Source organism: Lygodium microphyllum, chromosome 21 (genome assembly GCF_053477565.2).
Source record: "Lygodium microphyllum isolate KBCC chromosome 21, Lygodium_microphyllum_v1.1.10, whole genome shotgun sequence".
Lineage (NCBI taxonomy): Eukaryota > Viridiplantae > Streptophyta > Polypodiopsida > Schizaeales > Lygodiaceae > Lygodium > Lygodium microphyllum.
In genome coordinates this window covers 135,310,803-135,454,981 of record NC_141155.1, presented here as the reverse complement: position 1 = coordinate 135,454,981, position 144,179 = coordinate 135,310,803, and the positions used below count along the sequence as shown (strand labels likewise).

Genomic DNA, 144,179 nt, shown 5'->3' with positions numbered 1-144,179 from the left:
CCATTCCCTTCTTGCACTTGGGTCTGAGTTCCATCATTTTTTCACTCTACATCGCTCCAATTCTCGTGAGAATGATGTAGTATTCTCAACAAGATAAAAAATCAGTCTTTCTCTCTCCTCTTTTTCTCTTGCCATAAACAGGGTTCATATGGACTGAGGAATGAGGGGGAATGAGTGCCGGTTCACAATGGAATGTGAGAGATAGATCAAATAAGTGCCAAGGAAGCATTAGAGATTATAAATGAGCATCAATAGCTTCCCATTTTTGAATTACAAAGCATGTGTATGCAATTTTATGAGTACATGGACTTCCTCTCAATTTTATGATGCATATTGGTTTTTTATGGTTGAAATTGGTTTCTAGTGTTTGAAAATGGTTCATTGTATTAGAAATATCAACGTGAATAGCAAGTCTTAATCGTTTATATGCTTTATTCAAAACATGCAAACGTGTGGTTGTATGTTAAATTGCCAATTTTATGAGTTTCATAATGGAAAATTGTATTCCCACATGGAGGAAAATGGGGAGTACTAACAAATCTTAGAATTCTTAAGTATTTCACATCAGAATATGCAGAAAAACTAGAATTTTAATTACAAATAATTATAAAAATAGAGAAAAAATGAGTTTTAATTGAGAAAATTTTAGTTTTTGCATGTAGAAAATTATGACAAAATTAGGGCTATGTTTGTGCAAGTATAATGGAGGTAGGGTATAAGGATTTGACTTAACTTACTCTCATTTGTATGTTTTAGTGCGTATTTATTGCTTACATTATGAAGAAACATACATGGAAACACCTCTTAATTTACCCATTGCAAGCAAATCCCTAAATAGTAGGAAGAGAGGGGTTTTATGTGTTGAATATGGTTCAAATTTTGATTTGTTTGCTACACTTTTAATATAGGTTTCAATCTTATTTTAAGTATTAAGAGGTACACTGAGTAGTTCAGCAGCACTGCCTTATCATCGCAGCAAAGTCATTAGTAAAGGAAAACCATGAAAAGAATATTTGAGCACATTCACAATGCTGATTTTGTTTAAGTAAAATGTTTGTACACTCAAAGTCATCCACTTCGCATTGCATTGCATTGATATGGTATAAAGAGAACTATCTCTTGGATACATAGCACTTGATTTCAAACTATTGATCCATGATGAGTGTGAGGCTCCCTATGCTATAGGTTTAGTATAATCATTTCCTCAGGGACTAATTTGGTGAGGAATATACTATCTCTTAGAATGAATATTGTGAAGAGTGGACTTTGTGCGTGCGTGTTATATGTTGAGATAGTGCATCCTAGGGCCAATCCCTGGGGTATAGGAGAGCCATAATGGGGCCATAGCAATAAGCTTAGGAGTGCTCCCTTTGTTTGTGTTATGAGGTGCTAGCCATCTATATGTTTAAGAACTCCCTTTTCTTGGAGTTAAAAAGGGCATCATGTTGGACTAAAACCGAGAGATTATATCTACAAACAAGTTCTTTTAATAAATTAGTTCATAGTGTCTGTACGCTCCTAGCCGTGAGGCTGTGGGGTTGTTCGAGTGAGTATAGAAGGTCCCTGGTTAGAGCCCTAGAGCCAGTGTGGGTCCATTTTTGGTTCTGATAGTGTCCAATTCTCTCTGAACTTCATTTTTATAAAGAGAGTGGAATATAGTATCTTGTTGGGCATGCCATGGATGAGGAATGCTCGAGTGGTTGAAGATTATGACAATGGACTAATATTCCTTGGAAATTTGATTGAAGCAATTCATGTAGAAATGGGCACATGGGAAACTTCATCAATTGACCTAAATGTCATTTTTGCATTGTTGTGAAAGGAGATTCACAAATGTGGCCTAGTTATGGAACACTCTAAATTTATATGTTGGCCAAAGGACGAGCACAAGTAGATGCATGTCGTTGCAACCATTGACATGTCTTCTCAGATGATAAGGAAGAATAAAAGAAGATGGTTAAGAAATCAAGTAATTCAAGCAAGGTTACAAATGTGAATCGAGCCTAAAAGGAACCATTGTCCACTATACTATCTACATGATAGTGGATAGTGTAGACAATGGAGTGACTTGTAGCATGAGCTAAGTACCAATCTACAAGCTAAAGCTAATTAAGGCTCTAGAGTTTCTTATAAGGGTCCTAGAAAAGAATCTTGTAGCAGTCAAACCCCTATAAGAACTCATGAAAACCCATAAATGGGGATGGAGGAAGGTGCATGACATAAGCCTAGGGTGCAACTATGCCCTTTTAAATAAAGACAAAGCGTTAGTTGATGAACAACAAATCAATAGAGAGTTAACCACAAATGGAGACTCTAATAATGAGCTTGATAATGACATAACCAAGGAATAAGACTCTATCAAAGTCCTATTGAATATTGATACCAATGCTAAAATGGATGAGGCTAGGATTGCTAACTTGGATGAACCTAGCACAACGATCACTAAGGGAGCAACCAATGCTAAATTGTATGACCCTAGCACAACATTCACTAAGAAAGCAAGCATAGAATTTGACCCTAAAAAAGAGAAAGCAATACCATATGTCTATCTTAGGATCAATATAATTGCAATGCAAGAATACACTGTTGATGTACTCAATGATGAGGATATGACATTCTAATGCATGATACTTGGATACAAATCAAACAACCTCACAATGATTCCACCTAATGTCAAACCTAACCCACCTAGGGAAACATGCAACTTATTGGGATAGAGTAAGGTAATTCTAGGAATCAAGACTAAAAGCTCCCTATGATTTTTCATGTGATGCAACATGTAATAAAAGTTGGAAAATGAAGCCTATTGGGCAGAAGCTTTAAGAAACAAACCAATATGCTACATTGACTATGACAATCAGTACATACAATAGCCCTTTCTAGCATGAAAATCATCACAACCTTCAATAAGGGCAACCTCACTATTGCCATACAGAGCAAGCCACTAGTGTCTTTAACAAAACATAGTGATGCCTCTAGGGAGGGGGTAATACCTTACTCCATGTTCAATAAGAGCAAAAGGAGGCCAAGTAGAAACTGCCAACAAGATAGTGAATCATAAAAGTGACATGAAGAAGTGGATCCCAAAAGTGAATAGTGTTAACAAAGAATTTGTTACATCAACTCCTCAACTCCTAGGATCTACTATCCATAAATCAAGATTGAGGCATAACTGATATAGGAGGAGAACCATCACAAAGCTACAATGGGTCTTCTCAAGGTCTTATTGCATGATTAAGTTTATTATGCTAAGAATGGATGGATCTCACTACCCAAGCTTCCACGACCATCTATTATGACACAAACTACTACCAATCACCCTACACAGAATGGCCCATCCGTCCCTACACCAACAAAAACTCACTTGTTTGCTAAGAAGACTCAAGTTACAATATCGATCAAGACAAAGAAACAATGAGAACCTATGATTGTTTATAAGAAGAAAGAAGTTGCAATGCCTCCAACCTCAATGCAAGAAGTTATTGCTTCAAGTTCTAAACAAAAGCAAGCAACACCATCACATGTGTCAATCACGAGGAAATTTGTGCCGTGTTGACCTCCAAAGGATGAGGAGGTACTAACTATGCAAAAGAAGGCACTCTAGCATCGGTAGATTGTTGCCATTGCACGAGTGCATGACACTAAGAACAAGGAGAAGAGTAAAATATATTCAGTGAAGATCACCCTTCCATGCTCTTCATCAAAGTAACAACAACTAAAAGCTACTCTACCAATATGAACTACTGATGACTACCAGCAACAATAATAAATAACTATAGTAGCTTTTGATAATGCAAAATTAGTTGTGAGTTCATCATTAGCATCAAAGCTATCAAATAGTTATAGTCACCACTAGATCACTTATCTACACTAGACCTAAACTACCTTCGAAAATATGCCCTTCATATGATTGAATTTTTATCTTAACTTTGGCTACTAACATTAGATAGTTGGATAACACATTCACTTTGTCTACTCATAGCCATGATCGATTGGATGTAAGTCTCCTAGATGATGAAACAACTGCAATAGTTAAATCCCTTCCATGTTCTTGGGAGGAGTATGAATTCATCTTCACCAAGCACACTACCATAACAAAGGATTGATAACAAATGAAATATCAAAAGAAAAGACACTATGTGATTGCCTGATCAGCTCCTTTAAAAAGAGTTACATGGAGAATATGTAAGAAGACTTGAATGAACTAGATCATTTAGCACAATTAAAATCATTATTCCAACAAAAGTGGTTTACTAAACGCATGCAATTGGAATGGATAGGCTATCAAATCATGATAGACACTGAATAAAAATGAGCCATGAAGACAAATGAGTATGATATAACTATGTTTCTCCTACATCCTTAGGGTGCTTGTAATGATTTGCTATAGACCTTTGGATGACCACATTATGTTGCACCTATATATGGATCAAGTCCTAAGTAAACAAACGCTCAGATGGATAGGTTTACATGACATCTTAATTGATGTCCTGCATACATAACCACGTTGGCATATGCCATATATATATATATATATGTATATATATATATATATATATATATATATATATATATATATATATATATATATATATATATATATATATATATGATCTTGTAGCACAAGGAAACATGACATTCAAATCCAAAGTTTGCATGCAATGCATTTTTTCAAACTTTATGTTGGAATTGAACGACATGATGCTTTCACATCATCACCAAGTGAATGCAAGTACAAAAAAGTCATTGAATGATATCATCACCCAAGCCACTAAGTGATGCCATCACTCTTGAAACCACTGGCTACAACACCAACAACTAAAGACCTTTGAGGAACAACTCACTAAAATGAGCCTTCAAAGATCACATTTGCAAAGATCGTCCTTCACATGCAAGTACACGTCAATAGGCATCTATATTAGCTACTCTCTCTTCCCATCAACAATTACCAATTCCATCAACAAGATAAGCTTTTATCAACAATGAAAATTTCCTTCATTAACCATTTCTCAATCTTCAAGATACCCTACCTCAAGTCCCAAAGCACTATCCTAGCACTACCTCTTTGACATCGTCTAGGTCATCCCTTCTGATGAGTCCCCCTTATGCCTTCTCAATCTTAAACTCTCATCCACTCATGGAGGTTAAATATCATCATGCACTACATTGCATATCAAAGAATAATAATGATGATAATAATAATAAAATAAAAAGATGTACCTTCAAAGACACCACACCACATTTAGGGGTCCTCATGTTAGTTTGATGGTGGCCTTGATTGTCGACTCCATCCCTAACTCCATAGCCTCACTTTTAATTTCCCCATGAAAACTTAGGGCACATCAAGGGCAGGACACACATAGGGAGTGTCGACTCACCTCTAGTTACACCTATCTCCCTTAGTCACTAGCATAATTCCCTTCATACTCCCTTGAATTCATCATTACCATGCATGTCCTTCAACTAATAACAGTTTCCATAATCAACCTATTATGGGCGCCTTCTCTTGAAAATCAAGCTCATCAATGGTATTGATACCAACTCTACTTAGTTTAGCTATAGCTACTTGTTATCAATCACGTGTGGCATAATAATGAGTTAGTTAGACTTATCTCAAGTTAGAGATGTTTGGTTAGCTAGCGACCTACTTGCATACATTGTATCTATGACTTAAGTTTAGAATATTTTGTGTGTTACATAATGAATGAATAATGGAAGAAGATAGAGTACACTACTCTCTATTCATGGCTGTAATGTACCCACCTTGGTTTCTAACAGAAAACGTTTTTATAGTCGCCTTCCACTCTGTACCTTAACCCGGATGATCGCGGCTAGTTAACCCTAGGTCTATCCCATAGGGGAAGTGTCCTTCCATTACCCACGGAGGACCGACCTGAAGGTTCCTAATTGACCTAACAGTCACCTATCAACAACTAGCTCACATTTGAAGGTGTCCTTCGAGCGGCTTCTTATCCGGAAGGAGTGATTGCCATTACCCTTGGTTCATGGAGTACCATGCTTTTTTCCAGTAGCAGGCTAAGGATTTATGAAATCCCTTGTAATGCTCCGGCATAGCCGCTATACCTTTCCCCTAGGATAATTAATAGTTTGGGTTCTATGACCAAACCCAACATAAATTAGCAAATCGACCCTTCCTAGAGTTTCTTCCTAGCATTTGTTTTTGGGGAAACCTCTTGGCCAACCGAGACCACCCTGCCATAAGACTGGATTCATCGGGAATCCATCCACTCGTCTCCCTCTATGGAAGTTCTTAGTTATCTGATTACCAACCACATTATGTGAAACATATAAAAATAGCTTTATTAATTTAAAATCCTTTTATGCACACTTGTTTGTTCGTGAAACAAATTCATTGATTATATTCCACAATGTGTGTTCTCCTGCCCATACATGAGAAAAATTACAATTTCATGTGATGCCTCATCCAACACATCTACACATCACCAAGATCAAATCCACCTATAGCTAGCATTTTTAGGTGTCCAAGTAGAGCTTGAGCCATACAGGGGACCAAGTAGTTTCTAGGTGCATAAAGGTTTTACTAGTCAAAGCCCCCCTAGCACCCTAACCACCTTCTACTTAATATGATCCCTGTTGGGAGACCTCTTGCCATCGGAGCCAGTCCATTCTTCCGCGGCGGTAAAAACATCCCCTCTGGGTATGAGGATTCAACAACTATCCTTGGGAGAGGTATAGGGATCCTCAATTTTTATATGTTCCAATACTTAATTCAATCACGATATAATCTAGAAAATCACAAACAAGATTGATGTCTTGAAGCAGTTATGACTTCAATCAATCATGGAGCTTTCAGGTGATGATTAATCTAGTAGCAATCAACGCTTAAATTACACATAGTGAACTCTTCCCCTTGGAATTTAACTAAGGGTATCTAGATTTTGGGATCTCTAACTTCCTAGTTTAAGGTTTATGATGACATTCTTGTAACCCAAGCTTCTTGGCCTTAAGTCAGTTTCTTTAACTTAGAGTTATTTTCGGTCTTTAAAAACTTCTATCAAAGCTTTTAGATTAAAACTGTATCCTTGGCTAGTTTCTTCAAGGTTTCATTCTTAATGAATTCGTCTTGAATTCACTAGTCTTTTTTAAAAATGGGATTATCATTAAAATTCCTCATGATTTATCTTGAGTTCTAGGTTTTCATAGTTCCCCTAATAGTTTCTAGCCTATAAGATATTCTAATAATTTACTAAGTGAATGCTCTAAGATCGCAATCTTTCTTAAGAGACTTATCTTATTTCTATTGAATTTGAAAAAACATGTGATATTGCAATCAGTAAAGGGTTGTTGTCCGCGCTCGTGACTCCGTTAGTGACTCTCATGCTCACAAATCCAATTGTTGCTTCCACATTAGTAGGGTCACCCGCAATTCTCGATTTTGAATTCCTTCTCTTCGAGACCATGAAGGAGATATGATTTGTAGAAGAAGAAGAACATGACAGTAATACTGGCTAGCAAAGGTGTAAGACTCTCGACGATGGTGATGGTTATTGCGGGATTCAATGATGTAGGCCTTGCGGATGGTTCTTCTTGCTTCATGGAGAGCAATACTTCTCTCTCTCACACCTTGCCAAGCAAGGATAAGAACAAGAGCAGCTCTTTCTCTAGTATAGAGCAAGAGCGAGAGAATAGGTATGATCTCTCTCTCTCTAGTCGGTGGTCTCCTAATCTTGGAATCATGGAATAGAGTCTTCTCCTTCTCGATCAACGTCTTGTCCTCATCAATGATTGCCTTTTTTTTTTCCTGGTTATCCCCATGCCCTCAATTTATAGTTTTGTAGGGAGGGTGCTGATCAAAGCACGTTAATTTTGCTTTCATGTATTTTATTTTTTTGGGGGGGGGGGGGGTTTATTATCCTTTCCAGCTCTTCTGCAATGTGATAGTGATGATTCTGATGTCCATGTTGATTCGGTTGATGAGGACATCATTGATTTAGGTTTGACGTTGTTGACAAGCTATTATATATAGCTTATAAGATATATAATTGGCCGAAAAAGTTAGTTAGTTATATATATATATATATATATATATATAGGTTAGTGGCTGCCGTTTTTGTTACGTTTTTACAAGTTATATATATATATATATATATATATATAATATAGTAGATCGTTCGTTTGTCTAAGCTTTTATATATAATATATATATGCTTCATTTTATTTTAAGTTATACTATAGTATTGTGATATATAACTCTAAGGTATATAATTAACACATTCATTTTTTTATTTTTTATTTGTAGGGGGAGAGGCGAATTGTGAATTGAGAAGATGATTTTTAATTTCTTGCGGATCAAAAACATTACATCCTCTTCCCCTTAGAGGAATCAAGATGTCTTCATCTCGAAAGAAGTTGGGGGTGTTGTTTACATAGTGTTTCTTCATCAATCCAAGTGGAATCCTCCTCAGGATAATCATCCTAGTGGATGAGATATTCTCTAAGGGTCCTATTCCTAAGGATTCTTTCTTTTACATCCAAAATTCTATCAGGTTGAAGTTCAAGTACACCTTGTCTCGGCATTACAACTTGTTGATCATCAAGAATATGATCAGGATTGGGTACATAGGGCTTCAAGAGACTTACATGGAATACATCATGAACTTTTAGGGTTTCAAGAAGTTGCAGCTTATAAGCATTAGGTCCAAGAGCCTTTATGACTTTATAAGGTCCACAATATCTTGGGTTTAGCTTCTTGAAATTTCCCAAGGATAAAGAACTCTTCTTTGGGTGTACATGGATAAAAACCATGTCCCCTTCTTGGAAGATTCGTTCTAGTCTATGTAGGTCAGCATAGGCTTTCTATCGATCCTTGGCAGCTCCTATATCTTGCTTGATGGTTTTGACTTGTTCGTCCATCTCTTCAAGTATCTTCTTAGAAGCTTCAACCTTCAAGGTAGGGTCGGAGAAGTTTAGCATAGTTAGACATTCTTGTCCATATAGAGCTTGAAATGGGGTCATCTGAATGCTTTGATGATAGGACACATTATAAGCAAATTCCACCAAAGGTATATTGTATCCATCGTCTAGGTTCTTTGCAACAATATGCCCTACGTATGTCTTCAATGACCTGATTTACACGCTCTGTTTGCCCATCAGTTTTAGGGTGATAAGCTGTACTAAAACAAAGCTGTGTACCAAGAGCTTCAAATAATCTCTTCCAAAAATGCAAAGTGAATAGAGAATCACGATAGTTGATAATTCTCTTTGGTAGTCCATGAAGTCTAAAGATTTCCTTGACAAATAACCTTGCAATATCTGATGCTTTGTAGTTGGTTTTGACCAGAATAAGGTGGGTAACCTTAGTCAACATGTCCACAATTACCATGATCGAGTTGTATGCCCCTTGAATTGAGGGTAATCCAACTACAAAATCCATACTGATAAGTTCCCATTTCATCTTAGGAATATCAAGTGGTTATAGTTTTCTCGGCAGCTTGACTCGTTTGGCTTTTACTCATTGGCAACTCAAGCATTTGGTTACATATTTAAGTACATCACCTTTGAACTTCTCCCAATGATAGCTTTTCCTAACTACATTGAGAGTTTTGGCATAGCCAGATGTCCTAAGAATGGGGAATCATGAGCTTCCCATAGTATCTTCTTCTTAAGTTCTTGACTTGAAGGAATATATAATCTTGTCCTAAAGTAGACAAGTCCTTCGTCAACAAAGAAGTTAAGATACTTTGTTTTAAGCTTAGGAATTTTCTATTTATTCCAAATTTCCTTCAACATTTGCTAATATTTGGGATCATTGTTTGCCTTCTCCTTAGCTAGCTCAATGACGGGATTGCTAGGCATTGATATCATTGTAGCTAGTGTTTGAGCTCTAAGAGGTTCTTTTGAGATAAATGCATTGGGAAATGATTTGTGGCTTAAAGCATCTACAATTACATTCTCTTTGTTCGGTCTATATTTGATCTTAAAATCATATGTTCCAATACTTAATTCAATCACAATCTAATCTAGAAAATCACAAACAAGATTGATGTCTTTAAGCAGTTATGACTTCAATCAATCATGCAACTTTTAGGTGATGATTATCCTAGTAAGAGGAAGGTTGTGGAGGCAAAGGCACATGTGCCTACACTATATTTACTACATACACCATGACTACACACTTGTACAATATTTGGGATATTTAATGCCTCCTCCTCCTCCTTCTCCTTAGTCATCATCATTCATCAGGTGGACTTCCCATTAGAGAGAGAGGAGCCATTGCAAGTGCCCACATAGCCAGTGACTCACTATTGTATACAACTATCTCATGTTTAGTATATAGATTCCATTTCTCAAGGACGTCTCTAAGTTCTCTTCCTTTGTAGTGTTCTTTTATTTTCTTTCTCTTCTATTTTATGTTCAACAGTCTATTTTAGCACTTGTCTATTCTTCCATCGCTCCATCACTACTACCATGGTATCAAATTGTAGGATTTAGGTTTTTACTGCTAGTTTTTCTACTACTTTCCGACTTTCATCTTCTTTGTTAATCAGGAGATGACCTATTGGCTTCCTGTTTTTTTTCATTTTTTGCATTTAATGTAGCGTCAACTAATATAACTCCCAACTAGACCTATGTTTTCAAGTTGTACTCTTGTTGCACCATCTAGCAACTCTTGTATTGCTATCGCCTCTACTATTTTTTACCTAGATTTTCTATGTTTTCAACATCTGTCTCTTGTCTACTACTACATGGCATCTTCTAACTATTTTCTAGAAAATTTTGGCACTAACAGCAATATGTTTATATGATCAACATGTGAATAGTGTGTGTGAACTCTTTTATTGTGATGTCTTTGTTGTTTGATTGGCTATCTTCTCTCTCTATATATCTTCTATCCTCTATCTTCTCTCCATATATATCTTTATATTATATATCTTCTCTTATTATCTTCTCCATATGGCTCCTCTGTGCACTTCAATAGATAATAAGTTACATGACCCTAACTATCTTACATGGAGTGCTGTGATGAAAGCTTGTTTGTGTAGAAGTGGATCTAGTACATTGTTTATGGAGCTATTATTCCCCATCCTCAGTGCCCTTTTTTACTTCCTAGAGATTTTAATGAGTAAAACCACGAGGAAGTTGTGCTTACATGGGATGTGAATAATGCACATCCTATTTTTCTCTTTCTTAATGTATTTCTAAAGAAGTTCTACTGGCAATTACCTCCTATAAGACATCTCCCAAAGTATGGTTGAAGCTTTAGATGTTGTACAAGGCACCTTCCACCATGCATGCAATGATCCTTTATGGAAAGCTTTAGTAGATGAAGTTTGAATCTATGGACACCATTCAATCATTTTTGCTTCATGTTATAGAGCTACAATACCAACTTCAATGCATGGAGTCTGCCCTTCCTAAGGCACATCTTATGGGAATGGTACTCTACAAGCTCCCCTAGAGTTTGATGGAGTGGTAAATGCTTTCAGAGCACAGACATCATCTACATCTCTAAGCTTCACACATATGTCCTTGATGCTACTTGAGCATGAGGCATCTTTGCATTTACACATGGGAGGCTTAATTATTATGGATGCTCCAATGAGGCCTTAGTAGCTTCAGAGAGGGGTGACAAGAAGAAGAAGTTGAAGACCCAGTGTTATCACTGTGGTAGGAAGGGATGCTTGTGAAAGGATTGTTAGTAGCCTCACATAAGAAGAAGGAGAAGCAGGATGCAGACTCCTCCGACGAGTCATTCTCTTCCTCAGACTTTGACTTCAATCCTCCAGACAAGGAGAAGTCTAAGGTGTGGAAGTGATCCTCTTCTTTAGTGAGGGAAGGGCTTGGTGGCCCCTTCCTTTTCTACTTTCTAGTCAAGGTGATGTAGACCTCACAACTCCTCAATGCCAGAGAGGGAATGTGAGAAGGTGATGAGATGGGGTTGGTGAACCTCATCTATACAGGTATATAGGTTCACAAGTTCATAGAGGGACGCCCTTAGGCTGGTTATTTGATAGAGATTAGGATTGGCTCCGAGTCTTGAGCTCACATGAGGTGACACTTTATGGTATGGAGAAAGGCAGTGGGGCCAAAGGCAGGGAATCCATGGTCATGCATGTTGTGGGGCATTTTTGAAAAGATTGTCTGCATGCTACTATCTATGATACATTATTTATGGACATAGAGACATGCTATGGCTCTTGTCTATTTTTAGGAGCTTGTATGATCATCATCGACATCAAGTTCTCTCCGAGGCACCTTAGTGGTGACCTCATGACCCACTGCTAGGATATCCATGGTTTTACTTTGGTGATTCTATGTTTTATGGATTGTAATGAGTTACTATCATTGTATCATTATATTGTATCTGATCACCCATGATCTGAGAGAGGATGCTAATAGGATCATCAGCACATGTGTGAGTCTATGTACGTCTACCAAGACATGGCACTTTATCATTATTTTGGGCACTGTTATAGTGATATATTTGTGGCATTTTATACCAATCAGCTAGCATTTCATGCTAGCTGAACACCTGTTGTATTTCGCATATTTAGTGCCTATTTATTGTGGGGCTCCTCCTCCTTTTTAGTCATCATTATTCATCAGGTGGACTTCCCATTGGAGAGAGAAGCCAATGTCAATTGCCCATACAACCATTGACTCACTGCTATATGCATCTGTCTCATGTTTGGTATATGTATTCCATTTCCCGAGCTCTCTTTGTTTATAGTGTTCTTTTATTTTCTTTCTCTTCTATCTTGTGTTCACAACAGTTTATTTCAACACTTGTCTATGCTTCCATTGCTACACCACTTCTGACATGTTACTGGATTCTAGGATCTAGGTTCCTACTATTGGTTTTTCTACTAATTTTAGGCATTTACCTTCTTTGTTGATTAGGAGATGACCTGTTTATTGCCTTCCTTTCTACCTTTGACACATTTACTAAAGTGTAAACTGATGTCAATCCTAACTAGACCTACATTTTCAAGTTGTGCTCTTGTTGCTCCATTTGGCAACTCCTATATTGCTATCACTTGTTGTTTTTCATCCAAATCTTTTGTTGTTTGCTTCATCACCCATTGCTTGGATATCGATGGTTCTACTCTGGGGGTTCTGTGTTGTATGGATGGTGATGAGTCATTATCATTGTGTCACTGTATTGTATCAGATCACCCATGATCTACGAGATGGTGTTAATAGGATTGTTAGCTCATGTGTGAGTCTATGGATGCCTATTAAAGCTAGGCACATTATCATTATTTTAGGTATTATTATAGTAATTTATTTGTGAAATTTGTGCCATTTTATGCCTTAAATGTTGGTCGGCTAGCTATTGTATTTGGCATATTTAGTATCTTTTTTTGTGGGGCTCCTCCTTCTCCCTAGTCACCATCATCCATCAAGTGGAATTTCCATTAGAGAGAGGAGCTTTGTCAATGTCCACACAACCAATGACTCCTTATTGTATGCGGTCATCTCGTGTTTGGTTGGTCTATGGATTCAATTTCCCAAGCACATCTCTAAGTTTTCTTCCTTTGTAGTGTTCTTCTATCTTATGTTCACCAATTTATTTTAGCACTTGTCTATACTTCCATTGCTACACTGCTTTTAACATGGTATCATATTGCAGGATCTAGGTTTGCGCTACTAGGTTTTATACTAAATTTACGCCTTCACCTTGACATCCTATTGATTGCTTGCCTTTTTTCCTTTGCTACATTTACTAATCCATCAACTAATGTCGAATCCCAACTGAACCTAGGTTTTCAAGTTGTGCTCTTATTGCTCCATCTAGTAGCTCCTATATTGATGTCACCTACTATTTTTACTTGAATTTAATGGATTCTGAATTCCTAGGTAACCAATTAAAAACATTTCAACATCTGATATTCTCCACTTTTGGCAATATCTTGTGAGTACTTTCTTGCAAATTTTGGTACTAGCAACATTGTGTTTTTATGATCAGCTTGTGAATACTGTGTGTGAACTCTTTTCTTATGCCGTCTTTATTGCTATTTGGTTGGTTGTCTTCTCTCTATATATACCTTTTATCATCTATCTTATCTTCTTATCCTTTCCATATGGCTCCTCTGTGCTTTTCTCCGTATGATATGTTACATGCCCCTTACTATCTTACATGGAGTGTTGTTATGAAAGCCTAGTATGTGCAAAAGTAGATCTTGTACATTGTCTATGGAGCTATTTCCATCCTCAATCCTTCTTGAAGATTGTGATGAGGACAACCATGAGGAAGCTCTGCTTACATGGGATGTAGATTATTCATGTGCCTATTTTGCTCTTCTTCATGTATTTCTAAAGAATTTCTACTAGTAGAATTACCCAGACATCTCCCGAAGTATGGTTGAAGCTTCAGATGTTGTATGAGGCACCTTCCACCATGCTGCAATGACCCTTTATGGACAACTTCAAGAATGAAGTTTGATTCTAAAAAGACATCGCATTATAGGGGTTCTCGTGAGGCCTTTACAAATTCAAAGAGGGGTGATAGGAAGATGAAGTCGAAGGCTCAATGTTATCACTGTGGTAAGAAGGGACACTTGCAAAAGGATTGCAAAGAGTTAGTCGCCTCACAAAAGAAGAAGGAGGAGAAGAAGAAGAAGGATCCAAACTCCTATGATGAGTCATCCTCTTCCTCAGACTCCTACTCTAATCCTTCGACCAAGTAGAAGTCCAAGGCATGGAAGAGATCCTCTTCTTCAAACTGAGCGAAGGGCTTGGTGGCCCATTCCTCTACTACTTTCTAGTCCAAGTGATGTGGCCATCCCTCACAACTCTCAAGAGTCAAAGAGGGAGTGTGAGAGGGTAGGGACATGGGGTCATTGAACCTCATCTATATAAGTATACCGGTGTGCAGGTTCCAAAGAGGAACATCCCTAATACATTGATGGAAGTCTAGTAGGTTCAAACCTTGGAGCTGGGATTGACATCCAAGTTCACGATGAACTAGTTATTTGATAGAGAGAAAGATTGGCTCCTAGTCTTGAGCTCCCATGATGAGGGGACACTTTGGTAGTATGGCCAAAGGTAGGGAATCCATAATCACATATCTTTAGAGGCATTTTTGGCAGGATAGTCTTGTACACTTCTACAAGACATTGATGATGGACATAGAGACATGCTCTGGTTCTTCTCTATTTTCAAGAGTTGGTATGATTGACATTGACATTAGGTTCTCTCCCAGGCACCTTGATGGTGGCTTGTTCACTCACTCCTTAGGTTTCCATAGTTCTACTATGGTGGCTCTATGTTGCATGGACTTTGATGTGTCATTATTATTGTATCACTGTATTGTATAAGATCACCCATGATTTGAGAGAGGCTATTAATAGGATTGAATGAGTGGCCATGTTTGCTCCCTTATGCTTTGTGGGCTGACATAACAACTCATAGTGTTGTTATAGGATATATGCCTACAGAATTGATGTATGGTCAAAAATCTATCATGCCAATAGAAGACATGACCGTCACATGGAGTGTGCTACCTTGGGAGGAGGAGTTGAATCAAGAGGAGTTATTGGCCTTACGCATTAGACAGTTGGAAAGAAAGTCAGAAGACATAGAGGCAGCAATTGCAAAGTTAAGGGCAGCAAGGATATAGAATAAGAAATGGCTTGATAAAAGACATAGACTGAGACCAAGAACCATACAAGATGGGGATTGGGTATTGGTTTATGATAGCAGTTTAGACAACCAGCATAGTGTCATATGTAAAGTTTCCAAAAGATGGTTTGGACCCTATGTGGTAAGACATGTATTTGATAATGCTACTTATGTATTAAATGAGCTGGATGGGATAGCCATAAAACTTTCGGTAGCAGGGAAAAGAATCAAATTATTCAAGAGGCAGGAATATACTGCCTATGAGTTGCCAAAATTGGAAGAAAATAGTGGTCATGATACAGGGGCTAGCCAGGAAGATATGGAAGATCAAGAAGCAAAGGATATGCTTGCAAAGGATGAGGAGGACTCAGAATCCGGTGAACACTAGGATTTTGGCACATACCGGAGGATGTGCAAATTCAGAGGGGGTGGATGTCGTGCAACTACACAGACACAGTGTGAAAAACTCTAAAATGCATCATCATTCGACTTTCTTATTCATCAAGAGAGTCAATGTGATCTGAGTCATTAGTACTAGTGTGAGTGGTATGGATTATCTAAAAATACTAGATTTTTGGATAGTTTTAGCCTATTTTTTATATTATTTATTATAAAAAATCTAAAAAAGTTAAAAAAGCTTCTAGATTAGGATGGCATGCAAAAAGCAAGTTGCTTTTTTAGCCAGTTATGGGATTTTCATAAAAAAGACATATTGGTGAAATCGCACATCTCGCAATTGCTATTGACAAGCTGAAAATTGCAGTTTGAACTGGAAGAGGAAGAAGAAGTGATCTAGGAGATCCGTAACCAAGTGTCCTGGGTTTTACCCCCCTTCCGGAGCCAACGAAGCCATCAGATTTGGGTTTCGAGTAGCAAAGAAGGAACTGTGATTTTTTATTCACGTTTTTGTTCTAAAAAGAAGCTCCATGAGATCTATTGCTTGGAGATTGCTTCTAAGTAGTGCAAGGATTCCAAGTTCTTTCAATACATATTGATTCAATTCATTGTGCTTTGTCTTTATCATGTTTACCTCTTGTCTATTCTTTCTCTTCCATCTCCTATTTCTACTTCCTTTCTACCTTTAATCCCCGGTGGATTCGACATTTCGACAAAAACCCCTCTGACAGCGTGCCTATTCTACTCTTCTTCAATATATTTATCAAGAAATTCTATCGACAATAATCTCCTATAGCACATCTCCCAAAGTATGGTCAAAGCTCAAGATGTTGTACAAGAAGGCGCCTTTCACCATGTGTGCAACGACCCTTTATGGAAAAATTTAGTAGATGAAGTTTGAGTCTAAGGACAACATTGAGTCATTTTTACTCAATGTTACATAGGTACAATACCAATTTTAATGCATGCATCTGCCCATCCTGAAACACAACTCATGGGAACGGATTTCTACCAGCTCCCTCCAGAGTTTGATGGAGTGGTGAATGTTTTGAGGCTGAAGACATCATCTATATGTGTGAGCTTCACACATATGTCCTCGATGCTACTTGAGCATGAGACATCTTTGTGTTTACAGGACAGGCTTCTATCTCATTATGGAGGTTCCAGTGAGGCCTTTACAACTTTAGAGACGAGTGAGATATCTTTGTGTTTACAAGACATGCTTCTATCTCATTATGGAGGTTCTAGTGAGGCCTTTAGAGCTTTAGGGATGAGTGACAGGAAGATGAAGTCAAATGCCCAGTGTTATCACTATGGCTAAGAAGGGACTCTTGTGAAAGGGCTGTAAGAAGTTAGTAGCCTCACAAAAGAAGAAGGAGAAGAAGAAGAAGCAAGATGCAAACTCCTCTAATGATTCATCCTCTTCCTCAGACTTCAACTCCAATCCTCTTCCTCAGACTTCGACTCCAATCCTCTAACCAAGGAGAAGTCCAAGGTGTGGAGGGATCCACTTCTCTAGATCAAGGGAAGGGCTTAGTGACCCCTTCCTATGCTGCTTTCTAGTCTAGGTGATGTAGTCATCCCTCATGACTCCCCAATGCCAAAGAGGGAGTGTGAGAGGGTGGTGAGATGGGATCGGTGAACCTCATCTATATAGGTATATTGGTGCACAAGTTCTAGAGAGGGATGTCCCCTAATGCATCGATTGAAGTCTAGTAGGTTCAAATCCTAGAGCTAGGATTAACATCCAAGTTCATGAGGAGTTGGTTAAGAGATAACAAGCCAGATTGGCTCCTAGTCTTGAGCTCACATGAGGGGATACTTTGGCAGTATGGCCAAAGGCAGAGGGAATCCATGGTCACATACTTTCAGATGCATTTCTTACAAGATTGTCTTATATGCTATTGTGAGACATTGATGATGGACATAGAGACATGCCATGGTTCCTCTCTATTTTCAAGAACTAATACGATCAACATCAACATCAGGTTCTCTTTGAGGTACCTTGGTGGTAGCTTTATAACCCAACTGCTTGGATATCCATGGTTCTACTTTGGTGGTTCTATGTTGTATGGACTCTGATGAGTCAGTATCATTGTTTCATTGTATCGTATCAAATCACCCATGATTTGAGAGAGGGAGTTAGCAGGATTGTCAGCTCATGTGTGAATCTATGCATGCCTATGTCACAAGATGGGCACATTATCATTATTGTAGTGACTTATATGTGGAATCTTATGCGAGTCAACTAGCATTTAATGCTGGCCAACCAGGTGTTGTATTTGGCATATTTAGTTCATGTTTATTGCGGGCCTCCTCCTTCTCCTTAGTCATCATCATTCATCATGTAGACTTTTCATTGGAGGGAGGAGCCAAAACCAATGCCCACACAGCCAATGACTCACTCGTATACACGATTGTCTCGTGTTTGGGATATGTATTCAATTTCCCAAGCACATCTCTGAGTTCTCATCCTTTACAGTGTTCCTCTATTTTCTTTCTCTTATATCTTTTGTTTGACAATTTATTTTGGCACTTGTCTATGCTTCCTTTGCTACACCACTTCTGACATGGTATCAGATTACATGATCTAGGTTCATATTACTAGTTTTTCTATTGATTCCAAGCCTTCCTCTTCTTTGCTAATCAGGAGATGACCTATTTGTTGCCTACCTTTCTTCATTTGTTGCATTCACTATAGAGTCTATTGATGCTAACCCCAATTGGGCATGTGTTTTCAAGCTGCACTCCTATTGCTCAATGTGGTGGCTCCTATATTACTATTGCCCGCAATGTTTTTAACCCAATTTTTTTTTGTTTTTCACCATTTGATTCTTCTCTATTGCTGGGTGACATTTTTTAATGCTTTCTTACATATTTTGGTACTAGCACTATTGTGTTTTTGTGACTAGCCACGAATAATGCATGTGAACTCTTTTATTGTGTCGTCTTTGGTGTTTGGTTGGCTACCTTCTCTCTCTGTATACCTTCTATCCTTTATCTTCTCTTCTTATCCTCTCCTTATGGCTCCTCTATGCATTTCTATAGATGATAAGTTATATGGCTCTAACTATTGCACATGGATTGTTGTGATGAAAGCCTAATTTGTGTAGAAGTAGATCTGGCACATTGTTTGTGGAGCTATTCCCTAGTCCTCAGTGTCCTTTTTCCCTTCCCAAAGATTTTGATGAGGACAACCATGAGGAAGTTGTACTTACATGGGATACACATGATGTACATCTCTATTCTACTATTTTTCAATGTACTTCTAAGGAAGTTCTACCGATAGTTATCTCCTGCACGACATCTCTTGAAGTATGGTTGAACCTTTAGATGTTGTACAAGACACCATCCACCATGTGTGGTGACGTTTTATGGATAGCTTTAGTAGATGAATTTTGAGTCTAAGGACACCATTTAGTCATTTCTATTCCATGTTAGATAGGCACCATAATAGCTTCAATGCATGGGAGCAATCCTTCTTAAGGCACATCTCATGGGAACGATGCTCTATAAGCTACCCTTGGAGTTTGATGGAGTGGAAGTTACTTTGAGGGTGTAGACATCATATGCACCTATGGGCTTCACATATATGTCCATGATATTTCTTGGGCATGAGGCATCTCCTCATTTATAGGGGAGGCCTCCATCTCATTATATGGAGGTTCCAGTGAGGCCCTTATAGCTTCAAAGTGGGTTGATGGGAAGAAGAAGTCAAAGGCCAATGGTATTACTATGGTAAGAAGGGATACTTGTGAAAAGACTCCAAGGAGCTAACAGCCTCATAGAAGAAGGAGAACAAGCAGGAGGCGGAGTCCTCGATGAGCCATCCTGTTTCTTAGACTCCTACTCCAATCCTCTGAGAAAGGAGAAGTCCAAGGCACAAAAGGGATCCACTTCTTCAAATCAAGGGAAGGGCTTGGTCTCCCCTTCCTCTACAACTTTCTAGTCCAGGTGATATAGTCATCCCTCACAACTCTCGAGTGCCAGAGAGGGAGTGTGAGAGGGTGATGAGATGGGGTTGGTGAACCTCATCTATACAGGTATATCAATGCACATGTTCCAGAGGGATGTACCTTACGTATCAACAAAGTATGGTAGGTTCAAATCATGGATCTAGGATTCACATTGAGGTTGATGATGAGCTGGTTATTTGATAGAGGGCAAGATTGGCTCCAATTCTTGAGCTCACAAGGTAGGACACTTTGGCCATATGGGGTGGGGAATCCATAGTCATGTATATTCAGAAGCATTTTTTATAGGATTGTCTTGTATGCTACTGTAAGACATTGATGATGGACATAGAGACATGCTATGATTCTTCTCATCAGGTTCTCTTTTAGGCACCTTGGTGGTGGATTTATCACCCACTACTTGGGTATCCACAGTTCTCCTCTATTGGTGCTATGTTGTATGGATTTTGATGAGTCATTATCATTATAACATTATTGTATTAGATCACCCATGATCTGAGAGAGGGTGTTTGCAAGATTGTCAGCTCATGTGTCAGTCTATGCATTCCTAACTAGGGCTAGGCACATTATCATTATTTTAGGTATCATTCTAGTGATTTATTTGTGGCATTTATGACATGTTATGCCAATCATCCAACCAATACTTAATGTTAGCCAGCTAGTTGTTGTATTTGGCATATTTAGTGTCTATTTATAATGGGGCTCATTCTTCTCATCCTTAGCCATCATCATAGTTGTGCTCTTGTTGCTTAATCTGATAACTCTTGTATTATTGTTGCCTACCATTTTATGTCCGGATTTTCTACATTTGCAACATCTGACTCTTCTCTACTACTAGGAAATATATTTTGAGTGTTTTCCTATAGATTTTGGTACTAACAACATTATGATTTTGCGATCAACCTCCTGTGAATACTACATCCGAACACTTTTCTTGTGCCAGCTTTGCTGTTTGATTGGTTATCTTTTCTCTCTCTATATTTTATATCATCTATCTTCTCTTCTTATCCTCTCCATATGGCTCCTCGATGCACTTCTATAGATGATAAGTTAAATGCCCCTGACTCTCTTACATGGAGTGATGTGATGAAAGCCTAGCTTGTGCAGAAGTGGATCTAATACATTGTTTGTGGAGCTAGAGTCCCTGTCCTCAACGTTCTTTTCCCCTTTCCTGAAGATTTTGATGAGGACAACCATGAAGAAGCTTTCCTTACATGAGATGCGGATGATGTGCATGCCTATTCTACTTTTCTTGGATACATTTCTCAATAAATTATACATGTGGTTACCTCCTATAGGACATCTCTCGAAGTATGGTTGAAGCTTTAGATGTTGTATGGAGCACCTTCCACCATGTGTGTAGTGACCCTTAATGGAAAAATTTAGCAGATGAAGTTTGAGTCAAAGGATAGTATTGAGTCATTTTTACTCTGTATTACACAGGTACAGGACCAACTTCAATGCATGTAGTCTACCCATCCTGAGGCACATTTCGAGGGAACAACTTTCTACCAACTTCCCCCCGAAGTTTAATGGAGTGGCAAATGCTTTGAGGGTGTAGACTTCATCTACACTTGTGAGCTTCACATATATATCCTCGATGCTACTTGAGCATGATGCATCTTTGCATTTACAAGGGAGGCCTCCATCTCATTATGGAGGTTCTAGTGAGACCTTTGTAGCTTCAGAGAGGGGTGACAGGAATATGAAGTTGAAGGCCCATTATTATCACTATGGTAAGAAGGGACACTTGCGAAAGTACTGCAAGGAGTTAGCAACCTCACCATAGAAGAAGAAGGAGAAGCGAGTTGCAGACACCTTTGATAAGTTATCGTCTTTCATAGATTGTGACCTCGATCCTCCAACAAAGGAGAAGTCCAAGGCACAGAATGGATCTCTTCTTCATATCGAGGAAAGGGCTTAGTGGCCCCTTCCTCTACTACTTTCTAGTCTAGGTGATGTGATCATCCCTCATGACTCTCCAGTGCCCGAGAGAGAGTGTGAGAGGGTGGTGAGATGGGGTCCATGAACCTAATCTACTCAGGTATATTGGTGCACAAGTTCTTGAGAGGGATGTCCCTCATGCATGGTTTGAACTCTAGCATTTTCAAACCCTCAAGCTGGGATTGACATCCAGGTTCATGATGAGCTAGTTATTTGATAGAGGATTGGCTCCTAGTCTTGAGCTCACATGAGGGGCAACTTTGTGGTGTGGCCAAAGGTGGGGAACCCATGGTCACGTATGTTCAAATGCATTTTTGAGAAGATTGTCTTGTATGTTGCTACGAGACATTGATGATGGACACATAGACATGTTACGGTCCTTCTCTATTTTCAGGAGCTAGTACAATCGACATCGACATTAGGTTCTCTTGGAGGCACCTTGGTGATGGCCCCCTCACCCACTGCTTGGGTATCTATGGTTCTACTCTGGTGGCTCTATGTTTTATGGACTGTGATGAGTCATTATCATTATATCATTGTATAATATCAAAGCACCCATGATTTGAGAGAGGATGTTCACACAATTGTTAACTCATGTGTGAGATTGTGCATACCTGGTCATGGCTAGGCACATTATCATTATTTTGGGCATTATTATATTGATTTATCTATGGTATTTGTAGCATTGTATGCTAATTGGCTAGCATTTAATGATGGTCAACCAGTTGCTATATTTGGCATATTTAGTGCATAATTATTATGGGCCTTGTCCTCCTCCTCATTAGTCATCATCATTCATCAAGTGGACTTCCCATTGGAGAGAGAAGCCAGTGTTAGTGCCCACACAGCTAGTGGCTCACTATTGTATGTAGCCGCCTCATGTTTAGTATGTGTATTCCATTTCTTGACCACATCTTCGAGTTCTCTTCCGTTGCAGTGTTCTTCTATTTTACGATCTTGTGTTCAAAAATTTATTTTAGCACTTGTCTATGCTTACATTACTACACCACTTCTAACATGTTATCATATTCCAAGATCTAGGTTCCTACTACTGTTGGTATTCCTACTCATTTTAGGCCTTCACCTTCTTTGTTGATCAAGAGACAACCTCTTTGCTACCTGCCTTTCTAGGTTTTCTACATTTACTGTAGTATCAATTGATGTCAACCCCAATTGGACGTGCGTTTTTAGGCCCTGCTACTACTGTTCCATCTAGTGGCTCCTATATTGTTGTCGCCTACTACTATTTTTCACCTTGATTTTTTACCTTTTTAGCATCTAACTCCTCTACTGCTGAGCAACATCTTCTTACCATTTTCTTGCAAATGGGGAGGCTTTTATCTCATTATGCAAATTCTAGTGAGGCCTTGGTTGACAAGAAAATGAAGTTGAAGGCCCAATGTTATCATTATGGTAAGAAGGGACACTTGTGAAAGGGCTGCAAGGAGTTAGCAAACTCATAGAAGAAGAATAAGAAGAAGAAGAAACAAGATGCAAACTCCTCTGACAAGTCATTCTCTTCCTTGACTCCAACTCTAGTCCTCCGACCAAGGAGAAGTCCAAGGTGGGAAAGGAATCTGCTTCTTTAGATTGAGAGAAGGGCTTGGTGGCCCCTTCCTCTATTGCTTTCTAATTCAGGTGATACGGTCATCCCTCACAACTCTCCAATGCTAGAGAGGGAGTATGAGAGGGAGGTGAGATGGGGTCACTAAAGCTCATCTATAGAGGTATACCAATGCTGACATTCTAAAGAGGGATGTCCCTGACACATCCACAGAAGTCTAGCAAGTTCAAACCTTGAAGCTATGATTGATATCCAAGTTCATGAAATGGAATGGTTATTTGATAGAGAGCAAGATTGGCTCCTAGCATTGAGCTCATATGAGGGGACATTTTGGTGGTATGGCCAAAGGTGGGGAATCCATGGCCATGTGTGTTCAAATGTATTTTTTATAAGATTGTCTTGTATGTTATTGCCAAACATACACAAAGGCATGCTATGGTTCTTCTCTATTTTTAGAAGTTGGTACAATCAACATTGACATCAATTCTCTCTAAGGCACCTTGGTGGTGGCTTGATTACCCACTGCTTGGGTATCCATAATTCTACTTTGGTGGTTCTATGTTGTATGTATTATGATGAGTCATTACCATTGTATCATTGTATTGTATCAAATCACCCATGATTTGAGAGAGGGTGTTAGTAGGGTTGTCAGCTTATGCATGAGTCTGTGCATGCTAATCAAGGCTAGCCACATTATCATTATTTTAGGCATTATTATAGTGATTCACTTGTGGGATTTTATGCTAGTCAACTAACATTTAATTCTAGCCAATCAGCTACTGTATTTGGCATATTTGGTGCCTATTTATTATGGGTCTCCTCCTCCTCCTCAATCATCATCATTCTTCAGGTGGACTTTCCATTGGAGACAGGAGACCGTGCGAGTGCCCATGCAACCAATGGCTCACTATTGTACATGAGTATCTTGTGTTTGGTAGTGGATTTGCATTTTTCGAGCACATCTCTAAATTCTCTTCCTTTGCAATGTTCTTATGTTTCCTTTCTCTTTTGTCTTGTGTTCAACAGTTTATTTCCAACACTTGTCTATGCTTCCATTGTTGCACTACTTCTAACACAGTTTTGGTGGGATGATCTTCTTGCATCCCTTACTCAACCTAGTTTGCATTAGAGCTCTCATTTAATCATGTGTAGTGTTGAGACTCCTTCAACGTAGTACTAGATAGACTATTTTGAATGAGTCTCCACTTAAATTCACCAATAAAAAATTTGAGGAGTATTGCAATTAGTGTGGTTTCAATTGATGTAGCTAGGGTTGCTAACAAGTAGGACTCCTATAACCACAAAGTAAAGGGCAAGATCTTGATTATAGCAAGGTTCGCATATGTCACCAATCTTTGCTACTGTTTGGCCAGAGGGTCCCAACAAGGTCACTCATCCTAAGGCGGCACTATTATGGAATGAAGTGATTATAGGTTAGCTCAAAAGTCACACCGATTGACTAGATCTTATGTGAGTAGGTTTGGGTTGTGTCAAGGCACAAGGTAGCTCAAAAGCAAAAAGTGAATAAATCAAGAAGGGAATAGTGAGTTCACCTTCTTATCTTCTCGAGATTTTGACGCAAAAGCTCAATGACTCCATGATCCATGCAGTGGCCCTCAATTTGCCTCCACTATGCCACAACTTCTAATCCGACATCTACAAGTGCTCGACCTAGAAGAGAAAACCCAAAGAAGAAGAGAAGCAACCAAACATCTCCTTCAATCTACTTCACATTGAATAGTTTTGGTGGGAGAATTGCATATGCCCACTAACCCTAAAACCAAGAGATAAGGATCAAAAATGTTTTGTACAATACCATTATTATAATCATTTTCAAGTTTGGGATTGACCAAAATATAAGTTAGGATCTTGTTGACCTAAGAAAAGAAACTATTCCAAGGACGTATTTCTTGTAGCTAATCATTTCTATTGCTTTTCACAATGTTGAAGAATGGTTATTTGGATTTTAAGATGCAACCAAACCTATTATGTACATAACTACATCATAGAAAAGCTCTCATGAATACCCCTTTTTGTACATTCTTTGCATTTCCATATATAAGATTTTCTCTTTTATATACACATTAAACTCTAGTTAGATCATGTACAACCATTTTAATGCTAGTATAAATTATGTATTAAAAATATCACTAACATTAATACCAAAAAGAACACCACCATGTGTGTAATGATGTATGTACTACAAACATGGATCAATACACACATATGGTACTGTGTAAAATGAATCACATTAATACATAATAGGTAATAGTAGCAATGTGCATAATGTTGTATTGTAGTGGTGGAAATTTGAAAAATGCAATGAAAAAGGGTTCTCATGAGGAAATAAAAATACCATCTAAAAGCTTTTAGGTGAAGAATGGTGACATCATACTTGGATAAACATATGCAAAACACCCTTTATAATCAAGTAAGCTTAAAATACTTTACTAAACATATGCAAAAGACCATTTATGTCATACATATGGAGTCAAAAGGTATAAAATCCCAGTAACATGCCTATTCCAACATCATTCTACCATATAAGCATCCCTCTTTTTGTAAAGACAAGTTTGCAATACAAAAGACTTTTCTTGCTCATATCTTCTTATGTTGATCACACATGCAGTATTGGTCACATTATACCTTGTAGATTGATAAAAGGACACTAATGTGTTTTGTGTTGTGGTGAACAGATAAGTAGATGGAGTTTAGTGGAATCGTTACTTTAGAGTGCACATTTTAATGTGGGGAATTTATGCACTTTACAATGTGAGAGAATATAATCAAAAGCATTATATTTTGTGTACGTATATGAGTGCAACGACTTTGCGTGCACACATGCGTAAAAGGATACTTTCAATGTATCTTGAACACAAAAGCTTATTTCAATATTAGAAATATGTGCATGGGGGAGGTGCTTACCCATGTGTAGGGGGAAATTGTACCAATCATGTGTCATGCATGCTTTCTCTATTTCTCTTCTCTTTTGTCTCTATTTTATTTCCTATTCAATTTATACTACTATTAATTTTTTGTTAATGATTTGTTATTGTATGGTGACGATTTTCAACATTGATATATCAAAGCAAGGTAATTGGTCCGTGGGTTAACATCAAATAGAATATATACATCCATCTTGAAGGCTTCCCCGGCATCCACATCAAGTTTCCTCCTATAAGGAGCAGTGTTCATGAAAAACATTTTTCGAAGCAGATACAAAAATCTCTAACTCAAATTTTTACATGGATTTTTTATTCAAATTACATGTATTTGCCATTTTAATAACTAAATTTTTTCAAAATATATGCATCCATCTTGAAGGCTTCCCCAGCATCCATCATAAAGTTTCCTCCTATGAGGAGCAGCATTCACGAAAAACATTTTCACGTAGCAGATACAAAAACCTCTAACTCAAATTTTTACATGGATTTTTGATTCAAATTACATGCATTTTGTCATTTTTATGACTAAAATTTTTCAAAAATTTGAGGTTTTAAACCTTCTTCTTTCAATTTTGAAGGAGTTTTTTTCTAATCTACAATTCACTTTACATTAAACCTCAATTTTTGTGAACACGGATGAGGAGTGGGGTAAAAGGATTGAACATTAATTTTTTTCTCAAAGACTCGGATCCACTATATCTGTGTCCTTTTCTTCGAATAAAAGCGTACGAAAGGGAGGTTGGGAAGGTTTAAAGACCACCTTCACTCCAATCAAAGCCTGTTGTCGTCGTTTTTCCATCGGACGACGGGTCACGGTCCTCGTTCTTCATCCGGCAACAAGCTTTTCCTATTAATGCTTAATTTAAGCCTTATTTTTTAAATCTGGACGGCCGCTTTTTTTTATTATTGAAGGGAAGATTGGGGTGTTTAATAACCCTTCTATCTTAGGTTATGTCTACTTTGTAAGCTTTAACCAATCAAAATATTTATTTAAAGGTTGGGCGTTCCCAATCCTTTATATAGTAGAGAGGAAATGACATATTGTCTACTTTGTAAGCTTTAACCAATCAAAATATTTATTTAAAGGTTGGGCGTCCCCAATCCTTTATATACTAGAGAGGAAATGACATATTGTTTACTTGCTAGACACGTGAACTCCCCTCGCCCACTTTTGGATGAGGAGTCTCCCCTGTCCACTTTGTAAAGTGATGAACAAATGTGCACGTTTTGCATTTGCAACCAAACAAAAAAAATTAAAAGTTTTTTATTATTATTATAAATTGTGTCCATTTGGTGTGTAAAGGTATAATGCCCATGCGCACTCGTAGGGGTTGGTTGTCCATCACTTGGTCTGTAACGAGCATTAGTACTACAACAGCCGGCCTATTTCAACCTAGCAAATGTGATTTTACATGACATTTTGTAATATCACTCGATCTGAAGTCAACTACCTTGGACTATATGTTAGTGCTGCCCAGACTCTTCCAAAATTTTCCACCATCATGCTTTAACAGATGTAAGGTGCAAATTCGCTTGCAAAAGGCAACACTAGTATACAATGCCAATTCTCCAAAAAGTCAACACTAACATGTGCTTGACCACCTTTATATATTTTTCTTGGAGTTACCTACTTGGGACGCAACCTTCTTTAAACACCAAGAAATGTTATGAAATTATATTTATTGATGTTTTATTGTAAATTTTGTTTATTTGCCATATAATTCATAACTTATCATTGGAATACATGCGCATGGTATTGACTATATTATGGCCGGTAAATGGATATTTTGTATCGTGGTGAGCAAATAGTTAGACCAAGTTAAACAAAAATATTATTATTTTGGAGTACACATTTACACTTTACAGTGTGAAAAATATTATTAAAATTTTATATTTTGTATACACCTATTAGCAGAAGGACTTTGTATATGCACATGCACAATAGATTTATTTTGGTGTATTTGTTAGATAATACAAAAATTTTAATTGCAAAGCTATTTAGAATAGTGTGTGTTTTGATTTACTTGCACAAAAGCAATTCATGTAAGGTGAGCAAAAGCAAGAACACAAAAAGGATGCTTTCAATGTGTCTTGAGTAAAGCTTAATTCAATATTATAAATGCATGTATGGTTGAGGTGCTCACCCATGCATAAGGGAATATTGTACCCAATCTTGGGTCATTTTTCTATTTCTCCTCTCTTATCTCTCTTTATTTCTTGTTCAAGTTATGCTACTATTATCTTTAGATGAATGGTTACTGCATGGTGAAGGTTTCCACCAAATAGAAATTATTTGCACCATATTGCTATGCAAACTTAATGCGAAACTTAAGCATATGGTTAGCAATACAACAAACTTCACAACACATGCCTTTATAAGAAACAATACATCAATCTTCACCATTGAGTACTAGTTGGCATTAGCTCAAAACTCTTTCTAGATACATCCCAAACCCCATCTGATTGCTTATCCTCCACCCATTTCTAATCTACAAAATCCACTTAAGGTTTTATAAACCCTTTTCTAATTATTTTGTTTGGGATGGATTAAAGTACGAGTAGCTATGCAATGTGGACGTTGGTCATAATTGCACCTGGAAGACATCAAAGAGTTTACATATGTATATGTAAATTGCTTTAATGGCTTGAAGCTCGTAGATTCCCAACTTCCAAGGTGCCCTCACTAGACTTGCACTCTTTAGAAAGAACAAGGAGCAATCATTACAAGAATGAAACAATCCTTGTGCATAAACTCCCCAACCCTCTTAATCTGTTCTCTCACATGCATTGACTTAGTAATATGTTGCTCCTAGGTATTTTAAGTTTCCAATTATTCTTTGTGAAAAAATACACAATGAAAGTACAAGATAAATGCCAAAGAGAATTAAATTAAAATTTTATTTATCATAAGCTCACAACTACTTAATGTGTGAGAAAAATAAAATATGGCACAATGGAAAACAACGGTGAACACAAGTATCAATGACAATAATGACAAGAATTAAAAAAATTTGTTGTGCCAAAGTCATTAACGATGGCTAAATGCTTTATCCCACCCATATGCCCCTATGAGCTTCACTCACAATCCCGATGATAATACTAGACTCAATAATTGTGATGCACAACAACATAGCATTGGTCGTCTGAACATAATGCTAATGACCAATCTTACACACACATGAAGACTTCATCTTAACCTTCTACCCATGCTATTCGACGGACCCCATGATCACTGCCCATGTATATGGCATTCAAATCCAATAAATATGCCATGATTTCTTTTCTATACCATGTCCCAATCAAGACAACTCTTGGACTCCATGGGGTTGGTGCACCTAATACCTCATTATCTGATGCAAAGTGTCCAATTCGAACTTCCATACCTTCATTAACCCTTCTCCACTTAACCCAACAATCTTTAAGTCTACACAAGTCATCTCATCACCATCTAATCTATAACATTAGACCCCTTCCAGTATCTAAATTGGGAACCCTACTAATGCCCAATGCCTGTGATGGTCCCTATAACATTCAACACTTGATTTGAATAAGGACTTGCTTTAAGCGCCACAAAAGAGGATAGGTAGCAACTCAAAGGTGGACATCCTATACTATCCTTGGGTCACATTCTTACTTGAGCTTAACTTTATGTAAAGAAATTTAACACATCACATCTCAAATTTTTTAACCATCCATATCGACATTTCTAGCCAAATAAAGATCCAGTCCATAGCAAGTTCAAGGTTATTGCTCTACTCTACCCTATCCTTGGATCACATTCTTTTTTAAACACGTCACATCTCAAATTTTTTAACCATCCATATCGACATTTCTAGCCAAATAAAGATCCAGTCCATAGCAAGTTCAAGGTTATTGCTCTACTCTACCCTATCCTTGGATCACATTCTTTTTTTAACAAGTCACATCTCAAATTTTTTAACCATCCACAGCAACATTTCTAGCCAAATAAAGATCCCGTCCATAGCAAGTTCAAGGTTATTGCTCTACTCTACCCTATCCTTGGATCACATTCTTACTTAAGCTTAACTTACTGTAACGTATCACATCTCAAATTATTTAACCATCCACATTGACATTTCTAGCCAAATAAAGGTCCCATTCGTAGCAAGTTCAAGGTCATTGCTCTACTCACCTTGTCACGATAGCATGTAGTGTTCTATCTTTCTATCAACCAATGCCTACTTTAGCATGTACTGGTCTATCTTTCTATTAACCAATGCCTACTTCAGCATTCTTGTTAAGAGGTTCATTCATCAAGGGGAAGTGGAGGAGGAAGTGTGAAATCGGTGGTGAAGAACAAGCTTTGTTATCTAATAGCTTGGGGAGACAAGGCGGTGAAGTGTGCAAATGAAACTAACAAGAGATGGCTCTTTGCCAAACGTTTGCATGTCTGAGAACTGAAGCAAAATAAGAGCCAAAGGGGCAGTCAATTGTAAAGAGAGCTTTTAGGCATCGAGGAGGAAGAAAGTGAAGCAGCTCAACTTTTTCTTCAAACTCCGACTAAAACCTTTCTCGCCCCTCTTAACAAGGCAGTTAAAATGGCACGGTCATCTTTTTAAGGTGTAGGCAAAGGAGCAATATTACTATTGTGAAACGCACAACAGCTAATCAATGTTTTTCCCAGTGCGCATGTGACTACTCCCGCATCAAAGTCTAGCATATCCTTTAGTTGGCGAAGCCCGTTAGACAACCAAGCATATCGATCCACCAAGCAATAGCAACTGCACAGCAGCTAGGACATCACTATCCTGGTAAGGATTCTGCATAAAGAAGATAGAAATAAGAGAGACCCAAATAGGGTTGCTTTCAGTACCAACACAACCTGGGCAAGCTCAGCCGCAGCATTGGCTCCACCCAATAAACGACCACGCAAGGTGACCATAGGGAGAGTTGTAGAGCTGCATAGTGATAGTCCTTCCCATCCACCTGGATATTTTCCAGGATGTAGAGCTAGAAACTCCTGTACTGGTAGCATTACTGTCTATTTTGTTTATTTATGAAGACAAACGACGTGTCACTTGTATTCATCTATCATTACACAATGCCCAAGAAAGGACAATGATATTTGCAGAGGGACAGCGATACATTACTTCATGTATATGCCAGAGAGACTGTCTACTCGGCTCTCTTTCATGCATGCACATACATGAAATCATAAACCACCAAAGTCGCTGTAATGAGTTTTGAAGTTACTTAAGAGGGCTTTCAAGCCCTGCAGGTTTGCTGGCTAAACAGTACAAAATGCCTTGACATTACAATACACAGACTGCGGAAAATGAGCAGGTGCTTATTTGAAACGCCATTACCAGTGTGTGTAAATTTGGAAGAGATTCCAACTTGGTGAATAGTGTGCCAAAACAAATAATGCTCGGGGGTAAACTGGTCCCCTGTTTTTATGTGCCTGGTATTCGCTGCTCGTGTTTACAAAGCGCTTAACAATCGAAACTCAAATTCTGTGGAGAAAGGTTTTAAGAGGAAGTAATGATGTAATGGAGCAAGCATCACATCTGGAACAGTTAGTAAAAGCTGTGGTGAAAATAGTAGTCTCTGAATTTGCAGCATGACTTTGAAATTCACTGTAGAGCCCAAATACCATCATACAGGGATACCATAATTGGCTATTTTTGTGATCTTCTTGCTCAGTGTTGTTCTATCTTGCTTGGCCTCTGCAACCATAGATGCAACCTGCAAGTCGAAAAAAAACAGAAAAAACAGAAACTTTTCATGATTTCTTCCAATGATGTGATTGCCATAAAAAATATTTAACTATCACAGAGGCCTCTATATGCCATTCCTCCTCTTCTAAACCTTCTCTTCTAAGCTCACACCCCTTGTTTAAGTAATTTCTAACAGATTCTCAATGTGTACAAGAATGAAGGTTTGTTGCAAATTGCAACTTATTAACTTTGATGCACTTCCAGAAACCCAAGATGTCCAAAAAAGCTTTGACACAACAAAATTGAATACTTGAGATTTCCGAACTGAATTCAGGACATAGAGACAGCACAGATAAAGGGATTACAGTTTCCAAAATATTAACTACAACTTAAATCTGCATCAAAAACCCTGAGCACATTAAGTCCACAAAGGTGTGGACGTATAGTGTCCACAAGTTCGTTCAAGACTCAAAGATAATAAGACCACCCAAAAAAAAACTTCTATATTAAAAAACGGCGGCTACATAATTGTAGTCTGACCTCTGCCCGAAACTTCAAGGCATCTCTGCCAGGCAGCTCTCTTAGGCCTTCCATTAAACCTGCAAGATCAATCACAAACAGGAGCTAAGAGATCACATATGAGGTAAAAAACATATCAACATAAGTTTTTTAGTGTTTCTAGCCTTACTTTGTGCACGACCCTCTGTTTTGCATATAGAAGTTACAAGATTCTGCAGCTGCCCTCCCACTTGCCTTCAGATGAATCACAGACATACAGTTCAGTAAAATTGCATTCATATTAGAAATATCCAGGCTGGAATGCACTGACATTTAATTGCATAGGCATATGCCATGGAAGTTGCATACTTCAGCTTTGTTTGTCCTCTTTGAAGCTCGTCTTCTGCCAGTTTGGCCCTTTGCTGTCATTAAAACTCAAAAGTAACATAATTAAGCTAGCATTAGATGAATAATGGAATATTTTGTTATTATAACATGACAAATCAGATGAACTCCAAGTTGGACTTGAACCTCAAGCTTTCTGCTTTCATTCTTTAACATGTCTACAGACTGTCGCATTTCCCTGACTTTGTTCTCATAGTTGGTCAATAGTGCCTGTTTATAACACAACACAAGTTGTCAGACATGCAGCAGGCTCTAAAGCAGCACTAATTATTCAGTCTTCTGAGAAGCTTCCCATTCAGACTTTGGTAAATAAATGCCAGAAAACATCCAAGCCAACAGTGCACCTTATCTCAGCAAGAAGAGAGTGCATATACGAACCTAATATGCCAGTGGCCTGCATCCATGCAGAGACTGATTAATAACATTTACAACTGCACAAAATAACCATGAGAAAACGGTGCTAGCTAGTAGCTTGGGATGCAGATTGGTCCTAAAAACTAAGCATTGAACGTGAGGATCCATCCTGAACAGTACACATTTTCATGCTTGATCCCTTTTTCCAACTGTACTAGGCAAAGCCCATTTCCTGGGATTAAGTCCAGTTGTTTCAAGAGTACAAATAAAGCTAAGGCCATCATTTCGCTGTCCACATATATGGCATTCTGCAATCAACTTCAACAGACAAGCTTGATAGTGTGGTAGATGAGAATGACCTTGCTTGTACTTTATGACACTTCATGACTGATTCAAATCATTGAAATGTACCACCAATTGATAAAATGCTTGTCATTGGTGAAAATGCCATTTTGTACTAGACTCGCAACATATTTCATGTGATGCTCTCAGTATACATGTTTATTAGTGAAACATCCTAATGTTTAGGACTTGGATGCATAACTATGCAGTCGTGGATTTAAGTTCTCTGCAACATGGATAGAGAAACCAATCCCTCCAGCATGGAGGTTTGCATGCCTCCAGTTTTTGAATTGCCAGATACATGTATCTGTCTTTCCATTGAAGGGGGAACCAATTCAGCCATGCCAGCCATTTCAGCCTTGCATTGTTTTGTCTTCGTGTTTGAACATTCCTCACACCCAGTGAGGCACACAATATGGAAGGACTGATCTTGTAAATAGGGTCTCCATTCATCTACTACAGATCTCACCTACTTCAATTATCCATCAGAATGCAGCAATGTAGAAGCGTGTGCACTGACAGGAGAGAAGAGAATGCTGAGAATGCCGAACACTGAAGGTGAATAAATCAGGGCAGAATATGTATAGAAGGCTGTGTGCGAATGCAATCAGCTGAAGACCTCACACACGCTGCGTATAAACTGACTGAAATGACTATGAGACAAGAAGCCTATAAATAGGCTGTCAAAATGCATTAACAGCCAGCCAAATGTTGTCTGACAAGCTGTACTGGTCCAACCTGCCACGTGTCAGGCTGACTGGTCTGCCTGACTGGACAGACCTGCCCGCTGCAGTGCTCCTGCCCTGCCCAACGTCCCAGCTGCCTACAATGATGCTGGACTGCCAATGCTGCCCAAAACAGGCACTGGCCCTGCCCACGCTGCCTGCCTGTCCAGGAGGTGTTCATCCTCTAACACCCCCTTTCGGATACTAGACATGGGATAAAGGTTAGGGATGTAGATCAACAAGTTGTCTACGATCTTGCAATGCTCCACCTCAATAGTACCATCCAAGATCTTGTCACAGATGTAGTGGTACTGAACCTCCAAGGGCTTCATCTATGTGTGAAAGACCAGGTGACGAGTAAGAGCTATGCCACTCTCATTGTCGCATAGGAGAGTGGTACCTTGGGTAGAAGATGGCAAGGTCCGAAGATCCCTTGAGGAAAAGGAAAATCCTCAAGGCACCTTGCTAGTGAGTTTTCTTGGGCTCACTCATAAATCCTGCAATCAAACCAACCAAAAAACAAAGACCAACCTGGTGTTAAGTAGCCAGATGTGAATGTGCAACGAAAGAACACGAATACAGAGAGAGAAGGGAAAAGAGAGACTAATATGAATGCAAGAAATAGAAGGAAAAGACTGCACTGATCTAAAATGGAATATTGAATTAAATGTGGAGTAATCAGTCCCTGGACTCCATGCAAACAGCCCAAAGCATTACTGAGGGCAGTGGATCAGGCTGAAGATGGAGAATGCACCAAATGACAGAAAGAGCGTTGAACCTGCTAAGAATGAATGCTGCCAAGTGTTGTGGGGATGCCTTAAATAGGGGAGGTAGCCCCAAACTGGCTGACCAGCAATAATGATGGCTAATTGATGCAGAAAACTAGCTGACTGCACAAAAGCGGCTGCATCCAGGTCGAAATCTGACCACAACATCCCACACGTGGACATAACTGAGCAATACTAAAATGGAAATGCACCGACCTAAATAAGAAGCAGCCAGTGTGAAAACACTCACAAACAGTCTAAATACTGCAATGCATGCTAATGAAAGGGTTGAGACCAGTTAAAGCTCCTCCATCTCCCTCAAACTCTAACAATCCATGCTAATGAAACGGTTGAAACCAGTTAAAGCTACTCCGTCTCCCTCAAACTCTAACAGAGCTCACAACTTGGAGATGACCAACATGGACTAAAACAAGCTTACACCCCCTCTCAGATCTTGGGAAGTGTTTGAAGACCTAACAACCTCATGATGAAGCATACAAGCTTGAGACAATAGCTTCATGAAGAGGTCTATTGCATTGTCCCGCATGCACAAGGAGTATGGCTCATCCCAAAATTTGATGAGCCACAAACCATTTTATCACAAGGCACCTTCCAAAGATACTTGTAGAGTGACCAAACTGAACATGCCACAGCTCAGTTTGTGACTAAGAAAGAAAAAATAAAAAGTGAGGGTTGCTAGCTCCGAAGCTCGTAGAGACCATTGTCCTCCTTCCTTTGATGTAGTTTGGGAATAAAGGACCACCGTGCCTTTCATACATGCTCAAGTATGAATGCACCCTTAGCACTTGTACGTTACATATATCTATCACAAAAACCTAAAAGAGATACAACTCATTGTACCCATACGTCGTGCATCTCACACTCTCTACTCTCTACTCTCTACTCTCTACTCTCTACTGCTGTTCATGTTTTTCTCTCTCTATGCCATTGCCATTGTTGGCCATCGCACCTCCACTACGCATCCGACACTTCAAACTGGTATCAGAGCCAAGGTTATCGCAAGCACGCTTCCCAGAGCCCGTTCGAGTTGTGCCAATAGCAATTCGTCCTCAATTTTGGTCGGAGGCAACCACACGATCAGGTCGTAGGTCACTAGGAGCAATCTATAGGTCGCAGTCTAGAATCAAACGCAGGTGGCAGGTTGAAATCAATCGCAAGTTGCAAGTCCCAACTCGCACACAAGCGCACGTGTCAAGTTGCAGTCAGTTGTAGTCAAGCGTAGGTCACAGCAATAGTCAAGTGACACCTTCCATGTCACTTCCAAGTCGATGCTGATCACGCACAGCAACTGTCAATAGTCCACATCAAGATGTCCACGTTTTTTTTTTTGACAATAAAACATGTTTTCAATCACCAAATAAGTCTTTGGGGAAAGAGTCCCTCAAGAAGTGTGGTCGAGCAAGCCATCTTCACATGCGCACTTGAGAGTGTTTGGTTGCGAGGCTTTTTGTGCACATACACAAGGAACGCTGCAGCAAATTGGAGCCAAAGTCCTGTAAATGCATTTTCCTGGGATATAGTGACGAGGGTGAAATGGGATATAGATTATGGGATCCCCAGAAAATGACAATTGTATGCAACAATGGCATTATCTTCCAAGAAGATCGCATGCATAAACAGCCCAAAAAGATTGAGGAAGTCACAAGAGTTGTATTCCAAGAAGAGATACTTGTAGGACAACAAAGAGTGCTCATTTTACAACAGCAAATACCTGCTGTAAATGACCCTATAAATGCAAGGAATGATGCTGAAATTGATCATAAGAAGTTGCCCATGATATACCACAATTTCAGCAAGAAAATATGCCATTAGAACAGCTGAAACAGGCAGGACAGCGTGCTGAACCATTTGAACAACAAGCTGTTAACGCAAATTTGCAAGCTGAACAACCGACAAACACTGATCGTTGGGTCTGTAGGTCGACCAAAAATACCAAACAACCAAATACATTTGTTCTTGGTGCAAATTCTGTTGTTGATTATGTCGTGTTGAGAGATTGTGGTAAACCATCATGCTTCAAGGAAGCAATGGATAGAGAGGACAAGAAGAAATGGCATAAAGCTATGTTGTCAAAGACGGAATCTCTAAAGAAAAATGGTACTTCGGATTTGGTGAATTTGGCCAAGGGGCAGAAAGTCCTACCATGCAAATGGATTTACAAGATGAAGGTCACTTCTGATTCCTCACCAAAGTACAAAGTACCACTTGTTGCAAAAGGATACAAGCAAGAACATGGGATTGACTTTGACGAGATCTTTTCTCCTGTAGTCAAGATGACTACTTTGCAAACCATATTGGGCTTGGTTGCATGTGAAGATATGGAACTCGTACAGATGGATGTAAAGATTGCTTTCTTACATGGTTATTTGCACGAGGAAATATATATGCAATAGCCAGAAGGCTTTGTGGCCAAGGCATAGGAAAAGATCGTATGTAAACTCAACAAAAGCTTATATGGGCTGAAACAAGTACCCCGTGAATGGTATCATAAGTTTGATACATTCATGCAATCTCAAGGATTCAAAAGAAGTGAAGTGGATCACTACTTATATACAAGAAGGCACCAGATGGCAGCCTTATTATGTTGGGTTTGTATGTGAATGACATGTTGATTGGTGATAGGCATGTTCATGCTATGGACACATTGAAGCAAAACCTGCATAGTCGTTTTTTACATGAAGGATCTTGGCGAGGTAAATCACATTCTTGGCATGCGTATACTCAGGGATAGATCAAAAGGTCTTCTTTATCTGTCACAGCACGAGTACCTATCCAAGATTTTGTAATATTTCAATATGGAGGGGGGAAAAGCAATTGGCGTATCGTTGCCTCCATATGTAAAACTCGCTGCAGAGGACAACCCTACATCTGATGATAAAAAGGCTGAAATGGCCAAAATTCCATATGCTTCAGCTGCGGGTAACTTGATGTATGCTATGGTTGCTACATGTCGTGACATAGCGTTCGAGGTGGGAGTGGTTACCAAGTACATGGCACATCCTCGTAGAAAGCATTGGGAAGCAATGGAAGGTATCATGAGATATCCTAAGGACACAAAGGATTTGTGCATCTGCTTTGGAAAGCAAAAGGCATTTGTCGTTGGCTTTACGGATGCAGACTATGCTTGTCATGCTGACTGTAGAAAATCTACTTCAAGGTATGCATGCACCTTCACAGGGGGAGCATTTTCTTGGATTGCCAAGCTACAGAAGTGTGTTGCATTGTCTACTATAAAGAGAGAGTATGTGGCTGCCACTGAGGCATGCAAGGAGGTGTTATGGCTTTCGCATCTAGTGGGAGAGCTTGGCATTACCGAGACCCCTGTACTCCATTGTGATAGTAGTCAAAGTGATATCATACTAGTGTGTGGAACCCCATCTTTCGTGCAAAGATGAAGCACATAAAGCATGAGATATCCTAAGGACACAAAGGATTTGTGCATCTGCTTTGGAAAGCAAAAGGCATATGTCGTTGGCTTTACGGATGCAGACTATGCTTGTCATGCTAACTGTAGAAAATCTACTTCAAGGTATGCATTCACCTTCACAGGGGGAGCATTTTCCTAGATTGCCAAGCTACAGAAGTGTGTTGCATTGTCTACTACAAAGGCAAAGTATGTGGCTGCCACTGAGGCATGCAAGGAGGTGTTATGGCTTTCGCATCTAGTGGGAGAGCTTGGCATTACCGAGACCCATGTACTCCATTGTGATAGTCAAAGTGATATCATACTAGGGTGTGGAACCCCGTCTTTCGTGCAAAGATGAAGCACATAAAGATGAAGTATCACTTTATCAGGGATATACTTGACAGCAAAAGCATTGAGCTTGTCACGGTACATACAAATGATAATCCTGTAGATCTTCTCACGAAGGGTCTTTCAACACAGCGGTTTGCTCATTGTCAACAAATGATGGGAGTTTGCTAATATATATATTGCAGCTTCATATATACTTAGACTTAGCTGATTCTTTTCTTCAACCTTAAGATACACTGTCTTTAGGTGGGAGGTTGATGGGAATAAAGGACCATCGTGCCTTTTATATGTGCTCGAGTATGAACACATCCTTAGAACTTGTACTTTATATATGTCTATCACAAAAACCTAAAAGAGATACAACTCGTTGTATCCATACATCGTGCATCTTACACTCTCTACTCTCTACTGCTACTCACATTTTTCTCTCTCTTTGGCATTGCCAAAGCTCACCATCACGTCTCCACTACCCATCCAATACTTCATCCAATTTGACCGTCGAGAATCTTGAAGGAGTCAACATCAAATTCCACAATAAAGCCTAATCCACATAGCTTGCTAATCAAGAGTAGATGGTAACCACAGCCTAGAATATATCAAACCACTAATGCTTCACCTTTTCTAATAGGAATAACTTGTATCTGATCAATGTCGTAAACGAGAACAAAAGAGCCATCTCCAATAAGAATATGCTCTTGCATCGAAAGCAAGCGAACAATGTCTTCCTTGCAAAGCCATGTGATGACCACTATCCACAATCCACTCTCAAGAGCCATCAGCATTGCTTCGAATGCCAAAGGTATCTCTATCACCCCAAATGAAGAGACATAGATAAGATGGTGCAACGACTGCTCCTAACGACTCGAACTCCTTGGTCTTTATTACAAGGACATGAAATTTTGATGCTTTGCTTAGCATTGTTAAGTGTTATCCAAATGTGCAGATGTAAGGTGCACATGTGATGTGCAAGTTAGTTATTTCACAATGATAGGCTAAGGACCCAAATAGGTCAATGAGAGCCAAAAGAAAAAGTTATGACAAGTTATCCTACGAACTAGGCATCAATGGTATCATTAGGAACTAGGCATCAATTAATTAATTAATGTTGATTAAAGGGCTAATAAATGCTCTAAAATACTTGGATGAAAATTTGTCCTAGTCAATTTAATTGTTCGCTAGCAAAAAGAATCAATCATTAAATCAATATTCTGAAAATTAATTTAATTGGGGTGAAATTTGCTGAAAAATGCATTTAGAAGGCTACCACTTCGCAAAGCTTGCCTATCCAAGTGAGGGAAAGACTAGGAGCCTTATTTCAACATTGTGGAGATTAGAAGAGAAGGAGAGAGAGAGTTGTTGTTGCAATTTTCCAACAATTGGTGATCAGCCCAGCCAATGGAGGCTATCAAAGAACTATCTCCAACTGATCAGGAGGCCATTGGAGATAGGTGATAGCCTTATAAGTTATCTACATGCAAGTGACAGCAATTGTACGGCCCACAAGGGCAAGCGCCTACATATGGGGCTTCTATTGATGGTGGGCTGCAGTTAATCAGCCATTCGCAGCAGGGCAGCATTAAATTTTAGCCAATTTTGGCAATGAAACTGTGAATTTCCCTCTTTCCAATTTCCTCTCTATTCTCTTAGCCAATTCACAGCTTTCCTCAAGAAATCTCAGTCAAATTCAGTCCCAAAAGGGTACAATTGGAGAGTTTCTATTGCTAAACCCTAATTTCTATTGCAATCCCAATGGAAACAATAGAAACAAGTTCCATGGTGATTTTCTTTCTGGACAAATGTGTTTCTTCCAATCTTGACAGTTTCTTCATGTTCAATGCTCCTCACTACTAGTGCTTACCCATAACATGAAAGGGCTGATTTTGTAGTTAGGCTCTTCATTCACCTACTACAGATTCCATCACCTTTCTCCTATTGTTTCTTTCCCATTGCTCTTGTTTCCATTGCAAAGTTGGCATCACATAATTGGCAAAACAAAATTCTTAACAATGGAAACAACAGAAAACAAGTCCCATGGTGATTTTCTTTCTGGAGAATGCATTTTTTGAGACCCTGGAAAGCAGATTAGAATACTCACTACAAGATCACTGCTCCAGGGCTGCATCTGCTACATCACTTTGAACAAGCAACAGGGGAGTGCCCAATTTACGACCTCTGCAACCAGTCTATACCTATCTCAGTTATGGCACCCCAGTACAGCTACATCAACTCTGAAGTTTGAGGCTTCTTTAACAACTGTAAATGGTCTAGAATCTAACAAAAGATGGTGGAGCACCCTCAACACTAGGTAAGATGCACAAAATTTCATTTAAACAGATCATCAAGTAAAAGCCCTGAAAAATTCAGAGTTAAACTCATGGTCAATTTTCTTGCAAGAGTTGAATTTTGAAAAAGACGTCTTGCATCAGTGAGTGCACAACCTCCAATGCAACTCAGCAAAATATTGTAACAAGAGGAGAAGTCCCAAAATCATGGAGATAGCTTGATACATGGTCAGACACAAAAGAGTGTCTCAGACCTTATCTTAGAAGCAGTACAATATGGCAATTATAATCTAAACAGGTGTCCTACTAAACTATCACTCCTCGTGCGACTTGGTGAGAAAATCCATGGCTGGTCATTTGAGACTTTTTGGATGTTTATGCACATCTACCCGAAATTTCGATTGATCAAAATAAAAACTGTTTATTCTCTCGTTAGTGAATATAGGCAAATCTTTAAGTGTTACAGGTGACACAATCCCATAACAGGTAATATTGCTGGGAGTAAGGTATGCCTTTAGCGAACCTTAAAGGTATGACACAAATTATGGCCTGGTGATCCATTTGTTATAGCTGTTCCAATGTGAGAAGATCAACTAAATGAGAAAGGATCTATGAACTAGCTCTGCAGCAACTCTAGACCAGCACAAACTTTCAAAGGCTGTACATGAAGAGAATCAGGAAATCTAACAAGAAGGAAGTTCTCAGATGGCTCCTAAATACTCTCAATGACAACGAGTTGGGCATACCATGTCTGCTTGGTCAAAACATCAATGATGTGGAATCTCAAACCTCAATCAAGCCATGAACAAGAACAAGTGAAAAGAAGCCATCCAAGACAAACATGATTTTATTATTAAGAACACCAACTTCAAAACTAGTTGAATTACTCCCAAAGATGAATGTCATCTGTGTGGACTAGATTTGTAATCACACAAACCTCACAATTAGATCAATCTTGGAGTGTAGATTAGATTTGTAATCACACAACCTCACCAAACAAACTAAATTTGTACCCTTTGAAAAACAGGCATACAACTTAAAAGGGCCATTTGGAAACAAGCAGATGTTCCATTGTGCATGGAACTGTACACTCCAAATGCTAGGATTGTTGTTGCTAGAACATGACACAGATTGCAGCTTGCAAAACATACATCATTGAAACAGCTGATGCAAGTAAACAATCTCTCTGAGCGTAGGCAGAACATCAAGTAAGAGATTATCTAGCCCACCTTTTTCATTCAAGACAAACAACACTCTTTGAAGAATTGTCAGAGCAAAGTTTTGAAGACTTTGGACACCAGTCAAAGGATGTAAGTTGAATGAAAGCCTTGACTTAAGTAAAATGGACACAGCAAACCAAGGAGGCAACCATCTCTCAATATTTACAATCAGAATCATCTCTGATGCTCCCCAACATTCATAACACAAATACCTCTTCATTTTGAAATCGTCCTATGGTATGCCGAAATAAAAACCTTCTTGGTCCTGCATACAGTGATAGGCATATATGGATCACTCAAAACAAACACAATTATTAAAAAGGGCTTACACATCCACATCTACTTACATTACTTTTGACACACATGCCAGACCAAAAAGGCAATCAAAAAGCATCTGATACTTACGCCTCATAGCAAGGAGTCCAAAACCAGCCAGTGCAGTGTATGAAATACCTGGATGCTCCCCAGCAACATGTAGTCCTTCTATTTCAAACAAAGGGGAATTGTCAACGCTGGCTAAACACAAAATTAAACTGACTTCTTGAACTTCTCAGTTTTGCTAAAACTATGCAACTGGAAAAGATAAACTGAATGTCAGATGCTTGAACAATGTGTACCAGAAAAGGCTCAGGACGCCCCAGAATCATCTTCCATGGAACACTCGTATTGCAATCAAAGTTATTAAAGGCAATCATTTAAAACAACCCAAACTCTAAAGCCATATCTGATCAATGCTTCACTAGTGCGTACAATGCAGGATGCACTTCTGAGAGCTGAGACATCGGAAACAAGAATGGCCTGACCTAAACAATGGCTCAAAACTAAGAATCTTATTTGACAAGCAATTCAGTGTTACAGAATCTAGGCGTGAGATAGATTGTCTGCAAAAGGCAAAGTGATCATGAAGGTGCAACTGGATTGCCAAGTAGATTTCAAGAACATCTAGTGTGGCACTATGCATTAGTCAAAACTAAGAATCTTATTTGACAAGCAATTCAGTGTTACAGAATCTAGGCGTGAGATAGATTGTCTGCAAAAGGCAAAGTGATCATGAAGGTGCAACTGGATTGCCAAGTAGATTTCAAGTACATCTAGTGTGGCACTATGCATTAGGGCACCCCTGAACAGCCGCTGCTAATAGTTAGGTGGACTGACACAATTCCTGTCTGAGACAACTGCATTTTGCTGCAGTTCCTGTTCATCCTTGTCTTCAAAAATGTAACACTGCTGTTGTGGTGCTGTTATCTCTGGCCAGTTTGACTGTGGTTCATGTGTTTCAACATTCTGTCTACCCCACTGTCTATCAGTGTGGGGTCCATTGTTTAATGCTACTCCACATTTTTCTCACCCACTGCTACTTGCATCACAATCATGGTGACCATGAAACATGTTTCAACAGGTATCAAACTGTGAAATAGGTTTCATGTTTCACTAATGAAATGCTTCACTGTGAAAGCCCACATTCAATTATGGTGAGTTGGAAAGTGAAAACTTGTCATTACTAACTCCATAAGCCTTTCTTTGATATTGGCTATTTGCCTGTGATTCCTAGTTTGATGAGACTTCATCCAATTGCCAAACCATGACTCCAAAGTCATATCACTATTTTTGAAAAACTTCACACAAAAAGGAATCGATAATATCCATGCCAATTTTAAATACCTCCCTACTAGAGGATATGTAGAGAGTTTGTGAAGGTGCTAATGGTACATGAGGATGTAAATAGACTCTTCACCAGCACATGCATATGTTCAAATTTACACTTGTGTACAAAGATGAACTATCAGATATAGCGAACCAATAACCACAAAAGAAATTTTAATTTAATCTAAAACCTTACTTTTAAATACTACACGTCGAGATCTGTTGTGGGGATAGATGTGCTTATTGTGGAGATGGGGTGATTGAGGTTGAAATGAATATAATGTCTGCACACTAAAGAAAGGCACATACACATCATCACATGACATCTATTACAATTGCAAGCCTTCCATTGATGAAGAGATGCCTATGGGACAGTTGGGGAAGGGCATTTAGCTATCAAGTACCACTTCATGATCTTGTGAATCTTGATTCAAGTCCATCACACTATGTTGATTTGGTGGCCTAAATGGTGGGGCTCTTGAAAGCACAATGGACAATCAAATGAACATATCACATTATTTTTGGACATCCCAAATTGAGTGTATTAAGGCACAATAAAACTATCAAAGTTAATTAGAAGAAGTAGCTCTAGTGAAATAAAGGCAATCAGAAGAAGTGCTTAGTGTGGGCACGTGAAGAGCAACAAACCAGCACACACACATGATTAAATGTGCCTATACACTTGCCTTTTACATAAGAAGACCCTTACTTTATAGATGATTGACTAGAGGATTTGTTGAAAGAAGATAACTCAACAAGAAGCAATTGCCATCATGGTACCTTTAATTTTTACAAAGAAAATGTCTTCATAATAGCCATATTCAGACTGTACATTCTTCAAGATGTTCTGCAATACAGTTCAAATAAATGTAATCTTTAAGCACTTGAGCTACTCACATTTTTCAAATCCAAACCAAAAGTCCAAAATCATCAAAGAAAGAATCATCAATAATATAATAACCATGCGCATGTTTGTCAAAAGCATTTGAGCTACCCATATTTTTCAGCTTCAAACCAAAATTCCAAAATCATCAAAGAAAGAATCATCTTAGCATTTCACTACTCACCTCTATGCTTGCAAATTTTGATCTCTTTTGCAAGGTTTTGTATTTCAGTGTAAGGCTAACATACATGCTTGAACCACTCCTTCCTCACTTGGAGACACAAGATGCACACCGTTCGTTTTATGGTTCCATCTACTTGGAGTTTTGCTCTTCTACCAGCATGGAAGCTTCCCCTCTTGCGGCGCATCATGCAGCATCTCTCTTGATGCTATTATGGCGGCGTCTTGCATCCTTCCTCTTCTAGTCAAGATACTTCATCATCTTCATCTACATGGTTCTCGGCACCACATGAGGACCAACATCATTAGGCTCCTCTTCCTTCTTCAACATCAACATCCAAGTTGAGATGGGATTCCTACTCTTCTTGGTATTCTACGGGTTTCAACACTTGTCTTCGACATTGGCCCTTGCCCCCAATTGCATCTTCCCCTATGCATTGCATGATTTCATCATCATTGTACTAGGGCCCCCAGGCAAGTCAACAATTTCCCCACGAGGTACATTGTCCAAGTGGCACCTGCCCCATGAGCATTGTTTAGCTTTACCGGAGATACTGTAACTGATGCAGGTATCTGGAGTTACGAGGTGTAGCTATCATACTACCTAGCTTGTTTCTTGTTGTTATCTGGCACTAGGTGCATTGGGACTTGGATCTGTTTCGCGATGGTCACACGCTTATGGGGCAAAAGAGGACTCCTTTTCCCGCCTATAGGTTCTTATGGCCCTTCGAACTTCAATAAAGGAACAAAGTTGTAGCTTTCTGATTCACCCCTAGCCACTTAAGTACTCCCGAATACTTGACGCTAACACTACAGCACTGCACGGGTCGATACGTGCAGCGCTTAGTATCCATTGTTTACAACTAGGACTACTAGGGTATCTAATCCTGTTCGCTCCCCTAGCTTTCGTCTCTCGGTGTCAGAAAAATAAGAAAATGAACGTTTAAAATAATATTGTTTTATTTCTCTTCCATCGAATCCCTTTCCTTGGTGCTTTACACTAGCACGTAATTATATTACACGATGTAAATAAATTGAATTCTCATAGCAATTAGCCATCAACTTCAGATTGTCACGGTTGCTACGTGTTTTTGCCCACCAAAAGAGATTCGAACTCTTAACCATCAGCAGGTGCTCTCCTTATTAAGCTATTGGTGTGGGTGGAAGGATCTCCTTGGCAATGGGAAGGGGTCCTCCCTTAAGCTACAGCATCGCTACAAATAAGGACTGTGGTAACAGTAGGCCATTCCATCTATGACTTCAATGGTTTCCCGGCACATGATAACGTACATTCTCACTAAGTTGTGGTTATTTGGTATAACCATTAGTGCAGTATTGAATCATTTAGTTTACACGTTAAATCTATAACGCAAAATTCTACGGTCCCTCTTTTAGTAGGGCTTAGATTTACTCTCCGCAATTTCATAGGTGTAAGCCTAGTTATGAGATAGAGTATTCTCGTATATAAAGAAAGATTTTGTTTTTGTGCCTCTACCCAATTATTAGAAATGATGGGGTCTAATAATTGAAACAAGGTAGACAACCCTATCCTCGAAAAAGAAATTATCAAATATTTCAGTTTCTCAAGGAATCATTATAGGACTTATATCAAAGGCTAAAGAAAATATGCTCAACCATATTTGGCATATACCGCCAATCTAGCATACTAATTGGAAACAAATCTATAGGTAATAGTTAGTTTCGTTATTTTATTGATGTAGCAATTCTTTGGCACACTACAGCCAGATCTTTTTATACTTCTTCACCTAATTGCTTTTACTCGTTGATAGTCTCAAGTATATGTGGTTCAATTCTTTCGGGGAGCTCTTTCTCATACTAAGCAATCTATGTCAAAGGAATCTAGTCCAAAAACCCATTGACCGCCGCAAAGATGACCATGATTTGTCATTCAATAGAAATCGGGAAATATTATGGTTATTTAAGCACCTCGGTAGGCCTAGCGCCACAATATGGCAAATACTGGATAGCAGGATCAACGTCTGACCCAAATTACGCAAAAGCAGCAACTTCATGATGTTGTGCCACCTCCAATTTCAGGGTTCCACAAAGTGCTTTCATCGCTTTCAGCTAAGCAGCAACAGACCCAACGCGACTAACAAATAATCCTACGTTAATGACAAGCCAAAACCCACAATAGAAGAGTTCAGTTTCCAAAAAAGTTTGTCCATCTATAGTAAAAATGACATTGGTAGGAATGTGAACAAAGACATCTCTAGCTTATGTTTCAATGACAAGTAAGGCAATTAAGCTACCTACACCAGTCTAGTCTAACCTTTTGGTGGCACTTTTCGATGAACTCAAATATGGATAAAAGACATCTCCAAGGAAAACCTCACGACCTGGTGGTCAGCGTGGCAATAATAACATTTATCAATATGCCACTAATTACTTAGTGAGATCATCATAAATGATTAATGCATACATTCCATGATCTCTAAAATATTCTCCCATAGCACAACCAGAATATAGTGCCAGAAATTACGGAGGAGCAGGGTCCAAAACAAAAATTGCCACAACAATAAGATATTCCAAAGCACTAGCTTCCGACAGAATCTTAACCAATTATGCCACGGTTGAACGTTTTTATCCAATCGCTATATACACACAAAACATTTTTTCACTATTGCAAGTGCTCTGTGTGTTGATTGCTTTTTAATTCAAGATGGTATCAATGGCTATAGCAATCTTTCCAATCTATCAGTCGCCGATTATCAATTCTCATTAACCACGACCTATAGGAACCAAGCTATCTACTGCTTTTAACCCGTTTACATAGGTTCATGGACGGATTTACATGCAATTATGCCAGAGGCTTTAACTTCCACACATCTTCATTCCACTGCACTCAAGGATAGAGTCAAGCTTCTGCCAAAAAAAGGGGTCGTAACCGTGCTCTTTAAACCATGCAAAATAGTTGCCTATTACATGGCTTTCTAACCTAGATTTATTGAAATTTTATTTTATCTACAAGCTGGCCGCAAAAGAAAACTCCTCTCGTCTGGCCTCTAGCCGGGAACTTACTTTGTGTTTTTTTAGAGTCCATCGTAAATCACTGGCAAGTATAGTCAGGCAAAACCCTTTGTTATTATTCTCCGTCGAAGAGCATAACAAATGCATAGGCTCCTTTCCTTATACCTGGCCTTTATCAAGTGCCTTTCTATTGCTAGATTTTCGACAGGTAATATGGACCCTCTGACCTCTATTCAAGGCTTTCCACCCCTTAAAGATCTTGCCATTGTTATCTATAGGTAGTTGGGATCCTGGTAATAAAGGGTTCAACTTCACCTCAAGATGCTATTCAGTTCCCTTTGCTCAATATGGTAATAAAGCATTCATTTTTTGCAGGCTCCAAAAGATGCCAATCTATTCCATCAAGTCTGCTACAAGCAAAAGACATATCTATGTTTATCTGGCAAGACATGGTCTCTCAGAAAAGACTCCAATTCGCTGGCTTTAGCCCTCATCTCGTAGCAAACTAGCAAGCTTGCATGATGATCTTTGTCCATCCCGCTTCAATCGTGCTGCTCTTGCGACATGCTATGGTTCCGATTTTCCTTGGTGGGTTTTGGTGAGTATTATGTTCGTATACAATGCCAGCTTCGCATTTATTAACTATAGATAACTTATAGGCCGCCCCACCTAAACCATCAATAAGTACTCCTAGCGCATCTACTACGCAACCTGGCATAGCCTTTCCTACAGGAACATCAACAATGGATCCGCACTTAACCGTATCTCCTTCTTTAATGGCAGTATCACTACCATATGTTCTTTTTCGCAGCGCTTGAAGTGCTAGCCAACAATGGAGTTTTTAAGTTTAACGTGAAAATATTTTTGTCATTTTAATTGATGACTCAGCTTGCCGATTGCATGAAATGCAAATTGAAAGGGGATATCAATGTCAAAACCTTATCACTTTCATTAAGAGAATTCAGCCTCATAGCGGTGATTTACGGTCATCAATGTGATGTGATCGCAGCGTTATGCGAAAACAATCTTGATTGTTCAACTACGTCTCCCGGTAATTTCCATTACATATGGCAAAAAAAGGCGTTTTTCACACATCGAGGTCAAAATGGCATCGGGTGTTTCACGTCTTATTAGAGTGCCGAAGATTTCTTAACTTACTTAAAAAACAAAAAAAAAAGGCAACTATACTAAAGCAAAGAGGTACTGGGGCCATGGTGAGTTCAATTGATGGGTTTAGAGTGAAATTTTTTTTTACAACAAAGATTGCTATGGCGCAACCCGTTTGGATTGGCCAAAAGAATAGGTTCTTATTAATCAATTCTTACTATACAAGAATTCTTGTATCGCTCAAACAGATCTTCCATCTATTGGAAACCAAAGGATTCATTGCTTTTCCTTTTTTGTCAAACTTGTATAAACACAACTCTATTTGCACCTATCAGTTAGGAACTTGCTATTGTTATGAAAGACAACCCCTAGGCTCAGTTACAGCAACGAGTATCGAGCCATCGTTCCCATGGCTACAGTACCAAGAGTTGCTGCTGAGCCAACCCATTCAAAATAGTACTTCTGTCTAGCAAAAACTATTAGCGACATCCCTAGAACAGTATTCATATCGTGAACCAATGGCCACTTTTCCGGTCGAAGGAAATGCCTAATAAATAGCCAAATACTGCACTCTTTAGCAACTGTACTCCGGAAACAAAGTGAGGGAAAGCCCTATACGTCAAGAACTGCACTGTTATGAATCAAAGACTGTCTGCTCGCCATTTCCGGCCAGGCGGGTTCAATGGCTTTATATGAATTAGCTGTTTTTGACCCATCTGATCCCTTATGCCAAATCGAAGTAAGAAAATTTAAATGAAGTGAACGACTCTTTCAGTTTAATTAGTATGAAAGACATTTGAAAAATTTTAATTCACACTTAGGTGGAATGGGCAACATCCACCTGTTAGGTAGGGGAAGGGCCTTCTCTAGCAATTAATTTTGTTCGAGTTGAGGCAAAAGCTGAATCAAAAGCAATTTCCAGCCAGCTTGGTACAAAACCCAAACTATCCAAGACTAGAGAGCTATCAGTAGATAAGGAAGAAGATCCTAAGGTATGTGATCCTCCTAACCTAAAGTGAAAGGTAAGAAGTAAGGATAAAGTGCCTTTGCATATGACGGTATTACTTATGCCTTTAAATGCGCAAAGATTACCTACGTTGCTATCAATCCTTTAAAAGGCTCTTTGGGAGCTGCTTGGCAACCTGTACTATTTTTGCTGCCTCTAGCAATTTGTTGCAACTAACTTCATATTTAGGAGAAAGCAAGACAATTATGCCAGGGATGTGGTAAAAAATGTAGAGTTTTCTAGCTAGAAAAAAGCTAATAAGAGGACTAACCATACGGCGAAAAAGCTAATAAAAGGGGACTAACTGTACTAGAAAAAGCTAATAAAAAAGGGACTAAGCGGGTAGGATAAAATGCCTTTGCATATGACGTTATTACCACTTTGTGAGATGTTATTGAAATGTATGAGTTTCGAGGCCAGAGCACAACTTAGTGTATTATTTGCCTTAGCTAGTCTTTTCATAGCATGCATGGAATGGGGTAAAAAAGCGGTTTCGTACTTTTTTTAGCTTTTAGGACAAAGAAAAGCCTTTAACTTACGTTTACTACTTCGTTAGCGTTACAAATGAAGGTAAAGATTTGGATGTTCTCTTAATGTGAAATCGTTTCTATTTGGTAGCAACTAAACTTTGTTCTTTTACGGTCACTCAAATCAAAGAGCCGTATGATAGACAACTATCTAGTACAGTTTAGAGAGCACTTGATTATATGATGCGAGTGAAACAGCTTTGGTTGGCATCAAGTAACTTTTCACTCTATTTATGTTTCTATGATGGCTTAAGAACACGCTTATCCTTTAGCCGTAGAAAGACTTTGTAATTGCGAGGTACTGTTATGAGCCTAATATATATATATGGGTGTTATTTTGTAAAATAACTTGAATTTCGAATCACTTACTTGCTTTAACTACTTATGTGATGGACGTGGGAGCATTAATTCTCTTTCCGTGGGCTTTTGAGGAATGAGAGAAACTCCTCGAATTCCATGAAAGAGTTTCGGGAGGCGGAATGTATACTAGTTACATATGACCAAGTGGAGTGGCACAAGATTTGCCTTTGGGCTTGGGTGAAGATATTTTATTATTCACATAACAATTTGCTTCTCATATTGACAAATCAGAAGAGATGTCAACCAATAATCGTGTCTAGAAACAATGATTAATAGACATTGGTACTATCACTACACAGCAAGCCTTGGATTGGGGATTTAGTGGTGTAATGTTAAGTTAAGAGGTTGTGCAACATGAAGACATCGATTGCGATACGGAAAAAGTTTCTATTGGGTAACAGTTTTTTCTAACCCTATTCAAGCACGCTTCGACTGTAAAGGCTTAGTGTAACGCCTTGATAATAACGTCTATTGAGACAAAGGCTAGGGCGAGCCGAAGGAAGGACAGCGCAAGCAAATGTGTATAAGCTCAGTAAAGTATGACCAAAACTAGGCTATGGCTATCTTAGAGAAGTCGGTCTAATGGATTGTGAACGGATTTGCCTTTAGCCTCTGGGCATGTCGAAATTGCAGGTTCACCGAGGTGGAGCGCGGTCCGTCGAAATTGGAATAGAGTAGATGCTATTGACGAAACGTGACAAGCCTGTATCCATATACATGTCCTATGTATAAGGTTAAATACATTATGAGATATGGGTAGAGAAAGGCTCAAAGACTAAAGGCTGGGCCCCATTGCGTGATTTTCTTTTTCGGTATCAAATTAGATAGGAAGATAGTCTATCTGACTAAAGAAAATTAGGCTTTCATTACCGATCGATTCAAGTGGAAAGAAAGGTATGAAAGGTTTAGCCACAGAGTGTAATTGAGTGAAATAATGCTAAATAATTTGTCACTCTCTGATCGCATAACCTAAAACTAAAAGTAATACAAAGGGCAATTAAATGAGATGGAAACGAAATGGGCAAAACATCTCTAAAGGATAAAGAAAAGGCTCTTTCCCGCATTGATAAAAATGAAAATTATTAAAATCAAGCCACATTGTCGTTCGATCACTAAAGAGAAGAACGTGCAAGGAAAGCAAGTGTTTGTGTTTCCTTTCCTTCGACCCATCATGATATAGGCAACTTGAGTGAAAGAGCCGTATGATAGGCGACCATCTCATACGGTTTGGAGAGCACTTCATTCGGCTTACACCAGTAGATAAAAGTTAAGTTATTTTATGACTTATATTGTAGTGCCGGAAAGTGATGGTCGACTCTATTTATTACTATAGAGAATTTTTATATTAAAACGTTGATCTTAAAAGGTTTTTTTGTGTCATTCTTTCCAGGATTTTCTCTAGGAAAACAATGAATAGAACTAAAGTAGGGTAAGAGAAGACTAGGTTAAAAGGGAATGGGACTAAAGAGAGGAATCGTGGGATTGAATCTCGTCTTGGTAGGTATATTATTTATTATTTTCTTGAAAGGACATTCATTCATGTATTCTTTTTTCAAGTTTAATGATGTCCATCATTACTTTTTGGTTGATGATACTGTCAATGATGCCAATTGAAAGGGTGACCGGTTTGGTTTTTATATAAACGTATTGTATAAGCTATTGTATAGAGGCTTTGCACTTACCTTTGCTCGGTAAACGGAAGCAAGGACCAAGGCATGTGTAATAATAAAAAATGACTTTAAAGAACTTTAGGCATTGGCAAGACAAAAAAAGACCATTTTTTGGACCAAAGAGTCTACAGGCTTTGAAGGATAAGCCCAAATCCTGAAGCGAGCCTGCTTTTGACATGGAGATAAGAGCAAGGGCTCACAAATCAAAGTCTTTCTAAGAACCAATGACAACAGCTAATCATTAATACGAAGTTCTCGGACACAAACGCATGCTACCTTGCCCTATGCCTACCTGAGGTTTCGAATGGTTAGGCTAAACGACTTTACCTTAATTTACTCATAGCACAGAAATGGAAAGGAAAAATAGGAGGAACTACCTATATTATTGGGAACAAAAGACTAAATGACATCCCAACGCATGGCATTTGATTAAGCAATAGACAAGCCATATAGGAAACAACGGTGAGATCTTTGAAAGGGAAAGCCCTGGAGAGAAATCAGAAGGCCCATATCATTTGTTGACCCCCTAAGGACTTAGAAGTAAGAAAGCACTTAGTGAATGTTAAGTAAAAAAAAAGGGGGCCTATGTACTTGTTATGCTTTGAAAGCTAAAGGCAGTTGAAATTTGAAAGAAAATAATTGGATGGGGCAAAAATGCCAAAATGTGCCTTATTGCTTACATAATGAACAAGCACTCTCGCTGAAATGAAGAGATAGCCTTAAGATAAAGTAGTAAAGTGACTTAGTGGTTTTGATTCGCTTTTAAAGGCAAAAAAATGGGGCAAGCCGAAAGTGAGCAAAAGGCCTGTTATTATATAGAATAAAAGTGATTTAGGACTGTCCCCATTCCATTTAACACTAACTAACTATTTTCTCTTCTGATTAAGTGGTTGGGAATTAAGTATGCTATTGGAGCCTACTAACTTTGTTCGTAACCTCTTTTTTTTCAGGCGGATTTGATTGGAATTTGAGAAGTTTCTCTTATTCAAAATTTCTTGTGTTAAGGGAGGCTTAAATCAGATTGTCCTAGCTGAGCCCCTTAACCCCTCTTCTTACGAAAATAGGTCAATTCTAAAAAGGAACAATGAAAAGAACCTATTTCACAACTCGGAAAAGAAAGGACAATGTAATGTTTGAAAAAGATCTGTCAAGCGCAAGTAAAGAAGCTGTATGATGGGTGACTCGCATGTTCGGCTTGGAGCGCACTTATTTAGCCTGCATCATTCATTTACATAGGTCGGATAGCGTTTAAGAGACATAGATTTGTTTCTTTGAGATCTATATTTTATCATCATTCAGCTAATCATATAAAAATCTTAAGCCCTCTATTGTTAAGTGCAGGTAAACAATTGACTCGATCCTATTGGCCAAGAAACTGTATAGAGAATAAAAAAATTAGCTAGCAGATACATCGATAAGGCCTCCAAAAACACTTTGACAACCACACCTTTCATGCCTTTGGTTGCGCAATATTATCTCCATGCAAAGAACTAAATTCATTTTGATCCTGCTATGGTTAACATAATCAATAAAAATCTTTTACTTTTCTCTCCTCTCTTCTTCCGTGGCAAAGATGTTACCCAATTTTCCGATATAGTGGACAAGAAACAAAACTAATCCGAAGGAAGGAAACGATGCCAATATATAGCTAATGTCTTATGTGAGAAATCTAAAAATCTCTGTTATCAATACTGTTGTAATAAAGATACCTAATGTGAACGTACAAAACCTGTAGAAAAGGATTTATACAATAGTTACTCTTTTTTAAAAGGAGATGTCTGTTGACGCTTGTATGTAGCGAATGCTTGATTTAAGGGGACTAAGAATATATACAATCATCGTTGCCGAAAACGGATTAGATCTCGGTGGTCCGAAGTGTAATCCTTTTCGCTTGATAAAACAAACATCAATACTTCGACTAAGCCGGTAAGAGTTGATTTTCCTTATTAAAGCGCTTTCTTAATTGCTTAGGAAATAGCTTGGGGATTGGAAAGAAGAAAATTATCTGTGTAAATTCGTGCAACCATATTCCAACAGATTGGAAATTGCGGGTATGTAAGAGGAATCCGCATTTGTTGTTCAGGTTGATTAAATGGTGCAGAAATTGCTTAAACTGAATACACCAAATATGGTTCAACCTCCCTACATGTATTTTCCGATTATATCGATTATGTGAGGGCAGAGGCATTTATTTGTTATGGGATCTCAAGCGTAAAGGTGTGGCTTCCACATTCAGTTTCGATATTCCAAAAGGCAGTAATTTTATTGGACACTATATTATTTACGTACAAAGTTTCGGAAATGTTGAAAGGGCACACGTAAAGATTGCAGAACGAACGGTACATGATTTAGTTATGGACAATGTGGTATTAGAAGTTGTTTGCTAGGTCGTATTTTATATTGAACCATTGAAGCAACACGTCGTGTTATAAGCAGACATTTTTAAAGAAATGGTTAAATACAGGTAAGGATTTTTGCACATATTTTGATTATTCGTAAACTTACAGAAGTGAGAATGGGCAAAGGAAAAGGGAATCCCATAAGTTGGATTTTTGCAGATATTTTGATTATTCGTAAACTTACAGAAGTGAGAATGGGCAAAGGAAAAGGGAATCCCATAAGTTGGATGGCTCATGTGGCGACGGGATAGATTTCATTTGAGATAGATGGTGTGCCTTTGTCAAATGCTTGAGAAGTGGCGAGATTAGCGGCGCATAGGCTATGTGTGTCAACTAAGTTTGTTTACTGGTCGTAACCATTGCCCACTTCGTAAAGTGGGCGCCCAAAAAAAAAAATTGTGTTTAGTAACAAACAGTTTTTATTAGGTCCGAAAATCAATGTGTGCTTACTATTTAGCTATGGCATAAAATATTGAATTTAGTATAGTTTTTGTTTAAAGGTAGGTTTAGGCAAATCAATTGGCTGGTGCACTAATTTTATTATAGTATCGCAGCTTTAGCCGATATCAAATAGTTAATGACGTTAGAAGGTGCAAAATTAATTGGAGCAGAAGCAGCTACCATGGCCTTGGCAGGAGCAACAGTTGGTATTGGAAACGCATTTGGTTTCTTGATAACTTCTATGGTGTGAAATCTTTCATTAGCTAAATAACTATTCGGTTATGTGATTCCAAGTTTTGTCTTGGCAAAAGCGATTGCCTTGTTTGCTTTGATGATGGCCTTTTTGACATTATTTGTATTTTAAATAAATGAACCGAATAAGGAATGGGTTGTACCTGGAGCAAGGATGGGGGCTTGACTAATTCCTTCCTTCTTTTTGGTTTGGTCCTTTTGACCAAAAAGGTTAAGCATGGTAATTGATCATTTTATTTGAAATCAATAGAAACTAAAGTGTCTTTGGATTTTGGGCAATGACAGATTCGAATGCTAAATAATTTGTCAACCTCTGATCGCAGAATATGTATCCAATTGTGCAGAGCATCACTAGACAAATCCTAAGTTGTTTTCATCAATGGATTACACCACCATCCTTCTTCCCATGATACTTCATCCCCTTTCCCTTGTCATTAACATCCTTAAGTCATTGGGTAAGCTTGTATTGTTTTGTGATGTGTTGGGTGTACCATTCCTACTCCTATCTTCTGGGTCACTATTACTTAATCGACCACCACCCCTAAAATTAACTTTCCACCCAAAAAAAAAGTTCAATGCAGTTCCATCTACCTTTGTAGGGCTTGGTAGGCCACTGGGCAGCCGATGAGCACCCTTTGTACAGTGACATGTCCTCTCTAGAGTGACTACTTGGACTCCCTTTGGTAAGATAACTATCACCTCTGTAGTCTTGGTATGCCGTTGGGCAACCAATGTGTACCCTTTGTCTCATGCCCTAGCTACTTTCGAGTGGGACACCTTGGGTAAAACACTGGTGGCCCTCCCTTTTAGGCTCCGTTTTGAGCTTGAGAGGGGATCTTAAGCTAAAACATGCTTTATAGCTGATTAGCATCTTTAAACAGCCCCAAAACATGTATAATTAATGAAAAACACAAATTTGGTACATGGTTCAAGAGAGTTTTAGTAGTCCCCCAAAACTCTAATTTTTGGGGCACCCTGAACATCTATAAATAGAAACAGTCCTAAAACATGTATAATTAATGAAAAACACAAATTTGGTGCATGGTTCGAGAGAGTTTTAGTAGTCCCCCAAAACCCTAATTTTTAGGGCACCCTGAACATCTATAAATAGACAAGCTGCCCACAATTCAACCTCATTCTTTTAGTGCAAATTTCAGCCATCAGCCTTTACCCACATGGCGGTCTATTCTTAACAATTTCTACCACTCCTCCATCAGCCCTTGCCATGCCTAGCACCTTCTTCTACAATTGTCACCCATTGTTTGGCGCCCTCCTCTTGCTACATTCGATCCCATCAGCCATCATCAACGATCAAATTGCCTCCTCGAGCTTGCATTTAACCCTCAACAACTATGCGATAATTTGTAGTTCCCTTCCACAATATCAGGCAGCCTTCTATACCCTATGTTTGGCCCTCCTACCTACAGGCGATAGCTAGTTGTGTTCTTCCTCCTCCAAGCAGGGCACTTCTACTACTACGTTTGCAGCTTTCTATTGCCACCCTCATCGCCAAGTATCATTCTCTGTAGTCACCTTAGTTCCCAAACACTCTAGTGATCAACGTTTGGTATTTCCCGCACTCTGACACTCCAACTAATGGTCACAGCACTTGGGATTCATCTCCAATGGACATCATTGTCCAACATTGCATTGCTCTGCCCTTGGGCATTCTGTACACTCTTATATTCATTTATAACATCCATTCACTTCAAAGTTTCTTCTCTTTGTGTTTGAGTTTTGAGTTTTCAGTTTTTGTGTTTTGTGTTTTGTGTTTTGCGTTTAGGGTTTGAGTTTTGCTTGTCTCTGCCTGAGTCGTCGTGTTTCAATCTTGGTCATACATGCTGTGCTTCCTTAGTGCAAACCCTAGCATATCTTCACATTCGGATTATAGGTGACTGAACCTGTGACATGAAACTTATAAAAAAGGAAAAAGGAAGGTCTTACCTAAAAGAGGCAAAGTCTAATCCCATATAATGATTCTGGAAAAAGAGATACATAAGTAAGAGAGATAAAAAACGAGGTAAGTCATGTCATGGTCTACCGACAAGCTCAGGGACCCAATGTAAAACATGATTCAAAGGAGCGTGTGAATGGCTTAGAGGCTGATCAGAAGCCAGCGTGGCTCAAAGGCAATGGACACATGACCAAGGCCCAAATACATAGTAATAGCTTTCGAGATCAACTCAATGGTCATGCATAAAGTGGTTACAATGCTCCTTGAAACATAACTTCTTTGTGAATCAAAAGGAAAGGAAATAGAAAGAAATACAACTTGTTTTGGATTAAAATCCGAGCAGAGAACCCCACACAATTATTTAATAAGTGATGAAAATGTCTTAACACATGCAAGAGTATGGCCAATGTCTAATTCCAACCACTTTTTTATGTTTTAATATTTTAACTTTATTAATTTTACATTATTCTTATTTTATCCTTAAAATCCCCCCTTGATATTAATCTCAAGGACCATGCAATCCATGTTGACCACTTGTGACTGCATCACCAAGCACTAGACACTTGACATGTCATTTTATGCTTGAGGTTGAAGGCAATAACCGCAAGCGTTCTTTTGGGCTTCAGGGGAGGATTTAATTTGACAAAGGGGGACACTAGCATAAAAATCCCTGATTTTTAATGAAAATTTTGCAAGAAATTTTAATAAAATTTTGACACCCATTGAAAGCCCCAAAATGTGCGTGAAGTGTCCCTTACATAATAAATTAAACCTTCAAGATTAAAGGTTTAGCAAAAGAAAACTTTAACAAGCCTTAGAAGTTAGCTGTGTTAAACAAGTTGGAGATGACGGTGACGTGGAAAGTCCATGTGAACTGCAAGCAATGAGTGACATGGCGCATAGTACATGGCAGCAATTGCGAGAAGGACCCAACAAGCAATGTGAGACGTTAAGCATAGCACATGTGACAAGGATGAAGATCGCCTTCTTGAGATGCACCGACTACGTGCCAAGTAGATGTGACGGGCCGACTAGCATTGATAGCAAGTAGCAATGATGGGCTACACGGCGTGCATCAAGTCAACAACGGGCAGATGGAACGCATGTAATATTACACAAGTGACACAGCAATCTTGAGGAGGCAACAAACAAGAGAAGCACCATTGCTGGGCAGTTGCAACAGTCCTGAGTGACAGATTCTCTCCTTGTTATTGTCCTCTTCTTCAATGTGCACGGATGCCCCTTCTTTACTACACAAGGACAAATCAGATCGACTATTCATCTTCTTCAACAGTGGTGGGCAAACATAGCGAACACACAAGATGGACACACAAAGAGAACCAACAAAAGATTGGGCAGCCCCACGAGCGAAGCCGAAGTCAAACTCGCTCCAATACCACTATTGAATATGGACCTCGCATACAATCAACAAGCTATACGTACACACAAACTAAAAGATAGATTGATAGTGAGATATTTGAGATGAAAATACAAGTGATAGGGCCTAAATATATAGGCTATGGTATCCACCTACACCTTTGACTCTCATTTAATGCTAAGTGGTGTAAAAGGTGCCACACCTAAACATGCACTTTCATGCACAGTAATGTGTGTTCACAAACAAGAATAAATAAAGAAAACAAAGATACCCATATTAAGAAATCTCTAAATTTTAAGTCTTGTCTCAAAAGCTTTCAAGTGTCCTACCACTTGTCACACCTCATGAAATATGACTGGACACTTGCCTTGTACTACACTTTCCATTTTTTGCACTAGCTTTCTCCTTTCTCCTAAGAAGAGAGCTCATTTTTTCCTCATTTTACATCAATTTTCTTGGCTGTAAACTCTTATATAACAGTTATAGATAGCCTAAAGTTGGCCCCATCTATCTCCATCATCATTCTCCACTCCTTTATCATCGAATATCTTCATATTCTCTTTTCCATAGCTGCTATTTTACAAGATAACAAGCCTATAAACTCATTGCAGCATCTCCTTCTCGAGCTCTTCTTCCATTTCAAAAATAAGAAAAACATATTGATACATTGCTATTTATATACAGAAAAAGACTTGTTATTCCATTTCTACTCTTCTCTTGTAAAGAAATCACTTGTTTTTATAAGATAATAAATGATACATGTGTGCATGTACATCTTTACATGATCTTGTGAGAGTGAGAACTACTTCTTCTCACTCTCAAGTTGATTGTAATTGTTGGGAATAAAGGCCTCGTGTCTTTTAAATGTTCTCGGGTGTAAACACACCCTTAGCACTTGTACTTACACATATATATCTATCTAAAAACCTAAAGGTACTGACTTGTCATTGTACCTAAAAACGTGCTCACTCTCTACTCTGCTCTCTCTCACTCTCTCTGTCTCTCACTGCACGTAACGACTATCTACCTCGATCTCCATGCCTAATCGGTCCCTACAAACTAGTATCAAAGCGCAAAGCGTACGCTCCCCGAGATCAGAGGCAACTCACGTACAGCAGTTGAGTGTGTGTCTGTCGCCAGACAGGAGAAAGGAAACAGTCGCAGGTAACCAGCAACACGGGCAGGACCAGGTGACTGGTCTAGTGTGGACCAGCGTAAACTGACGGGACAGTTGGGTGCAGGCGTGGACCAGAAGTCACAACCAGGTATCGACGGAGGGGCCAAGCGGGCAACACACGCGACGTTTGCAGGGAGATGCAACCTGAACGCGATGGGGTTGCAATTGGTCGGGGGTCCACCGTGGACCACGGCGACAGCAGGCATAACGTGACGGCGACTACAGCGGGCCGTAAGTCACGCGACTCGTGGCGGGTCAACGGACCCATCAGAATTTTCTAAAAAATTCAATCTTTTTTTTGAAATTTCTTTTACCCATTGACGGGGTTTCGCGCATATAAGCACAAAAACTCACATTTGTGCAAAAATGGCCTAGAAATTTCGAGCTTTTTCCGAATTTGGGAATCTCAATTTAGAATTTGACAATCTGACTCAGAAATTGCAAAGTCAGTGCACATTTGCTCGGGAATTTTGAGGCTTTTCACATTTTAGTGAAATTCTTTCAATTTCACTGAAATTAGTGCACGCAAGACTTGAAAAATTTGGGACTTTGTCCAGATTTGGTACAAGCAAGATACAACAGTGATATCTATCTCAGAAATTGCAGGAATTTGTGACATTTTGTCCCCGACATTTGGGGCTTTTAATGTACATGCGCAAATTGGGCTGAAATTTACCCAATTTCTCGGCATTGATGCACATTGGACCCCATGCAATTTGGGGCTTTTACAGTCTGGGCAAAAATTGTGCAGCATTTGGTCATTTTATGTACATGCAGGTTGAATTCCACGCAATTTGGACATCAACACTTCGTAAAATTTGGGGGTTTTGCTGAAACTGCTCTATTTTGGCAAAATTGGATTGTCCTATGCATCACAAAGGAAATGCAAATGTGTGTTTGATGATTTGAGTACAAAATTTTGGGGCTTTTGACCATTCGTGTCAAATTTTATGCCCGTGGGTACATGTACAACAGAAATTGCAGCTGAAATTTAGGGATTTCTCATGTAATGTGATGCATATGCCCTTGGAACAGCTGTAATCAGTTGGATAATGCTGTAGCACATAGTTTGGTGCTCCTGAAAATTTAATTACAGATCTGAAATCTGTACTTCTGCATGGTCATTTATTGCTGATTGGTGCTTGTTTGTACCTTGGTCACTTGGGTGACAGTTTGGGCCTGCATTTGCTGGTTTTTTTGTCACATTTGGGCTGAAAATCATGGCCGGCAGCAATGACAGCAGTAATCTGATGCACATAAAGAAGCTTGAAGGCGCACATAATTTTGCAGTTTGGCAAAAGCAGTGCTACAATATCCTATTACAAAAGAAGCAGGCAAAGCCGATCAAAACCAAAGGGGCAAAGCCCACAGACATGGATCACGACGATTGGGATGAGCTGAATGAACTTCCACGCTCAACCATAGAGCTATCAATTTCTCATGCCTTGCTCTTCAACATTGAAGGTTTGGATTCTGCATATGCTATATGGACTAGACTGGAAGAATTGTATGCACAGAAGAGTGCTGCAAGCAAAGTGTATTGGCTGAAAAAGCTTATGGATTTTCGTATGAAAGAGAGTACAGCAATGTCTACTCACTTGAGTGAGTTTAACTTCATTTTCAGCCAGCTGGTTGCCTTGAAGTTCATGATTGATGAGGAATTTAAGGCTACTGTCTTGCTTTGCACTCTACGAGAGAGTTGGAATACATTTAGGACTACTATGAGCAATTCTAACGTAATCCTGTTGTATATTGATGTAGAGAGTACTCTACTTATGGAAGAGATGAATCGGCAGAACCATGCATCCAGCAAGTCTTCCAGTGCTTTGCATACTAGGGGCAAATCACAACAAAAGGGCAAATATGATGGCAAGGGACGCAATAAATCACATGGCAAAGATGTTAAATGCCATCATTGTGAAAAGAATGGTCACTTTAAACGTAACTACTACAAATGGAAAAAAGAGAAAGGAAAAGGCAAAAAGACAGATGATAGCAAGGAAGAGAAGAAGGACAATCGGCCTAAGAAGAGCAATGTAAAAATTGAAGAGGTGAATGTAGTCACTCATGATAGTGACAGTGGGAGTGATGTACTCTTTGTCTCTTCACACTTTCGTGCACATGCTTTACTTGCAGATATAGATGATGACATGCATACCTAGATTCTTGATTCAAGTGCTTCCTTTCATGTCACCCCTCATCATGAGTGGTTTTCCACCTATATAGGGGGTCGACATGCTGTTGACCCTCTTGGGGACAACTATGCATGTGAGATTGCAGGTATTGGCAATGTGCAGTTAAAGTTTTAGCATGGCTCTGTCTTTACAATTCAGCATGTACAGTATGTACCTCAGCTCAAGAAGAGCTTGATTAGCACAGGGCAACTAGATGATGATGGTTTTCATACCACCTTTGGTGATGGGAAATGGAAGATCTGTAAGGAATCTAGGGTTATTGCCAGAGGTTACAAGAGTGATACTTTGTATCCACTTCATGTATCTAGTGTGCGTGACCATGTTGTTGCCGTGACTGAGCAGCCAAGCGTTTCTTTGTGGCATGGCCGGTTGGGACACATGGGTCAACAGGAATGAAAGTGCTTTCTCATTTGGGTTACTTGCCTTGTCTTCGTTATGCTGATTTTGAGCATTGTGATCATTGCATTTACGGCAAACATCCATAGACTTCTCACAAAAAGTCTCTTTCTTTGAAATCTTCTCATCTAGAGTTAGTACATTTGGATGGCCAGGATTATCTTTAGGGGGAAAGAAATATTTTGTCACCTTTGTCAATGATGCTACACGCAAGGTATGGGTTTATCCCATTCATAGCAAAGATAAGTGCTTGATAAGTTCAAAAATTTCTTGGCATTGGCTGAAAATCAAACAGATAAGACACTTAAGTGTCTTTGCTCTGACAATGGTGGAGAATATGTATGCAAGGCCTTTCAGGCATTTTGTGACAACGAAGGGATAAAGAGGGAGCTCACTGTCCCTCACAATCCGCCCCAAAATGGAGTTGTAGAGCGTATGAATCAGACCATACAGGATAAGGTCTGTACGATGCTGTCTCATGCTGCATTACCCCATGGTTTTTGGACAGAGGCTGTTATGACAGTTGTTCACTTAATTAATCGGTCACCAAACAAGTCCTTGGGGGGGGGAGTTCCCCAAGAAGCGTGGTCGGGCAAGCCACCTTCATATGCTCATCTGAAAGTGTTTGGCTGTGAGGCTTTTGTGCACATTCATAAAGAAAAACACAGCAAACTTGAGCCAAAGTCCTGTAAATGCATTTTCCTAAGATATGGTGACGAGGGTGAAATGGGGTATAGATTGTGAGATCCCGAGAAAAGAAAAGTAGTACGCAGCAATGACATTATCTTCTGAGAAGATCGCATGCACAAACAGCCCGAAAAGACTAAGGAGGTCCGTAGGATTGTATTCTAGGAAGAAATACCTTTTGGACAGAAAAATGTGCCCGCTGTACAACAGCAAATACCTGCTGTAAATGAACCTGTAAATGCAGGAAATGATGCTGGAAATGATCAGGCAGCTATTGCCCATGAAAATGAGCCATTACATATGCAGGGACAACCAGGACAGCAAGCTGTTAATGCTGATTTACAGGCTGAAATGCCAGGACAACATGCTGAAAATGGAAATTTGCAGGAACAGCCAGCAAACAATGACCATTGGGTTAGGAGATCGTCTAGGGCTACTAGACAACCTGACAGGTTTGTTCCTCGTGCAATTAATGTGGCTAAATATGTCATGCTGACAGACTGTGGTGAACCATCTTGCTTCAAGGATGCAATGGACAGATAGGACAGCAAGAAATAGTATAAAGCCATGTTGTCAGAAATGGAATCTCTTGAAAAAAATGGCACTTGTGACTTGGTGCAGTTGCCTAAAGGACAGAAAACCCTTCCATGCAAATGGGTTTACAAGATGAAGGTCACTTTTGGTTCCTCACCAAAGTACAAAGCAAGATTGGTTGCAAAGGGGTACAAGCAAGAGCATGGAATTGACTTTGATGAAATTTGCTCTCCTGTAGTCAAGATGACTACATTGAGAACCATTTTGGGCTTGGTTGCAGTTGAGGATATGGAGCTCATACAGATGAATGTAAAGACTGTGTTTTTACATGGTGATCTGCATGAAGACATATATATGCAGCAACTTGAAGGGTTTGTTGAACAAGGGAAAGTAAAAATGGTATGTAAACTCAAAAGGAGTTTGTATGGGCTGAAACAAGCACCAAGAGAATGGTATCATAAGTTTGATACATTCATGCAGTCCCAAGGCTTTCATAGAAGTCAAGTGGATCACTGCTTGTACACCGAGAAGGCAACAGATGGCAGCCTGATTATCTTGGTTTTGTATGTTAATGACATGCTGATTGCTGGCAGGGATACTCATGCCTTGGATTCATTGAAGCAAAGTCTTCATGGCAGCTTTGACATGAAGGATCTTGGTGATGCAAACCACATTCTTGGCATGCGAATACTCAGAGATAGATCGAAAGGCTTACTCTATCTATCTCAACAAGAGTATATCTCCAAAGTTTTGCAGCGTTTCAATATGGAGGAGGGGAAAACAATTGAGATTCCATTGCCTCCATATGTGAAACTTAGTGGAGAGAACAGCCCTACATCTAATGATGAGAAGGCTGAAATGGCCAAGATACCATATGCTTCAGCTGTTGGCAATTTGATGTATGCTATGGTTGCTACACGTCCTAACATTGCCTTTGCAATGGGAGTGGTTAGCAGATATATGGCAACCCCCGGCAAGAAGCATTGGGATGCAGTGAAAGGTATTATGAGATACCTCAAAGGCACAAACGAGTTGTGCATCTGCTTTGGAAAACAGAAGGCATCTGTTGTTGGCTTTACGAATACAGACTATGCTGGTCATGCGGACTGCAGGAAGTCCACTTCAGGGTATGTGTTTACTTTCACAAGAGGAGCAGTCTCTTGGATCTCCAAGCTACAAAAGTGTGTTGCATTGTCTACTACATAGACAGAGTATGTGGCTGCCACTGAGGCATGCAAGGAGGCTTTATGGCTTTCACATCTGGTGGGAGAGCTTGGCATCACAGAGTTACCTGTTCTCAATTGTGATAGTCACAGTGCTATCATGCTAGCACGGAATCCTATCTTTCATGCAAAGACAAAGCACATACAGGTGAAATACTGCTTCATTAGAGATGTACTTGACAGCAAAAGCATTGAGCTTGTCAAAGTGCATACAAATAATAACCCTGCAGACCTTCTCACAAAGAGTCTTCCAACAAAGCGGTTTACTCATTGCCGGCAGATGATGGGAGTTGGATAGATATATGTATTTCATCTTTGTACATACCTAGACTTAGCTAATTCTTTTCTCCTCTTAAGGCACATTGCCTTTAGGTGGGAGGTTGTTGGGAATAAAGGCCTCGTGCCTTTTAAATGTACTCATGTGTGAACACACCCCTAGCACTTGTACTTACACATATATATCTATCTAAAAATCTAAAGATACTGACTCGTCATTGTACCTGAAAACGTACTCACTCTCGACTCTACTCTCGCACTCTCTTTGTCTCTCACTGCACGTAACGACTGTCTGCATCGATCTCCGTGCCTAATCAGTCCCTACATTAATTGAGCCCTTCCTAAAAGACTTAGGTTGAGCAAAAATACATTCATTCGGGGAAGATTGCTTTCAACCCTCAATCTTGTCTCCATTACCTTTACGTTTCCATGGCTATAATTTTTCTAAGTAATTATCATATTCACCTTTAAGTATTTGTTTTCTCCATTTCTTAAAATAATAGGTCTCAAAAACAAATGAATATTATAAGTATCAAGCATACTACGTTGTTTGGGACATTTATATTTACAATGTTGGATATAATTATCCCTTTTTCACATAGCCATAGTTACTCACCCAAAGAAAAAATAAAGAGCAAAGTTCAAAGTGGTTTCATCGCCTTTGCAATTCCTAGTAGGTCTCTAGGCAACCGACAACCACCCTTTATCGGGCACCTTGTCCTCTCTAGGGTGACCCTTTGGGCTCTCGAGATTAGATAACCATTACCTCTATAGTGTTCATAGGTCCTTGGGCAACCAACGTGCACCCTTGGCCCAATGCAATAGCTGCTTTGGGGTAGGATGCTCCAAGAATATTATGGGTTGAGCTATTCTTGTAGTCCCTTTCTAGTTCTAATATTGGAACTAAGAGGGGATTATAAGCTATAGACAATGTTTTACATATTAAATCTTCATTAGCTCATTAAAACAATCCCCAAAGTCAAAGATTACCCAATTTTCTATGTTCCATAAGCCAAAACCCTAATTTTCGAAGGATCCACATCTATAAAGAGAAGGCTGCCCAGCCACTCAGGTTATCCCTTTTTTGCAAGTCATCACTCCTCCAATGGCTGTTCAACCATCCACGGCTGTTGCCACATCATCACCACCCTTGGTGATCTATATTCAGCTGGCACCTACTATCTCCCTGAGCTGGCAACCTATCTTGGAGCCCCAAACTGATGTGTTTGCTGTTGGAGCAGGCAACTCTGCTGTCCAGCCCCTCTGAAGCTTGTTTCCAGCCTACGTTTGCTGTTGGAGCTGCTGTTGGAGCAGGCCATCCAGCATCAGCACACTCTTCTACAGCTGTCATTGAGCCTCGTACTGCTGCCATGATCAGCTTCCTCATTCTAAATGTAGTTACATTGTTGCATTCACCCGATTTAACCTCCAAACTTCTAAGTTTTAGTTCCCAGCTTGATACCCTTCCACATTCAGCATATCATCTGAACTCTAACTAGTGGTTACAAACCTCGGGATCCATCTCCAATGGATGTCACCCTCCAATTACTCCCATTGCTCTGCCTTTGAGCATATTGTATACTCTCATTCATTTACATCCTACGTTCATTTACTTTAGGGTTATCTTTCTTATCTGTTTGTGTTTTGTGTTTTTGCATTACTGTGTTCTTGTCTAAGCTCTTGTGTTTTAGTCCTGGTCGTATGTTTTATGTTTTCTTAATGCAAACCCTAGCATAACTTCACACAAACTTCATCACTTCAAATAGAAAAACACACTCAAAGTACACCACACTTGCATATGGATGAGACTCAGATGCCCCATCTCCACCACCCACTCACTTCCCCTCTAGCACTAGAGAGTCGTAAGGGATGACAACAGCACTATGTTGAGAAACCACTTCTTCACTTTACACACACTTCATTTAGGGTTTCACATTGACAGCCCCAAAAAGGACTCGTGTCCATAATTTGGTCATTTTTTTCAATGGGCACCCACATTGTGGTGTGCCACCCTAGACAACTTATGCATATAAATAGGCAATCACTTCATTCATTCTACACCACCTCAGTCATTCTTCACCCCTTTGCCTCCGTCACTCCCATACTCTTCCCTCTTCACTCCACTACTGCTCATACCCCTACTAGAGAACTTCGCAATTCGTGGTCACCCTTCCTTTTCTCCTTTACGAGCTCTATCCCATCACTCAAGTCCTTCATTTGGAGACTTCACCTTGCTAGCGTCATCATTAGACTTTTGGCGACAACACTCCTACCTTGGCGTCAATCCTCCATAGCTGGCAAACTCTTCCTCTCCCTTCAAGCTTCACCAAATTTATGTTTCGCTACCCGGAGACCTCCTCCACAAGTAGTAACACCTTTCCTCCCAGCCTAGTGTCAACACCTTCCTGCCTAGCAACACCCCATATCTGGTGTCAATTACTACAACCCTAGATACCTACGTTTTTGGGCTTCACTAGCTTTGTTTACCCTCATGGTGGCTATCTCTTCATCCGGCATCATCTAACATCATTTGACATCATCATCCATCACCTAGCGTCAACATCTCGGCTGCTTTCCTTGCGTTTGACAACTCTGATACACTTTGGGATTTGCATTTTTGCTGCCCAAGCCAATCCCCGACATTTGAGAACTATGATTCACTCCCTCAACAGCTATGATCATCTTTCGCATCTCCAACGGCATCAAGGGAGTGCAGTTCGCTCGCTCGACAATTGTCCTTAACCTTCCAATGATTGTGGTCTCTAGGCAGCCAAAAGCAAATCTAGTGAAGCCTGAAGGGAGAGCAAGAGGTCGCTAGCTATGAAGGACCAACGCCAAGGTAGGAGTGTTATCGCCAACAATCTCATGATAATGCCAACAAGGTGAAGTCTCCAAATGTAGGACCTAAGTGATGGGACAAGGCACTTGAAGGAAAAAAGGAAGGGTGACTACGAACTATGATGTCCTCCAGTAGGGGTATAGGCAACAGTGGAGTGAAGAGGGAAGAGTGTGAAAGAGATGGAGGCAGAGGGGTGAAGAATGACTCAGGTGGTGCAAAATGAATGAAATGATTGCCTATTTATATACATAAGCTATCTAGGGTGGCACACCACACTGTGGGTGCCCAATGACAAAAAGACCAAAATGTGAACACCAATCATTTTTGGGGTTGTCAATGTGAAACCCTAAATGAAGTGTGCAAACTAAAAAAGTGGTTTCTCTACAACACCTCTCAGGCCCAAAAAGGGAGGAAGAAAGAGGAGCAAAGAGAGAGAAAAAGAAGAGGGAGAGGATCTCAGAGATTCAAGATTTCCACTTGAAAGGTAACCTATAGTAAGGAACAGTAGATGGAATGAACGGTAAAACCTGACTCCACCTCGAGAGAGAAGCCACTAGCTCAGTAACTCCCTATTGCAAGGAATTTGAAGACCTTGTCACCAAGTCACGACTGGACCTCCCCATAATTTTCAGAAACCAATGCATGGCTTGCATAACCCAATGTACTCGGGTATGACTCATGGAATGCATAATCCGATGTATGGTGGCATCGATATGATGCCTAGTGTGCGAAATCACGCATATGGGCAAGCATCGGTACCCCGTCGTGCTTTTGGGGCTCAAGGAATAAGTGCCGGTCATGCAAATGCTCCATTTAATGCTGCCTATCATGGAAATTGCCTCTACACTAGCGGATACACTATGTCTTTCATGTGAGCTTGTTGAGGCCTTTTTATGCTGATGTGCCTAAGGATGTATCTACTGAAATTCAGTCCAATACAAAGGAGTTGAATGAGATATTGATATCCGAGCAGATTTTGGCACATAAAGAGAAAAGGTCAAAGGTAAAGCTTCCATAAGCTATTGGGTGAAGTTTCACAACTGTTCACCAATGGATGCTAAATGGATGGACGAGGATGACTTGGCAGACCATCCTCAGTTGTTGCAACTTTACCTTGATGCCTTTCAGTTAGAGCCGACTTTGGATCGGGCTCTTTCACATTCAGCAGGGCAAGGATCCAGGGTACCACCTGATACTCAAGGGGGAGGTAGCACTTCCACTCCTCCAAGAATGGACTGCTCTCGTGTATAGTGGATCTCGAATGTGTTCAGCATGCATCCAAGGTACTGTGCAGACAGTCTGTTTGCCATGAGGTCACTATTCAGTGTACTAATCACTGTCGTATGTATGCAAATGGGTATGGTTTTCACTGCAGCTCTGAAACTGTACATTGAATTAGGTTATGATCATGAGAGACTGATTACCGAGTGCTGGTTTTCAGTGTATGATCATTAGTTTCAGTGGTATTTAGCTGGTTCTATGGACAACAGCATGTGTATTGAATGCCATTGACAATTCAGCCATGGTTTTGGCTCGGTTTATGCTTTACTGTGGTTGTGTAGTCAGCATTGTTGAGAAACAAGAGTTTGGGATGCATCCCATGAGTTTCTAGCAACAATTCTCGACTATTGTTGAGCTTTATGCTATGTTTATGTTGGCTGGAAATTTTCAGCAAATGGTGGGCATATGAGATAGTTAGCCAGCAGTGGCCAATGTTGTATTGACTATAATGCCTTGTGAAAATTCCAGTGCAATATTGTTTGCTTTGACACATTACAGTGTAATCGAGGACGATTGCAAGGATTTCAAGGGGGTGGTCTGTCACGAGGACGTGAAAATTTGATGCTTTGCTTATGTGTAATTGACATTTGATTAAAGGATTAATCAAATGTGCAATTAAAAGATACACACGTGTTGCACATGTGAGGTGCAAGCTATTTTTTCACAGTTGAAGGCCGAAGGACCCTGTGAAAAAGATGGGTGTCAAAGGCAAAAGTTGTAACAAGTTACACTTGTTAGATTCTAGGTGAATTTTGGTGTCAGTTTGCCCCTAGGACTATTAATTGGCCATTAAGTGTCAGTGATCACACTAGGAACTAGGCATTAATTAATGGATTAATGCTTGTCCAAGGGTCAATTAATGCATGGGACCACTTTAGTTGCAAATGGCCTAGCCAATTAATTTTTGGATGGGCAAGGTTAATTTTTTGGGCATGGATTAAGGGCTGAACTAATTTTCAAAATTAATTAATTTTGAAAATTAATTAAATAGCTGAAAATTATTGAAAATGGATTAAGAAAGCAGCCACTTGGCAAAACTTTCCCATGCAAGTGGGGGAAAGGCTAAATAGGGCTGAAGGGAGAGGGAAATCTCATTTTTTCATTTTGAAGCTGTTCGGAAGAGGTGTTGGACTATTACTGCCAGCTTTTGGGGCCATTTCCCAGCCATTGGAGACCATTTTGGTGATGGAGATTGCATATTCTTGACCTTGGGAAGCTGGCAATTGCTGTTGATGCACTTTCTCCTGAAGATCACAGTCTCTGATGCTCCTATTGTTGTTGTGGCATCCGTTTGGGGCTGGTACAGCAGGGCAGCAAACTGATTTTGATCAGTTCTTCGCAACAAATCTCAGAATTTTCTCTCTCTACAGCATTCTCTCATCTCCTTCAGCCTAGCTCAGCCATTCTCAGCAATTCTCAGCCATTTGGAGGAGATTTCAACCATTTTTGGTGGGCTGATCTGTAATTTCTGCAGTAGAAACTAATTTACAGCAGAAATTAGGGTTTAGCAGCCCCCCTTGGGATCTGTGCCAGAGATTGAAGGCTCAAGGGACTGAAATCAGCAGCTGATAATTGAAGATTATCAAGGGAATTTAGGAGTCAGCCCATCCTGAATTGATTTGGGACAGCATTTGGCCAGGCAAGGGTCAAATTGGAGAAGAAGTCCTGGGTGAATCAAGGGCAAATGACCCAAAAGGCTTGCTGGTCATTCATGACAGCAAGAGCAATTGGTTAGCAAGAGGAGATTGAAGAATCTCAAGTTGTACTCCTTCCAATTGAATGAAGCTAAAGAAATACCGCAAGGGGCGCCAGTCTTAGGGCCAACAGGGAGTCTACTGTCCAAGAATGTTATGGTAAAGTGTGTATTTCATTTTATGTGCATATATTAATTGCTGTAATTAACTCTTAAATCAGGTTATCACCACCGATTCCAAAAAGGAAGGCTGGTTTCACCATCTTCTTCCATTGCTCTTGCTTTAGGACATTGAACGCAAAATTGCACTCAATCACCATGCGCGCAATTTCAATGTCCGCAAGTTGTCGCCTTTCTCTAAGAAAGGCAGCCGATCCATACATATGACCAACAGTTTGAGAGAGAGAATTCTCTCCAATGCCGCATGAGCCTCCACTCCAGAGTGGGATGCCAATGTGGAGCCCCCACCATCAATGGTAGAGGCCTCTCCCACATCGATTAAAGATATGCCCACATTCGATGCTTCCTCATTAGTAGGCATAAGATTGATGCCCATACGCCAATTCCTCCTCCTCTTGTGGATCCCCCTATCATCTTGGCGAGAATCTCATCCGCAATGTTTGAGGGATTTCCTTGCATGGAGCAACTTGGCCCCCTTGTCTTGGAAAGATGTTGGAGAAGCCGGGCTACACCACTTGTATAGTGCTTCCTGCATACTTGCACGTCCAATGGTGGGAGCTGGACTTCTTTGTGTCCCTCTCCACATGGATCGCATGCAAATTGAAGGCATCATGCTTCTCACTAATCATGGTGCAAATGACAAAATGGAGAGGCTCAAGGAAGAGTGAGAGAGAGAGAGAGAGAAGGAGATGTTGAGTCTTAACTCTTGAAAGTTGAAAGAGAGGAAGATGGTAGTCCATCACATTGTTCGAGTGGAAAGACATTGACATACTCATGTAATATCAAATCCAAATACTCACATTTAAATTCATATTAGGATTATTATTTAACAAAAATAAATTATATTGCAAATGAGATTATTAACTTTTCAATTAAACAAATATAAGTAGTAATACTTAGATTGAAAAAATATTTACTAAATTCCAATGGTGAAATCATATGTACAATATTTTTTGTGATCTCAAAGGATAAACAACCATCCATCACATTAAAATAACCATCAAACTCAAAAGAAATACATGATTTTTGTAGTCAATATATAAAGAGGAATATTTATCAAAGAACCATGACATACCCAAAACAACATCATCATCATCAAGGCTCGTAAATTGAAAGTCCATAAGTTTATGGTACTATTGGATCAAAAAAACCAAACTTGGTACCACCTAATTCCAACGATCCATAGAAGGACCCTCGGCATATCAAACACAATAAATTCAATCAATGGGTACCATGTGGAGCTATAGTTTCTACACCAATAGAGAAGAAATTATAATGAGAGTCATTATAGAACAAAATTGTAACTTCTTGGCCACTTATACATCCAATGACCTTTAAAAGGCTATGCAAGCCAACTAGAGTTTTCCTAATGAAACTATCATTGCAACTACTTACATTAACAAAATAACTTTTCAATAAAACTTTAAGAGATATACTTGGAGCTTCAAGAGTATTTATTGAAGTCTCAGAAGTAGACTTTGCCTTCTTAATCTAGAGACACTCTCAATCATCATGAAAGCAACTCATTTAATGGCAAGCAAAGCAATGACCCTTCAAGCAATCCTTGTTGCAAGTGACCTTGCACTTGTCATTCTTCTTCTTATACAATTCCAAAAACAACTGACAAATTACTATCTGAGTAGAAGACTTCTTTGACTTAAAGATAGAGACAGCTCCATAAGAGTCCCTCTTCGACTGGCTAACCCTACTCTAAGCCAAAATATTATCAAAATTATTTGCATGCCTGTAGATATCCTTAAGCAAGTGTAGCACATTGCGGAGCACCTCATTTTAGTAGTCCAACAGCAATCTAAAAAGGTATCACATATAGAGCAACGCTTGAGATCGTCTAAGGCCTTTGTTTTATTTAACAAATCTTTAAACTCCTATGAATATACCTCCAAGCTCTTCTTCCCCATACCTAGCTTGAATAATTTTGGAAAATTTTCAATCCGATCATGAATTACGAAACATTTTTTAAAAAACAAATCGAAAATCAATCCTTATCTCTGGCTTGAGACGTAGCTTTGCTCACCAAGCACACAACTTCCCCTTAAACATGACTTGTATCTGCTCGATACGTTAAGCATTATCAAACTAATATAAATCAAAATACATCGTCCATTTGATCAACCATGAATCGATGTTTATCTCATCACATTCCTTCTTCTCCCCCATAAAGCGATCAAGTTGGGACTAAAGAGGCAATATCCTCATAGTGTTGGCACAAATGGAAAATGGTAACTATATACCTTGGCTAACTGCCATTACATATCCTTGACTTGAGCTTGAAGAATCGCCATTAACAACGAAGGTCCATTAAATTTGAAGAAAGAAGAAGCTTTCAGATGTTGCTCATGCATGTGTTCGGGTTCAAGAAAAGCACGATAGACATCCTGCTATGTATTGAGTATCCGTAGGAATGGGTGTATCGAAAGAAAATACACTAGAAAAGCCATGACAATGAGAGAGAATGTATAAGTCGAGAGAAAATAAGAAGATTGAGAAAGTACATAAGAATGAGTGTTGATTATCAAAATTGAGAGAGAGACAAGGGACTATGGAAAACAGGACTGTAAATAAAATGCATTTAATACAAATCTATGCATTTATTTTTTTTAAGAAATTAAGAAACAAGGAAAATACTTTGTTAAAATCCAAAGGTTAAAATAAAGGATTTTTGGAAAAGAAAAACTACAAAAGGAAAAGATTATGTCGAGTCATTTCTTTTTTTCAAAGAAAAAGAAATATATATGGCATTAACATACTTTGCCACAATTAATTCAAATGGGGCTTGCCGTCCACCATGGACAAAAAGCCACCTCCTCCCCTCTCCCTTGATCAATTGACATTATTTGGGGATGCACACCTGGTGGCTAAAGATCAACTTACCTATATCGTTCGGATGTCCAAGAACGTAATAGTGCTTGGGATCACGATCATATCCCAAGGGTTGGCATTCCGTACAACCTGTCCACGCTATCTCGATGTATGAATGTATCGGCCAACTAGCCAAGAGTCCAAGAGTGGTGATCACACAATAATGTACACAATAGGAACTTGAGTCCTTTAAATAGGACTCGGCTACCCCCCCAAGCTCAATGTCTCCTTAGTGCATTCACACTAAGCCACTTCATGATCACTATGATCAATGCTACTAGAGCCTATCCAAATGTCCAAGGACGTAATAGTATCTCTTTGCACTAAACCTTCTTCTTTTCTCTTTTTTTTTTTGACATGTCATCCATCTTTAAATCAATCAAACCACCAAAAGGATAGCCACTAGAATAAGATGGAAACCTTTCATATAAGTGTAAAGTAGACTCATGCTCAAGTAGCATCAATGTAATTTATTGCAAATTGAATTTGACGTGTGAGCACATATGGAATTTGCAATATCTTCAAACTCCAAAGGCAATTCATAAAGAACAATCTCCACAAGCTAGACTCGAGAAGCACAGGCTTTGAGCTAATCTTTGATCAGTGTCACTCTGAGAACAAGTTACTATCAATCACCTCGAACTAGATAGTTTGCAATTGGTTGGTAGAGAATAATAGCTATCACAATTGTTGACAGAGCCTCCTATATCAAGCTACAGCTTCTCCCACAACTTGAGAAATGTTTTACAAGAGGTGGCTGTAGGGATGACTTGCTTCAAGATGCATTGAAGAAGTACTAAATTTGATTTGACATCATTGTTGTTCCAATCAAGAATTGCTTCCTCACAATTGTCTTTGTTCTAATCCAATGGAAAAGGAGAGGATTTGTAAGGATACGAGGCAGTTATTCCAAAACAATATACTAGAGTCGCTTTTGCATAAATGGAGCTTTCATCATCGCACTCCAAGTTAGATAGTAAAGCCCTTTAAGCTTGTCATCAACAGTGCAACATGGAGGAGCCATTGATAGATCATATGTAAAGAAAATAAGCTAGGTTTAAGAGAGTATCTAATGTCAAGAGTTACAGCAGTTCAAGCAAGAAAAGGCGAGTCCAGATGAAAGATAAGACAGAGGAATAGAATGTAAACTCAGTGTAGTTAATAAAGGTGCAACAATCGACAGGAGTAAACTTTTCCTTTAGTGTGTAGATCAGGCTAAAAATGCAGAAAGAGGTGAATGCAAGCAGACACCTACAAAAAAAGATCAAAGCTGACTACAAAATTATGAAAATACCAACAGATGATCATAATGATGGATGGGCTGAGTAAAATGCGGGCTGAGAATGTCAAAATGCATATAGAGCAATGAGAAAATGCAAATGACAAGACACCCAGCAGCGAAAACCTGCCACCTAATTTCTAGATGATTTCACCTAGCTATAGCATAAGATGCCCAAGCCAGCCTGATGTAAACAACAGCAAAACACAAAGTTTGGAGCAGTCACTAAGAGCAATCAGGCTTGAAACAATAGTGAGAAACAAAGGACAGCACCAAAACCGAGACAGTTGGGTTGTGAGGCCATGTTAGAATGATCTGCAGCAATGGAAGTAAAAAGATAGAGCTGTTAAAAACACAAAGAACTGAACAGAAGAACAACAATACACGAACTTGGATAACGCAATCCACATACCAACGCACAAGAGTGTGTACAAAGGCATGGGCTCTTGGGAACCAGCAAAGTGCTCCCAATCTACCTCTCTCCAAAAAGATGCAATGTGCATGTATCAAATAACTGAGAAATGGAGGAGAGACCGCCTGTATGAAACCAGCCTTCTTTCTCTAAAAGGCTAATAATGACTTGATAAAGCACTAATTATAGTAAGCATTAATATTCACATAAACTGAAAATACAAATGCTACCAAATAATCTTTGGATAGTAGACTCCCACTAGGCCCAAAATTAGCGCCCCTTGCGATATTTATTTGGCTTCTATAAAAATTGGATAAAGTACACAGATTTAGTTCCAATCTCCTTCTGTAACCAGCCTTCCTCCTCGGATAAGGTGGTAAATAACCTGATTAAGCAATCTCCTTTTGTAACCAGCCTTCCTCCTCGGATAAGGTGGTAAATAACCTGATTAAGCACTATATACAGCAATTAACAAATTCACAAAACTAAAATGCACACTTTACCATATAATCTTGGACATTAGACACCCAGTTGGCCCCAAAACTAGCGCCCCTTTTGGTATTTATTTAACTTAATCAAAGATGAAGTTGATGTACAATGGGATTCTCCCAATCCCTTTCGGTATTCCAACTCCTCTTGCTGTCCAAAATGACCAACAAGTCTGCCCCTTGACTGGGGCAATAAATTGGCCTTCACCCACTTCGATGGAGATGAAAAATGCCCCAAATTCAATGATTTGCTCCCCAAAATTGGCGCCCCTTTTGGTATTTATTTAACTTAATTAAAGAAGAAGTTGATGTACAATAAGATTCTCCCAATCCCTTTCGGTATTCCAACTCCCCTTGCTGTCCAAAATGACCAACAAGTCTTCAATCCGATTTGCCCCTTGACTGGGGCAATGAATTGGCCTTCACCCACTTCGATGGAGATGAAAAATACCCCAAATTCAATGATTTGCTAGTCCCTCCACTTGAATAAGCTAAAAACAACTTCAACCTGTTGTATCAAAGTCTTGGAGCTTCCAATTTTTAGCACGCTTCCCGAGGCTGCTGCTAAACCTTGTTTCTGCTCTGCAGATTAAGGTTTATAGCAGAGAAATCTGGGATTTCTCAGTCTCTGATGATCTCAATGCTGTAGTCTTTGGAGCAAGGCTTTAGAAAGACTGGGAGATTAGAGAGAATGCTGAGGAGAGAGAAAATTCAGACTTTCTTTGCGAAGAACTAAAGAAAATCTGTCATTTACTGCTACTGCCCTGTCTAAACAACTTGTAGATGCAAAGAACTGAAGAAAATCAATCATTTACTGTTGTTGCCTTGTCTCAATAGCTTGTAGATGCTATCACCTGCTGTTGATTGGTCTTCTCATGCCCCTGGCTGCCCAAAAGGTCCTCCAATGGCTGCAAATCGGACCAGCAGCATCTGCTCCCTCTCTCTTGCAAGCTGAATACACTAAAAATGCCTCTCCACAACCTCTAAAGACGTTTTTCAGTCTTGCACGGGCATTGTTGACAAGTGGCAACCTTCCCAGATGGTTTTTTCAACATTATCCAATCTAATAATTAGTTCGATGCCCTGAAAAATAATCTGACTGGCCAATAATTAAATTGGCTAGGCAACTTCCATTCCCGAGTGTCTCTGCGTCATCTTTGACCATCAGATTGGCATTAGATACCATTAAAGGCCACGTCTCTAGTGTCACATACTGACACTTATGGCCAAATGAATTACCTAGGCCAACAATTGACACTAGATGCCACTAAGTATCTGTGCAACATAACTTATAGCAACTTTTGCTTTTGACATCCCGTGATTCCCCGGAGTCCCAAGCTCGTAAATTTACTCTAATCCCAGTTACACCTCACATGTGCAACATTTACTTAATCATGTGATTAAAAATTAATTCACATATTAAGTGAGGTTTCAAAAATACATGTCCTCATGACACCTTCACCATCCAATGTCTCTTACTATCAAAAATGACAAGCAAAGCAAGCCTTCAATTTGGTTTTCCCCTTGATCTAACAAGGGATTGGCCTCCGATTAACCGTCAGCTTGGTCAAATTGAGTCCCCCCCCAAATATAATCGAGATGGCTGGATTCTTAAAATCTATAGCAATTCCTCAAATTCCAATTGTTGATTCCAAGTACTAAGCTTGCAATTTCCTAGCACCGGCTCAGGGTGGCAGCTAAACCCTAGTTCTTGTTGTAAATTAAGATTTACAGCAACAAATTCTTGATTTCGGCACCTCCAATGGCTATAATGGCTGAGATTTGCTAAAGAACTTTCGAAAATGGTTGAAGAATGAGAGAGAGAGAGATGAAGAGAGTGAATTCACATTTCTATCACAAAAATGGCTGAAATTCAATACTGACCTACTGAAAAGAGCTGATAACCTGCAGCCCTATCGACATACAAGCCCAATATGCAGTCGCCAACACTTGGAAGGGTCAAAACTGTGCTATCAGCTCATGCAAACCTCTAATCAGCTGCCCTCTACTGTAAATGCCCCCTCCAATGGCTCGAACAACTCCCAATGTAAGTGCCTACTGCTAAATACTCTCTCTCTCTCTCTCTCTCTCTCTCTCTCTCTCTCTCTCTCTCTTGCTCCTTCAACCCTTCAAATCGGTGAAATGAGGCTCGATTGACCTCCAACAATCTTCCCTTCACTTGTATCGGGAAGTTTTGCCAAGTGGTGAGCTTTTCTAATGGATTTTTCAGCCATTGGATTAATTTTCGGCATTAATATTTTTTAAAATTAATTTCAACCCCTGTCCATACCAAAATAAATAAATATGCCCATTCACAATTAAATTGGCTAGGCCATTTTGACTCTCAAGTAGTCCTAAGTATTAAACTAGCATTAATTATTGGATTAATGCTAGTTCTTGATGTCACCACTAACATTTAATGGCTAATTCAATACCCTAAGCCCTAAAAATTATCACTAGGCAGAACCATCTAGTATCTAACCAATAACTTATTGTAACTTTCGCCTTTGACACCCACTAAGTTCTCAAGGTCCTAGGCTCACCATTGTGACTTAACTGACTTACACATCACATATGCACCTCACATGTGCACAACTTAATGAATGTCAAAGCCAAATGTTAAGCAAAGCTTCAAAAATACATGTCCCGATGACAAACCTCCCTCTTGAAATCTTTGCAATCATTCTTGATTACACTGTGTTGAGCCAATAGCAATATACTACACTAGAATTTTCCATAAGGCACCATGATAAGATGACATTGGCCACTTTTGCTTAACCATGCTACTACCAAAAGCAATATACGGCACTGGAATTTTCCATAAGGCATCATGAAAAGACAACATCAGCCGCTTTTGCTTAACCATGCTACTACCAAACACTTATTGAAAATTTTCAGCCAGCAAAACCAAAAATAATGTACAAAAAGAATCCAAAAATGCCACCAAAATCTCATAGAATGCATCCATTACTTACATTTCACAAATGTTTTGGCACAACAACCATAGTAAATCATAGACTAAGCATAAACCATGGTTGAACTATCAACGGTATCAAATAACACACAATTATCCATAAATACCAATTGAATACTTCTCATAATTAATAATCATCAAACAACAACTGATGATCAATCTCTGAGTATATCATAATTTGATGCAAACGTTTAACTTCAAAGCTGCAATGAAAATCATACCCATCTGCATACCAACTATAGCAACTAGTACATTGAATAGTAGACAGACATATTGCCAACAATCCTACCTTGGATACATGTTGGATACATCCAAGATCCACTATACAGTAGAGTTATCCATCACTAGAGGAGCGAAAGTACTACCTCCCCCTTCAGCATCGAGCAATGCTCTGCACCCCTTCTCTGTTGAACCTATCTAAGCTTGAAAAGCATCAAGATAAAGTTGCAACAATTGAGGATGGTTTGTCAAGTCATCCTCTTCCATCCATTTAGCATCCGTTGGTAAATGGTTTTAAAACTTTATCAAATCTCTCCTAGAAACTTTATCTCTCATCTCTCTCTCCCTACATGCCAAAATCTACTAGGGTACCAAAACCTCATCCAACTCCTCAACCTCAGGTTGATTTTCTGCAAATGTATCCTATGGCACATCACCATGTAAAGGTCTCAATAAGCTCACATGAAAGGTATTATGTATCCACCAGTATGGAGGTAATTTCAATCTATATGTGACACATTGATCTTCTCCAATACCTGAAATGGTATATAGTAATCCATACTCAATTTTGGATGCAATCTCTCTCTATCTTTCACTTTTTCAACCTTGCCTTTTCAAAACACGGTAATATATAATCGTCGTATATAAATTGCAAAGCACGTCTATAGTGATCAATTGCTCTCTTTTGCTTCTCTTGCGATGTCTGAAGTACTTGCTTTATCTTTTGCTAAGCTGCATCCATATTCTCAACATAGCAATCAGCCTCAAAAATGTTATCCTTCCTATGCAACATAGAAGACACTTTGTTGCCACCCTCCACAATCTCAAACGGAATCTTACCAAATGAACTATGCAAACTATTATTATATGCAAACTCAAACAAAGGAAAGTATTGCCCCCATTATGTCTTATGCTTCGAAACATAGCATCTCAAGATATCTAAGACTATGGAATTTGCCTCTTTAGACTAACTATATGTTTGTGGATGAAAGGATAAAGAAAGTTTTAGCATGGTACTATTTTCAAATAGCCCCTTTTAAAACAAGTGAGGTCATCCTTGGGTCTCAATTGCTCATGATCAACTTAAGTATACCATGATGCTTTGGTTGCATAAACAATCGTATCACATGATTAACCTTTATCTTCTTTCTAACAAGAAACAAATGGGCTCGTTTATTGAACCTACATATGACCATCCATCATTCCGTGTAGAAGTCCTCGGAAAATGAAATGCAAAATCCATACCAATGCTCTACCAAGGCTTAGCAGATATAGACAAGGGTTGCAATAACTTTGGCACATTTTGCCTATCATACTTGATCTTCTTACACACAATGCATGTATGAACAAACTAGTCTACATCATGTCTCAAAGCAAGCTAATAGAAAAAGTGCTCCACTACCTTACCTATAGTATCAATACCTCTATGCCCTACATAAGAAGAAGAATGACTTTCTATCATTACCTTTGACCTCAACTACTTCACACGACACAATTAACCATGCACCATCAAAAACCCATATCGCCACATTTAATGCTCATGCCTTTGGCTTCTATTAAGTTGATCATAAACATGAGCAAAATCAAGATCAGTAGCATATTGATCCTTCATGGCATCCAACTTAGTGTGATAAACAATACTAACAATCTAAATTTAAGGCGAGACAATAAATCAACTACTACATTCCTTTTGCCATCTATATACACAATTGGAAAATTGAACATAGAAAATTTGCCCATCTCATAAGTTTCTCAAACAACTTAGTCTGCATTAGAAAATAGCACAATGCTTGATGATCTCTTTGTGCAGTGAAACCAACCCCTTAAAGATAGTGTTTCCATGTTGAAAGTGCATGACTTACAGCCAATAGTTTTTTCTCATCATAGTACCCCAAAACCGTGTTTCAAGGGCCTTAAAACGAGATAGCCATTTTGGACCAAAACAAGGATAGAATAACACCATTTCAACACACTGTAGCAAACAAGCACACCAGATTATCTAGAGAAAAAACGCGTCTTTTTTCCAATTTCGTGTCTTCTTCTTCACAATCGTCTTCTTCTCTTGCTCGAGCCACACTACCTCATGCAACTCCACACTCCACCTTACATGGTGCAAGTGTCTGCGCAAGACTTCAAATGTAAGCTATTGTAGAGACAACTAGAAAGCTCACAAGCTTATTTCGTGCCATCTCTTTCAATGTGGCTACTATATATCAATGAAAGAATACGATCAATGCAATGAGCTACATAGGGTGTGAGTGGAAAGGCCCCTCCGCACAAATACATTATGCACACGAGAGCTTTGAAAGAAAAAAGCATCCATAGAAACCCAATTGAAACCCCTGAAGGAGACATGGGTGAAATATAGATCTACAATTTTATGTGATACATGGTTGGGTATGCACCGAAGAAATGTATATAATGTTTTGATATCTTCATGCAAAGACACAATATTCATTGAGACCATTGATACCTTTGCCTCGGGTCTTATCATCACAAGATCTTTAATTTGGGAATATATACAACAGGTCATTATGAACATTGGAGTGTAGAATGTGATATAAGTAACCACAAATAATGAAAGCAACTATGTATCCATGAAATGTGTGCTTAAGGATAAGTTTCTAGCATAGAATGAACTCCACGTATACTCTATTGCCTTGACTTGCTCATTGAAGAGATTGGACAAATATCTTGGTTGGATGATATCTTCAAGACAGCAAGCATGGTTAGATTTGTAAAGAAAAAGTCATCTATCACTAGTAAGTTTCAAGTCAATTACGCACACTTGAGCTATTAAAGTCCTTTGCCATATGGACCATTATATGCCACAAGTAGTTTACATAAAGTGAGAGAGTATCTCCAAAGGCTCTTGCTTTTTGACGTAATGTTTTAAATGAGAGTTAATAGATTGAGACAAAGGTATTCGTAAAGTCTCTCTCTCTCCTATTTATAGTCTTCTGCATTACTAATATAGAGGGGAGTACTTTAGATCTATACGAGTATATAGATAAAATTAACAAGACATTGCATCACAACAGCTTTTTGCTCCAAGACAAGTAAGTTACTATTTAACTTTTACATATATAATGTGAATAATTATTTAGTATTAACGACTTATCAATGATTGTTTTAACTTATTTTATCTATAATCCATCATCCATCGCTCTCAATGATTAAAAAGATTCGTACAATATAAAATGCACAATGGAATTGGTTCCGTAAGTCAATCCATACTATCATACATATATTGCATTCCCTTTGATACAATGACAAGTAATACACTAGCGAGTTGAAGGGAAACTTCATAGAGTATATAAGGCGCCTCACAAGGAATGATCTAGATATGATGAGAAGAGTAAATGATAAGTTATTGACATTCCACAATCATTCTCTTCATTTTGATAAACCCATAACTATGAAACAAATACAGCAATTATATTTCGACTTTGGTATGTGAGTCGTGATTTTTATATTTTGACTATCTAATACATTATACAACCTAGATTCTATAATCTATTGTCTACTTAAATGTTAATTTTATGGCTTACCTATTAGTAATTACTTAACCTCAATCTCTTAAATTTGAATAGAAACACATTGTCATTCGTATCCTCTTGCAAGATTGTAATTCAAAGCTTGCCGAGAAGAATTAGACTACATGGACTCTCTTCCACACCAAAAAAAACAAACTCACAACGCCTAAGTTGAAGCATTTAGTGTTTTACCATTGTAGTCTTTAACTTCTTAAAATAACCGCTCTGTCTCATAAGCCTTCACATGTAATGAATTAAATTATGTATAATTTAACTTTTTAACATTATCATTGTTTAAAAGTTAAACTGTAAATTATAATATAATATATATGAATATTGAGCATATTAAAACTTCTCTCATATCTTTATTAAGTTTACTTTTATAGCTAAATGTCAATAAAATTGATATAAAGAAGATACGTGATATCCCAAGATACCACAAAAGGAGCGGAATATCTACTCTATGCTCTATGAGGAGCTATCGACACTAGTCCACAAGACTCGTGCACAAAAGAAAGCTAAAACAACTAGAGCGAGAGCCACACGTGGTCATGCATCACAATCTAAGTCTGAGCTAGAGTCTGAGCTTAAGACCGAGCCTAAGACTCGGGTTGCTTTACTATCTTTTCAATCAAGATTCTCATAGTCGAATGAGGATATGTTGCCGGATCCTCAAAATCCGAATGAGTCATAACTCATGGATCCTAAAGATTGGAGTCATGATACCTCATATATTAGTTTACCATTGTAGTTACCAATTACTAGTCATCAATCACCAGTGGTGTTACATGTCACATACACATAATAATATCATGATTATTCATTAATGTTGATACTCAATAATTACTAGTACTCACTAGACTTTGAACAAATTATTCACATGACACAATTATATGTATCTTGATTTTTTTTAATGAATATCAATTCCGTCGTTCTTAATGTCTTTAAATGAATCATGAGTCATAAATTATGATTCATTTTATTATTTGAAGTTTTAAAAACTAGGTCTTAACCATGTTAAATTGTCTTAACTATTGAATCTTGACTCTTCACTCGTAACACATCTGTAATGAATCATACTTTCAATCATGTGACATAAAGACTCAAAGATTTATTTAAAATTTCGGTACATGTTATAGGCATTGATATATTTACATACACATAATAACGTATTTACTTTAGTATACAATCCAAAACATCGTTTTTTCATTTTCAAAATTTGACCAAAACTCTAACTTTTTTTGTTTTTATTTTTCATGTTTTCAAAACTCTCACATACTATGGACTAAATATAACTCATCTCTATAATATGTCCGTGAAATAATCAATCCGTGGTATCAAGAATTAATTCTTAATCATAATCTTATTCAAAGCATAACAATCAATGCACACATATAATAAATCATCCTTCTTCTATATCTCAAAAACATAGATAAATAAAAAGAGGATGAGCTAGACTGAATCAACCCTTTCTAACAGCTCAATCAACCTAGCTCGTCATCTCCTATATGAATATACTAATATCATATAGTAGCTTCCTAAAAGAGCTACTGCCAAGGATCAAATCTATAATCCTTTAGTCTCAACATGGAAGCTATCTTAAAAGCATATTATGAAATAGTTTTGAAAATGGAAAAAACGAAAATGAAAAAAATCGAAGTTCGAGAATTCAAGTCAATTTTTGAAAACATGGAAAAAGCTTTTTGGATTATATACTAAAATAAATGCGTTATCATATCGATATATAAATATATCAATGTCTATAATAATATGTACCTATATTTCATACAAAACTTTGAGCCTTCGTGACATATAATCAAAATCACAATTCATTACATGTGTCACGAGTAAAAACTGGAGACTTAATGGTTAAAAACAGTGTAACACAATTAAAACTCAGTTTTCGAAACTTTAAACACAAAATGTATTATAATTTATAACTCATGAATCATCTAAAGACTGAGCATTAAAAATGATGCAACTAAAGTGTATAATAAGTAAAATCAAAATATATATAACTGTGTCATGTTATTAATTTGTTCAAAGTCCAATAAATACTAGTAACTACTAAGTATCAATATCAATGAGCAATCATGATATCATATACATATGACATGTATAATACCATTGGTAATTGGTAGCTTGCAATTATAATACTAAACTAACTCTTGAGGTATCATAACTCCAATCTCTAGAATCCATAAGTCATGACTTATCCAAATTTCAAAGATCCGTGCACTATCTTTTCATGCAATTCTAAGGATCGAGAATATCATAAAGCAACCTCAATCTCAACCTCACACTCAAACTCTAGCTTTGATTTTAGTTGTGTTACACTACCATGTGTGGTCTTCGCTCTAGTCACTTTAGCCCTTCTCTATACACAAGTCTCATGGATTGGTATCAATAGCTCATTATAGAATATAGAGTAGATATCTCGCTCTTGTGATATCTCGAGATGTCACGCATCTTCTCTATATTAATTTTGTTAATATTCAATTATACAAGTGAACTTGATAAAGATATCAAAAAACTTTCAATATATTCAATTGTCATACATATTACAATTTATAATTTAACTTTTGAGTGTGATAATATTTAAAAGTAAAATTATATATAATACAATTCATTACTTGTGAAAGCTCACAAGACAAAGCAATCCTCTCAAAAACCTGAAGATTACAATAGCAAAACACTAAATGCTCTAAGTGAGCTATTGTGAGCTTTTTTTTGTGAAAATAAAGATTACAATAGCAAAATACTAAATGCTCTAACTAAGTTATTGTGAGCTTGTTTCTCTTTTTTCTGTGAAAGAGAATCCATGTGCTCTTATTTCTCTCAAGAAGTCCTAAACTACAATCTTGTGAGTAAACACGAATGGCAATGCAGTTCTATTCAAATTTAAGAGATTAAGATTAAGTAAATGTTAATAGACAAGCCATAATATTAACATTTAAGTAGATAATAAATTATAAAATCCAAGTTACATTATGCATTAGATTATCAAAACATAAAAATCAAAACTCACATACCAAAGTAGGAGCATAATTGCCGTATTTCTTACACTAAGACATGGATTGAAACTACGTCTCTCAAAGCCTAGTTGTGGATCGACCAAAATGAAAAGAATAATTACACAATGCTAGTAAATCATCCTCTACTCATCTCATCATATCTATAGATCATCCTTTGTGAGACGTCCCATATACTTCACGAAGCCACCCTCCGACTCCTTGCTAGTCTATTGCTTCTCACTGAGCCAAAGAAAATGCAATATATGCACGAAAACATAGATTAACTTATGGAACTAATCCCATCGTGCATTCCACATTGCACGAATCTCGTCAACCCTTCAGAACAATGGATGATGAATTATAGATAAAATAAATCAAAACAATCATCAATGAGTCATTGACACTAAAAAAATATCAATATAACATATAAAAAAGTTAAACACTAACTTATCTTGGAGCAAAAAGCTATTGCAAAGCAAGACCTAGTCAATTTAATCCATATACTCGTATAAAATATGTAAAGTACTTCCATCTATATCAGTGATGCACAAGTTTGTAAATAAGAGAGACTCTTTATTAATACCTCCACTTCAACCTACCAACTCTCGTTCAAAATATTACGCCTAAAAGCAAGAGCCTTTGGAGACTCACTCTATGTGAGTCACTCTTGGCATTCAATGATCCATATCAAATATAGACGAACAACCTTTTCAATACAATAAACATATAAGCAAATCTTATGGCGAAGGGCTTCAATAGCTCAAGCATGTATTGTTGGCTAAAAACATACTAATGTCGAATAGCTTCTTCTTCACAAACCTCACCATGCTTATCGCTATCTTGAAGACATCATCCATCCAAGATATTTACCCAATATCTTCGATGAGTAAATCAAAGCAATTGAATATACATAGAGTCCATATTATGATAGAAAACTCATCCTAAGCATAAGTTCCATGGATATACAATTGCTTTCATTATTTGTCATCACCTACATAACGTTTTGAACTCTTATATCCATGATAACATGATGCATATGCTCCCAAATTAAATCTCCTCTCATGGTAAAACTTGATACAAAAGCATCAATGGCCTTAATAAATATGGTGCATTTGTATGAAGACACCAAAACATTATACACATTCTTTCAGTGCATATCTAATCATCCATCACATAAAATTGTGCATCCATATTTTATCCATGTCTCCTTCAAGGACTCCAATTAAGTCTCTATGGATGTTTTTTCTTTTTAAAGCTTCCATGTACATAACGTATCCGTACACAATGACCTTTTCACTCACACCCTGTAAGGCTCACTACCCTGATCGTCTTTTTCCATTGATATGTAGTGGCAACATTAAAAGGGATGTCGCCTGACATCTCATGATTTCCTCGAATCTCGGACTCGTAAATTTACTCTAACCCCAATTACACCTCACATGTTGCAACATTTACTTAACCATGTGATTAAAAATTAATCCACATATTAAGTGAGGTTTCAAAAATACATGTTCTCATGATAGCCGACTTGAAATCTAGGGCCAAAAATATAGCTAACTAGCATTTAATGCTAGTACAAATATCGCAAATGCTCAAAAAAATCTTTAAAATCATAAACAATATCTGATAAGTGAGACAAACCTAAATCTCGATTGGAGAAAAAAATGCACCGAAATGCAATAAACTAAGTGCTCTAGAATGAGCTATCTCCTCCATCAAAACAAGTGATAAATAAGTCAAAGCTTCAAAAGTCCTCGTTTCACTCAAACTGAGACTCATAGGCAAGAGATGACAAGGCATAACAAATATGACTACTAACACATTTACCTCTAGGTGGTGTTGGATAAGAAGATTCATACTCTTGTAGCTCAATCCCCATACATTTTCAATGCCAAAGATGAAGACATTAATTCTGCCAGCACATTTGTCCAAGGCCTGAAATCTTTGTTGAAAACTCATACCAAGTGATCTTTCACATGGGTTACACTTCCTAATTTCTCCAATCAATAATAGTTGCACTGTCACTTCTTCAATCCACCAAAGCCCTCATATCCCTTCATTGGAGTAACGTGCCTCCAAAATGGTTCTAGCACCATCATTAGATAATGAAAATTTGGAAAGAAGTTAAGAGCTTATAAAAAGATTGAAGAAAAAAAAGGAGAAGGAGGACAACAATGACGACGACTCAGAAGCAAAGAAGCAAGGAGAAGAACTTAAGAGAGGGGGTGGGGGGAGAAAGGAAGGAGAGAGAAGGAGATGGAGTCCAGAGTTGCAAGAGAGTGTGCAGCTTAAGCAAGAGGAAAAGATTATTTTTTTTTAAAACGCCATAAAGCCGATGTTTTTCCTCTGGATAACCAAATCTGTCCATCTGCTGCAAGGTGTCAAATTGATGTTTCTCCGATCCCATTTTGGGACCTGCAAAACACCGTGTCAAGATACTATGCCTAGAAGTGACTATGAGATGCAATCAATATATATTTTCAGAAATGACATGCGATCTTTATTCAAACTGAACATATTAAACTCTTTTCGATGAATTCAGAATCCATGAGAACCCAACTAGCTAAACCATTTAAATCAACAAAGATTTTAGCTTTATTTTTATCTTCTGCAATTACTTCTATAATATTTCTGCATATTATCATTATCCTTGACAAAAACCAAGTATGTTGAAAGATTATTTTTATTATTTTAAAAACGGCTAAGCACATACAACTAGGATTGATTCTCCTTTTAGCTTTACATCAAGAGTAAGGGCCTTGTTCTTATGCTCAATAGTAATGACTTTGTCATGACAGTCAATCACTACATGCACAAGATAACACTTAAGCATAATAAGCAATGCATCACAACCCTCAAGTGGTGCAATGAAGAACTCTTCATTATCCACATAACCATGAATATGTAAACAAAGCTTTCCAATAAAAGGCGTCATGGGCTTTGAATAGCCCTTACATGCCATATCAATCTCTCCCATCATCCTCTTTGATGCCTAGACACTCAAAGAAGACCAAAACATACTAATTCTTATACTCTACAAAGCTCAACAATATTTATCCAAGGACATGAATTTCTTAATGCTTTGCTTAGCACTTGATTTTATTATTAATCAAATGTACAAAGCTGAGGAGCACATGTTGTGAAAGTCAATTAAGTCACAACGATAAGCCAAGGGCACTAAGATATCAGTGGGTGTCAAAGGCAAAAATTGTAATAAGTTATATTGGTTAGTTACTAGTTGAATGCCTAGTGACAGCTTGGACCTATGGTATTTTATTAGCCATTAAATATCAATGGTGACATTAAAAACTAGGCATCACTTAATTAATTAATATCAATTCAAGGACTAATTAATACTCAAGACCACTTGGAAGTCAAAATGGCCTAGCCAATTTTATTGTCAATGGTCACATTTAATTTTCTGAGCATGGATTAAGACTAAAATTCCACTTGGTAAAACCTTTCTAATGCAAGGCTGGGCAAGGGCTGTTGGGGCTGGCTAAGGGTCATTCCAACCATTCAACAGTTAATGGGGTCTTAAGAGAAACAAAGAAGAGATTGCTACAACAGGTGCTAGTAGATACATGGCAATCCTAGCCAGCCAAGTAACTGGCTTCTAGGGCTAGCAACAACTCTCTCGAGGTGCCAAGCAATTGGTGACAACCATATTTGTTGAACGACAACAAGCAACAACAGATCTTCTATTTCGACAAAAAAATTAAAAATTTTCTCTCTTCTCAACTTCCTTTCTCATCTAGATTGATAAACCCTTAGCAAAATTCTCACCATTTCCAGCACTCGCTAAAAAGCAATTGAAGAGATTGTTGCCAAAACCCTAAGTTAGGGTAGAAGTTAGGGTCTCCTTAGCCACTGTCACAAGGACATGAAATTTTGAGATGCTCTAATCTTGCCGATAACATTTGATCAAGTTATTAATCAAATGTGCAAGGTTGTTTAGCACATGTGATGCACATGGCAATTATTTCACGATAACAAGCCAAGAACCCCAAGGGTGTAGTGGGTATCAAAGGCAAAAGTTGTGATACGTTGTGCCAGCTCAGCTTTGGGGATTAGTTGGTGTCAGTTTGACCCTAGGACAATTGTTTGGCCAACAAGTGTCAGTGGTGACACTGAAGACTAGTATTAATTAAATAATCAATGCCAATATAAAAGTCAACAAAGATTGAAAACCACTCCAGTTTGCAAATGGCCCAACCAATTTAATTATGAATGGGGACATTCAATTTTGGGCAAGGTCAAAAGGGCTGAAATTGATTTTCAAGATTATTTAATTCTAAAAATAAAATGCAAGTTGGAGCAGGCAACAAGTAGATTTCAAGGTTTTCTCACAAAGAAAATCAGATTTCTCTCTCATCTTGGCTTTCTCTGACCTTCTCCAATCAATTCTCAAAATGTCTAAGCATTTCTCAATCATTCTCAACATATCTTAGACCAATCTTAGACAGGATTTGTGTTGTAAATCCTAAATTTTTATAAAAATTAGAGCCTAGCAACCACCTTGGGACCCATGCCAATAAGATAAGGCATCGTACATTGAAATTAGAACCTGAAATTTGTTGTATTGATAGGGGATTTCAAATGCTAGGCCATCCATTGTGAATTGGGGTAGCATTTGGCCAATTGATGGTTCCATTCATGTAAGTCCTGGGTAAAAATCAAGGGGAAATTGGCCCAAATTGCTTGCTGATTGTTTGTACAGCAAGGGGCTTTTAGATTAGCCAAGGAGATCGGAGAATCTCGGCTTGTGATTGATCCATTGGCAATTGAAGTTAAAGGAATACCAAAAGGGGTGCCTATTTTGGGGCCAACAAGTTATCTATTGTCCAAGATTGTTAAGGTAATGTGTACATTTCAATTTATGCTCAATTATTAATTACTGTAATTAAGTGCTTGATCAAGCTTTACCACCCTATACTAGAAGAAAGACTAGTTTCAACCACCTTGGGATCCATGCCCAATTATTGAAAACCCTATATTCCATGTAGCAAGGCAAGGAATTCGCAATTGATCCGAGGGGTATCCTATCCCATTCTCAATTTATTATACCCCACATGCCAGAGATTAAAGATCCAATTGTGCCTAGATTGTAGTACAATAAAGGAGTAAATTGATTTTATGCAATGCTAATCATTGTCAACAGCAATTATATTAAAGATCAAAGGAGATCAGCCCGTATCTCAATGTACTTCAACCTTTTAGTAATACAAGATAAAGGTGTTAGAGATCATAGCCAGGCTGGGCAGGTGTGCAGTGTGCAGTCAAACAGGCAGTCGGACTGCACTGGTCGGACTGCCACGTGGCAGTCCGACCAGTGCAGTCAGTCGGCTGCAGCAGGCTATTTTCTGGCGCCCTGTTTTTTGTCAGATTCTGGCTATAAATAGCGGACATCCCCAGCAGTCTCCTACACTTCTCTGCTCGCAGATTACAGACCGGTGACACGCACAGATTCCGTCTCTGTTCGCAGATTTCAGACAGGGGACAGTGCAGACTGCAGCAGACTTCGAGGTGAACAGCAGGTTGCATCGTCGAGGTGGAGACACGCAGTCCAGCGCACTGCGCCCGTGTATATATCTGCATATCTTTGTATTCAGCACACTTTATACAGCAGATCTTCATCTTCCACTGTCTCTTTCTCTCTCTGCGTTCTCTCTCTCTCAGTCCTACGCTTCCGCACCGCTGCACTCTGACATGGTATCAGAGCAGTGTTAGAGGGCTAACTGAGCGCAGAATCAACCTGAAGAGGAGTTTCCATCGCGACACAAATTTGCGTTTTTTGCGTTTAAGGGCAGACAGGAGGGCTGCGCCTTGGAACAAGGCTGAAGCAAGTGTGGGCGCGCAGGAAAGGAGTCCAGGTGGTGGATTTGCTGCTGTTTATTGCTGTTTGACGCGGAGGAAGTTTGAGTTTTCAGCCTACAAGTGCAGGTTTTGCTTTTTCATCGCCTCCGGCGGGTGAAGAAGGTTCAGGACGCGGAAGAGCCTTAGCAGGCTGAGTTTTCCCAGTCAGAGGGGGCTGCTTTTGCGTTTGTGAAGGCATTACAGGTGAAGATGTCTACAGAGATTGACTTGGAGTTCCAGTCGATTATGGACCGGAAGGTGCCTGTCTTACCGGCTCTTCCTGCAGATCAAAAGCTCGACGGCGACAACTACCACATTTGGCACGTCATGATGTTGGCCATCCTTGAGTCCTATGATTTGGCGGAGCTGGTACAAGAGGAGATCGACCGGCCCTTGGTAAGAGATGAGTCCAAACTCTCTTCCGATGCTCGTGCGGAGTTGGCCAAGGCTCAGTCTCATTGGGACAAACTGAATGCCAGGATTCGTTCCTTTCTCTTTCTATCATGTACTACAGCCGTGATCGCTCACATCGAGCACTTGACGGTGGCTCGGGAGATATGGCTAGAGCTTGATCAGATGTACAATCGGATGACCCTTATGAAGCGGGTTTCTTTGGAGGTACAGATGCGGACCTTGTCCGTAAACAAGTCTTCTTCGCTGCGGGAGCACATTAACAAGCTAAGGCAGCTTCAGATGCACGTTCAGAATGCGGGGAAGCCGATTTCCTCCGAAGACATGGCGATCACACTTTTGTCCCAGTTGCCACCACGATTCGGTACATTTTACTCTGCCCTTATTGCTTTGGGGCGAGAGTCTACTCTTCGGTGGGAAGAGTTGGTTCCTATGGTCTTGGACCAAGAGGAATAGTTAAAGGGACAGAATGCTTCCAAGTCGGAGGCGCTGACAGGTCAAGCCTCTCAGAAGAAGGGGAAGGACCAAAAGAAGAAGAAGGGGGATAACAAGTCCAAGAAGGACAAGGACAAGGACAAGGACAAAGACTCCACATGCCATATTTGTGGAAAGACTGGCCATTGGAAGAAGGATTGCCCTGACAAAGACAATAAGGACACCAACAAGAAGGACACCAAGGATTCTGGAGCGGTGGCTGCACCCTCATCAGCTGCATTTCTTCATCTAGCTATCATTGAGGACGCTTCACCGAATGCTTCTGATGCTGCGATGACAGCTCCCCACGCTCGAGAGTGGATCGTTGATAGTGGTGTCTCACGGCACATGACTCCTTCATCAGATGGTGTTGCCCAATTGCGACCCTCACGTGGGCAGATTCTCATTGGAGACAGCTCTTCAGTATCTATTGCAGGTCAGGGTAAGTTGCAGCTTATTCCCGATGGACGAGGTGGTACCCATATCTCAGAGGTTTTGCATGTACCAGGCTTAGGGTACCATCTCCTTTCAGTTCATAAGATTTGCTCCCTTGGCCTTTTGGTGGAGTTTGACAGTACTACGGTGCGAGTCCTTGATCGTGGATCGAGGAAGGTTCTTTCATCCGGATATGAGGAGAACGGCATTTATAAACTGAAGTCTTCCACCGCCCTCTCTACTCTTCTTCTTACCTCTCAGTAACAATCAGAGTTATGGCATGCTCGGTTTGGTCACCTGAACTATGATTATCTTCGAAGGGCGTCACGTGGACAGCTTGTTCGAGGATTGCCGGATATAGTGGTGAGCCAGCAGCCATGTGTCTCCTGCATTCAGGGGAAGCAGCATAGGGATGCCATTCCCCACACAGCTTCGCGGCGGTCTACTTCACCGATGGAGCTTGTATCTACGGATCTATGTGGCCCTATGAGGAATGAGTCCTTGCGTGGGAGCTCGTACTTCATGCTGATCGTGGATGACTACAGCAGGATGACATGGGCCTACTTTTTGGCATTAAAGTCAGAAGCTTTCTCACACTTCAAGGATTGGCTTCTCTTTGAGGAGAACTGATCGGGCCGGAAGTTGAAGACCTTGCGATCCGACAAGGGCGGTGAATTTGTTTCTAATGAGTTTGCTCGGTTTTGTGCAGATAAAGGAATTCACCAGGAGTTTGTCAATACCAACACTCCTCAAGAAAATGGCATTCTTGAATGGAAGAACCGCACTGTGATCGAGATGGCGCGCACCATGATGGAGCACTGACAGACCCCTCAGGTTCTGTGGGCCGAGGCTGTGGCTATTGCCGTCCATATCCTTAATCGATCCCCTACTTTGGCCGTGGAAGGGATGACCCCGTTTGAGGCTTATTTTGGGACGAAGCCAGATGTTTCTTACTTCCGGGTCTTTGGGTGTGATGCCTATGTTCACATTCCCAAGGCTCACCGTGATAAATTTGAAGCAGCTTCCCGAAGACAGGTATTTGTTGGCTACAGCTCCCAGTCCCAAGGCTATCGATTGTATGATCCCGTCAAGCGGGATGTGTACACTAGCCGCGATGTGTGGTTTGTGGAGGTTCCGGCTATCTCAACGGGTGAGGAGCATCCCGTTCTTGGAGATCCAAGGGAGAGTTGGGCTCCTACAGTTCCACTGGAGCCCGTGCCTTTTGATTATGATTCTGTTTCTGACACAGAGTCTACTGTTCCACCGGACACCCCTGCGGAGTTATTACCGGTGGATATTCCAGAGTCTTCTGCTGATGGAGAGAGACGAGAGGAGGTTCGGCCTCCTCCTCGCTAGGCCCGTGACACACTCCATGATTCAGGGATCGAGGGGGTTCCTGAGGAGTGGGGACCGCAGGATGGTCCGCGGCGGTCACGGCAGCACCAGGCACATTCAACAGAGCTTGTTTGCTCTAACTATTGTTTGATGACCCGTGTTATGCAGGATCGAGAGCCCACCTCCGTGAAGGAGGCTTTACAGTCCGCACCATGGAGGAAAGCTATGGAAGGCGAGTTGGAGGCTATTGAGAGGAATGGCACTTGGTTACTTGTGCCCCGCCCCCCGAATAAGAAGGTGATTGGCGTCAAGTGGGTCTTCAAGACCAAATACCTTAGCGACGGTTCTTTGGATAAGCACAAGGCTCGCCTTGTTGCTAAAGGTTTTGCACAGCGCCCAGGGATTGACTGTCATGATACTTTTGCCCCCACAGCTCGTATGGCGACCATTAGAGTTGTTCTTGCTTTGGCTGGCCATAGAAGATGGCCTGTTTACCAGTTGGATGTGAAGTCGGCCTTCCTCAATGGTGATTTGAAGGAGGAGATCTATATTGAGCAGCCTCTTGGCTTTGGATCTTCAGATGGGAAAGTCTACAGGTTGAAGAAGGCCTTGTATGGCCTCAAGCAGGCTCTGCGTGCATGGAATGAGAAGATTGATTCGTTCCTCCGGTCTCAGTTGAGATATCGGCGTTCCAAGGTCGATCCACAGCTTTATGTTCACACTTCCGAGGATGGTTGTGTGCTTTTTATCTTATATGTTGATGATTTGATTGTCACAGGTGATGATGCACAGCGGGTCCAAGAGACGAAGTCGGCTTTACATCGGATGTTCGAGATGACGGACTTGGGTCTACTTCATTTCTTTTTGGGCCATGAGATTTATCAGTCTCAGAGGGGGATCTTCATCTCTCAACAGAGATATGTACAGGAGCTCTTGGTGTCTTTTGAGATGGAGGATTGTCGGGCCCTTTCTACTCCTCTGGATCCGAACTGGAAGGCCACTTCCCATTCAGCTTCTCCTTTGGCGGATGCTTCCCGCTATCGTCAGTTGATTGGGTCCTTGATTTGGCTTCTCAACACTAGGGTTGATCTATGTTTTGCTGTTGGGCTCTTGGCAGGGTTCATGAGTGAACCTAAGACGGTGCATTGGCAGGCTGCTCAGAGGATACTTCGGTATTTGAGGGGGACGTCTGATTTAGGGATTCATTACCCCGCAGGGATAGATGGTTCAGATCTTGTACTTGCAGGTTGGAGCGACTCGGATTGGGCCGGTGATGTGGACCACAGGCAGTCTACTACAGGTTACTGTTTTACCTTGGGTGCAGATGTTATTTCATGGAGTAGCAAGAAGCAGCCCACGGTAGCCCTTTCGTCTACTGAGGCGGAGTATCGGGCCGCGTCTTCCACCACATGTGAGGCTGTGTGGCTTCGGAGATTATTAGAGGAGCTTGGGTGCCCCCAGACTCGTCCTACTTTGCTACAATGTGACAATGAGAGTTGCATTGCCTTGGCACGGAACCCTGTTTTTCATGCCCGGACGAAGCACATAGAGATACAGTACCACTTCATCAGAGAAAAGCTTCTGGATGAGACTATCACTGTGGAGTACTGCAAGACGGAGGACAATCTTGCGGATTTGTTTACGAAGGCACTTCCCCAGGCTCTACTTCGGAGACATTCCTGATCCCTCAAGCTTCTACCCTGCCCCGGCTCTGAGAGGGGGTGTTAGAGATCATAGCCAGGCTGAGCAGGTGTGCAGTGTGCAGTGTGAAGTCGGACAAGCAGTCGGACTGCCACGTGGCAGTCCGACCAGTGTAGTCAGTCGGCTGCATTTAATGCAGCTTTTCTGGCGCCCTGCTTTTTGTCAAATTCTGGCTATAAATAGCCGACATCCCCAGCAGTCTCCTACACTTCTCTGCTCGCAGATTACAGACCGGTGACGCGCAGATTCCGTCTCTGTTCGCAGATTTCAGACAGGAGACAGTGCAGACTGCAGCAGACTTCAAGGTGAACAGCAGGTTGCATCGTCGAGGTGGAGACACGCAGTCCAGCGCACTGCGCCCGTGTATATATCTGCATATCTTTGTATTCAGCACACTTTATACATCAGATGTTCATCTTCCACCGTCTCTTTCTCTCTCCTCTCTCTGCGTTCTCTCTCTCTCAGTCCTACGCTTCCGCACCGCTGCACTCTGACAAAAGGAATACTGCAAGGAGCACCAGTTTTTCGGGGCAAAATAGTGCCGACTATCAAGATTAAGTGGTAAAGTCTACATTTTCAGATTTGTGTATGTATTACTTGCTGTAATTTGTGGTGAATAAGGTCATCTACCAACCTTTCCAAGAAGGAAGGCTCATTTTGCATTTGCATTGGGCTGATCACTAAGCACATCAGGGACTAAACCAACTAATGTTTTGGGTCTTTCTCTCTTTGCATCTTCTTTGCTTTCAGCCCTTTCCGAATTGCTATCTACTAGGACAGCTCCTTGCCATATCCCCCTCCTGCTCACAAATAAAACATTTATTTGCAGCCATTAATTCGTTGCATTAGGCAGCACTTTTCCATGTGCTTCTCTATTGTTTTTGCCTCTTTTCAGACCTATTTACAGATCTGCCCTTTTTATCAGCCTTGCTTTCGTGTCTTATTCTCATCATCTTTGAAGCCCGTAGACTTCCCACAGAGCAAAGCATTAGCAGTACATGCTGTCTCCATGAGTTGTGGCATAGTGGTCTTAATGCAAAAATCACGAATCTCTTTGGGCAATCCACAACAATACTTTGCAATCTGCTCAAAAAGGGAAACAACACAATAAGAAGTGACAGGCAGCAATGCGCCCCAAATCTTCTTGTTATACTATTTCAAATTATTAGATTGCAATGCATTGAAGTTATGCTATGTAGTGATTAGATCAACTTCAAATGTACTCCTCAACCATGTGGAAGCAAACATTTGATTAAGATGAACCCAAGTTGATAGTGCTTTACCTTGCATTAAAATTGTAGACCACCACTATAACACATTTTCATTCAAAAAAGTAGTAGCCTGTCAAAATTTTCAAGACTTAGTGAAGTTTCCCACTAAGTAGGCTATCTCGTATTACTGAATGAAAGTCAACACTTTCAATCTGCCTTGTGCCCCACTAAAAACATCGAACTTCACTCCTTTACCACCCTCATCATAGTCCTTTGCTTTGCCTTCCAATGCCAGGTTACAGTAGATAGATGGCTACAAAAAGGGTGCACTAGTTGTTCCAACATTTTGGCCAACGTTAAATGGTGCATTTGCATAACTAGCAACTGTCCCATGAGTCCCAAACATACCAAGCTATATAGTTGAATTACCAAACATGTCACTTTATGCCCACAGGCATCATGCCAACATTACTAAACATTGGGTTTTCCATTCCACTTGTTTGGCTGATTGACGCTTTCAAGTTAACCTTGCATTTGCATTGATTGCCCCATGGGCACCATTTGCCTTTGCTCATTATCTACATTGGAAACATCATGAGATTGCTTTAGCTCTTCCTTTTGTACATCTTGTTGTTCCAAAGCTCTAGAAGATGATCTCCTCTTCTTGTGTTTGTTGTCCTTCAGTGAAGAATTCAAAAGTTGAGTAAACTGAGGATCCTTGCCTATTGAGCAAAGATATCAATTGTTGCCTTAAATCGATCTTTGAACTGGTTATCATATTCTTCATCTTCTTGCTCATCATCAACATCAAGACACCTAGAAAGACCCATGTTTTTTATCTACACCAATATTATCAACTTGTTGCCAATGTTTAGTGTCTTGTCCAAGATCAAGCAATGTAATGCATTTCCCACTTCATTTTGTGAATTTTAGATTGAGAGGCATCATCACTACTTGATCCCATCTCATTCTATAAAGACATTCTTGTTGTAATGCTTAGTTGATTACAAATTCAGCACTAAAGCTATACTTGTGACTTCTAATCAAGTGCCATGGGCCTATCAAATCAAGGAAATCGATGGCATCCCAACAATGGAACCATGAAACCACCCTTTCTTCTCCAAAAGTGTGGTAATGACTTGATTACAATAAGCATTAAAATTCACATAAACTGAAAATGCAAATATTACCAAATAATCTTAGATAGTAAACTCCTAGTTGGCCCCAAAACTGGCACCCCTTGCAGTATTTGCTCTTTAAAATTGGATAAAGTACACTGAGATTTAGCCCCAAACTCCTTTACTATCCAATGTCTTCTGCTATCAAAAAACGTCCAGCAAGCCTTCAATCTAATCTATCCCTTGATATTGGCCTCCAGTTAGCCCATAGCTAGTCAAAGTGAGCCCCAAATCTAGTAGGGATGCCTAGCTTCTTGAAAACTCTTACAAGTCTTTGAATTAGAGCTGTTGATTCCAAGTCCTAAGACTTCGATTTCCTGGCGCAAGACCCAAGGTGGCTACTAAACCCTAGTTTTTGCTGTGAATTAGATCTACAACAACAAATTCTTGAATTCAACACCTCCAATAAGTGTAATGGCTGAGATTTACAAAGGAACTTTAAGAAATGGCTGGAGAATGAGAGAGAAAACTGAAGAGAGAGAGGATTCATATTTATGTTGCCAAAAATGACCAATTTTCACTACTGCCCTACTGAAAATCACTGATTACCTGCAGGCCAATCTGCAAGGTAGCCCAAGATGCAGTCATCAGTCCCTAGAAAGATCAACATTACTGTCTTCAGCCCCTAGGAGCCTCTAATCAGCAATCATCTACTGAAATTCCCCCTCCAATGGCTGAAATAGCTCCCAATGCAAGCATCAAATGGTCTCTCTCTTGCTCCCTTCATCCCTTCACAATGCCGGAATGAGTCTCCACCAACCTTTCCTTCACTTGCATGGGAAAGTTTTGCCAAGCGTCAACTTTCCTAATAGATTTTTTAGCCATTTAATTAATTTTCACAATTACAAATTCTGAAAATTAATTTCAGCCCTTATTCCTACCTAGAAAAATAAATGTGCCCATCCACAATTAAATTGGCTAGGCCATTTTGACTCAAGTGGTCTTGAGTATTAATTAGATCCTAAACTAACCTTAGTTAATTAATTAAGGTCACCACCGACATCGAATGGCTAATTAAATACCCTAGGCCCTAACTATCACCAAGCACCACCTATCACCTGACCAATATAACCTAATACAACTTTTGTCATTGGCACCCACTACTAACTTCTTGGAGTCCTAGGCCCGTCGTTGTGACTTAACTTACACATCACACGTGCATCTCACATGTGCACAATGTAATTAATATCTATGCCAAACGTTAAGCAAAGCATAAAAAATGCATGCCCCTATAACACTCTAAATAGGTAAAATTTATACCAAAAAAAAAAAAAAGATAAGGTCGATTAGCCTCTAAATAGGACAAACACACAAATCGACCAACAATAAATGCGGCTCTTGCTTAGAAATAAAATGCATTGAAAGTTGAATCCATATACCCATACAACCATGATATATATATCACTAACTATCACAGGGATGTGGAATTTTAAGATGCTTTAATCTTGTCGATAACATTTGATTAAGTTCTTAATCAAATGTGCAAGGTTGTTTAGCACGCGTGCTGCACATGGCAATTACTTCATGATAACAGGCCAAGGACCCCAAGGATGCAATGGGTATCAAAGGCAAAAGTTGTAATAAGTTATGTTTGACAAGTACTAGGTGGTACCCAGTGTCAAATTTTGACCTAGACCAATTTATTAGCCTCTAATATTAGCGGTGATATTAGAGACTAGGCATTAATTAATTAATTAATGCCAATCTAAGAATCAATAACTACTCAAGGATACTTTGAAGACATATTGACCTAGCCAATTTAATTATTAGCTAGTGAAATTAATTTTTTGACCACTAGAATGATTAAACTAATTTTTAAAATTAATATTCTGAAAATTAATTTAATAGGTTGGATAATGCTAAAAAATGGGATTATCCCCCCATTTGCTAATCACTGTCACACACAATTGCCGTCGAATGATTCTAAGCCATCACCCACTATCAAACGCCCTTGTCAAGATGTAATTGCTGTCAATAGGTCATTTCAGGCTATAATTTCCTCATTCAAACAACCACAAGCCTACCACATTATCATCAAATGCTACATTTTAAATTTGTTTAGCCACCCTCATCATTCATGTTGCTATCCACCGTTGTTCAAGCTGTCTTGGATGTGTTCAAACCTGATTCAAACTCTCTAGATCTACATTTGCTGATACTATACAAATTCGAAGGCTATCTGTTGCGTTTCGAGATCCATGTAAAGTACGATAATCTCTCCAACTCATATCCTCCATCTCGATCCTCCAAAGACCTGAGAGTTTGAGGTTTGCTATTCACCTTTTATAGTATGTTTGTTGCACTGAGCATTGTATTTATTTGATCATCTTCAATGTTTGTTGTCTCTTAGTTACCATAATCCTATTGAGTACTTTCATTAATTTGCAATTTGTTATATGATTGTGTTTGTTTTCTGTGTTCAAGTATTTCTTTACAACAAGCGACCTCGATTGCACACAGTTGAGATCCAACATGACATACCAAATGACCAATAGATGTTTCTAAGTAACTAGTGCAATTTTCCTTCTAGATTAAAAAACCTCATTGCTATTCTATCATGACATTGGATTCAATGGTAAATTTCTCTAGCCAACTTTCAAACATCAACTTTGGCAAGCTTGTCTTCCATCACTTTTGCATATTCTAATCTAGTATCTCAATGCCTGTCATCATCCATCCTTATTATCCATCCTCTAATCTACATGCCTCAGGATGTCGCTAGTTTCATCATCAACATGCTCATTGCGGTGTTTTCTCCGATCTTATAGCTATAGATCTTGTGTTTGTAAATTGAAGATTCGCCTTCACAAGCACCCCTCTCTCTTTTTTCTTACTAGAACTTGGGTTTGTGCCACTTTGAGGCATCTTGTTTGACCAGCTGGTCTCTATGAAGATCATTATCAAGACACCATTGCCAAGCCTTTCTACAAAGCCTTGACACCCTTTTGTTTTTTTCCTTTGCCTGTACGCGTGTCACAAAAGGGAATCTATGTTCAAAGATGAAGAGAAACCTACATCTAGCTTTTAGCTTTTTAGGGACACCTTCATTTAAGATTGGAATTTCCCACCTTCTTAGTATGTCTAGAATTTTGATTACTATTTCGAGTTACCGCACAACATTATCACACTTTGATCTCTCCATATTTCAAATTCAGTTATATTTTAACCATGTAAAAAAAAGGTGGACCACTAGCCACTACTTGTCACTAAGGGTAACTTTTCTCTTCAAGAACAGCCTAGAATCCCCCAACCATCGCCTAAGCATCCCGTAATAGGCTATGCTAACAAAAGTTAAGCCATGGCTTGATACCCTTACTTTTACAGCACTAGAACAGCAAGTTCTTTGTGGCAATGAAACCATGTCAATGTGTCACAAGCCTCATGAAGATATGACCTTGGCACTTTTGCTCCACCAATAAGAACAGCTTGTTGCTCAAAAAGACATCCAGCCTGCACGTACCTTTTAAGAAAAGATCTACTGTAATAGGTTAACTCCTAGCAACAAGAAGTCGTGACTATTGACTTAAATGCCTTAACTCTTAGAATTTGAGCATATAGCGTGGCATGCTAACAAGCTGGTCCAGTAACATTTTGGAAGTATAACGTAGCATCCGCATAACATGCCCGGAACCCTAATTTCTCCTCGCATGTATGATGTAATCTTGTCATCAATGTCAAGCTAAAATAACTTAAAACTTCATACACGTAAGAGAAAGCAGCATCTAAAATATATCATGGATCATGCCGGATAAACAGAAATGAACCTGTATGTAGCTGAAATGGTGAGACGAAGCTGATTGCAGGTCAACGAGGTGAGAACGAGCGGATTGTAGGACGTTATCAGTGGACTCGGAGACAGTGCGGCGAAGCTCCTCAGCCTGAGCTACAGTGTAGGAGAACCAGGGATAAGCGATGTCTGCCACCGATGGGGATGGAGCCGAGGATTTTGCAGGCCGAGGGTCAAGGGGAGGCCCGTCTTGTTGCTCAGGAGACTCGGCCATTGTAATGCGTACGAAGCGTTAACCTGGTTTTGTAAGTCCTTCTACGCTCCTTCGCCAAGAGGGTAACGCATACAATAATGGTTGCATCGTTTAGGCTTTTTTGGTAATGCAAAACTAGGCGTCCCGCGTAAAGCGCAGTGTGAGCGAAAAAAAATAGAGTGCACGTCGCGTGGCAAGAGTATTGTTAGTCTTAGACTTACTTGTAGCTCTGTTATATAGAGCTTCGAGCCTATCAATGGCCCATACCTATGAGTGGCCCGGACAATCTCAGGTGGTAGGCTTCTCAATTGACATGCAAAGTCTCTATGATAGCTTCTCGATTGGCATGCAAGAATCTCTCTAATAGCTCCTTGATCAATGTTATTCCGTTGATATAATTAAGTTGTGTGCATATGACGTGCACATGTGAAGTGCAAGTTATTTTGGGCACATTGGCAATCCAAAACCTAAGTTGGGAATGGGGAACATTCGCAAAAATTGTGGTAATTCATATTGGATAAGTGCGAAGGGGAGCGACTTATAAAAATCTTGGCTCCAAGCATTAAGTGATCCCTTGGAAATGGCTTGTGGTGTTATTGGACTAAAGAAAAATCAAACATTTAATGCTTAAGACTAAGGTCAATGGAAGTTAGAAAGACTTTTAAGTGCAGAGGGCTTAGGGCATTGAAGTGTGGATAAGCAATGACCAATTTGTGGGCAAGATAAAAGGAGTGTTTATTTTGCTAGAAATTCAATTCTAGAGGTTAAGTCTTGCATTACATTAGAAGGTGTGTCGCTTGGCTGGAAAGGGTAAAACATTCCATGTAAGGTTGATAAGCTAATTCATGGCTAATGGAAGGCCAAAGAGGGAAATTGCAAGCTAGATAACTACTGTTGGGTGATTTTGTAGGGTAGCCAAGTCAAATTTGAAGCTCATGATAACCATCTGGGCTCATTAGAAGTAAGAGAGAGTAGTCTAGAGGTAATATGATGTAAGTGATAACATTCGGGGGCTACCAAGTAGCATGCAACAACTAGTTGAGGCCATTATACAATATCAACTATAAAAAATGGGCTAGACATGATAGAGAAAATAGGAGAAGAGAAAGAAAGAGAGTGTGGAGGAGAGAGAAAGGTTAGAACAAGAGAGAAAGACAAGGAAGCCATTGAAGTTGTGAATAAGAAGGTAGAAGATGAAGAGGACTATTATTACTTCATGAATGATGGAAAAATAATCCTCTTATATCTTTGTATACTCATGTCAGTGTGGCTAGAGTATTTCCACATATTCTCTCCAAAAAAAAACATATTTTCCTCTTCATTACAATCCATCCAAAGTCAATAGTTTTTACCATCAAAAACAAAAAATTGGCTTACTATAAATGATTGCATAATGGATATGGCAAAGTACTACAATATTATTATTATTATTATTATTACAAAAATGGAAAAACACGAAAAAGTCTCCCTAAAAGTGATTGGATTTGAAGTAGAGAACAAAGTAGACTATATATACATCAACTATAGGTCATAAAGATGAAAACTCAGTTGCAATAACTTGATAAAGATCCTCTTGCAAACTGTGAACGACATGCCATATAGAATAGTCTCTACTGTTGTAAAACTAAGATAACTTTGGATGGATTGATCCAAATTAAGCATGCCATATATCAAAAGAAAGCTACTTTCATGTGATATAGATTGTACATCACTAAAAATTATTCAAAATAAAGTTGTTCTAAATAATAAGCTAACTTAAAATTGTCTATAGTGAAACAGGGGCTAAAACTGTCTAGTTTTCAGCTAAAAGAGCTCCTTTGAGATGGGAAAATTCTTCCAAGATAAATGCTAGTCTCGAAGAAGCTTTCTCTATACGTAAACCTTTCCATTTTATCAACTATTCCATTATAGATCTAGTCCAAAGCTTATTTTTGTGTTGGCCAGTAACATTCTCAAGGATATATCAGATAATATCCTCCATCCATCAATAGCAAGTCTTTGAGATAATCCACTTGTAAGCAAATAAATAGTTTAAGTTCACTCACATAGAAGACATTATGGATCTTAGTGGAAGAGGGGAGCTACAATCTATATGTCAAGTCTCCAATCCATTTTAGAATCTTATATAGGCTATAGTTGCTGTGATATTTCAACTTTCTCAACTTCCCATAATTAGGATTTGAGATTTTAGACCATTAGAAAGGGAGTCTCAAATAAAATAATCTATATTTAGTAACTCGACACCTTCCAATATCAATAAAAAAGGCAAACATCTTTCATGAAAATTGCCATGTGCACGGTGGTCATGACTCATAAGTCAAAAATTGACTAAGCACATTTAAAACTTGGGAGACTAAGGAAGAAAGAAATAAAAAAGCTTTTAAAAAAAGCTTATGAGGAAGGAGGAGTCGACAAACTAACTGATGCCCCCCCTTTTTCGTGGGAAAAAAAGACACATCCCTCTCTCTCCTTTTCCAAAATTAGATAATGCCAAAAACATGAAAAAAAGCTTGAATTTTTATCCTCGATCTTAGCATAAGACTCCATTAATCTCCCCCTTTTCTAAGTTCGACAAGAGGCCTAGATTGGAGTAAGATCTTCCAAGAGCCAAGTGAATCAGTCATGGCATCTTTGGCAGTCTCTCTAGACCTCAAAGATCAATCGACAACATCAGATTGCATCTTGAAAGCTTCCAGATAGTTGGATTGCCAAGATGCCCTCCACAAAGAACTCCTCTTCTTGGCCACAACCCATAAACCCCCTCTTCTTTAATTTAACTATAAATATAGGGCATGAGGAGCCGTTGGAGGAGCAGCCTGAACTAAGAGAAGAGACTCTGCTCCAACCAAGTGAGAAGAGCAAGAGGGAGTGAGGTAAGAGGAGCACGAGGAAGGAAATTCTTGTCACGAAGACAAGAAGGATACTCCACCGGCTCTTGGAATCATATACCATCTCTTCTACCTTCACTTCCTTGTAGAGTCGAGACTCTACTCGATTTTCTCTCAATTTCTAGTAATCGCCATCCCCATCAATCCAATTGTGACAACCCAAAGCTCTATTGCTGAAATCTTCTCTACAATCTTGTGATTAAAGACCATGGCCCTGAAGAAGAAAATGATGAAGGTCGCAGAGGCAAGAGTTACCAATAACATTGTGCGTGCAACCACTATAAACAGAATGGCAAGTACTGGGATTACAAACGAAGTTGTGAATACCATCAACCAAGCCCTCGTCATAAATCCCCAAGTAGCATATTTGATTATTAATTTAAATATTAAAGGCAACAAATAAATCATCATCCTATGGTTAGTAACAAAAAGCTACATTCATAGGATAGGACTTTTTTTAAATCTCTTGCATAAAATAAAAAGAAAGTAATCCTAGATAAATTCCTAACCGCAAATTCCAATGAATAATTTGGATTTATACGAGATGTACTAGGAATAAGTGCAAGGAAGATACTGCGCTTCCTAAAAGAGTTAAAATTTTGATTTGTATTGAACTAACGAAACCTGTGATTGATAAACACAAATGCTAATTCTCTTTTTAAAAAAGTATTCATATGAAATTGTTAAAAAATACTTTTCGTAATTAACTAACCAGGAATTTTTGAATTATCGCGGGACAAGGACCCACCGAACTCAATTGAGAAAATAAAAAGACCATCATGGGAGTTTCTCTCAATAATAAAATTATTGTTTAGATTTTAACCTGGGCTAAATCCCAAGGGGAGAGTAATCCGAGAGGATTATTGGAAGATATTGCTACTTACACTAAGTTTTGCTATGATATTGTTATTTTAGAAAAAAAAAGGTTTATCTTGGAAATAAATTTGTTAAAAGTTCGTGTATAATACATTCGAAGTAAGATGTTTGTGATGGTAAGCTAAGGACTAATCTTTCATAAAATCATCAGGCTAAAAGATGGATAATCGGGTACAGATCACCGATTGAGAAAATATTCCGATGAGCATAGAATACTGACTGAGGCAGTGTTCTCTAATGGCGCTAGACCTCCCCAAGGCCAGCGTGAACAAAACCTACTCCAAGGGGTTTTTGTTTTCGTGTTAGTGAGTATAGACCAATTGTGAAAGGTCTTATCATAAGGAACTCTAGTTGGCAAGAGGAGGTGAGGATACCATGGGGCTTTGGTCACAAACTCCTTAGACTTTTACAAACTGTCAATTACCCTTTAAATCCAGATAGTATTATGGAAGTTCCAATACTAGTCTAGGAACTAAACTTGGTAAGAATAATACATTTGAGTTGACATCACATCTAGCCAGGATAGAAAACATTGTAAAATTATATATTTTTAAAGGAACTATTGAGAATGAATTGCTTTACGCTGTTTTTGTGTCGTGAAATAAAGGTGCGTAACAAATTTGTACCATGAGGTAATTAAAAAAGTTATTTTTATATGTTGAACCTATAGTGGTAGGTAATTAGGCGGGTCTATACCTATTGTTGGGTGGACTCGGTAAGTCGAGAGCTTTTCTCAAAAGGAAAATTTTGCATTCAGAAATAGGTAAATGAATGACCACTAGATATCAGGAAACTTGACTTACATCGTTTTAGGGGGCCGGAATGGGATTTTGCCCCATGGGCAGAAGAGTCGAGGCCCCACACTCCCCTTCGTCTCCCATTCTCTTTGAACCAAGTGCAATGCAAGTCCGCTTTAGTTCGAGTAATTCTATAAGAAGTGGAAACTCGAATTGTTGAAACTAACCAACAATTAATAGGTGATTTGACCCATAATAAGAACCCAAAACTTAAGTCGATCCTCATGGGGATGGTCAAAACTTCCACTACGGGGTAGAAGACTTGAGCAAGCCTAGATAGCAAACTCTAAGGTATTTCATGGAATCCCAAATGGCATTTTGTAGGATATCTCTTGATGGGCTACTGAGAACGTGCCGAAGAGGAAGCGGCTCGGGCAGGCACATGACAATTGGTATTATAACATTACCCCCCTTTTTATTCTCTCTTAAAAAAAATTGAAAAAAAATTCCTCTCCCCCCCCGACAGTACGTCGGGGAGAGAGAGAGAGAGGGAGTGAATTAAGAAGGGGAGGGGCATGTCGCCCAGGTGGCGGCATTGAGCTGCACCTCCCCTTAAAAAGGCCCTGCCCTGCCATCGTCTGGGGACTCTATCCCCCCCCCCCCCAACCTGTTGCATTAGCGGACCCTCCTCTAGCTCAAGCGCAGGCGACTCCCCCCCCCCCCAATTGATGTAAGACTTTTCCCCCCTCCATCACCTGTGCAAGTGCCCCCACATGGGTGTGATGTTAGCATCCTTGTGAGAAGAAAAGGGGTAAGGAGAGAGAGAAGGAGAAGGAAAGGGAGAAGAGAAGGGGAGGAGAGAAGGAGAGGAGGTAAAGAGAAGAGGTAGAGGAGAAGGAGAAGGAGAAGAGAAGAAGGAAGAGGAAGAGGAAGGGAGAAAAAAAAAAGAGAGAAGTAGTGGAAGAGGAAGGAGAATAAGAGGTAGCAAGAGGAGAAGAAGATAAGGGGAGAGAGAGAGAGAGAGAGAGAGAGAGAGAGAGAGAGAGAGAGAGAGAGAGAGAGAGAGAGAGAGAGAGAGAGAGAGAGAGAGAGAGAGAGAGAGAGAGAGAGAGAGAGAGAGAGAGAGAGAGTAGGAGAATAAGAGAAAAGAAGAAGAAGAGAGAAATAAATAGTGGAAAAGAAGGGGAAGAGAGAGGGAGAGAAAAAGAAGGAGAGGGAGTGGGAGTTGGTGGGCAGCTGCAAGGGACCACACCCAAACCACCCTCTCAGCGAAGAGCCCACCCAGCGGTCTTGCACAACCAAACCTGTCAACCCAAAACCCGTCAAGGTCCGGATTGCCCAATCTCCGCGAGGCGAATGGCTCCCAAGAAGAAAGTCGCGGGAAGCCTGGGCGCCCAAGCCACTAGTAATGCTGGAGAGCCGAGCAGAGCAGCCAACGCAGCACATACAAATCAAGCCCATGTTTACACACATGAAATGATAGGTTTTTTTTTCAATATTTCACATAAAATAATAGGCTTCCACCCAATCTAGTACATGAACAGTTATCTAGGATTCATGGATCGCGCCCGTGATTTCAATAAACACATGAAATGATAGCTCCCGTTCTTAGCATGCAAATGCACTTAAGCTTTCATGTACTTAAGCCACACAAATGCATGCATATTAGGAAAAAAAAAAGTCATCGACTAAATGTAAAGGGAGTTAAGGATCGTAGATTGTGTCAGTTTATTAAACGACCATTGTGCACGGGAGATCAGTTTGATGGCAAAATTCTGCATAGCATCGCACTAAGAGAGGATGGAAAGAATGTATGACAAGTCTTGCAATGTATTTAATGTGTTTTAAAGATTACCAAGTATGTTAGAAGACGTGCAAGGAATCAAGGATTCACAACTTGGAACCCTAGGATAAAACCCAAGGGGAAGAGAGATTCAAAAGAAGTTGAGTGATTAAACACACGTGCTTGTGAGTTATTTTTAATGATATTGTCTTAGATTATTGGAAGTGGATATCATCCTAGTTTAAGCTAGGCTAGTAAGCTGACTCTAAATGGAATGTTGATCAAGGCTTATGCTTGGTTGTTTTGAAAAGGAAATCTCTAAGTGAATTGGCTGGTTGCCTCGGTAAGAGGAGATCCTACTAAGGACAAGTGATTTATAAGCAAAGTGATTTCCTGATGTAGAAAATGATATTTTCTTGATTGGAAATGGAAGGGATGTTTTCCCTAGAAATTGTTACTATGCTAGTTGCTTCCGTTGTAGTTGATTTCCTAAAGGAATGATTAAGGAAGGATGGCGCTAGTTACCCCCTGTGAACCGCCAAACCCTAACCAAGGGGGTTGTGAATCCGCGCCGGGAATGTGGACTGAACCCACCGCAAGAGGTCTCTTCGTGGAAATTACCTGGCATAGGAGGACACTTGGGTGCCAGTGGAGGCTCTGGCCGTAAATCCCAATGCCTCCGTGCCTTACACAAGTGTTCTACGTGACTCGAGATGGGATCTCGAGGCCTTTTACTAGTTACAAGGCGGAATCTTGGAAGGATAAACCTTTGGGTTTTATTGCTGGAAAACGGAAGGATTTTTTTGTGGAGGCAGAAAGGAGCACTTACTTCTCTAGTACGGGCAGGAGACACACATTAATCCGAAGATAAGTTAAGGAAGTGTTTGATCTTGTTTTAACCTGTCTTCGTGTCTGTGGCCTAAATTATGTAAAGGAACCTATGATTAACGGGTTAATCAAAGAAGCTGCTTTTATGTGTCAAGCATAACGTGGTAGGTAATTAGATAACTAAAACAATCCCCGAGGGAAGCGTGGTGGATGTGACCAATGGGTCTATCCTACGGAAGGGTGGTCTTGGTTCGCCGAGAGATTTCCTCAAAGGAAATGTTAACGAGAAATGTTAGGAAAAGTCGGACGATGACCTTAGACAATGTTGGTTAGAATCCTAATTCATACCGTTTTAGGGGACCGAAATGGGACTATGCCCTACGGGCAGAGAGGTCGAGCAATGCATCCCTCTCGTTTTCCATTCTCTTTGAACCAAGTGCAGTATGAGTCTGCTTGGGTCCAGTTGTATCTACGCAAAGTGGAGCGGTTGTAGACCAACGCTAAAAGGCTGTTAGGAAGACTCGACTACTAAGAACCTGGAATTCAGGTCGATCCTAGTGGGAATGGCTGAATAAGTTCCGTTGCGGGGCAGACTCGAGAGACCCTAGTTAGCAAACCCCGTGTCATTCCTTGGGAGTGTCGAGCGGCGTCTTCTAGATTGATCTCTCGATGGGCTGCTAAGACTTGTCCCGCAAATTGAGGGGTGGGCACGTTACAGTTGGTATCAGAGCAAAACTTCTTAATGATGCATGATTGATTAATGTTCAGATCATAGACATAACTTAAATAACCTAAGTGGTATGGCTTGACTGTCAGGTACCTTCTGCATCTACGAATGTTGATATGCAAGAGAAGAAGTTCCTTCTCAAGCAAATTAATCCACCAGAGTTTGATGGCAAGGGAAGGACTGTTCAAGCGAACGCCGAGATCTGGATTGAGTCCATGGAGGACTATTTTGAGGCAGCAGGAACTACACCTGCTAACCAAGCCATGCTCGCCAAACTTAAGCTTATAGGCAAAGCGAGACTTTGGTGGAAACAGTGGTGCAGAGACCAAGCAATCTTGGAGGGGGACAATCACTTGGAATAAGCTTAAGGAAGCTATGCGAGGGAGGTATCTGCCACTTGCCTACCGCACACAAAAGATGAATGAATTTTATGACTTGAAGCAGCTAGGATTATCCCTCGAAGCCTATTATTCAAAGTTCATTTCACTCCTAAAGTATGCACCCCCAATGGATATGACACAATAGGTGTGTCAAAGTTCTGTGCTAGGTTGAATCCACCCATAAACACTCGATTGGAATCGATGTGCCAAACGGACTTGCAAGACGCATTACTCCGAGCGAGTCCAATCATCCAAGAACTTAGATTAGGCAACTATGATGAAGATGACCCACGGGATCAAGACAAGAGGTGCCACAAGTGCAGTGAGATAGGACACATCCGTAAGAGATGTCACAACCGCCGATATTTCCATTGCAATGAACTAGGACACATCCAAACAGATTGTCCTGAGTTGGACCCTGAGAATCAGGAACGTGCAGTCAAACGAAGCTGTCTAAACTATACTTTTGGCTCATATTATGAACCACATGATGATGAAGGCTTGGAGCCTGTTGTAACCTTTGAGGATGACTAGATGACCTAGGAAGATCCTCTCGAGATAATAAGTCCTGTACTTAGAATGAATCCTATTGAACCCTATGAGTTATGGCAAGTTGTTATTTTAAGATAAGACTTTAAGTAATCAGGGTTGCGCAGTGAAAGCGTGATGGGCCCTAACCCACAGGCTATAAGCCCCAATTGCATTTGTCTTCCCCAGTTCCTCTCGAGATGAGGACATCTCGATTCCTCTAAGGGAGAGAGGTTGTAACATTACCCCCCCTTTTTATTCTCTATAATTTTTTTTAAAAAAAATCCCTCTCCCTCCCCCCGACAGTACGTCGGGGAGAGAGAGAGAGAGGGAGTGAATTAGGAAGGGGAGGGGCATGCCACCCAGGTGGCGGCATTGAGTTGCGCCCCCCTTAAAAAGGCCCCCTTGCCATCGTCTGGGGAATCTCTCCCCCCCCCCCCCCCCCCCAACCTATTGCATCAGCGGCCCCTCCTCTAGCCCAAGCGCATGCGACTTCCCCCTCCCCCCCCGGTTGCTGCGAGACTTTTCCCCCCCTCCATCACCTATGCAGGTGCCCCCACTTGGGTGTGATGTCAGCATCCCCGTGAGAAGAAAAGGGGCAAGGAGAGAGAGAAGGAGAAGGAAAGGGAGAAGAGAAGGGGAGGAGAGAAGGAGAGGAGAGAAGGAGAAGAGGTAAGGAGAAGGGGTAGAGGAGAAGGAGAGGGAGAAGGGAAAAAGAGGGAGAGAAAGAGAAGGAGAAGAAAAGAGGGAGAGAGAGAAGAAGAGAAGGAAGAGGGAAGAGAGAGAAGAGGGAGAGAAGAGAGAGAAGGAGAAGAAAAAGAAGGAGAAGAGGGAAGAGAGAGAATAGGAAGGAGAGAGAGAAGAGAGAAGAGGAAGAAGGGAGAGAGGGAAGAGAAGAAGAAGAGATAGAGGAGAAGAGAGAGGGAGAAGAAGAAGAGATAGAGGAGAAGAAGAAAAGCAGAGAGGGAAGAGAGAGAAGGAGAAGAAGAAGGAAGAGAAGAGGGAAGAGAGAAGAGAGAAGAGAGAGAAGAAGGAGAGAAAAGAGAGAAGGATAAGAGAAGAAGGAGGAAGAGGGAGAGGGAGAGGAGAAGAAGAAGAGGAAGGGAGAAAAAAAAGAGAGAGAAGTAGTGGAAGAGGAGGGAGAACAAGAGGTAGCAAGAGGAGAAGAAGAGAAGGAGAGAGAGAGAGAGAGAGAGTAGGAGAATAAGAGAAAAGAAGAAGAAGAGAGAAAGAAATAGTGGAAAAGAAGGGGAAGAGAGAGGGAGAGAGAAAGAAGGAGAGGGAGTGGGAGTTGGTGGGCAACTGCAAGGGACCACACCCAAACCACCCTCTCAGCGAAGGGCCCACCCAGCAATCTTGTGCAACCCAACCTGTCAAGGTCTGGACTGCCCAATCTCCACAAGGCGAATGGCTCCCAAGAAGAAAGTCACGGGAAGCGTAGGCACCCAAGCCACCGATAATGCTGGAGGGCTGAGCGGAGCAACCAACGCAACACACACGAATCAAGCCCAAGTTTACACACATGAAATGATAGGTTTTTTTTCAATATTTCACATAAAATAATAGGCTTCCACCCAATCTAGTACATGAACCAATTATCTAGGATTCATGGATCACGCATGTGATTTCAATAAACACATGAAATGATAGCTCTCGTTCTTAGCATGCAAATGCACAGCTGCATGGAAAATTAGGCTTTTATGTACTTAAGCCACACAAATGCATGCATATTAGGAAAAAAAAAGTCATCGACTAAATGTGAAGGGAGTTAAGAATCGTAGATTGTGTCAGTTTATTAAACGACCCTTGTGCAAGGGAGATGAGTTTGATCGCAAAATTCTGCATAGCATCGCACTAAGAGAGGATGGAAAGAATGTATGGCAAGTCTTGCAATGTATTTAATATGTTTTAAAGATTACCAAGTATGTTAAAAGACATGCAAGGAATCAAGGATTCACAACTTGGAACCCTAGGATAAAACCCAAGGGGAAGAGAGATTCAAAAGAAGTTGAGTGATTAAACACACGTGCTTGTGAGTTCTTTTTAATGATATTGTCTTAGATTATTGGAAGTGGATATCATCCTAGTTTAAGCTAGGCTAGTAAGCTGACTCTAAATGGAATGTTGATCAAGGCTTATGCTTGGTTGTTTTGAAAAGGAAATCTCTAAGTGAATTGGCTGGTTGCCTCGGTAAGAGGAGATCCTACTAAGGACAAGTGGTTTATAAGCAAAGTGATTGCCTGATGTAGAAAATGATATTTTCTTGATTGGAAATGGAAGGGATGTTTTCCCTAGAAATTGTTACTATGCTGGTTGCTTCAGCTATGGTTGATTTCCTAAAGGAATGATTAAGGAAGGATGGCGCTAGCTACCCCCTGCAAACCGCCAAACCCTAACCAAGGGGGTTGTGAATCCGCATCGGGAATGTGGACCGAACTAAACGCGAGAGGTCTCTCCGTGGAAATTACTTGGCATAGGAGGACGCTTGGGTGCCATGGGGGCTTTGGCCGTAAATCCCAATGCCTCCGGGCCCTATGTTCTACATGACTCGAGATGGGATCTTGAGGCCTTGATACTAGTTACAAGGCGAAATCTTGGAAGGATAAACCTTTAGGTTTTATTTCCGGAAGACGGAAGGATTTTTCTGCGGAGGCAGAAAGGAGCACTTACTTCTCCTGTATGGGCAGGAGACACACATTAATCCGAATATAAGTTAAGGAAGTGTTTGATCTTGTTTTAACCTATCTTCGTGTCTGTGGCCTAAATTACGTAAAGGAACCTGTGACTAACGGGTTAATCAAAGAAGCTGCTTTTATGTATCAAGCATAATGTGATAGGTAATTAGATAACTAAAACAACCCCCGAGGGAAGCATGGTGGATGTGACCAATGGGTCTATCCTACGAAAGGGTGGTCTCGGTTAGCCGAGAGCTTTCCTCAAAGGAAATGTTAACGAGAAATGTTAGGAAAAGTCGGACGATGACCTTAGACAATGTTGGTTAGAATCCTGATTCATACCGTTTTAGGGGACCGGAATGGGACTATGCCCTACGAGCAGAGAGATCGAGCGATGCATCCCTCTCGTTTTCCATTCTCTTTGAACCAAGTGCGGTATGAATCTGCTTGGGTCCAGTTGTATCTACGCAAAGTGGAGCGGTTGTAGACCGACGCTAAAAGGCTGTTAGGAAGACTCGACTACTAGGAACCTGGACTTCAGGTCCATCCTAGTGGGAACGGCCGAATAAGTTCCGTTGTGGGGTAGACTCGAGAGATCCTAGTTAGCAAACCCCGTGTCATTCCTTGGGAGTGTCGACCGGCATCTTCTAGATTGATCTCTCGATGGGCTGTTAAGACGTGTCCCACAAATTGAGGGGTGGGCACGTTACAGGTATCAAAGGCTACGTTGATATAGGATACGACACAATTATAAAAAATCAATAAAATTTTTATAACTACATCATAAGATATATTTTCCTTAAGTTGTGAATTCTTCTCTTATTAATATATGTTATTGATTTTTGGCAGAGGGACAAACCTTGGGAATGATTCTTGATTTTTCAAGTTATATTTATGTCAACAATGCACTTCTCTAGTTTCAGCTGGAGAACCAGATGATGCAAATATTAGATCAGATATACAATCCTTCGCCCTTGTATTATGAAAGACGATGGATGTTAAGCGAAGGGTATTGCTATATTGATGCAAATCGTCTTGCTTACCTCCTGAACAATTTAAAGAGGTTAAGATGGATGGAAACCCTTAAGGTTGCCAAGATTTATCTCTTCTATGAGGCTAAACATATTCACTGGAGGATGACAAGTCAAATTAAATCGGTACATCTATGAGGAGGTTAGAAAGGTTATGCCAATTGACCGAGTAATGGTTATCCATTCCCAAAATCCTAATTACTATGTAATGGATGTATCGCAATGATATGCTGAGGTTGTAGTAGAGAACCCTCTTCCAAGGATAATATAAGCATCTGAGCTACTCGAATAATGTATTTCCTTCCTATTGACATAAAGAATTATTTTTGTCCACCCGTTATAATCAAAACTGGTTGTCTCCTTAGTAATTGAGAATAATAATAAAATATTATCCGTTTGATGTTTTTTTTAAAAAAGTCTGGATTGGTTAAACCCTAGTCATCAAGTTGTCCAACAGACATGAGACTGTGTGTCAATGTAGGTACATGATGTACATTGTGCATAACAAAACTGCTACCTGAAGGAAACTACAACCTAACATCACCAATGGTGACAATCTCAAGAGACATGTCATCACCCAAGCACACAGAACGCGAAATTGAATGGTATGAATGGAACCACTCTCGGCAAGGTATCACATGAAAGGATGCACTTAAGTCCAAGAGCCAACACTCTACATACATAGAGTGTATCTCTGTCATCTGTAAAGCACTAGATGAAGCTGTTGCAAGGATATAATCCCCATCACTATCCTCGGGCTGCATAACATTGATCTCTTCAATTTGAAATTCCCTGCATTTCAAGCTGTACATATATCTGCCATGCATTCGTTATGAATGGCGAAATAATTTTATAACTATCTTATAATGAATATACGATTCTTATCTCTCCTATTCAAAATGGCAATGTAGGACGAATTGATACGTTGAGGCTAACCACCCCGACTACACCAAAGATCAACCTTAGGTGAGTCCAATGGATGGACAACTCAAAGGCTCATTGAACTATCCCTCCTTGACAACCCTAGACATGATCCCATTCTTCATATTAATGACTGATTAGATCACCAAAATCATTACGTAAGTAGAAAACCAACTAAGTTCGTCTCGATCGATAGAATTGCTATTCTAATCATTATCAGAAAGACTGAGTAGTACATAATTCCCTTCCTAAATTAATGAGATGGATTAAGCAAGTTAACACCTTTTTGAATATTATTATTGGAGAAAATTTTGATCATAAAAATTACTTAAATCCCTAGGACATCACCTCGAACCTCAATATTACAGAAGCTTAGGAGAAGAAATTTCTTCTCAAGCAATACAAGCCACCGAAATTTAATGGTAAGGGAAGGGATATTCCAGCCGAGGTAGAAATATGGATAGAATCTATTGAAGACTATTTCATTGCTACAGGGACTGCACCATCAAATCAAGCAATAATCGCGAAACTAAAACTCATAGGAGATGCCCGTCTTTGGTGGAAACAGTGATGCAAGGACCAAAGAATGTTTAAAATCGTTATCACTTGGGACAAGCTTAAGGACGTTGTGCGTGGGAGATGCCTTCCACCCACGTATCAAGCCCAGAAGATGAATGAAATTTTCAACTTAAAGCAATTAAGCCTAAGCTTAGAAGCTTACTACTCCAAATTCGTAACACTTCTAAAATATGCACCTATGATGGATGTTTCATTGCAAGTATCCAATTTTTTCAATGGTCTAAATCTACCCTTGAATATGTGCCTTGAGTCAATGAGACCATCAAATTTATAGGATGCACTGATTCGAGCAGCCCCAATAGTTCAAGTGATGGAACAGAGGCCAAGAAACACAAAAATTTGGAACAAAAACTGTCAGAATAATGGTAACTTCCAAGGATATGCAAAAAGAGCCCAAGGATAGTATCAACCAAAGAGGACAAAGAGAGCTGAGTCAAATGCTATGCGAAACTTTATACCCATAGGAAAAGACAATGAGGCTCCAAGGTGCTTCTATTGCAAGGAACCAGGACATTTCAAGGAGGCAGTGCCCGAAGCTTGGCCCAAACAACCACCAAGGATAGTTTTGTGGACAAAACCAAGATGCTAGGGGCAAAGTTACTAGAATAAACCCGAAAGAGATCAATAAAGATAAAGATCCTACAATGGAATCCGATATGGAAGGAGCAAGAGTACATGCCACTCTCAGTAAGAAGGGTCCAAATCGCTAATTCTCAACGATTCAAACACCAGCAAATTATCAAGGTAAACCCTTTCAAATTTTAATCAATTGTGGAAGCACCCACTCTTTCATGTCACCAAAATGTGCATAAAGGCTAGGCATAAACACTACTCCTACACCTAGTTTGCTTATGGAGTTAGAAAACAACAAAGAAGTTTTGACAACACAACAAACTAGCAAGGTAGAATTTTGCTTGGGTAGCAGTTCTTCCAAAATGAGCTTTCGAATTATGAACCTTGGGGCTTATGAGTGCCTACTAGGTATGGATTGGTTAATTCCAAATAATGTCCATATCCATTGTGGAAAGCGTCAAATTATATTTCAAAACTCAAAAGGGAGAACAAATAACTACTCAGGGAGAAGTAGGGAACTCTAAGGTTCAGCTAGCTAAAGCTTCCCGAATAGTAAAAGGGTTGAAGAAAGGATTACCTGTCTGTCTAATTAAGCTCAACAAAAAGGCTGAGCAAGATAGTGAAGCCAAGGATCAACCATATTGGCTAAGAGATTATGTGGATGTTTTTCCAAAATACCTGACAAGAGAAGTAGATCACGAAATCCAACTCATTCCACGCGCTACCCCTGTCGCCGAAAGCGGCGCTAATGGATGTCAATTGTTAGAGAGAGAACCAGGGAGAGAGAAATAGGAGAGAGAAGATTGCAAAAGAGAGAGAAAGACTGCAGGAAGAGAGAGAAGAAGAGTGACGAGGAGAGAGAAAGACTAGATTTAGAGAGAGAAAGACAAGAAAGAAGGGGAAGCCATAGAAGTTGTGAGCAAGAAGGGAGAGAAAGATTGTAATTGTATTAATGTGTCAAAAAGATATGAAAAATTACATCTTCTCTCCTTTTATACCAATGTCAATGTGACATGGCATAATATCAATATTATTAACACTTATTTGTTATTCCCAGCTTCTTACAATCCATCCCTTCCCAAAAGTTTTTGTCCTAAAAAACAAACCTAGAAACAATTAGAAAGAAGATGGATAGAACACAGTACTACTTTGTTTTATAGCTTTACAAATGGGAAATGAATGAAAAATGACCACTACAAGAGCTGAATTTGAAGAACGGAAGTAAGGCCCAACTATATACATGATTTGAAATACTTCAGAAGGAAATGGAGCCATAAAGTCTTCAACAAATAATCCCAGAACAAAGTAGACAGCTTGCTGAGTAAACAGTCCCTGCTGGACCAAATCTGCCATAACTTTTGATAGAAGTGTCCAAATGAGATGTACCATATATCAAAACGAAGCTCTTGAAGAGTACTTTAAGCGCATATAGATGGCTTAATTTTGAAAATTAGGTACGATAAAAACTATTCTAAAACAGCGTGCTGTCCTGAACCAGTCTGCATCATTACTAGCTCCATAAGCAATAGGCTTCAGCCACCAATGTCTCCCTCAGGTATGGATACTCATCCAATATAGAATCAGGTCTCCAAGAAGCCTCTTCAGATGGTAAACTTGTCCATTTGATCAAATATTTCACAATAGAACGTGATCGAAGCTTCTTTTCGCGCTGACCTATAACAGCCTCTGGGATATACTAAACAAGGCCATCTTCATCAATAGGTGGTAGCTCATCAACTATATCCACTCGATCACCATAATAGGGCTTGAGCTGACTAACATGGAAGATGTTATGAATCTTTGTAGAAGAGGGAAGCTCTAGTTTGTATGCCAAATCTCCCATTCTCTTAAGGATCCTATAAGGGCCATAAAACCTGTGGGCAAGCTTATTACTGGATCCATCTTTTAACGTAGAGTACTTGGATTTGGGCACCTTCAACAAAACCAGCTCTCTTTCTTGGAACTCTAAAGGCCTCCTCTTCTCATCAGCATACATCTTCATTTGATCTTGAGCCTTCCTTAGATTCACCTTGCATTGCTGAAGAAGGGTCTGCATTCTTTCCAACTCCTCCTTCCCATAAGGATTGATCTTTTCATTAAAGATAACTGTGGGTAAGGGCACCTTGTAACCATACAAAGCCTCAAAGGGTGAAACTCCTATGCTCGCATGAGTGGAATTGTTGTAAGCAAACTCAGCCAGGTGTAACCAAGAATCCCATGAGGTTTGGACATCATAGCAAAAATGGCGAAGATAAGTCTCCAACCATTTATTAACTCTCTCTCTCTCTGTCCATCAATTTGGGGATGATAAGCCGTTGATGGAGCCAATTTAGTACCCATAGACGTAAATACTGCGTGCCAAAAGTTACTCATAAACTTTGAGTCCCTATCATGGACAATCATCTGCGGTAATCCATGTAGTCTAAAAATATGCTCCATAAATTGGTTGGCCACTTGAGAAGCAGTGAACTGAATTTTTATTGGGATAAAATGAGCTGCTTTGGTGAGTCTGTCAACCACCACATAAATACTATTCCACCCCTTCTTAGTAGTAGGTAAGCCAGTAATAAAGTCCATAGTAATATGAGTCCATTTACCCGTAGGAATAGGCAATGGCTGTAACAAACCTCCTGGCTTATGGGTGCTCTCCTTATTTTGCTGACAAGGCATATGAAAGGTGAGAAGGATCGAAGCTTGCACACGAGCTATGGCGGGAGAGCAAGAGCAAGAAAGAGAGAGACAAGAAATGGGAACTCCAACAGTCACAATGTGTGACCGGGCCTTCCTTTATTTACTAGTCACTAAAAAATGAATGTAAAGAATAAAGTGACGTGACGGGCACCCGCCACCTGCAGTGTGCAGTGGCGGGTACTGTCGGTGTAGTAATACACGGGGCAACGCCTTTACCACAACAACCTCCCACTTAAAGGCTAATCTGCCCCAGTGAGAGAAAAAAGAAAAGAAAAAGACAGTACAACTGTACATAGGTACAAGGGATGAGGAAAGGCATCATCTCATCCAACGCCCATCAATCTCCTAAGGAAGGCAAAGCGCTCAGTAGTGAGGCTTTTCGTGAGCAGATCTGCAGGATTCTCGTCAGTGGAGATCTTGACAAGGTCAACAGACTTGTCTTCCACGACACCACGTATGAAGTGATACCTCACCTCAATGTGTTTCGTCTTCGCATGGAAGACCGGATTCTTAGCCAATTGAATGGCACTCATAGAGTCCGAATGCAGTGTAGGTATAGCATCAATCCTAAGGTCAGCAACTAGACGGCCTAGCCATATGGCCTCCTTGCAAGCCTCAGTGGCTACAACATACTCGGCCTCAGTGGTAGACAAAGCCGTACACTTCTGAATCCTAGACATCCAAGAGACAGCACCTCCAGCATAGGTGAATACATAGCCAGAAGTGGACTTCCTACTATCTGCATGTCCTGCATAATCGGAGTCAGTGTACCCCATGACCCCTGTATCCTGGCTGCCATAGCAAATACACATATCTGTTGTGCCCTTCAGGTACCTCATGATACCCTTCACGGCATCCCAATGTTTCCTACCACGTGTAGCCATATAGCGTGCCACAACACCAACTGCAAAGGCAATATCTGGACAAGTGGCTATCATGGCATACATCAAACTGCCCACGGCTGAAGCATAAGGGATCTGGGCCATCTCGGCCCTTTGCTCATCTGTTTGCGGACAATCGGCCTGTGATACCTTCATATAAGAAGGCAATGGACAACCAATAGGCTTTACGTCCTGCATGCGGAAGCGCTCAAGGACTTTATGAATATACTCCCTCTGTGACAAGCAGAGGAGTCCCTGATGCCTGTCGCGTCTAATGCGCATACCAAGTATGTGAGAGACCTGTCCCAAATCCTTCATCTCAAAGCTCTTATTCAGCTGAGATTTAAGAGCATCTAGCTCATCATGAGCTTTCCCTGCTATCAGCATATCATCCACATAGAGTACCAAAATAAGCAATGAACCATCACGGGCTTTCTTCATGTAAAGACACGGATCCATAGCACTCCTGTTGTAGCCTTGTGACTGCATAAAGGCATCAAACTTATGATACCATTCCCTAGGTGCCTGCTTCAAGCCATAAAGACTTTTCTTCAACTTGCACACTAGGTGCTCCCTGCCAGGTTCTGCAAAGCCCTTAGGCTGCTCCATATAGATCTCATCATGCAAGTCTCCATGTAAGAAAGCCGTCTTGACATCCATCTGATATAGATCTAAGTCAAGCTGAGCAACCAAAGCCAAGACCAAGCGCAGGGTGGTCATCTTAACCACAGGAGAAAAGACCTCATCAAAGTCTACACCATACTCCTGCTTAAAACACTTTGCTACCAATCTAGCCTTGTATGCCGGCTTGGGGTGTCCAGGGGTACTTTTCAGCTTGTACACCCACTTGCATGGCAAAGCCTTCTTGCCCTTAGGCAAGGCAACCAAATCCCAAGTCTCATTCTTATGCAAGGAGTCAATCTCAGACTGCATAGCCCTCTCCCAGGAGTGACTGTCACCCCTGCGCATAGCCTCATCATAAGTGAAAGGCTCTCCTGCATCTGTAACCAAAATATAATGCATAGAGGGCTGAAATCTATCAGGTGGACGTCTGTCTCTAGCAGATCGTCTCACTGCAGGCTCTGCTGCCTGCCCAGCTGCCTGTCCAACACCCTGACCATGAGCATCTGCTGCAGTTGTAGGCTGTCCAACTGGCTGTGCAGGAGCTCTAGGCTCCTCCTGAAAGATCACTCTACGGATCTCAACCACTTTCTCAGGCTACCTGTGCATCTTGTCTTCATGGAAGACTACATGGTACTATTTTCCGCGCCTGCGGATCCCATAGGCGATAGCCCATCTCTCCTGAATCACCATAACCAAGAAAGATGCATTTAATGCTCTTTGGATCCAACTTACTCCTCTTGTCCTTGGGCACATGGCAGAATGCCTCACATCCAAAGACACAGAGATGCACATAAGAGGGTGGCTTACCAGCCCAAACTTCCTCTGCAACCTGGAAATCCAATCCACTAGAGGGCGATCGGTTTATGACATTCACTGCCGTACTAATTGCCTCAGCCCAAAAGCTCTGTGGTAGGCCTGCATGGCTAAGCATAGAGCAGACACGCTCCTGAATAGTCTTGTTCATGCGCTCAGCCAAACCATTCTGGGTGGGGGTGTAAGGGGCGGTCAACTGATGCTTAATACCCCTGTCATCACAAAACTGCTCAAAAGCACGTGAGACATATTCTCCCCCATTGTCAGTCCTAAGGCATTTCAGCCTATACCCAGTCTGGTTCTCAACAAGAGCAAGCCAACGCTGAAAGACTGCCAAGACATCGGACTTTTGCTTTATGGGATAAGCCCACACTTTCCTAGAAAAATCATCAATGAGGGTAACAAAGTACTTCGCGCCACCCATAGACATACACGGTATGGGCCCACAAACATCTGAATGCACCAAAGCCAAGGGCTCACTCATGCATGGCCTACCCGATTTCTTATGCGTAGACCTATTCTGCTTACCATAAAGACAATGATCACACGAGTCAAAACGTGCAAAGTCCAAAGGCGGAAGATACTACAAACCAGATAATATTTTCATTCCCTTCAAAGACATATGCCCCAAACGGGCATGCCAAAGTGATACATGTGGGATAGAGCCCACTGCCAAAACATGGTCTACAGAAGACCCATATACAATTAGAGGATAGAGGCTGCCAGCCTTGGCGCCTCTAACAAGCACAAGTCTGCCTTTGGTAATCTTCCAGGCAGAATCCCCAAAACAGACATGAAACCCTGCATCATCCAACTGTCTTGCAGACATAAGACTGCGCATAAGCGCAGGTACGTGATGTACATCCCTGAGCAAAAAGGAACTGCCAGTGGAAAACTGCAACTGAACATCTCCACAGCCCACAATATCAAGAGACCTATCATCTCCAAGTCTGACTGATCCAGATACAGTACGGTAAGAGTGAAACCACTCATGGTAAGGCGTCACATGGAAGGACGCACTTGAATCCAATAACCAGCACTGTGCATACATACTAGGTGTCTCAGTCAAGTGTGAAGCATCAGAAGAACTAGCTGCATGTATGAACTCATCACTACCATCAGAATCCTTGGTCTGCATGACATTAATTTCTTCAATCTTGACGCTGGACTTCGCAGGTACTATGCTGCGATCAGAGGACTTCTCCTGCACTTTCTCTTTGCCCTTATCCTTATGCTTCTCATTGCGCAACTCATGACACTGTGGTCTGATATGGCCCTTTTTCCCACAATGATGACAAGTGACATTAGCGTTGCGCCCACGCGACTTACTACGCGGCTTTCCACGAGATTTAGACTGACCCTTCTGCGAGTCATGGCCACGGTTATTACCACGATCATTCCTGTCATTCCTGCCTCTAACTGTCAAAGCATGTGAATCACGAGAGGCATCCAAGTTTTTGCGATTAACCTCTTCCTGCAGAAGAGCACTCTCAACATCATTCAGTTTCAAAGTAGCACTAGAGGCACATAGGGCAGTGCAAAATACATCCCATGACTCATTCAGAGTCCCAAGCAAGAAGAGAGGAGTTACTTCCTCTCCAAAGGTGATATCCTGCGAAGTTAGGTTATTCAATATAGCATGGAACTGTCTCAAGTGAGCAGACATAGTTGCATTATCCTTCGTGCGCAGATCCATAAGTTGCTTCAACCAGTACATCTGACTCGTCGGACTTTTCTTATCATAAAGATTCTTGATCTTATTCCATAGATCCCATGCACTCTGTGCTTCCTCAAATACATTATAATGTACCTGTTTAGTGAGAGACAATACAATCGTGGACTTGCATAGCTCATTAAGTTCAAGCCAGTCGTCATTGTCCATAGTTTCAGGCTGCTCTCCACTCAACCGAAGTGGCTTAATTTGAGATTTCTGCACCAAGACCTGCCAAATTTGACTCTTCCAATAAGAGTAGTTGGTACCATCCAACTTTGTGATGTTAAATATGGCATTATCAGTCGAAGAGGACGCCATAATGCAGGCTGGAAATGCACAGACAATGTAAAATTGCTGGCTGTTTTACTGCAGAAAATGCCCAAAATCCACTAAAATGAGCTCCAAATGGCGAGAAAAGTGTGCCAAAAGATGCTGCCCACTTAGTACTAGGTGCGGCACACCAAATCAGGATATTTCAGCATAAAAAATACTACTCAATCCACCAATAAATGCTTGCTGTAATAAATTTCAGAATTGCAATAATGAGAGCAAACTGTCCCAAAACTGGATCTAATGTCAACTAAACAATGCTAGGTCCAAAGCTGGCATAAAGAGGACAAAGCAAAGCCAAATGATAGTGAAAATACATGAGCATAACACCAAGAGATGTCAAATAGCATATGCCAGTAAGAGGCACACCCTAGATAATCTAGGCAAAATGTAGAACCAACTGCCAAAACCTGACACAAATAGGTGTCTGCTCAAAAGAAAGTGGATCCAAAATTGAGACTCGGCTCATAAGCATCCTGTGAACCAAGACACATACTCAATGCAACATCCAATTGTCGGAGTATAATCCCAAAGTCTCAATACATCTATAACTACTCAATGACATAGACTGCTCCAATAGCATGTAATCCGTGCTCAAGGTCAAGTAAGCATGCAAGATGCTCCCACTGGCACAAAAGGCGTACAATCGAGTTAAGGGCTCAAGCAACCCAAGACAAAGTACCAGTGACAAGTGACCAAGTCAATGCATCATACGCTTCCCAAGAGCATGATATACATGAAGCAACTGATGTAGCAACCACTAAGCAAGACATAATCCCAATGGCAAGATCTCTGTCAAGTCAATACATTCAGTAGCAAGCCAAAGTCAATATCCCTGTGAGTCGGAAGTGCTCAAAACATCCAAATCGGAGCTCCAAAATATCTGTCAAGCATGGACGAACTAAGAGGCATTAACCACGGACCAAAGCATGTAATGCATAGAGCTTATCCATCAAGTACAGACAATAGGCATAAGCGGCCCAAATGCTAGTCAAGTCGACCAAACTGCCAATGACAAACCAATAACAACGGAGCAAATGCGATGCTCAAAAGCATTCCGGAATCACGATCATGAGTTCGAAGTCGATCCCCAAAGTGTAATACATCATGACATAACCTATAGCATACATCCGGTATCGATAGAGAAGCAATACATGTGACAAATGAGCTTCAGCCCGCTCATGTACAGCAGCTCTAAACAATCCAAAACTGTCAATTTTCAGCCCAAAAACAATGCCAAATCATGGATGAATCGAATGCATACATTCCCAAGACATTAGGCATCATGTAGACCGCATACGGGCATCAAACAAGGTAACCGGAGTAGAGTATAAGCATCAAATGCCAATGCCAAGTGTGGTTGCCCTGTTTCCAACACTATATAATAGTAAATAACAGTCCCAAATCAGCCAATGTTTCAGGCCAAAATCATGGCATAATCATGTGTATACATTCCCAAGGCACTAGGCATCATGTAGACCACATACGAGCATCAAATAGCACAACCGAAATGGAGTATAAGCAACAAATGCTAATGCCAATGGTGCTGCCCTGTTTTCAGCCTATTATGACAGTTTATGACAGTCTCAAATGTGAAGAAATTAGCCCCGAATGATCAAGACCAATGCCCAAAGCTTGAATGACATCAAACATGAAGTCTATAGCCCTCTTGATCAAGGTAGAGAGCAAGAAGCAATGGCCAAGTGTGGAGCTGAAGTAGACGAGTGCTAACAGCCTGGAAAAAAATGGTGCAATCTGCCCTGTTGGTGCTGAACTTGCTGCTGCTCCACAAGGGCTGAAAAGGGGGTAATGGGGGGCTCAAGAAGGGCCTATCAAAGGCCTACGACAAGCCTCTTTTGAGCCTTGATAGGTGTAAGGCACAATATGAGGGGAATAAGCTTCAAGGGTTTGAAGCCATGGCTGCCCTTGCTGTTTGCAATCTATAGACTGAAATAAAACCCTAAAAGAATGATCAAATACCTCAGTATCAATGCCTTGAAGGTGCCTCAATAGGCCGGAAAGGTGCTCGGGAAGTCGGGGAATGACGGGAGCTCGGGGAGATCGGATATGGCTGCGGGGATGGAGATCCAATGCGTGAAGGGAGTCGATGCGAAGGTAGAGAAGCACCGAGTCGAGCTCGAGTAAGAGGAAGCCAAGCTCTGATACCAATTGAAAGATGAGAAGGATCGAAGCTTGCACACGAGCTATGGCGGGAGAGCAAGAGCAAGAAAGAGAGAGACAAGAAATGGGAACTCCAACAGTCACAATGTGTGACCGGGCCTTCCTTTATTTACTAGTCACTAAAAAATGAATGTAAAGAATAAAGTGACGTGACGGGCGCCCGCCACCTGCAGTGTGCAGTGGCGGGTACTGTCAGTGTAGTAATACACGGGGCGGCGCCTTTACCCCAACAGCATACACTTCATAACGAAGTCCTTGACATCTTTCCATAGTCCTTTCCAATAAAAGCTTTTGCTGATCCTGTCATAAATCTTGAAAACTCCCAAGTGTCCAGCTAAAGGCGAAGAATGTAACTCCTCCATAATTTTCCGCTTAAAAGAAAAAGTAGAGGGAATAACAATCTTGCCTTTCCACCAAATAAGACTATTTTTAAGCTGGTAATGCGAGTTTTCTTCCATAAAACCTTGCTGTAATTTCTGAAAGATTTGGCTGAATTCCTCATCTAAAAGATAGGCCTCCTGTAGTTCTTCAATCCAATCATTATGTAATTCTGTCATGGCTGACACTTTGCAGGCCCACATACGAGAAAGAGAATCAGCCACTATGTTATCTTTGCCCCTTGTATGAGTGATGTCAAAGTCATAATTCTGTAATGTAGCTACCCAGCGACGTTTCTTTGGAGTGAGATTTGACTGAGTAAGGAAATACTTGAGTACCCGGTGATCACTATGTACTCTGAATCGGCTGCCATATAAGTAATGGTGCCACTTCTTGATTGCATATAGGATAGCCAACATCTCCTAGTCATAAACATTCATGACCATCTCCTTATCTGTAAGCTTACGGCTCTCAAATGCAATTACTCCATGCTCCTGAAACAAAACATCCCCAATGCCACAGCCACTAGCATCACACTGTATAGTAAACTCTTTGGAGAAATCCGGGCATACTAAGATAGGAGTAGAAGTAAGGAGTTCCTTTAACTGGTTGAAGCTGCTATCTGCAAGAGCATCCCAAAAGAAAGTCTCTTTCTTCAACCTGTCAGTCAAAGGAGCTGCAATTGCCGCATAATGCTTTATAAATCGGTGATAGAATGAAGATAGACCAAGGAATCCTCTAAAAGAGGTAGTAGTAGTAGGCGTTGGCCAATCTCTTATTCATTGCACCTTCTTGGGATCAGCTTGTATTCCTTTTTCACTGACTATATGTCCTAAGTATTCCACTTCAGTCTGCATGAAAGAGCACTTCTTCTCCTTAGCAAAAAACCTATGATGTCTCAACACATCAAAAACCCTTCTCATATGTACCAAGTGATCCTGTAAAGTCTTGCTATAGATCAAAATGTCATCAAAGAACACCAAGACAAACTGAAAGAGGAAAGGTTGCAAGATCTTATTCATTAGGCTTTGAAAGGTAGCTAGAGCGTTTGTAAGCCCAAATGGTATCAGTAAAAAATGATAGAGCCCACGATCAGTCCTAAAAGCAGTCTTGACTTCATCACTCTCTCGCATGCGAATCTGATGATACCTTGATCTCAAATCAATATTCGTGAGGAATCGAGCCCCCTTAAGCTCATCAAGCAAATCAATACCTGTTCTTCATTGTTATCTTATTGAGATCCCTATAGTCAATACACATTCTGAAAGATCCATCTTTCTTTTTGACTAACAGGACTGGAGATGCATAAAGTGAAGAACTTGTTTCAATGAATCCCATTTCAAGAAGCTCTTTGATTTGCTTGGCTACTTCCTCTCGTTCATATTTTGATAATCTATAAGGTGGCTTATTGATTGTCTTTGAGTTGGGCTCCAAATCAATACCTGTTCTTCATTGTTATCTTATTGAGATCCCTGTAGTCAATACACATTCTGAAATATCCATCTTTCTTTTTGACTAACAAGACTGGAGATGCATAAAGTGAAGAACTTGGTTCAATGAATCCCATTTCAAGAAGCTCTTTGATTTGCTTGGCTACTTCCTCTCATTCACATTTTGATAATCTGTAAGGTGGCTTATTGATTGTCTTTGAGTTGGGCTCCAAATCAATGGGGTGATTCACCGCTCTCTTAGGAGGCAATGAAGTAGGTACTTCAAACAAATCTCTATACTCCTCAAGAAGAGCTGTCAAGGCTGGATGGTTTGCTGAATTATTGGGCTGATTCTGTGTTTCTTTGTTCAAATGCAAAGCAAATATTTGTGAGCACTTCTTGTACTCTCTTTTGAGTTGTTAAATGGTGATAAGCTGAAAATCAGATCTACTAGGAATTCCCTGTAAATGAATGAGCTGTCAATTGGAGATAAACTCCATATATAACTGTGAGAAATCCATAGTGATCCTGCCTAATGTCATCAACCAATCACAACCAAGTACAGTATCTATGGGCCCCATTTTCGGAGTGATCAGGTTTACTTTGGCTTCAAAATTTTCAGCCAACTGCAAAGAAACCTGTGGGCAAATCTGCGTGCTGATTTCTTCTTCACCATTAGCCACTTGTACTCTAATGGACTGTTGTAAGTCTATGGGAACACAATTTAACTTGTCCATGATGGACTTATTGACAAAACTGTGAGTACTGCCACTGTCTATCAGGATAAACACTGGCTTTCCACATATGCTTTCCTTCATACGAAGTGTATTAGGGCTCTTAGATCCCGTCCAAGCATCCATAGAGATACAACAATTAGTGGCAGCAAGTGACTCATCACAAGATCCACCAGGGTCAAACGGAACATTTCCACCTGGATCAAAAGAAAAAGAGTCGGCTGGATCATGAAAGTACTCCTGTCCAACTTCCTCCTCAAGATCTTCATTTTTAGCATTAATTGCCACTGCATTAGCTTCATCTATGTCATCTTCAAAGTCCTCAAAAACTAGCATACTTTGAAGCTTTGGCTTGACATTTTTGTATACACACTTTGAAGCATGATCAGGTGTATACTTTTCTCCACACTTGAAATATAAGCCCTTGTCCTTCCTTTCCTTGTAAAGATCCATGGGAATAGATTTGGGATTTATATTAGCTGAAATGGACTTAGGCTTGTTGTCCCCCTGTTTAAATTCAACCTTTGGACTGTTTGTTGTTCTGAAATTACTTTGAGGCCTAGAAGCATTAAATGGAGGATAAGTTGGTACTCGTAAGCTCCCATTAGGCACATGATTGTTGCCATAAATGTTATCAACTTGTCCCTGCTTTAAAACAGTCCTTGGCTGTCCATAACTAGGTTGAAATGAAGATTCTTTCCTATACTTTCTTCCATAGCGCTCCGCAAGCTCAATAGCCTTGAAAAGTGAAGTAGGATTTTGTGCCATAACATCAGCTGACAATGATGGCTCCAAAGCATACATAAACTTGTGAAGCTTAGCCTCATCACTGATGCTTTTGACATACATGGTCAAGTTGAGGAATTGGTTTGTATACTCTCTTACATTTAGGCCCCTTTGTTCCAAACCATACCATCTCTGTGCTAACTTCTCTTTCTCAAGAGGCGAAACAAAGACTTTAGCCATAAGTGCCTTGAAAGCTTCCCAATTCTCTACAAGTATATTCTCTTTCTTGATATACCTCCACCAAGTATGGGCAAATCCTTCTAGATGCAAGGAAGCAAAGTGAATCTTCATATCATCAGTTTTAGGGTATATATCAAAGTAGGACTCCATCTTAGAGGTTCATTCCTCTAAGTCTGATGGTGAAGATGACTGGCCATTAAATTTGGCTAAAATAATTTTGTCCTTGAACTCCCTTTCATGAAAGGGTTGCTGTCCCAAAATTGGCTGATCAGGATTACAAGTACAGAACCTCCAAATTGAGACTAAAATCTTCCAATAGGTGGCTGAGAATTACTATGTAATCTTCCTGTTGGTAAAGTACCCCTAGAATTTTGAGTATGCAGTCCAAAAGCTTGAGTATTGGCCCCATTCAAACTGCCCAAATAGTCATCATGCCTTTGTGAAGCTTCTCCTACTTCATACTGACTATTTGGAATGCCTCTTCTTCCAATAATCCCATTTCCATGACCATTTTGGTTAGATGGCTGAAGTGGGACTGAAGGGCCACTGTTTGAACAAGCCTTTTCATTAACTTCTTTTGATGCCATTTGCAATTGCATGAATTTAGAGATTTGTGCCATGAGTTGTTCGTTGGATTCTACCAACTTATCAATAGAAGCCTTGGTCTGATCAGTAGATAGAACCATCTGCTCCATTCTTGATAAGATGGCCTCATGTCGTTCCTTATGTCTTTGTTCATGGGCACACAAAGTATTATTGAGTATACTGACTTCTCCTTGTTGTTAAAGCTCTTTAGGGTTCTCTTGAAGTGTGCTATCCATCATGGAATCCCTGATTTGCTGAGCATAATCCTCATGGACCTTATTTTTGCCATTATGTCCTGCCATATTAGTGCAGTCCTGCAGTACCCCTTGTCAGAAAAACGTCTATAACTTTGGCTAGGAAACTCCGATTTCAGAACTTTTTTATGCGAATCGAAGCTAAGAATACCCTCTTCAAGATGAGCTATAGCACGCTATAACAAGTTTAGGACAGAAAATTCTGTAGCTGGATTTTAGAGTCTGAACTGTCCAGTCCTGCACCCTGTCTAGACCTGTAAGTGCCCTGTTTTGACCCTGTAATGCAAGATAGTAATCCAAAATGGCTACCAAATATTGCAAAAGGGTATATAGGACCTATGGGTACCCTGTAGTACCTGCACCTGTGCTTTAGTAATAAATGGTGTACTTGTAACTACCTGTAAATACCCTGTAAGTGACCTATAAATTCCCTGTTTTACCCTGTTTTGGTCCTGTAGGTACTTGAGTCCTTGGAAAGTCTTCAATCTTCAATCCTCCACTTGATGTACCTATGTGAGGGATCAAACGGCATGACAGGCTCCCTACACGAGCTTCGAATCACCGGGAGGTGGGCAAAGTTCCCCCCGGGTCGGTTGGTTGCACCCCTTCAGGATCTTCGATAGTGAGGGAGGGTCACCTCTCTTTTGTCCCACTATCTCCCCCGACATCCACCTTTTTCCTCGGTGGGAATATCAACATGGCAGAGGCTAGTGTTCTAAGCAATCAGTATGATATGCATTTCTGAAATATTCATTCAGCCTTTCATGAGATGCAATTGAATGAGATTTGAAAAATTGGGATAGGAGAAGGGTCTTACCGATGCAATTCAGTGACTCATTGATTGCTAGTACTTACCCTTTTACCATATTTCAACTTGGGCAAAAGAAATTCAGCCAATCAATCGGATTAGAGTAAACAAATTCATCAATCAATGGATTCAGTCAATAGGATTCAAGTATTATGCTGAAATTTCAGATTGAAGCCTCTAATTCACTGATTGGAACTAATATGCATAAAGCAAGCATTGCATTCATGAATAGATGGATTCAAGCAAAGGTTGGCTGAGAATTTGATGAATAACTTTCAATTCTTTAATCTCTCAATCAAATGGATTAAGCTCAGCAATTGGATTAATGAGAGAGATTAAGAATTGAAGAAGAGTACCTTTGACATGGTTGAAGATGACTTGATCAATCTCATATGCTTGATAGAGCCCCCGGTTGTCCAATGTTGGTAAAATAATACATAAGGCTTGCTTATCCGGCGCTTAAGAACAATCTTGGAGCCTCAAATGCTTGAAATTGAAGCATTAAACCCGTTTTCCCCAAATTTTTGCTCCATAGAAGCTCTTGATATTCAATCTTTAACCATTTCGTGCTTAATCCTTGCAATTTGTTGGAGAATCCTTGTTGAGATGATCCCACGGGCTAAAAGGATGAAGAATCTTCAAGAAATTGTTGAAAATTGAAAGGTCGGGCTGAAGCTTTCGTGGCTGCCATGGACTGTTCACCTAGGGTTTATGAAGAGGTTGAGGAACCTTGAATGGAGCTGAATCTTCTCATCTAACTGATGATTTTGCTTGCCAATGATCAGGAAGAAGTGCCAAGGGTGAAGATGAAGCAACCTGAGCAGGAGGCAGGGCTGGAATCAGCCCGAAAATTGCGCCGTAATTTTCGGGGCTATTTCTGGCTCCATAGTTGAGCCAAAGTTGAGCAACCTTGTGCTCATTCTGAAGGTCTTGGTTAGAGGAAACTATTCCAAGTGATTATTGGCTAAGAAGCTTAGGGGTTTGAGAGAAATGAACAGATCTTTAGGGCTGATCTTCCATGAAACATGCAGGAAACTCCAGGAAAGGGGAAAGAGAAACCCCTCTTTTCAAAGTAACCACAGTTTGTTCCCAAACTAAGCACGGTTAACCATCCTTTACCCTAATTACCTTCAATTTTGCATAAAATTTGATGACGTCCATCCATTTAAGTCATTATCCGCCATATTTGACCTTGGATATCTCCAGATGTAGTCTCTTACTAACTGTAGATGTCGTGCAGCACTCCACTAGTCACTGTCTTGTAGCATTTTTGTCTGAAATAGATTTTAAAATAGGAAAATGGGACTGAAAATGGAAGAAAATAATGGATCAAAGACTCAAGCTTTGACACCACTTGTTAGAGAGAGAATCAGGGGGAGAGAAAGAGGAGAGAGAAGACTGCAGAAGAGAGAGAAAGACTGCAAGAAGAGAGAGAAGAAGAGTGATGAGGAGAGAGAAAGACTAGATTTAGAGAGAGAAAGACAAGAAAGAAGGGGAAGCCATAGAAGCTGTGAGCAAGAAGGGAGAGAAAGATTGTAATTGTATTAATGTGTCAAAAAGATATGAAAAATTACATCTTCTCTCCTTTTATACCAATGTCAGTGTAACATGGCATAATATAAATATTATTAACACTTATTTGCTATTCCCAGCTTCTTACATCAATTCCTAAAGCCATTGAGTTAAAAGAACAACTCAAGCTACTATTAGACTAAGGATACATTCAGCTAAGTAATTCACCATGGGGAGCCTTGGTACTATTTCAAAAAAAGAAAGATGGAATACTCTACCTTTGTATTGATTACTGTGGATTAAACTAGGTGACAATGAAAAACAAATATCCAATCCCCAAGATAGATGAGTTGCTTGATCGACTTCAGGAAGCAAAGGTATTTTTCAAAGATCTTGGGCTATTATCAAATAAGAATCTAGGAGGAAGATGTCCCTAAAATAGCTTTTAACACAAGGTATGGCCATTATGAGTTTATTGTGATTTCATTTGGATTAACAAATGCTCCTGCTACCTTCAAGAGGTTGATGCAAGACATTTTCTGACCCTACCTTGACGACTTCGTCCTCGTCTTCTTCAATGATATCTTAACATATTCCAAGAATGAAGAAGACCATGGACCACACCTACAAATAGTTCTTGAAACAATGAGAACCCACAAGCTGTACGCTAAAAAGAAGAAACGTGCCTTCTTCAAAAAGCAGATTGAATAGTATCAACAGATGGAATTTTAGTGGATCTTGCCAAGGTCCAAGATGTACAAGATTGGCCACCCCCAACAATGCTCAAAGAAGTGTGAATTTTTCTAAGGCTAATAGGTTGGTATAGAGTCTTCATTAAAGACTATGCCTTGATCTCGCCACGCCTCTCACTAACCTTCTCAACAAGTAGGTCTCCATTATATGAATGTCCACCGAATAATCTAGCTTTGAAAAGCTTAAGCATAGTTTGGTAACTGCCCCTGTTTTAAGGCTACCTAACCTAAGCAAGGAGTTCGAAGTCATAACTGATGCAAGCTCTCTTGCATTGGGTTACATGCGTATGCAAAAAGGACATCCAGTAGCCCATGCTTCAAGGAAATTAAAGTCAATGAAAGAAACTATGCCACACATGATCTAGAATCCCTTGTTGTAATTCATGCCTTTAAATTATGGAGACATTATCTGCTTGGTAAGAAGTTTTCTTTAGTCACCGATCATAAAAGCATGACGTGGATTTTTACTCAACTAGACCTTAATATGAGACAACGACAATGGATTGAGATCTTGCATAAAATTGACTTTAAAATCAAATATAGATCAAGCAAGGAAAATGTAATTGTGGATGCCTTGAGCTGTAAATCATTTCTTAATACTCTAATTCTACATGAACCCTCTAGGGCAGAAACTCTTGCTACAATGATTTCAATGCATAGTAACCCTATCATAGAAATGGCCAAAGAAGAAGCAGTGAAGGATCCAAGCTATCAGTGAATGTTAAGAGGGATTCCCATTAAGTATTCAAGTCCAGAACTCAAGTCTAAGTATCAAGATTTTTCCATAAGCAAGGAGCTTGCCTATTTCAAGACATGACTATGTATTCCTGCAAGCCAGGAACTCAAGAAGAAAATACATTGGGAAGCTTATGAACCTCCTTACAGGATTTCAAAGTATGAAGGAGAAGAAGTTGCCAAGTAGATCAAAGACTTGTTGGAGATGGGATTCAAAGAGCCTAGTTCTTTAACATATGGCTCTTTAATACTATTCGTTATAAAGAATAAGGATTGTACTTTTCATATGTGTATAGACTATAAGGCTTTGAATAAGATTACATTTAGAATAGGTTCCCTATCCCATGAGTTGATGATCTATTGAATGAGCTTAAGGGGGCTAAGTTCTTTACAAATATACATTTAAGGTCAAATACTAGGATGAGAGAGAATGATGAGACAATACAAATTTTTGAATTGATAGGGGGCTTTATTACTTCCTTCTTATGCTACCTTTGAGAGTTTTATGAACATGTTTCAACCCTTCCTTTTTAAGTTTATGTAAGTCTTCTTCAATGATACTCTCACCTATAGTAAGTCATTGAAGAACTATTTATCCCACATAAGGAAGGCATTTGATGTTTTGAGAGAGCATAAACTCTTTGAGGAGGAGACAAAATGTGCATTTACCTAGACTGAAGTGAAGTACTCAGGACATATTGTAAGTGAAGAAGGGATTAACGGTGACCCAATTAAAGTGTAGTGTGTGTTTGGGATTGGCCATCAATGCCACTTTCCTTCATGGATTTCTTGGTCTATCTTATTTTTATCAAAGATTTATGTGAAATAAAATAGATATCTCATTCTTGTGCATGTGCAATTTTTGAGTTTCTACTCTCCTTATCTTATTGTTTGTCAGCTTGTGGAAAACCAAGGCCTCTAAATTTCATCTTCTACTTATGGCCTTTAATTGAGTATACAAGAAAACTAGATCCCCTTTTTCAAGGATTCTCTAATGCACATGTTTATCAAGCTAGGCCTTTCATCATGCCTTTTAAATGATCAATGTGCATATAGTCAAAAGGTGTATATTGATTACTTGTCCTCATTTTCTTAAGCGATTGGTTCAAGCTTTGTTACCTTTCTCTCGTTCCTACTCGAGTATTGCGAATTGGGGATGCAAAACTCCATTGGCATGATGACATCAATCTTTTAGGTCAAGTTGAATGGCTTTTGGACCATGACCATTTTGTATTCAATTCTATAAGCCCAAAAAGTTGATGGTCATAAGCTTGTTATTCTGGTCCACCATCCATCCTAGAGGAAAAAACCATCTTGGTCAATATATGTTATTAGCGTTTTATTTGTGGATTCTACTTTGTGTAGTTGAAAGTGACTTGAGACCAATTTTGTGGAACATCTCATGGCAAGGATTGCTTGGCCCTCAAAACACACTTCATGAGAGCCAACACTTGATAGTATGCTATGATCCCACTTGGGGACTCCATGCAAGGATGCACCACGTCTACCCTGTACATCACAATCACAAAGGCACACAAAAGCTCACAATGTCACAACAAGGCATGGAGGCACGAGAGTCATTAGAAGGGCCCATATTGGGTGCCAAGCATTGTATTCATAGCAAAAGAGAGCTTACAAGATAGCTAGGACACAAGAGGAACTTGGTTCATTAGTGAGGGATGAGCTATCAACACACTCTAAGCACAAACTCCACAGGGTGAGGAATTGTCTCAAAGAGAAGCTCATACCCTAGAAGAGGAAGAGATGTTAGTGTTTGAGAAGATGGTGAGAAAAAGGCAATACATGTGCTCATTTGAAAGGCTTGGTAACGTCAACTATGTTTATGGAGGTGTCGAGATGGCATGCAAGTTAGGTGATTTTGAAGTTAAAGTCTTATCGAATGATTGCCTCAAAGCTTCTACTTTCCACTAGCTTTGGAGTTGCAAAGGATTGTGGTGCTAACACTATTGTTGTACGAGCCTTAGTTCAATAGTTTGATCTTTGTGGATGAAGACCATGAGGACAAAAAAGCGATTGTGGTCAAAGCTCAAAGTTTCTTTTTTCCCTGAAGAGAAGACTTTGCTAAAGAGTTTGCTCTTGGAACTGTATATATCAAGCTCATTGAGGAGTGACCCATAGTGTGGATGCAACCCTATATACCGTGTTTCAGTAATTTTTGTTAAAGACTTTAATGTCATACCCTTAAGAAGGTTGTATTATGCTCCTAAGTTTACATCTATCTTACAATTACATAACCTAACCTAGCCTATACCTAAGCAAATTCCTATCATATACTCACATAACCCAACTTAGGCTAACCTAGCCAAGTCTATACCTATATCTAAGTGACACATGAGGAATCAACCAATACACTAATCCTTAGAGTAATAAGATTAATTGCTTACGTTTAAATTAAGTTCATTGACTTGTGGTATAAAAGATAGAGGGAAACAATGCAAGAGACTTTCCTAGATTAAGCTTGAGGGCGTTCTTTGACTTCAATTGGAATTTCATGTGCTCACTCTCTCCTCTTTCTTTCTCTTTTGCAATTTTTATCTCTCCTCTCCTCTCTTTCTCTTTACAAGCAGCATTGCTTAATAAGCATTTGTTGTCATCAAGTATATGCAATACCCATTATTTTTACTTTTAATCTACCACGATAATAATCCTACTAGTTTCTCATAATTCTCTTAGCCTAGTAATCTCAAAATTAATTAGAAAAGAATTTATTAGTCTAATATAATACTTCATGAGACTAACACTCTACAAAACCTAGTCTTGAAATCTACTTATAATTTATCTACTAACATTTTGGACCCTAACCCATTGAGCCACTTATCTACTCATCTAAAAACTTACAAAACAAAAAATTTATTGATTTACCAAGATAAATTAACCAATTTAGTATCCCTAAAACTAGTAACTTAACCCACTAACTTCATAATAATAATAAACCCAATGGCCTACTAGTTTAGACACTTCAAGCCTATATACCTCTTGAATGAGCCTACTAATGTACTAACAAGCCTACTAATGTGCCCTATAACCTATTAATCTAACAAACCTACTAGTCCACCAATCCTAAACATAGTAACCAACTAGCCTAATTACAATCCTACTTACTAATCATGGTATTCATCTACTAACCTATTAGGAAATATAATAATCTATAAATCTATGAACTCACCTTACTAATATATTAACCTAACCTATCAACCTACTTATGATCTACTAACCTACACACTTATCAACCTATTGACTAATTAGTCTATTAAATCTATTAGATGATTGTAATAACATTATATACTATTTATATGTATCACACTAATTAGAATTTAGATTTTTATTACATATCAATTAGATTAAATCGATACACTAATAGCATAGCAATTCAACTCTTATCTCACCAATTATACTATTTTTATGCCAAGAATATTTATTACATGCATAATCATTAACATTAAAGTGATTTTTCACTAATTAGAGTGAAATTTTATACTAATTAAAATAATTTTACTCTTGACAGTTCTAATCTCTAATTTTCTTAGAGAGAGACATCAAAGGCTCAACTAGTAGTACAAATGTATGCAACATTAGGTGCATTGGAGAGACAATGCACACACGTACAATTCCATGAACCATGCACCAAACTATGGCTCTTTGATACATTGGTTATAGGCATACTCCTCTATGGGACAATTATTTGGGACCCAAGCCTATATCATACAGGAAGACAACAATTGATAGAATATGATGGACCAAAGAGAGAGTTTTATGATGGATGGGAGCACATGGAACAATCATAAGTCGTGATGATATCACATATTATACAAGCGAAGAGCCCAATCCCACAGGATATCATCAAAGGAGAGATGGGGATAACACCTATGGTGGTTGAGGCCTTACTCCAAGTATTAACATTCTTACATAGACTATGGGAGCTATCTTAAGGTAGATACCCACAACTACCATTGGCTTCATCTAGACAGTTAGTAGTAGAGGGTTGTAGATATTGCTAATATGGTTAGATGAGTACATGAATACGTTTGCATGGTCTATAGATTAACAAATTGTCCCCCTATGATTACAACTTGGATTTGAGCTTAGCCAATTAGAGCTCAGCCATGTGATCAAAGAGGACATATTGAGACTAGATACATAGAGGACTTGGATTAGATGGCTTTCCCCACAAGAAACAAGGATGGCACACTATCAGAGTAATTTTCTTCAACTCTAGAGCTCATTGAAGAACACCAATGAAATGGGGAAAATAATGAAAGAAAGCCTACCTTGTAGCATCAAAAACCAACATCTTCACCACTTCTTATTTCCAAACAACATGAACAACAAGGAAGAACTCTACACAATAGCATAAACATTTCCTCCCATTGTGACTCAATCTTGAATGGAATTAATGACATGGATTTCATTCATCATGGTTCATTTGTTTGTCTCTCACAATTTCTCTCACAAGATACATAGTTTCAACATCTGAAATGGCTATCTTCCTCTCTCATATATACTCTCAATTATTCATACACCATAGCCACTTGCAATAGTATAGAATTAATCACTAAACTCCTCTCTTAGTCTTGGAGTTTCCCTCTAAAAGGCATGTCTAATGAGGTACCAAAGCCACTATACTAACTCTTGCTATACACCATAGCCACTTGCAATAGCATAGAATGAATCACTAAACTCCTCTCTTAGTCTTGGAGTTTCCCTCTAAAAGGCATGTCTGATGAGGTACCAAAGCCACTATACTGACTCTTTATAGCTCAACATTGTCACTATCACTTCAACCTTTGTCAGCTACTTTTTCATTCAAGCTAGTAATTTTGAGCTTGTATTCTTCCTTTCCAAAAAGAGAATCACATCCCCGAGCTAAAAACACATCACATCCAAAAAATACTCACAAAAGCAAATAGAAGCCAATAGAAGACGTACAACAGCTCAATCATACACCACAAAGGGTCAACAATATACCATAAAACCTCATAGCTTCAACCAAAACCATTCACACCCATAGAAATGTGTTCAAAATATACTTAATCACACTCAAATCCAATCATTTATAATCTCTAACTCCCAAATAGTATTAAAAGCAATACCAAACAATCACTATTCAAGCATAACAAAACCAATCCGAATACCAATACATCATCTCAGTTCATCATATACCAATAAAAAACCATCATCCATTAACCAAAATCATTCCACCAATACCCAAATTCTTCAAAAATCATCCAAACTCATAAAAAAACCAATCAATCATACATCCAAATAACCAAAAATCACCAAAAATCTAACAAAAATAGCGAAGAGCACAGTCTCTTTCACTCTCAACATATCCCCACCCTTAAACTCGGGATTCAACCTTGAACCACAATCCCATTATATACTCTAGCAAAGACACAATACTCATACACAACACATACACGAAACAAATGATAGACATTTGAATGGCACCTCCAAAGAGAGAATATATCATTATAGCTCATAAAAAATGCAACCATCACAAATCAATAGAGATGATCTTGCTTAAAAACTTGATGATTCTTGAATCTTTCTAAGGAAATGGATTTATTGACAAATGTCTTGGAAGGATCTTGGAAGAATTGCAAACAACATGTTCTCACCACAAGTACAATATAACTATTAGGGAAAAAATGAGCATGAAAGTACAAAATGTCTAAATGTTGTAATCAATATCCACATTGGCATTAAGACATAACTTTAGTATTGACTTTGGAACACTATGTAAATGGCAGTGCATGAACACTAAGTATCAAGCAAAATGTGCAGTCAGTCACACTGAAGGATTAGTGGATTGATGATATATTCATGCAAATGGCACATAGTTGTGAAAGGCTTGAATAGGCATTTCCCATGATCCTAGAATAATAGGACAATTTATCTAAGGGCCCATCAAGCAATCCTTCTGACTCAATCCTTTGCGTTTAGGAATCTACAAATCAAATCTAGAGTCTAATCAATTGAGGTGGATCAAGAAGGAAAGATATGAAAAGAGGAAGGGAAACAAGTGCTAAGGGGCAAAGTAATGGATAGGCAAAATCATAGAAGGAAGGAAGAATTAAGGATGGATACTTAAGCAATCATATTGAATCAAATAAGAATGGAGTTAAAGAATTTATTGGAAAAGTAGAGAGGATAGGTAGATGGTATAGGAAGAGGAGTAGGTGAGAAAGTACAATCCACAATAAAAGAATAATGAGTAAATATAGGAATCTAAGGATCTCCTCGAGGTTGGAAAAGGAGAGGGGCAATGATTTGATGTTTAGATTTAAGTATGGTAAGGTAAGTATCAAACCTATGGGCCAATTGTACATTAAGGAGGGAAATGCATGACCCAAAATAGATCGATGAGTTTGGGCTTCAAAGAAAGATGGATCAAAAGGAGGTTGTTGGAAAATGTAGGATAAGAGATCCTGTTGAGATTTCTGCAATCACACCTACTTAGCCTCTTTGTATGGAGCAATGTGGGCTCAGGACTAGAATCCCATAAGCACAGTAGGAGAAGTGGTACCATCCAGTTTCCTATAAAGCATTGTACTTGCTCTCTTTTCTAATGCAATGGCATAGTACTTTTGCACTTCAATAAAGTCTCCGAGTCATTGTCAGTATATACACAAGATTGTGTTTATGAGTCCAAGATTCCATCTTGGAACCTAATTCACTTGTGTAACAGTCAATCATGTCAGTGTCTTCATGAACTCACTCTTTCTCTACCAACCTCCATAGCTTCTGCATCTGCCATGCTCTAGATCTTGCATCTTTGAACATGGTATCAGAGCTCAATTGAGCATGGCCTTAGCTCAATCCAGCTCTTCTCTCTACTCTTCCAGGTTCTCCTAACCTCAAGTCAACTCATGGTTCCAATTTTCACTCTACCTTTAGTGAAGCTTCAATGGCTGCCATAGCCAGACAGGACCCTGCTCACTTGGAGGAGTTGGATCTCTCCATTCAAGCAATATCTTCACAAGGTCTCTTCTAAGAAAAAAATTGTTTACTTCTAGTGCGGGTCGTTGTCATGTCACAACTCAAGATTGTTGATCTATATGCTTAGCATCGCATAAATTGGAAGTCACTACCCATTCCATATCCTAGTCGTACGCTTCAAACACCATCCATATGCAACGCCTTAACCTACGACTATAGGGTTTCTTTAGCCCTTTGTATAGGCCTACTCCCCACCCAATGTTGGCCAAATTGCCTGTGTGTACGCGCTGCTATCATCATTTTTCTTAGACATGTCTGAAATCCTAACTTAGTCCTCCATAGCCAAAAGTCCTCAAGCTCAAAATCATCTTATTTTATCTCTCCTACCAGTCAAGCCAAGGCATTATCATTTAAATCCAGTTCCTATCTAAAGATTCAAGAAAGTACATGCATCAAATCATTTAGGAGGGGAGATCATGGTGACTTCTTGGTAGATTTGCAAGCATTTTAAGAAGAGTCAAGCATAGTGTTTCTTGACACTTATCCAGTGACTCTTGTCACTCATGTCAGTTTTGGCTTACATTAGATCTGAGATTTTTTAGGCTACTCCAGCATCAAATCAAGGAGGGGAATATAACCTTGAAGATCAGTTCTTGAAGACTCATTAAAGATTTGAAGATCTCTCAAGCATTTGGCTCCACAAGCATCTCTTGATACTAGTCACTTAGTGCTTTTTTTTTGGCACTTATGCTTGTTAGCACATTCAAGATCATTTCTTCTACTGAGAAGTTTGGAGTTGATCTGTTACTGTCACTGCAAATCCAACATGGGAAAAGACTCTCCAACAGCTCACTTCAAAGGAGTCGAGTTTCACACCTAGGAAACCCTCATCAAACTCATCCTAATGAAGAAGGGCCTATGGGCCATTACCACTGGAAATGAGAAGAAGCCTTGTGATGCAGATGTGGTAGTCACTTGGCAAAAGAATGATGATAAGGCTCAAGCCATTATCAAACTGGAGCTGGACAACAGCTATGTCCACCATGTGGATAACTATGATACTTCACATGATACATGGAAGAGACTTGACACTTTGTTTGGTGCACAGTCTAAGTCATCAAAGTATGGTCTCTTGATTGAATTTTTTAGGCTTGAAATGAAGTCTAGCACATCACTTGCCACACATCTAAATTACATGGAAGGACTTCTAATCCAACTTGCAGGAATCAACATTAAAATGGAAGAAGATGTTTGCATTGGTGTTCTGCTCAAAAGTTTGCCTCCTGAATATAATAATGTGTCAACAAATCTAATCAATATGCCAAACCTTGAGCTTGTTGATATCCAGTCATCACTATTAGAGGAGGAAAAGAAGCTAAAAACTAAGGAAGAACCAAGCATCTCTAGAGATGAACAAGCATTATATGTTGGCAACATGTACAAAGGCAAGAAGGATCAGCTTTTCTGTGACTTTTGCAAAAGGACCAGACACACTGAGAAGTTCTGCTACACTAGAAAGAGGTCCCAAAAGGCCTATCTAGTTGCTATTAAAGAAGAAGAAGAACATGGAGCAAAAGAAGAAGAAGACCACCAAGAGAAGGACAAACCTCATCAACCCTTCTATTTGGATAGACTTTTTTAGCCTTGTATTGCCTAGCTCTAATGCTTCAAACATAAATGTGTAAATTCCTCATGTAGCCTTGTACTGTAGCCTCTATACACCTTGTGAGGCCCATGTTACAACCTTTGGATGTCCACCATGTTTGTGGTATCCAAACTTACCCTTTCCTATGACAGCCTCTGGTTTTTTGCCATGTTTATGGTGTGCCTACACTTTTGCAGGTGTTGCTCTCACTAAAGCCTTTACATACTTTGTACTTCTGGTTGTGATTGAGGAGGGGTGTTGAGATTTCTGCAATCACTCCTACTTAGTGTCTTTGTATGGAGCAGTGTGGGCTCAGGACTAGAATCCCATAAGCACAGTAAGAGAAGTGCTACCATCCAGTTTCCTATAAAGCATTGTACTTGCTCTCTTTTCTAATGCAATGTCATAGTACTTTTGTCCTTCAGTAAAGTTTCTGTGTCATTGTCAGTCTATACACAAGATTGTGTTTATGAGAATCTTGGAACCTAATTTACTTGTGTAACAGTCAGCTGTGTCAGTGTCTTCATGA

General features: G+C 39.7%; 1 protein-coding gene and 1 long non-coding RNA gene across 3 annotated transcripts; both read right to left on the bottom strand.

Annotated features, from left to right (window-relative positions):
* Window positions 1-31,208: 31,208 nt before the first annotated feature.
* On the bottom strand, window positions 31,209-103,299 carry LOC148018605 (RGS1-HXK1-interacting protein 1-like). Of its 2 annotated transcripts, none has more exons than XM_087662338.1 (9): window positions 102,916-103,299; window positions 44,900-44,966; window positions 42,929-42,958; window positions 42,688-42,740; window positions 33,137-33,220; window positions 32,975-33,027; window positions 32,796-32,860; window positions 32,648-32,706; window positions 31,209-32,135 (listed from the first exon to the last, which is right to left on the bottom strand). In XM_087662338.1, the coding sequence occupies exons 1-9, from the start codon at window positions 103,150-103,152 to the stop codon at window positions 32,046-32,048; spliced, it is 738 nt and encodes a 245-aa protein (XP_087518464.1). In that variant the 5' UTR covers window positions 103,153-103,299; the 3' UTR covers window positions 31,209-32,045. The 2 variants fall into 2 exon arrangements, with proteins under 2 accessions (XP_087518464.1, XP_087518463.1); XM_087662337.1 differs by having other exon boundaries at window positions 31,212-32,135; window positions 42,881-42,958; window positions 102,916-103,297.
* On the bottom strand, window positions 34,818-35,381 carry LOC148018606 (uncharacterized). The gene is made up of 2 exons (XR_015687791.1): window positions 35,210-35,381; window positions 34,818-34,928 (listed from the first exon to the last, which is right to left on the bottom strand). It is a non-coding gene; the product is annotated as an uncharacterized LOC148018606 (long non-coding RNA).
* Window positions 103,300-144,179: the final 40,880 nt, after the last annotated feature.

Coding starts and splice junctions, on each gene's coding strand:
- LOC148018605 (XM_087662337.1), bottom strand. CDS start 103,152: ATGGCCGAGTCTCCTGAGCAACAAGACGGGCCTCCCCTTGACCCTCGG. Junction 42,959..44,899: donor TTTCTTTGTAAAAATTAAAG/GTACCATGATGG, acceptor TGTTTGAAATAG/AAGGACTACATGTTGCTGGG. Junction 33,028..33,136: donor ATGAAAGCAGAAAGCTTGAG/GTTCAAGTCCAA, acceptor TTTTAATGACAG/CAAAGGGCCAAACTGGCAGA.